General features: G+C 39.7%; 3 protein-coding genes across 28 annotated transcripts; 1 reads left to right on the forward strand and 2 right to left on the reverse strand.

The window, feature by feature from the left end:
* Positions 1-18398: 18398 nt before the first annotated feature.
* Positions 18399-21101, reverse strand: METTL18 (methyltransferase 18, RPL3 N3(tau)-histidine). Of its 4 annotated transcripts, none has more exons than XM_072732977.1 (2): positions 20723-21101; positions 18399-19758 (listed from the first exon to the last, which is right to left on the reverse strand). In XM_072732977.1, exon 2 carries the CDS (start codon positions 19547-19549, stop codon positions 18452-18454), a length of 1098 nt encoding a protein of 365 aa, XP_072589078.1. In that variant the 5' UTR covers positions 19550-19758; positions 20723-21101; the 3' UTR covers positions 18399-18451. The 4 variants fall into 4 exon arrangements, with proteins under 4 accessions (XP_072589078.1, XP_025859116.1, XP_025859117.1 ...); XM_026003331.2 differs by having other exon boundaries at positions 20805-21096; XM_026003332.2 differs by having other exon boundaries at positions 20795-21096.
* Positions 21087-74302, forward strand: FIRRM (FIGNL1 interacting regulator of recombination and mitosis). Of its 10 annotated transcripts, none has more exons than XR_011996338.1 (26): positions 21087-21282; positions 23906-23945; positions 25782-25870; positions 26940-27044; positions 27540-27680; positions 29525-29690; positions 31146-31230; positions 31871-32009; positions 38993-39073; positions 40479-40543; positions 43996-44144; positions 44411-44540; positions 45627-45813; positions 46550-46632; positions 46973-47024; positions 48318-48407; positions 50984-51169; positions 52452-52574; positions 53399-53494; positions 55312-55425; positions 56272-56376; positions 57041-57121; positions 58403-58522; positions 59910-60145; positions 60601-60783; positions 73848-74302. XR_011996338.1 is itself a non-coding variant. In XM_072732964.1 (25 exons), exons 1-24 carry the CDS (start codon positions 21172-21174, stop codon positions 60096-60098), a joined length of 2727 nt encoding a protein of 908 aa, XP_072589065.1. In that variant the 5' UTR covers positions 21087-21171; the 3' UTR covers positions 60099-60145; positions 60601-60812. The 10 variants fall into 10 exon arrangements, 6 of the variants coding, with proteins under 6 accessions (XP_072589065.1, XP_072589066.1, XP_072589068.1 ...); XR_011996337.1 differs by lacking the exon at positions 73848-74302 and adding an exon at positions 64546-65668; XR_011996336.1 differs by lacking the exon at positions 73848-74302 and adding an exon at positions 64546-65668 and having other exon boundaries at positions 21122-21936; positions 23918-23945.
* SCYL3 (SCY1 like pseudokinase 3) lies at positions 60229-104885 on the reverse strand. 14 transcript variants are annotated; one of them, XM_026003326.2, is made up of 14 exons: positions 104309-104701; positions 99592-99805; positions 89490-89675; positions 86859-86972; positions 84931-84987; positions 83649-83751; positions 82345-82456; positions 80219-80296; positions 77769-77908; positions 76257-76441; positions 65617-65788; positions 63046-63204; positions 61402-62102; positions 60229-60906 (listed from the first exon to the last, which is right to left on the reverse strand). In XM_026003326.2, the coding sequence occupies exons 2-14, from the start codon at positions 99754-99756 to the stop codon at positions 60847-60849; spliced, it is 2232 nt and encodes a 743-aa protein (XP_025859111.2). In that variant the 5' UTR covers positions 99757-99805; positions 104309-104701; the 3' UTR covers positions 60229-60846. The 14 variants fall into 14 exon arrangements, with proteins under 14 accessions (XP_025859111.2, XP_025859113.2, XP_072589070.1 ...); XM_026003328.2 differs by having other exon boundaries at positions 104441-104691; XM_072732969.1 differs by having other exon boundaries at positions 104222-104691.
* Positions 104886-106547: the final 1662 nt, after the last annotated feature.

Consider the following 106547-nt stretch of genomic DNA (forward strand, 5'->3'; position numbering starts at 1 on the left):
AAGGGTCTGTTGGCAGCTCACAGATCCATGGTTGTTTTTTTGCACTGGACAGGAGACATATTCCAGGTATAAGGACTTACCATTGTTATCTTACAGATGAGTCACTGAACTTGGGTCATTGGTTTCATTCAGCCAAATCCCAAAGCTGTGGAAATCTCACTCTCTCCTACTCTGCATCTCCACCCCGGCAACTGAGAGTGGTTGGAGAAAAGCCACAAAACCTTGCTCACTGGTCTTCCTTGAAATTCATGATTATGAACTTCAAGCGGTCCCTACACTGTCACCTACTAATCATATTATATTTCCCAAATTCTATTCATTTGCCTATTTAATGGATGACTACTCACACCATTCCCTCTCTCCTCAGACTTCCAGTATCTTCTTCCCTACAATCAGTGTTAACTGATAACATTGTTTGCTATTTCACTGAAAGAAATAGGAGCCATCAATGAGATTTCTACAAAATCCCACCGTTTCATTTTCCCCTATACCATATGCTTTAAATTTCCTCTTGTTTACATGTGTGTACTATCTGTCTGTGCTTCTCAGGGTGTACTGTCTGTCTTTGCTTCTCTGGATGTACTGTCTGTGCTTCTCAGGTCAACCCTTTCACATGGCCTTGCATATAATCTAATCTTGTCAATCAGAGCCACTACTCCAATAATTTTCTTTCTTTTCTTCTCTTCCATCAAGTCCTCCATCTTAGAGGAATCAATCTATCATCATTCAAACATCCTATGTTCTATTTTCCCCCTACCTTAAGAAACCATTCTCCAAATCTCACTTCTTCCAGCTATCACCTTATTTCTCCACTCTTCAAACTCGTTGTATGTGTTTTGTCCCTAGCCTCCTCTTGATTTCTTTTGGACATACTCCATTTATGCTTCCATTTCAATTGCTCCACCAAAACCACTCCTATTAACAGTACTGTGGACCTCCACATTGCTAAATCCAGTGGCATTGATCTTCCTTGGCCAGTCTACAGCATTTGACACTCAGTCTCTTTCTCCATTCATCCGTCCATTTCCAGGACATCACACTCTCCACTTTCAGTCATTTTTACAGGTTTGTAAGTGTATTACATTTTGCTGCCTAGTGAATGATGACAGGCAATGGTCACTTAAGACATTAAGTGGTCAGTTCCTTTATTAGGATAAAGGTGATTTCCTTCCCATCACAGGGCATATTTTTATTTCCAATTCGATTCCTTTATGTTATCCTTCATATTCTTGCCTGTTTCCTTTACATCAGTTTATCCACCATGAAGGAAACTTGACAAACATTTACATTGGTATAAATAAATATAGTTGGGCTTTTGGCTTGAGTCTTAACTAGATACGCCAAAAGACAACTATGGGAGACTAAGGAGCTCCCTGGGAGTAAGTTTATTAGAATTAGAACATAGAAACAGAACATACAGTTAAATTTGAATGTCAGATAAACAAATTCTTTTTTAGTATACATATGTTCAGTAAAATATTTGTATTTTATCTGACAATTCTCCTGGAGACAGGACTCATCTATTTTCAAGAAAGAGGATTTTGTAACAAATCCTTAGGATGGGAAGAAGGTTTGTTTTCTAATTATGACATCTTCCTCCCAGTTCTGTGTGTGCCCAGACCTGTAGTGAACTCATGACAGAATCCAGAGGAGGTGGGGGTGAATGCCTTGCTAAAAGAAAGAAAAAAGCTTTAAATACAACTAAAAAACCTTTTGCACTAATAGAATGTAATCCAAGAAAGGGGTACAGCAGAAGGTTCTGCAAAGAACTTGTGTCAGAACAGCTTTGGCATCTTGGAACTATGCTCTGTGGAAAATGTAGGTGCTTGGTAAGAGGTATCAGAGCCTGTGGTGCCCACTGGAAGCACTGTTGGTACCCACCAAAGAGAGCAGGGCCTTAAAGAAGCAATGGTGCCCAGTGATGAATGGCAGTTCCTGGAAGGGGCAGTGCTGTTTTGTTTGATTCACCATAAAATCCAATAAAGGGACACCATGAAGAATAGGCCAGATTTCCTTTGTTTCAAGTTTGGAAATATCTCCTGAGAATTGACATTGAAAAGAGTACTGGTATGGTCTACACCAGCACAACTAATTAATCCAAGGGTCAAAGACCCAGAGGGTAACAAGGCACTGAATCACTGTATCAGGTGTCTGTGTCTGTTGGGATAAAGGGTCATTGTGGACCACAGAATGACTGTCCTATGTTCGGGAGAGTCCCCTGAAAAAACAACAAGATCAAGAGAGCCCCACATAAAACATAAATGTAAAAGGATTCAAATTTCCATTCATCAGCTTTTCATATATTTAGCCTTTTGCTAACTTTAAAGCAAAATTTGACATTAGGATGGTTGTTGCAGGACTTTTTCCATGTTATGGCTTCATGTTTTGTCCTTTCTCATATTAAAAGCTATATTTTTTCAAATTTGATTTCTTGCATGTTGACGTTAATAATGACAGAAATAATATATAATCTGGTGATTATGAATATTTCCACCAATCAATGAAACCATCCATTGATATTTACAAAACTCTATTATATAGATAAAGCACAGCTAATACAAGAATTTAAGACATGTAGTTCTCACTTTGAAGACATTAAAATTTCACTGGGAGAGTAATAAGCATTATTGTAGCCAGGAGCCACTTATCCTGTTTTGCCTAGAACAGTCCTAGTTTACACCTGATGCCCTGGAAAGTTTATTAAATCTGTTTCACCTTAATCTCAAGTGTCTCAATTTTGGATGATAATTATATGATTGTAAAGCTTTTCATTTGAGGTTATACAGACATATTATAGGGAAAGAAGTTCAGAGAAAAGAACCAACATAATGGATCAAAAGGTTAGGATAGGCCTCACAGAGGGAGGGCTTAGGGTAGACCTTGAATGAGGAATAGAAATGTTAAAATCTAAGAGAAAAAAAAAGGAAAACAGTGTGAAACTTCCTCAAAAAGTTAAAAATAGAACTACTATACAATCTAGCAATTCCACTTCTGGGTATGTATGTTAAGGAAACAAAATCACTGTGTCAAAGAGATATCTGCACCCCCATATTCATTGCAGCATTATTTATAATAGCTAAAATTGGAAACAATTTCAGTGCCCATCAACAGATAAATAGAAGAAAATGTACTGTATGCACATACATACACACACACACACACACACACTCACACACAAACGCTATGCAGCCATAGAAAACAAAGGAAATCCTTCCATTGTGACAACATGGATGGACCTCAAGAGCATTATGCAAAGTGAAATAAGTTAGACAGGAAAAGACAAATACTATATGATCTCATATGTGGAATAAAAAGAACTCACAGAAAAAGAGATCAGATTTGTAGTTATCAGAGGCAGGGGACTGAGAGAATTGGATGAAGAGGTCAAAAGTACAAACTTCCAATTATAAAATAAATAAGTACTGGGGATGTGATAATGTACAACATGATAACTACAGTTAATTCTGATATATGGTATATTTAAAAATTGCTAAGAGTAAATCCTAAAAATTCTCTCACAAGAAAAATACACTTTTTCTTTTTTTATCTATATGAGATGATGAATGTTAACTAAACTTGTGACAATCATTTTGCAAGGTATGTGAGTCAGGTCTATGCTATACACCATAAACCTGTGCAGTGCTGTATGCCAATTGTGTCTCAATAAAACTGAAAGAAAAAATAAAATTAATAAGAGAAAGAGAAAGGAAGCACAGGTGGTCATAATGGGGTGAGTAATCTTTGATACTGAAATATTGCTTTGGGTGGAATAGTTATAGCAATGTTGTAGAGACAGGATAGAAAGAGTAGTTTTGGCTACATTAGGAGAGTCTTGAATATAGACTGAGTGATTAGAATTTTATCCTTGAGATAATAGAGATACTAACATTTTTTAGGTAGAAGAGTGAAAAGACACTGACCCTTTTCTCAGGCACATAGATCTTTCTCCAGAAGTCTGTTGAAGCAGCTGCATTTATTTATTTTTTATTTTAAAATTTTTTTTTAATTTTTATTTATTTATGATAGTCAAAGAGAGAGAGAGAGGCAGAGACACAGGCAGAGGGAGAAGCAGGCTCCATGCACCGGGAGCCCGATGTGGGATTGGATCCCGGGTCTCCAGGATCGCGCCCTGGGCCAAAGGCAGGCGCCAAACCACTGCGCCACCCAGGGATCCCAGCAGCTGCATTTAATATAATCAATGGTATCAATGCAAGTCATTTTTACAATTTCCCCTAGAAAGTCTTCCATAGTGACCCACTTTTATCCTTCTTTATGAAAGCTTCATGAGTCCTCTTTCCTGTAAACATAGTCCTTATGGTCTGGAGGTAATGTAAATTGATACAGTTATGAGGGGGGTATACCAGAGATGGTACAAACATCCTGGTGCATCTTATGCCATGGAGATAAACCAAGAGTTAATTTCTTCTTATGTTTTAGATAAAAAGTGAATACAAGTGTATGGTCTAATATTTTCTTCCTGCATTACACTAAGGTGTCTTATATCCCCACTTTGGAGATCATAGTCTTTGAGAAAGAGAAGCTACTAAAAATTTTAATCAAAGAAGAGATGGGATGAAATTAGTGTGCTATGAAAACTATTATGTGTTGGTATGGGTTGAATGTATTAGTAATGGTTGAATTTGTATTGGGTGCACTGGGGAATCCTTGATTAGAGAGAGATAAATATAGGAAGCAATTAATTAAATAATGGCAGTTACAGCACTAGAAATGTTTGTTTTAGCCAAACATGATAAAGAAAAAGGAAATAGGAATCAGGAGCAGTGGTTTTAAATAAGACGACTGTCACAGATTTATAGGAAACTTTAATATACATTTGAAACTCATAACTTAGTGGGGGATAAACAGACAATAACCAGCATTTGATTGAAACTACAAGAGAGATCTTAGTCATTTGAGAAAGGGCATGCTCACAGTTACCAAGGGTACAAGTCAGGTCTAAGACTCATGTCTGTCTGACTTCTATTCCAGTGGCTTTTCCACCACACCACACAACCTGCTGCTAACTTGGATGGTTATCTTTCCTCTGTGCTACTGTTCTTAGATGTGCTTAGTTATTAAGAAACAAGAGAGAGTCACAACACCCTGGTGTGAAGATGTCAGTAATGTTTCCATTGCTTTCTAGGAGAATTTTATAAATGTACCCACCTCTCAGTCAGGCAGGCTAAAATAAGAATGCAGACTGAGCCTGTTTCACTTGGAATACAACATAGTCACTTCCCTGCAAAAAAATAAACACACTCCACAGATGGATCATGACATGTGGTAAGTGAAATCCAAGGGTTCATGCTCGGAGGTCTGTTACTAGCTTAACAGATAGGAAGGGTGGCATTTTCCTTGAATCTTGGGTGTAGCTTTGGTTACCATATAATTAAGATTGGTAGGATGAAGTTTCAAAGAAATTTAATTGATGGAAAACTTTAACAAGAAAGATATGGACTTTAGATGCTTTTATCACTCTCAGAGCCAGCTTCACGTCTGATGGGTCATGTAGCTCCATGATTTAGAGCTCTGCTTCTAAGGGTGCTGTCCAGAGTCCAGCAGCATTGGCATCACCTGAGGCTTGTTAGAAATGCAGACTCTCCTCCTGTCCCAGCACCTAGAAATATGCTTGGCAGATAGGAAGTGCTCAGTAAATATTCAATGAATTAATGAACTAATTACTCCCAGGATTCAGCTTTTTCACAGACTGGTCCTGCCTGTTAGCATCCAGCTCTCTGTACTTCCAACTCCACTCTCCTATCAATCTGATGAAAATCCACTTATATTTGAGGCTGAGGTCAAGTGTTATCTCTTATAAGAAGTCTTCCCTCACTGGTCCACAGGAATTTCTCTACGCTGCTAGCACTGTCTTAACACTGATTGCCATTATTGCATTCTCCTGTTGCATGTGAATTGTCTGCCTGCATATGTATGTAAGGAAACTAGGAGTTTTTCCTAATGAAACAAAATCCCTGGCCTTTAGGATTGGCAGTGGGGAGAAGACTCTAATTAGACAGTGGAGGGGAGTATTCCCCTAACATTCTCCTTATGAGAGGTAGGATACTCATATTCAGCCGACAATTCCTTATAGCCTGCCTTCACTTGGAAGAGGTCATCTGTCCCTTCAGGACTGACTCAATTCTTGAACTTCAGAGTCAAAAGAAGAAAAGCAAAATTTTCTAGCTCTGTGATCAATTGTCTAACTTCTGTTTCCACTTGAAAATCTACCAAGTTGCCACCAGATGATTGATATTGGGAAATAACCACCCATCCTCTTCCCTTTCCATTTTCTCCCTTGACATTCCATTACAGGCATAAGGTCTTCCTCTATAGCTCAAAGGACAACCCTGTCAGGAGACTACACGGCATGTATAATATCACACAAAGGTTTACTAATTGTGTCACTATTTCTAACTTAGATTGGAAGCTTGATAAAAGCATGGAACATATCATTTTATCTCTACATCTCATTCTCAAGCTCAGTGCCTAACACATCATTGGAAGTTAATACTTGGGGGGCGGGGCAAGATGGTGGAGGAGTAGGGTCCTCAAGTCACCTGTCCCCACCAACTTACCTAGATAACTTTCTAATCATCCTGAAAACCCATGAAATCAACCTGAGATTTAAAGAGACAACAGCTAGAACGCTACAGAGAGAAGAGTTTGTGCTTCTAACAAGTACAACTCATTTTTAGCCATTCTGCACTGAGCAAAATGACTAGAATGAACTCACTACAAACGAAAGAATCAGAAACAGTACTCTCTGCCATAGAGTTGCAGAATTTGGATTACAATTTGATGTCAGAAAGCTAATTCAGAAGCACAATTATAAGTCTACTAGTGGCTCTGGAAAAAAGCATAAAGGATTCAAGAGACTTCATGACTGCAGAATTTAGATCTAATCAGGCCAATATTAAAAATCAATTAAATGAGAAGCAATCCAAACTGGAGGACCTAACGATGAGGGTTAATGAGGTAGAAGAAAGAATGAGTGACATAGAAGACAAGTTGATGGCAAGGAAGGAAGCTGAGGAAAAAAGAGAAAACAATTAAAAGATCACAAGGAAAGGTTAAGGGAAATAAATGACAGCCTCAGAAGGAAAAATTTACATTTAATTGGGGTTCTAGAGGGCGCCGAGAGGGACAGAGGACCAGAAAGCATATTTGAACAAATCATAGCTGAGAACTTCCCTAATTTGGGCATCAGATCCAGGAGATAGAGAGGTCCCCCCTAAAATCAATAAAAACCATTCAACACCTCGACATTTAATAGTGAAGCTTGCAAATTCCAAAGATAAAGAGAAAATCCTTAAAAAAGCAAGAGACAAGAGATCCCTAACTTATATGAGGAGAAATATTAGATTAACAGCGACCTCCACAGAGACCTGGCAGACCAGAAAGGGCTGGCAGGATACATTCAGGGTCCTAAATGAGAAAAACATGCAGCCAAGAATACTCTATCCAGCAAGGTTCTCATTCAAAATAGAAGGAGAGATAAAAAGCTTCCAAGATAGGCAGAAACAGAATATGTGACCACCAAACCAGCTCTGCAAGAAATATTAAGGGGGACTCTGTAAAAGAAAGAGGAAGCCCAAAGAAACAATCCACAAAAACAGGGACTGAATAGATATTATGATGACACTAAATTCATATCTTTCAATAGTAACTCTGAACATGAATGAGCTTAATGATCCCATCAAAAGGCGAAATAGACCCATCTATTTGCTGTCGACAAGAGATTCATGTTAGACCTAAGGACACCTATAGCCTGAAATGAAAGGCTCGAGAACCATTTACCATTCAAATGGTCCTCAAAAGAAAGCAGGGGTAGCAATCCTCATATCAGATAAATTAAACCTTATCCCAAAGACTGTAGTAAGAGATGACGAGGGACACTATATCATACTTAAAAGATCTATCCAACAAGAGGACCTAAAAATCATGAATATTTATGCCCCTAATGTGGGAGCTGCCAAGTATATCAATCAATTAATAACCAAAGTAAAGACATACTTAGATAATAATACACTAATACTGGGAGACTTCAACATGGCGCTTTCTCAAAATGACAGATAACCTAAGCACAACATCTCCAGAGAAACAAGAGCTTTAAATGATACACTGGACCAGATGAATTTCACAGATATATACAGAACTTTACATCCAAACGCAACTGAATACACATTCTTCTCAAGTGCACGTGGAACTTTCTCCAGAATAGACCATATACTGGGTCACAAATCAGGTCTCAACTGATACCAAAAGATTGGGATTGTCCCCTGCATATTTTCAGACCATAATGCTTTGAAACTTGAACTCAATCGCAAGAAGAAATTTGGAGGAAACTCAAACACATGGAGGTTAAAGAGCATCCTGCTAAAAGATGAAAGGGTCAACCAGGAAATTAGAGAAGAATTAAAAAGATTCATGGAAACTAATAAGAATGAAGATACAACTGTTCAAAATCTTTGGGATACAACAAAAGCAGTCCTAGGAGGGAAATACATCGCAATACAAGCATCCCTCAAAAAATTGGAAAAAACTCAAATACACAAGCTAACCTTGCACCTAAAGGAACTGGAGAAAGAACAGCAAATACAATCTACACGCAGCAGAAGAAGAGAGTTAATAAAGATTCGAGCAGAACTCCGTGAAATAGAGACCAGAAGAACTGTAGAACAGATCAACAAAACCAGGAGTTCGTTCTTTGAAAGAATTAATAAGATAGATAAACCATTACCCAGCCTTATTAAAAACAAAATAGATGGGGCGGCCCAATTGGCTCAGTGGTTTAGCACCGCCTCAGCCCAGGGGGTGATCCTGGAGCCCCGGGATTGAGTCCTACATCGGACTCCCTGCATGGAGCCTGCTTTTTCCCTCTGCCTGTGTCTCTGCCTCTCTCTCTCTCTCTCTCTCTCTCATGAATAAATAAAATCTTAAAAAAAACAAAAGAGAAAAGACTCTAATTAATAAAATCACAAATGAAAAAGTAGAGATCACAACCAATACCAAGGAAATACAAATGATTTTTAAGTGATTTTAAAAACATATTAGGAACAGCTATATACCAATAAATTAGGCAATCTAGAAGAAATGGACGCATTTCTGGAAAACCACAAACTACCAAAACTGGAACAGGAAGAAATAGAAAACCTGAACAGGCCAATAACCAGGGAGGAAATTGAAGCAGTCATCAAAAACCTCCCAAGACACAAAAGTCCAGGGCCAGATGGCTTCCCAGGGGAATTCTACCAAACATTTAAAGAAGAAACAACACATATTCTACTAAAGCTGTTCCGAAAGATAGAAAGGGATGGAATACTTCCAAACTTGTTCCATGAAGCCAGCTTAATTCTAAAACCAAAGACCCCACCAAAAAGGAGAATTATAGACCAATATCTCTGATGAACACAGATGCAAAAATTCTCAACAAGATACTAGCCAATAGGATCCAACAATACATTAAGAAGATTATGCATCATGACCAAGTGGGATTTATCCCAGGATGCAAGGCTGGTTCAACACTCGTAAAACAATCAATGTGATAGATCATAACAAGAGAAAAAAACAAGAACCATATGGTCCTCTCAATAGATGCAGAGAAAGCATTGACAAAATAGAGCATCCATTTCTGATCAAAACTCTTCAGAGTGTATGGATAGAGGGAACATTCCTCAGCATCTTAAAAGCCATCTATGAAAAGCCCACAGCAAATATCATTCTCAATATGGAAACACTGAGAGCCTTTTCCCTAAGAACAGGAACGCGACAGGGATGTCCATTCTCACCACTGCTATTCAACATAGTACTAGAAGTCCTAGCCTCAGCAATCAGGCAACAAAGTGAAATAAAAAGCATTCAAATTGGTAAAGAATAAGTCAAACTCTCTTTGCAGGTGACATGATACTGTACATAGAAAACCCAAAAGACTCCACCTCAAGATTGCTAGAACTCATACAGCAATTCGGCAATGTGGCAGGATACAAAATCAATGCAAAAAAAAAAAAAAAAGAAAGAAAAAGAAATCAGTGGCATTTCTATACACTAACAATGAGACTGAATAAAAAGAAATTAAGGAGTCCATCCCATTTACAATTGCACCCAAAAGCATAAGATACCTAGGAATAAACCTAACCAAAGAGGCAAAGGATCTATACCCTAAAAACTACAGAACACTTCTGAAAGAAAGTGAGGAAGACACAAAAAGATGGAAAAATATTCCATGCTCATGGATTGGAAGAATTAATATTGTGAAAATGTCAATGCTACCCAGGGCAATTTACATGTGTAATGTAATCCCTATCAAAATACCATGGACTTTCTTCAGAGAGTTGGAACAAATCATCTTCAGATTTGTGTGGAATCAGAAAAGACCCTGAATAGCCAGGGGAATATTGAAAAAGAAAACCAGAGCCAGGGGCATCACAATGCCAGATTTCAAGTTGTACTACAAAGCTATGATCATCAAGACAGTGTGGTACTGACACAAAAACAGACACATAGATTAATGGAACAGAATAGAGAACCCAGAAATGGGCCCTCAACTCTATGGTCGACTAATATTTGACAAAGCAGGAAAGACTATCCACTGGAAAAAGGACAGTTTCTTCAATAAGTGGTGCTGGGAAAATTGGACAGACATGTGAAGAAGAATGAAACTAGACTATTCTATTACACCATACACAAAGATAAACTCAAAATGGATGAAAGATCTAAATGTGAGACAAAAATCCATCAAAATCCTAGAGGAGAACACAGGCAAGACCTTTTTTTGAACTTGGCCACAGCAACTTCTTGCAAGATCCATCTATGAAGGCAAGGGAAACAAAAGCAAAAATGAATTATTGGGACTTCATCAAAATAAAAAGCTTCTGCACAACAAAAGAAACAGTCAACAAAACTAAAAGACAACCTACAGAATGGGAGAAGATATTTGCAAATGACCTATCAGATAAAGGGATAGTATTTAAGATCTATAAAGAACTTATTAAACTCAACAGCAAAGAAACAAACAATCCAATCATGAAACGGGCAAAAGATATAAATAGAAATTTCACGGAGGAAGACATAGACATGGCCAAGAAGCACATGAGAAAATGCTCTGCATCACTTGCCATCAGGGAAATACAAATCAAAACCACAATGAGATACCGCCCCACCCCAGTGAGAATGGTGAAAATTAACAAGTCAGGAAATCACAAATGTTGGAGAGGATGCGGAGAAAGGGGAACCCTCTTGCACTGTTGGTGGGAATGTGAACTGGTACAGCCACTCTGGAAAACTGTGTGGAGGTTCCTCAAAGGGTTAAAAATAGGACTGCCCTAAGCAATTGCACTGCTGGGGATTTACCCCAAAGATACAAATGCAGTGAAAAACCAAAATACCTGCACACCAGTGTTTATAGCAGCAATGTCCACGGTGGCCAAATTGTGGAAGGTGCCTCGGTGTCCATTGAAAGATGAATGGATAAAGAAGACGTGGTCTATATATACAATGGAATATCACTCAGCCATTAGAAACGACAAATACCCACCATTTGCTTCAATGTGGATGGAACTGGAGGCTGTTATGCTGAGTGAAGTAAGTCAATCGGAGGACAAACATTATATGGTCTCATTCATTTGGGGAATATAAAAAATAGTGAAAGGGACTAAAAGGGAAAGGAGAGAAAATGAGTGGGAAATATCAGAGAGGGTAACAGAACATGAGAGACTCCTAACTGGGAAAGGAACAAGGGATAGTGGAAGGGGAGGGGGGCGGAGGGCTGGGGTGACTGGGTGACGGGCACGGAGGGGGGCACTTGATGGGATGAGCATTGGGTGTTAAGTTATATGTTGGCAAATTGAACTCCAATAAAAAAAATATCCAAAAAAAAAGGAAGTTAATACTTATTGATTTTTTTTTTCAATTGCAACTCATTCCATACAATTGTAAAGTTAAGGATACTGCTACAGGATTGATATAAATAGGCTCACCATATAATTATCATCCAAATCGATAAACTTTTGAGAGTGCTGGAATTTTAAGCCAGACATGACAATGGGTATAACCCAGGACTGCCTCAGGCATACTAGAATGTATGGTCATTCATGTATAAAGCTCAGTGGTGTAATCGCATAAACCCAAACTGACTGGGATGAAATGCTATAGTCACTGCAGGACCATTTGGGCTGGCATTCAATGCTTGACATTGGCTTCTTATCTTAGTCACACAACCCTGTCCCTTGCTTGGCTTCTCTGCCATGAGTTACCGTGATTTCTCCTCTAGACATTTGTTTAAAAGTTCAACTATTGTGCAAGTTCCAAGCAGCTCTTGACTCCCTGGTTTTGGTCTTTTTCCTTGGGTTCCACCATCTTACCTTTCCCAGAACTCTTTCTGCTGCTCTAAATTTTAATTAACATAATTCCTTGTTTGTCTCACTGTCATCCTTTATTTCTCTCCTCTCCCCACTATGTTCCCGGGTTTTCTTTGTTTATTTGCTTGCTTGCTCTCACGCATCTCTCTTCTTTTGAGGCTCCAGTCCAAAGCTGTCAGTTACCTATTGTTCTGTTTCCTGTTAGTTAACCTCTGACCCTTCATAAATTAAATTTGACAAAGTCCCTTGATTAACAAAGGATATGCACAAATCACAGTAAAAGGGGTACACAGAGGTCAAAGATGTTTGAGGATTCATCTATTCATCACATCATTTCCATAAAGATCCAGGAGAAATGGGGTGTAACTAAAAGTGCCTTCAGTTACTACAGAACAGTAAATTTTTCTTACAAGTATTATATTTCTTTAACAGAAATTATTAAAGACACAAATTGTCTTCTTGATACAAAATAAGTACTTTATGAATTCTTGTTGGAATGGGAACACATCTGGACTTTAGGACAGAATTCTATGTGATAGGCAAGTGTTGGAAAAATTCAATTTGAAGGTGCTGGCACCTGGGAGGGGCTCAATTCTTCCTGTTACTAAAGTATTTCCAAAAGATAGAAACCTTTGCAGCATGTTTATATGTGACCCATTCAGGATGACTCTTTAGACCAATTATGGATAAAATAATTTATATTCAGGCTTTGACATTTGGCTTTGTCACTTACTTTTAAGCACTTGAGTAAAATGTCTATATGATAATAATGGATGATAGAAAACTAAAATTACTAGAGACATAAAAATCTCTAATGAGTTTCATTCTAAGGTTATCTCTATGCTAAACTACAGGATTATAGGAGACAGGGAAGAGGAGTTTCTGAAGTATTTTGTTGGGAGGTCACAGAATAAGAACTTTTTCCCACTCTGAGAAAATGAAAACCAGTCATAAGGTGAAGAGAGTGGTGGCTTAATGTTTAAAACACAGGTTTGAATACATTTCCTGTTAAAGGAACTAAAATTGAGAGCATTAGGAACATCTGTGCCACTCTTCCTAGAAAATGTTTCTCTGAGGTTTCCTAGAGCAGGGAATCTGTTCTGTTTCTTATTGTAAAACTCCTGGAGAAGGCTGAAAAGAGCAAAGGAAACAGGAAACAGAATTCAATTTGTGGAAAGCTCTGGAAAGAAAAGCAAATCATTGAAAATGCATCTCCCTCTGAAGATTCTTAAAACACAGAGGCTGAATATAAAAAATCTGGCATAGAGATAGGTTAATGAGAATGTGGTGTGCCACTGACCAAATGGGGGTGTTTTGAGTTTGTAGACTTAATTCTATTTCTTCACACAAATTCTCCCCTAAAAGCTGTCCCCTCAAACAGTCTTTTTCACATTTTTTAAGACGGGTTTCAGAATCAAGTTCATATAAATCCACCAGAAGTTATTTAGCCTAAACTAGCAGGGACCTAATAGAATTTTGAGTTCTAGGAGATTTTAGACACAAAGAATTTAAATGAGCCCAGACCTTTCCTGCCTCAGATTTCCATGAACAGAACAAGGATACTATTTCATTCTATGTCTTTCTTTGAGGAAATAAATTTCTCAGAATGGGTGAGTTCATTATTGCTTTCTGAAGCATACTGACTTGTCCTTTGTAGCCTCAGATTGAGAGACAATTGAATGATGGGTGTCTGTTATTCTGGGAGCAGGAGTCGGATCTTGCTGGTGGGGGACTGTTGGAGATGACAGATGTACTGAGGAAATTGCTAGAGTTACATGTGTCCTATATGGCTAGCTGGATATGTTAAGAGGTTTTCAGAATTGTGCTGCAGCTGCTAGGCAGCCAGGACAGCCCAAGAGCTTCTGAGACTCCTGTCAGGGGAATAGGAACAGGTTTCAAGGTCTCCTTGATGACTGACCCAGCAGTGTCCAGTGTCCAGTGGAGGTCACGTGGGAATACTTGCCTCTGTAGCTCTAAGCCCCAGATCCAGCGTTTCCCTAGAGTTCACATGCTGTGTAATAAGATAACGAAGATTTATTCCATTTACCTTGCAGGCTGGCCCCTTGAGAAAGACTGTAAGTCATCTTGAGAAAAAAAAAAGTCACCATCTCTTACAGTGCTTATTTTCTGCATTTGGTGGGTGTCACATTGGTCTCTTGATGCTCCTCAGCTTATTGTCCCTTTTCCTATGTCTCATGGAAAAGGAAAGTTGGAAAGTTGTGGAAGTTTGTAGGACTAGGTCACTGGGCTATTAAGAGCTGAGAGGGGGCAAATGGAGCTGAAAACAGCCCTGTTCTGTTTACCCCATCATGTTTCCTAATGTGGGGCTGAGTTGGCCTAGAGGACGAAGCTTCTTTTCCTTTGCACAAAGACACTGTGCAGTCCAGCAGCAGCATGGCTGAGGCATCTGGGGTTCCTTGAGACTGAGTACCTCTGATTCTACTGTAGAGGCCTAAGATCTGTAACTGCTGAAGGCAAGCCTTCCCAACTATTTTTTCCATTCCATCAGTGGACACCATGGAAAAGAATAGCTATAGCATCCCCTTCATCATCTTTTTGGAAATCATAACTTTACTGGCCACTTATCCTGCTCTGGGAGGGGTAGAATGGCCTGTTGTCTTTAGTAACAGTTGGGTTTTCAAGCTGTTTGTTATTATTATAATTTTTACAATAATCTTTTATTTTTTAAAATTTTTATTTATGAGAGAGAGAGAGAGAGAGATTGAGAGAGAGAGAGAGAGGCAGAGGGAGAAGCAGGCTCCATGCAGGGAGCCTGATGTGGGACTTGATCCTAGGTCTCCAGGATCACAGCCTGGGCTAAAGGCAGCGCTAAACCGCTGAGCCACCCAGGCTGCCCTGTACAATAATCTTTTAAATAGGGTGTTAATCCTTCCTAAAAAACACAACCTTTGACAATCTCCTCTATAGATGATGGACCTACTTTTTTTTTTTCTTTTTAAGATTTATTTATCCATTCCAGAGAGGAGGAGGGGAGGGAGAGGGAGAGGGAGAGAGAAACCCAAGCAGAGTACTCATCAAGTGCAGAGCCCAGGCGGAACCTGAGAGGGGTCCAACAGGGTCCAACACCAGGTGGCTGCAGGGCCCTGAGATCACGACCCCAGCTGAAACCAAGAGTTAGATGCCCAACTGACTGGGCCCTCCATGTGCTCCAGTGATGCACCTACTTTTAAAGGTTATCTGAACTTAGAGTTCCTTAAAAAGACAGAAATCAGAATTGTGAGAGAACACCTAGTGTGATAAATACATGCTGGCTTCCTCTAACCATCCTGGTTGGCTGGGAGCTTCAACCCTGGGCTGCAGTAAAGGATCCTTTTGTGACACGGAGCACCTTCTCCACTGGGCTGCATCCAAGCTGTGGTGGTGATTGTAAATGTGCACTTTTACCCAAGTGTTAGCTTATGTAAAGCTCTTCTGCCCACCATACAGTCAATGCTGAAAACTGCTGGCAATTATAATCTTATTAAAGTGGGAATGACATATACTTCACAAGTTCATATTAAATGTTATATAAAGTGCCTACCTGATATCCATAACACATTTCATTGAATCCAAGTTGTACCATTATTTTAGGTACCTCTAAGAAAGATAAAAATAGTAACTTTCAATTATGGTATAATTACAGGCAGGGAAGGCAGATCCCAACTCTAGGTTGTCAAATGTGAACATTTTCACACTAGCCTCAAAACCTTTTTCTCTCCTCTTTCCTATCTAATTAGTAAGGAGTCCATGCTTCCCAGAATCTGAGATTTTCCTTTTCCATTCTTTCCCCCTAGGGTCTCCTACTTCCTTGGCTACAAGGGCTTAACCGTAAGCACTGTTAAGTTTTTTTTTTTTTAAACACTATTCAACAACAAAAAGAAAAAAAGGAACAAACAATTGATGCATGCAAGGACCTGGATGAATCTATAGATTATGTTGACTGAAATAAAGCCAATTCCAAAAGGTGACACATGGGATGCCTGGGTGGCTCAGTGGTTGAGCATCTATCTTTGGCTCAGGGTGTGATCACGGATCCTGGGATGGAGGCCCACATCGGGCTCCTTGTGGGAAGCCTGCTTCTCCCTCTGCCTGTGTCTCTGCCTCTCTCTGTCTCTCATGAATACATAAATAAAATCTTTTTTTAAAAAAAGGTGACATATTGTGTGGTTCTACTTGTATGACATTATTAATTTTTATTTTTAAGATTTTTTTAGAGAGAGCAAGAGAGGAGAGAGTGGAGGATAGGGGAGGTGCAGAGGGAGAGAGAGTCTTAAGTAGACTCTGCACTGAGCAGAACCTGAGTTGGGGCTTGATCTCATAACCCAGAGATCACAACCCTGAAATCCACGAACTGAGCTGAAACCAAGAGTTGGAAGCTTAACCAACTGTGCCACCCAGACACTTCTGTAAGACATTTAAAAAATGACAAATTATAGAGATGAACAGGTCAGTAGTTTCTGGGGGGTTAGGAAAGGAAGGGACCAGAGAGGAAAGGAGATGTGGCGAAAAAAAAAAAAAAAAAAAAAAAAGACAACAGAAGGAATCTCTGTGATGATGATACTCTTTTACATCTCGACAATATCAATGTCAATTTTCCAGTTGTCATATTTTACAGTAATTTTGCAAGATGTTACTGTTGGGAGAAAACAGATGAATATTCTACAAAATCTTATTGTATTATTTCTCACATATATTTTTTTTAAAGAAGATTTATTTATTTATTCATGAGAGACACACACACAGAGAGGCAGAGACATAGGCAGAGGGAGAAGCAGGCTCCTCACAGGGAGCCTGATGTGGGACTTGATTTCGGATCCTGGGATCACACCCTGAGCCAAAGGCAGATGCTCAACCACTGAGCCACCCAGGTGTCCCTTTCACATATATTTCTTGTATATGAAATCCAGTTATCAAAATTAAAAAGTCTGATTTTCAAAATCTGGCTTCAACATTGTGATACAAAGATCCAAAGGCCTAATTCTAAGTTCATTACATTTCAATACTTGCTTTTGTGCCTTTTAAGGTTGTAAAAGATACTTCGCAAATGCACAGATGCCCACAAGTTAGAGTTGCTATCATGGAAAAGACAAGAAATAACAAATGCTGGTACATATGTGAAGGTTTGTTAGGGATCATATTGAATCTGCAGATCAATTTGGGGATTAACAATACTGTCTCCCAAACATAAAACACACTGTCTTCACTGAATTAGATCTTGTGTAATTTTCTTAAAAGCTGTTTGATTTCTGTCAGTTACTGGTAATACTCCCTCTTTCATTAGTGATTTTAATAATTTGAGACTTCTTGGTCAGTCTAGCCGAAGGCTTGTTAAATGTATTGATCTTTTCAAAGACCTCACTTTTGGCTTTGATTTTTTTTCTATTCTCTATTTCATGATTTCTGCTTTAAGCTTTATTTCCTTCTTTCTGTCTCTGTTGGGTTTATTTTGCTCTTCTTTTTCTGGTCTCTTAAGATAAAATATAGATTATTTTGTCTTTTTTAATGTTTGTTTTTTATTTGGTTTTTGGTATCAATTTTATACTATCATGATTCCCCTGTATTGCTTCCATCTCATTGTGAATTCAACTGCTTAGAATTCTTACTCTTATATATGAGGTAAATGAATATAAAAATAAAACAAAAACTTCTTCCTACTTACCTAAGGCTTTCAGTCTAGTATTTAGGTTTGTACCTTTTAGTGATGTATATGTATGCCCTTAGAATTAATGGCATGGTGATCTGACCAGACACTTCATGTAAACAGAAACTGAGGAGAGATTCAAACTTGAAATAGGAAATGTCAAGTTTCCCCAAGAACAAATTTATATAACATCAAAGGTGGCAGAAAGGCCAAATAAAGGTCAAGAACAGAACACTTTCCCACAAAATAATCTAAATCTCATCAAATGCTCAGGACACTATTCATCTAGTCTAGCCTAACAAGTACAAGGTTATTAATATAGCTGGTATATTATTTGGATAAGCAAACATCATAATTTCAAAAAATAATAGCAAAGCAGAAATCAAACATTTCAAAACAAATTTTTGGTTATTCTGTTTATTTCAGTTGGGACACTCAGTGGACATTAACTGGGTTACTTAAAAGTCATTTCAATTAGGAATCTCTTTAGTCCTTTATCAATTATTTCGAGTGTTCTAGTCTCAAATACATTCCTTTCTTCTACAAACTTCTGAAAGAGATGAATACCTCCACCTACACCAAAATAATGTGCTTTGCTGGCCAAAAGCACCCGTCCATTTTTATCTAACAATCTAAGGAATGTCTGGTGCAAAGTACCATAATAATCTGGATTGTAAATGGTTTCTGAGGTGAGAATGAGATCATATTTTTCAAAGAATTTTTCACTATTTAGTACAAGCTTACAAAACTCAGACCACTCCCCAGAAAAGAACCGGCATTTAGATAATTCTTGTGCTACTTCTGATTTCTTGCATCTTTTCACATCAGGTTCATTTACATCATTTCCTTCGTCTTCCAAAGTAGAGTTAGCCACTACGTTAGGTAAGGTTACTTCATCAATCACCAAACTGTTATAATCTTGAAAATGAATTTCTTTGGCCCCTCCCTTGAATGCAACTATACCCAGCAACCCCGATCCACAGCCAAGATCCAACACTTTTTTCCCAACAAATTTCACCTTGGCCTTTGTGAAATACGCTAGGAGGTCAAAGGTACATTCCCAGATTTTTAAGCCTCCTTCATAAACACCTGTGATCAGATCAGAGTGAGAAGAAAAACTTTGTGAAATTATGTTTTCTCCAGGGAAATTCTCTTTCAACAAGATGGTTTTCACTACTGATACATGTTGGAGACCTGGTAATGTCTCTATGACTTTGTTTTCTAACACTTTCTTTAAATCTTCAGGCATTGTATGCTCTTTGGCAACTCTCACGTAGGGATGTTCTTCCTGTGGCTCCAAGTTACTTGAACTGTTTGCTGCAGTGAGTGAGCTGTCTGTGTCTTGAGAGGGAGCTGCATTTCCCAGTTGCTTATGTTCCAACAAATGATTCTGAGGCAAGTCAAACTGTTCTGTAGAACATTTCCTGTCCCTGTGTTTACCTTCTGACACTGAAGACTCTTTGGAGGAATCCACAGCTGAAGCTCCATCTCCAAGGGGCATTGATTCATTTTCCAGGTGGTTTACTATGGTGAAATTAAACTGAAAAGTCATCCTCTCACTAAAGGCTCACAATCCTTAAATTCAAATTAAGATTCTTCTACTTCTGGATAGAACCGATGACACACACATAACCCTGCTTCAACTATTCATTAGTTTCACTGAGGATTAATTTTTCTATAGCTGCTTATGTGCAGTTACAAATATTTACAGATGTTTCCAAATGACTTTTTAGAGGTCTTTGCTCTTCTTTCAAATTAGCTCTGAAGGAAAAAAAAGAAAATAATTCTTATTAAAAAGTAAGCTGAGGTTAGAAACGACAAATACCCACCATTTGCTTCAATGTGGATGGAACTGGAGGGTATTATGCTGAGTGAAATAAGTCAATCGGAGAAGGACAAACAGTGTATGTTCTCATTCATTTGGGGAATATAAATAATAGTGAAAGGGAATATAAAGGAAGGGAAAAGAAATGTTGGGAAATATCAGGAAGGGAGACAGAACATAAAGACTCCTAACTCGGGGAAATGAACTAGGGGTGGTGGAAGGGGAGGAGGGCGGGTGTTGGAGGGGAATGGGTGACGGGCACTGAGGTGGACACTTGACGGGATGAGCACTGGGTGTTTTTCTGTATGTTGGTAAATTGAACACCAATAAAAATTAATTAAAAAAAAAAAAAAGTAAGCTGAGGGACACCTGGCTGGTTCAGTTGGTAGAGCCATGTGACTCTTGATCTTGGGGTTCTGAGCTCAAGCCCCACATTGAGCACAGAGTTTACATAAAAACAAATGAACAAACAAATAAAAAGCTTTTAAGAAAGGTAAAATGACATATTTCAGTAATGTAACATTAACCAGTATCCTGCTCTGTTAATGCAGCTGCCTTTTCTGTAAAAGCTGTGTAAGGAGAGATCCTTCTCTTAAAAAGAAACACATACACACACTCTTCAGAGTTCAAAAAAATGGGAAAGAGAATAAACTGTAAAAACAAACAAAAGGGGATCCCTGGGTGGCGCAGCGGTTTGGTGCCTGCCTTTGGCCCAGGGCGCGATCCTGGAGACCCGGGATCGAATCCCACGTCGGGCTCCCGGCATGGAGCCTGCTTCTCCCTCTGCCTCTCTCTCTCTGTGTGTGTCTATCATAAATAATAAACAAATAAATAAATAAATCTTAAAAAAAAAAAAAAAGGCGCCGGTGTCTGCCTACCCCACCGCGCCCTGAGGCTTGCATTCATTTTCTGGCTGCAGGTGCCAGTTGCACCCAGACCAGCTGTGCGGTCTCCAAGCCCGAGGGGACAGACCGTAGCAAACCTGGGGCCTTCCGCCTCTGGGGACCTCCGCAAGCGCCTGAGTGCAACGTTTCCAGCGACCGGGACCTGAGTACGCTCACCGCCCGGGAAGCTCCCAGCGCCCAGGGCCCAAGGCCCAGGGCCGACGAACCCCGCGCCAACTCGGACCCTCGGGAGGGGCGGCGCGCACCCGCGAGGCGAGCCCTCCGCCGCCCAGACTAGCCCGACGGCCTCCCAGCCGCGCGCGCCAGGGCTCCCTAGGAACGCGCCCGGCCTCCTCTCTATGGTCACGGGCGCCGGCGGAGGGCTCGCAAGGCCTGCCGGGACGGCGGGAGTTTCCGGTCTTGGCGGTGGCGGGAGCGCTTTGAAGCTGTGCTGGTCGGCGAAGTATGTCTCAGGAACGCGCGGCCCCGGCGAGCGCGGCTCCCCTGGAGGAGTTAAGCGGCTGGACCGAGGAGCTCTGCCGCCGGGAGCTGCCGTCCGTGCTGCCCCGGCTCCTTATATCCTTCGCTGTCGGCTCCACCCGGAGGGGGTGTGGGGCAGGTGTCGCAGCCTTTCTGTGGCCTCTTCACTGGCCGCGGGGTCGTGTTGATGATGGTCGCTGATGAGCGAGATGGGGGAGGGGGGCGGGCGGGGGCCTCCCCTTGGCGCTGGAAGGGCTCGCACTGATGCTCCGCCCTATGATCTTGGCCGCGGCTGTGGCGTTTTCTCCATCCCTTTGTGCCTTTGGGTTTTTCTGTACTTGTCACTTGCGGTTAAGCGTCGATGCACCTTCGCCTGGGGGGCAGGGCAGGCAGGCCCTCAGGCCCGACCTCTCAGGTGAGCTCTGACTCCTGATAGCTGGATGAGGTTAGGGAGATACTCCGCGCGCTCACCTCTAAACTGGATGGCGAATATGGATGCCTTTCTCAGGATGAAGAGAATTAAAGGACGTACATCTGCCACGGTGCCATGTGTGTAACAGACGTCCTGTGATAAAAATGCCCTTCTCAGACCTCTTTTGGCTTTATTGCTGGTTAGAAGGAGGTGCTTCCTTTTGTCATTGGCTTTCAAATACTGAGTCTGAGTCATTAACGCCTCCGTGGTCCAAGTACATACTGTTTTTTCTCGTGCTTGTGAATGTGCCTGGAATCCTAGCTCTCCATGTTAAAAAGGTAATTTTTTTTTTTTAACATCTTTGAACTCACCTTTTTTTTTTTTTTTTTTTTTTAAGATTTTGTTTATTTATTAGAGACACACAGAGAGAGGCAGAGGAGCAGGCTCCATGCAGGGAGCCCCACGTGGGACTCGATCCCGGGTCTCCAGGATCAGGTCCTGCACTGAAGGTGGCGTTAAACCTCTGGGCCACTCGGGCTGCCCAGGAGCTCACCTTTCAACATAAGCTACGCTTAAAAGAAAAAAAAAATGACCTTCATTGTAGAGAGTTTCAAATAATTTTTTTTTTTTTTTTTACATCTGAAGGCAATTCTTCATATTAGCCTTATGTAGAAGTTTTTCACATAAGCATGGGCAAAACCCCACTTAGGTACCAAAGCCGTCTCTTAGTCATTGTGTGGATTCGGAATCCCTGTCTTGAAGGATTTCCACTTGGGAAATGCACAGCCATCCTGCAACTTCAAAACCTTTACTGATTACATAATACATACCAGGCAGGGTGTTAGGCTTTGGGGGAACAAAGATCAGGAACATGGTTCCTCTTTTCTCCCTCAACCTTATGAGGGACTTCAGTTATTGAAGGAAACATTTCCACTTGGTTTTGCATCTCAGACTTAACATTCAAAAGAACCTAAACCTGTTCTCCCCCCCCCCCCATTTTTTTTTTTAAGGTTTTATCCATTTATTCATGAGACACAGAGGCAGAGACTTAGGCTGAGGGAGAAGCAGGAGAAGCAGGGAGCCTTACTCGGGACTCCATCCCAGGACTCCAGGATCACCGCCTGGGCGGAGGGCAGGGGCTAAACCGCTGAACCACCCAGGGATCCCTTTCCCCCAATTTTCAACACTTTTAAACAAATGAAAGATATGTTTTTAGTAAATCTATACAGTCACATCACCCAAACATAATTATTTTCATGTTTTGAACTTTACATATTATTTTCCTGTCTTTACTTGCAGCATGTCTACATAATCATTAACTTAGATTTAATTTTGGAAGGGTCCAACATTTTTTTGACCATTGCTGAAATTTTTCTGTAAGACAAATTCGACCCTATTAAACTAAATAAAATGAACTGACTATACCTCATTTCGATTTCTGCTGTAAAATTCATATATGCAAAGTAAGATGTCAGAAGAAGGATCAATTCTTGTATTAATGTGATGAAGTTATAGTTTGTTCATTTTTCTTACTGACACATTCTTTAATCTTATTTTACAACAAAACATTTTTAACAATTCCTGATGGTATACAAGTGTACAGTTTATAATATAATTACTACTATTGTAATGAACATAGGATAATTTAATGTCACATATTTGTGTTTGCTATGTGCAGAAGAATTTCAGTCGATAAGGTTGGTAAGAGATACACAAGTAACATGGAGACAAAGTGTTGAGTGCAAATAAAATACTGGAGAGATGTGAAGGAGGAAGAAATTTCTTTCCGTTTTAGAAACCAGAAATCCATGGATAATATAGTACTATTCCTCATCTGTCAAAAGTATATCAACTATACATAGTTTGAAAAGACAATCTTATCCCTGCTCAATTTTGAAAGTATTTCCTTGAAGTATTTTCATTAAACTGTAGTCTACCTAAGAACATTAAATTTTTAGGGATCCCTGGGTGGCGCAGCGGTTTGGCGCCTGCCTTTGGCCCAGGGCGTGATCCTGGAGACCCGGGATCGAATCCCATGTCGGGCTCCTGGTGCATGGAGCCTGCTTCTCCCTCTGCCTGTGTCTCTGTCTCTCTCTCTCTCTCTCTGTGTGACTATCATAAATAAATAAATAAATAAAAAATTTAAAAAAAATTAAATTTTTAAAAGCAAATTAAGCCAGTAAATTGAATCTACTTTCAGTTTCTTACTGATCATTGCCTAAACTTAAAGAAGGCTGTTTTTTAGATTTGTTCTTAGTAGTGAATATCCTATTACTGTGATACTAGTGTCTTCCTTAATTTTTTTACTCTATGTATCAGCATTCAGACAGTTGGATCGAGCATATTCGTAAGTAAAATTATCTTAATTGTTTAATATATTTTGATGTCATTACAGTCTGAGTCCAACATATCTCAGTACAGTTTCATATTCCTTTCATATGTGTTCTAATAGTGTTAGAGCCTCTGTAAATTTCAGTTACTTAAAATAACCAAATTCCTTTAAATTGTAGTACTTCAAGTTTTAAGCTCTTTTTTAGATGGATACCAGAACTGTTGATAATGTCCATATAAACACATTGATATTTTAAATGTTAGTTGTTGAACTGGTTAGACCTATGTAAAACATAATTTGCAGTCTGCTCTCGGTTGACTTTCTCATCTTTATCTGTGTTCTTTAATCTTACTTGGATTTTTTTATTTACTTATTTGGTTAGGAGAAGAGATGAATTAAAGACTAGACTAGACAGTTTACTCAAATTTGAGTTATTCTGTTTGCACTTCAGTTGGTTGTGGATATTTATAATTTTCAACTATGTTGACTTTTGAGTCTAATTTTTTAAAGTTTTTTTTTATCCTGAGTATGAGTTATACATTCACTGTAGAAAATTTGAAACAGCGGGCAGCCCCGGTGGCGCAGCAGTTTAGTGCCGCCTGCAGCCCAGGGCATGATCCTGGAGTCCCGGGATCAAGTCCCATGTCAGGCTCTCTGCATGGAGCCTGCTTCTCCCTCTGCCTGTGTCTCTGCCTCTCTCTCTCTCTCTCTCTGCATCTCTATGAATAAATAAATAAAATCTTAAAAAAAAAAAAAATTTGAAACAGGGATCCCTCGGTGGCTCAGCGGTTGAGCACCTGCCTTTGGCCCAGGGCATGATTCTGGAGACCTGGGATCGAATCCCACATTGGGCTCCCTGCATGGAGCCTGCTTCTCCCTCTGCCTGTGTCTCTGTCTCTCTCTGTGTGTGTCTCTCTTATGAATAAATAAATAAATCTTAAAAAAAATTTTTAAAACATGCAGAAAATCAGAAAAGATAATGAAACAATCATTAATCCAACATGGTTAAGGTTTTGGTATAGCACATTCTCAGCTTGATTCTATACATTCTTTCTAGGCTATTATTATTTGTATATACATGTTTAGATATAGTAAGATTGGGAGTATACTAATTTGGAAGCTTAGTCATTTAGCCTTTGAGTATTGTGAATACTTTAATAGTGTTTTTTTTTTTTTAAAGATTTTATTCATTTATTCATGAAAAACACAGATTGAGAGAGAGAGGCAGAGACACAGGCAGAAGGAGAAGCAGGTTCCATGCAGCGAACCTGATGGGGGACTTGATGCTGGGACTCCGGGATCATGCCCTGAGTCAAAGGCAGATGCTTAATCGCTGAGCCACCCAAGGATCCCCTTTTTCATAGTTTTAAATGATCTCTAACAATAATTTTAATGATAGCAAATCCTATTCAGTAGATGTACCCACATCCAATAAGTGGTCCTCAATGGCTGGACATACAGAATCTTTTTGAGCTTTTGTTTTCATGTTATTATTTCAGATATTTAATAGTTTCTCTCCATAGGGGCATCTGGGTGGCTCAGTAGTTAAGTGCCTTCTGTTGAGGTCACAATCTCAGGGTCTTGGGATCCAGCCCCGTGTCCTCCCTGCTGAACAGGGAGTCTCCCTCTCCCTTTCCTCCCCACCCCCAACTTGTGTATGTGTGTGTGTCAAATAAATAAAATTTTAAAAAATAGTTTCTTTACAGAGAATATGGCATTTTGAAACTGTTGTACAAGGCTTCAGATTGGTAGTACTTCCATATTTTTGTGTTTGGGGAAGGGAGGTAGTGATCTCTGTTGACTGACATGATTTAATATTCTAATAAAATATGTTACTGTTTTGCTTTATAGAAATTCTGAAGATTATTGTGGAAATGTTTTTACCTCATATGAACCACCTGACGCTGGAACAGACTTTCTTCTCACAAGTGCTGCCAAAGGTGTAATATCATTTTAATCAGTCTACATGTTCTAAAGGCTGTTTTAATCTAGCCTCAATTTTAGATCATTTGTTCTTAACTGTGGCTCCTTTTTTCCTCATGTATCAGCATATCTGAAATACAAATAATGTAGTCAGAAATAGATCTCATGTGAGAACATGATGGTGAGTGTGATCATTAGGTAATTAAAAATTATTTTAAGTAGTATAGATCCTTTACTAATTGAATATACATTATTTATAGCTAATTTTAAATACTCTTGTATTTCATAGCGATTCAATGAAAAATTAGGATTGATGAAGTTAGCTAAGTATCGTCTCTGTAGTTTATTGTTAAATTTCATTGTCTAGAAAAATGGAGCCAATTTTTAGGAAAAGATTTATTTTAGAAAGAAAATGGCACTGGAGTGATCATGGGGGAGGGGCAGAAGAAGAGGGAGAGAAAGAATCCCAAGCCGACTCCCCACTGAGTGCAGAGCCCTACACGGGGCTTGATCTCACAACCCTGAGACCGTGACCTGAGTTGAAACCAAGAGTTGGATGCTCAACTGACTCAGCCACCTCGGCACCCCAGGAGCCAAATTTTATTAAAGAAGTCTTAAAATTAAAAAGAGGCTAGAATAACCAAGAGAAAACATTAAGTTCACCAACTACATTATTACCTTTTAGATATATTGGTATACCTTTTCTCTGAAAAGAGACTTTTTTTTAATTGTAGGAATTAAAGGTATTTTCTTGCCAAAAATGAAACATTTTAAAATGATTTCTAGGTTTAGCTTTGAAGCAGATAATCATCAAGATTCCTACTACTCATATTCACTTGATTGTTCTCAATCTCATCTCTATCTCAAAGTTTCTTAGAATTTTTTCTTGACCAGCAGAAAAAGATCTAGCTGTTACATATATGATATACATGTATAATTTCATTTACTTTATTGAGTGCCATTGTTAAACCAGATAATATCCCATAGCTATTGCTAATGAAAAATTATCTGATTTTTTTTCCTTTATGTCTTCCCTTTGTAGTGTTTTCTGTTACTCTTTATTTATAATGTGCTTGCTTTTCACAGACTGTGAAATTATTTGATGACATGATGTACGAGTTAACCAGTCAAGCCAAAGGACTATCAAGCCATAATTTAGAAATCCAGACCACTCTAAGGAATATTTTACAAGTATGTCAAATTTATTAGGAAGGACATAGGGAAGGAGCTTAAACACTGTAAGAATTTTTATACTGACAGTAATTAGCTATGTATCCTTTATGTAGTGACTCAGTGTTGGAATTAAATTTATAGAATTAAAGATATGAATGCAAAAAGATAAATTTTGTATTTTTTAATAGTTTAATGCTGAGTAAACATCAAACTTGTATCAGACAACAAATAATCAAGATAGCATGCCTTACCTGTAATTTTAAAGCATATATGTACAACATCTGCTGTATGCTTTGATGTGTGGGTTAGGATTCCAACTTTTTTTTTTTAAACCAAATGGGAGCCAGTTCTTCCAATATTTGTAGTTCTGATAGACTAACATTCAATGAAAGGAGGAACAGAGTGTGCATTTTGCTAACTGCTATATCCCTAATACTCAGCATATTGTCTGATACTTTTCTAGGTCTTTGCACAAAAACATACTGTGAATGAAACTTCTTTCCTTATTTCCAGACAATGGTGCAGCTCCTAGCAGCTCTTACAGGATGTGTTCAGCATGTCTGTGCCACACAGGAATCCATCATTCTAGAAAATATTCATAGTCTTCCCTCCTCAGTCCTACATGTAATCAAAAGTACATTTGTACATTGTAAGGTGAGTAATGTGTCTGAGTATACTTTCAATGGCCTGGAATCCACAGGCAAAAGAGCTGAGGGATATAGTGTTTGCATTTAGGATTTTACATATTAGCCTATATTACTGGAATAAACTTTTCATTAGAACAAAGAACCACCACGTACAGGCATACCTTGTTTTTTTGCATTTCCCAGATAGTGTGTTTTTTACAGATTGGAAGCTTGTGGCAACCCTGTGTCCAGCAAGTCTGTTGGTGTCATTTTTCCAACAACATTCTCTTGTTTCTTGTCTCTGTATCACATTCTGGTAATTTTTGCAATATTTCAAACATTTTCATTATTGTGTTTGTTATAGTGATCTGTGATCAGTGATATGACTTGCTGAAAATTCAGATTATGGTTAGCATTTTTTAGCATAAATATTTTTAAATTAAGGTATATTCATTGCTTTTTTAAATATAAATTGAATTAATTAACTTATAGTGTATTATTAATTTCAGAGGTAGAGTTTAGTGATACATCAGTTGCATATAAGACCCAGTGCTCATTACTTCAAGTACCCTCCTTAATGCCCATCACCCAGTTACCCCATCCCCCCACCTACCTCCCCACCAGTGACCTTGTTTGTTTCCTATGGTTAAGATTCTCTAATGGTTTGTCTCCCTCTTGATTACATCTTGTTTTATTTTACCCTCCCTTCCTCTGTGATCCTGTTTTTTTTCTTAAATTCCACATTTGAGTGAAATCACATGATAATTGTCTTTCTCTGATTGACTTATTTCATTTAGCATAATGTTCTCCAGTTCCATCCATGTTGTTGCAAATGGCAAGATTTCATTTTTTTTTTTTTTGATGGCTGAGTAATGTCATTCCCCCCCCCCCCCCCACACACACACCCCACATCTTCTTTATCCATTCATCTGTCAATGGATATCTGTCAATGGATATAGTTTGGCTGTCGTGGACACTGCTGCTATAAACATTGGGGTGCAGATGCTCCTTTGGATCACTACATTTGTATCTTTGGAGTGTATACCTAGTAGTGTCATTGCTGGATTGTTAGGTAGCTCTATTTTTAACTTTTTGAGGAGCCTCCATACTGTTTTCCAGAGTGCTTGCACCAGCTTGCATTCCCATCAGCAGTCGACATAGTGTTATTGCACACTTAACAGACTGCAGTGTAGTATAAATATAACTTTTATATGCACTGGGAAACCAAAAACTTTATTTAACTCCTTTTATTGCAGTGGTCTGGAACTGAATCTGCAGTATTTCTGAGGTGCACCTGTATGTAAATATTTGTTTCAAAATGTTAAAAGGAAGTGATTATAAAAAAATGGGCTTTTGTGGGTTTTTTGTTGTTGTTTATTCTGTTTCCTTTCTACAAAGAAAGAAGAGACAGATTTGTGTTGAGTTAAAGGAATCCTGAAATTGTTCTATTATGGCAGTGTTGGATCAGATGAATTCCTTAATGATTAGGTGCCTATAAAAAGGACATGAGTCCTTTTGTAGTCCATCTCTATTCCTGAGGCAGCTTTAAAGCATAAAAATTAGGATTTGTGGGTCACAGGCAGTTTTGATCCTGGTATTCATAGGGTGAATAAAATCACTAGTTTAATGCTTCTCTTTGGTGATAGAGTGCTAAAAGTCATGCACCTGACTGAATGTTATGTATCTCCCTTTTAGTTCTATATAATAAAGCACACACTATATAAGGGGTGGTCACTATACATTTGTTCAATGAGTAAATATGTGATTCAGTAGAAAGCACTGAAGTTATGAGCTTTGATAGAATGACTTAAAGTAAATTTGGCCTTAAGCTTTTTATGATTTGCAATTTCTCTCATTTTTATTTGTGATCAGGCTAGTGAATCCATCTATTCTGGACATTTACACCTAGTTTCAGACCTTCTCCAGGCTCTTTTCAAGGAGGCCTATTCTCTTCAAAAGCAGCTAATGGAACTACTGGATATGGTATGCATGGATCCTTTAATAGATGAAAATGATGATGTTTTGAATATGGTAATAGGTGAGTGAGGAAACTTCCTACTTATGTGATATATGTTGACTAAACTGTATATCCATTTAAGTTACTGAACCCAGTGTTGTTTCTAATGCTTCATGGTATTTACTCAGTATGTATAAAAAAATTTAAATCCTACCTGATAAATTTTTAATCCTTTAAATTTTAGAATTTATAAAATTGGTATGTGGTGCCTTAACATAGATTTGTATATTCAGTTCATGTTCACCATACATGATTTTTCCCCAGTGATTAGTAAAGTCATGCAACTTTATACCTTGTAAAGTAGTCCAGATTCTGAGGCAGTAACTTTCAGAGTTTTTAAACCGTAATTGAGTAAGAAATGAAGTTTGCATTTCTTTCCAGAGAATTATAAGTTGCGCATATATATGTATGTTCGTGACTCTGTATATATAAATTGCATTTATTATATGTAAAATAATACCTGTTTTGCATATAATGTGCTCTGTCATACTATTTTTAGAGAATTACTGATTGCTACTTCATAATTTTATCACTCACCAGTGGATTATAACCCAGAGTGTGAAAAACAGCAATATATAAGGGCAAAGCTTTATAACTTTGGGTTAGAGTTAAGTTGGGTTTGTGCAGTGTATCAGGTACCTCCTGCTCTACAAAAAACCACCCCAAAATCTAGTGGATTAAAACAACTGCTTTACTTATTCATGATTCTGTGAGTTAGCAGTTTAGGCTGGGCTTAGCTGGAACAGCTTTCTCTGCTCTACATGGTAACAGCTGGTTCACTCACTCGTGTTTTTGTGGTCATTGACCTCACCCATATCTCACTGTTGGAGGCAGAAGCATCGAGCTGGCCATGTATGGCACATCATCCAGGAGGCTAGCCCAGGCTCTGTCACCTGATGACGGCCTCAGGGTCACCATCAGGAGAGGACAAGCCCCAATGTGCAAGCACTATTATCCTGTTGACCAAAGTAAGTCATGGAGCTGAGGCCCAGATCAGTGTGGAAAGAAACGTCCAAGAGTGTAGACACAGAAAGGGAAGTCACTGGTCATTTTTATAAGTAAAAGGGAAGTGTAGAAGCCTTCCATAAATACTTTGCAAATTTACTTTAATTCTTCCTTATTTGGTGTTCTTTCCTTTGCAACTTATTTTGCATTTTGGATTAGAATATCTATAGAATATTTCAATTATAAAAGGGCACAGCTTTTATTCTGCTGAACATTTTATTTTAGTTTATTTAGGACATTGAGTTTTATTTAGATATATGTAAATGTCAAAAATTAATTTTCTGTAATTTGTAAAAACCGTAAATCAAAAATGTGACACTTATTTTAAAAATTATTTTGAAACTTTTTTTCTAACTGCATTGCCTATCTTAACAAATGTCTAAACTGTTCAGTAGATAGTTTTAAATTATGAAGAAACTCACCCCATATGACATTTGAATGTCCTCAGAGCTCTCTTTTCTTTTTTTGTAGTTATTCATTCATTGTTGGATATCTGCTCTGTTATTTCCAGTATGGACCATGCGTTTCATGCCAATACTTGGAAATTTATAATTAAGTAAGTTTTTTTTTTTTTTTTTTGCTTTTGCTTTTTGTAATGTATTTTCCATATCTAAAATCTTAATTATCTCCTGTCCTGGGGCCTTCTCACACTCTCTCCCTCTGCTTGGGGTGCTCCTCTCCATACCCTGCATCTTGCTGACTCCTGTTTATCCTTCACATGTCAGCTTAAGTGTTATGTCCTTGTGATAGTGGTCTTTGCTATTCTTACCCTGAGAATGAGTTATTTTAGATCTCTACTATAGTATCCTGGACTTTTCTAGCTTAGTATTTCTCACAACTGTAATTAATTATTCTTAAAATTATTTAATGTTCTTTCCTGTGCTAGACCACAAGTTCCATGCAGACAGGGCAGAGATTGTATCTTCATTCACTTGTCCATCCTCAAGGCCTAGCAGAATATGTGGAATGTTAGTAAGAGTTCAATAAATTTCATAAAGAGGAATAAGAAATTAGCCACTTAATAAAGCTAACATGACCACTTTAGAGGTAACATCAGCATGTGTTAATGATGCCATGTCTAATATAGATGATGCATTATGATTTTTACATGTTACTTCAAGTCATATTTTTATGGTCTTATGTTACTTGATGTGTTACTTATGACTGTATTCTTTTTTTTTTTTTTATTCATTTAGGCAGAGCCTTAAGCACCAGTCAGTTATAAAGAGTCAGCTGAAACACAGAGATATAATCACCAGCTTGTGTGAGGACATTCTTTTCTCCTTCCATTCCTGTTTACAGTTAGCCGAGCAAATAACACAGTCAGATGCACAGGTAAGCATGGTGTGACAGCAGCTCTATGTTCATTAGGCAGTTACTCAGTCTCATTTGAATCTATGTATCAGTTTACCTCAAAGGGTTTTGATTTGTTTTTTTGTGGTCATTTTTTTCAATCTATGATTATTTGTAGTCCATAATTACTTTTCACCCCAAACATTGCATTAGACTCTTACCTGCTCTTATTCCCTCTAGAAACTGGCTGTTGTGCCTCCCATCCACCCCCATCCCCAGCTTTTTATGTAATAACTGGTTTAGTCAAGGCATTATCTTCAGAATTCTTTCATTCTTTCCTACCCGAGGTCACAGATCTAACTCCTTCGTCCTGTATTTATCTCAGGTCGTGTGATAGAGGCACAGACTGTCTGTTTTTCACCAACCCTATAGTGATGGGATATGCAGCTGTGTGTGTATGTGTCTGTGGGCTCAAATTCATGCACACTTATATTTATTTTGATTTCAAAAAGTTACAGTGTTGAATTGGCATCCCATTTATGAAACATACTGTATTAAAATTTATAATAAGTTTATTGGGAATTAATAGTTCATTTTCCTATAACAGTTTTATACATAGTGACTTTTGTTCTCAGACTAGCCCTTTAAATTTTATTTAACCCATAATGGCCCTAAATTATAGGATTAATAGTATTCAGGACCTAAGAGTTATATGTAGTAATTTCGGTGGGAAAATGAGTTAAATATAAATATTCTTCCGTAAAGTAACAGTAACCTCCCTTCCCATTGTGGACTTGCTAGTGGATACAGGCAATTCATTTGTACCTGTGCCCCTCCCTACCCAGCAGCCATGGGGGTGGATGTGTAAGTTCCTCCCTTTGCTACACAGGGTTGCAACTCCAGGAGCAGAGGTTATCTGGAAGGACCCACCCAAGGGGAGGACAGTAGTTTGAAAAGGAGTTCTGAAGTTGGTAAGAAGGAACTGAGGAGCAGCTATAAGACTTTAGGGTCACCTTTTCCTTCTTGCTTCTCTTCTTTTTCTCTTATCTATTCTCTCCTTACATCCTTTCTTTTCTCCTTTTCTTTCCCACCCCTACTTCCTTGCATCAAGTCTCCTTTCCAGTTCCCCTCACTCTTCTGTGAGGAGGGGGCATTTGGCTGAGTATCTTGTGTCGTGGCAGGAAGGTGGTTGTTCTCCGCTTCTGTCCTGTATGTCTATATCCTCAACCCCAACCCCCTCTTGTCTTGCTTTCCTTCTTAAGTTGACCCTACAGACCCTCCAGCTGGTGCTGGGAGAGTAAAATTAGAAGAGATTTGGGACAGGAGAAACATGGAGAGAGTCCAAGCAATAGTATAATGGAAGAGAAAAGAGAAGTCCTGATGGTGCCTGATCAGTGTGGCTATTAGTACACAGAATAGTTAACGTTCAGCTTCTATACAACATTTGTATGTAGAAATCAGAGAATAAATTATAAACTATCCTAACCATCCAAGCAAATTTTCATGCTTTCCTTGTGAAAATTTGGCACTGATAAAGGGACTAGCACTACTCACTGTCCATTGCCTGAAATGGAGTTTTGAGGTTCTGTGGTTTCTCCCTTCTGAACTCCCTTCTGAACCCTTCTGAATTCTGAGCAGCAACGCCCTCTGCTGTTCACTATTGATATTTATTCAGGAATTAAATGATTATTTTAAGTCTTCCAAGCAGTTTTCTCACTTTGTTTTCAAAAGCATCAAAATAAAACTACCAAATTTAATAGCTGCTATGCTATTTATGAAAGCATACAGATGTATCAGTCCCTGTAGTAGGTTCCTAGGCCTGCTATAAGGGCACCTGAGTGGCTCAGTGGGTGAGCATCTGCCTTTGACTCAGGTGGTGATCCTGGGGTTCTGGGATTGAGGTCTGTATCGGGCTCCCTGCAGGGAACTTGCTTCTCCCTCTGCCTTTCTCTGTGTCTCTCATGAATAAATAAAATCTAAAAAAATAAAATAAAATAAAATAAAAATGAAGAAATTACCACAGGTGTGCCTAGGTGGCTCAGTGGTTGAGCATCTGTCTTTGGCTGAGGTTGTGATCCCAGGGTCCTGGGATGGAGTCCCGCACCAGGCTCCCTGCAGGGAGCCTGCTTCTCCCTCTACCTATGTGTCTGCCTCTCTCTCTCTCTCTCTCGTGAGTAAATAAATAAAATCTTAAAAAAAAAATTACCATAAATTGAGTGCCTTACACAATTTATTATTCCATAGTTCTAGAGGAGACAAGTCTATAATGTATCAGAAGGAACATGTTCTTTTGAAAGGTCTTGGGTAGAGTCTGCTCCATGCCATTCTGTTAGCTTCTGGTGTCACTGGCATTCCTTGGTGTATAGCTGCAGAACTCCTTTCTCTGCCTCCATCATCATGTGGTATTCTCTCTCTGGGTCCTCACATCATCTTCATATAAGGACAAGACACCAGTCATACTGAACTGAGGGTATACCCTATTCCAGTGTAGCTTCAGCCTACCTGATTATATCTTTGATGACCCTGTTTCCAAATAAAGTCATATTCTATGGTACTGGTGATTAAAACTTTAACATATCTTTTAAACAAGATTGACATTTATTCTCTATTAAGTTTTGACACAGTTTCAAAAAGAGAATGTCATATTAAATTTTTTAACATATACTTTTTTAACCCCAGTGATTTAGTTTTTCTTTTATAAATTTTTTTAATGTTTATTTATTTATTTATTCATGAGAAACACAGAGAGAGAGAGGGGCAGAGACACAGGCAGAGGGAGAAGCAGGCTCCATGCAAGGAGCCTGATATGGGACTCGATCCCGGGTCTCCAGGATCACACCCTGGGCTGCAGGCGGTGCTAAACTGCTGCGCCACCGGGGCTGCCCAGTGATTTAGTTTTTCTATAAAGATAGGGAAATTTATTTTTCAGGCATTTAAAAATAAATTTAATTTCCACTGTAATTGCTACCTTTCTTTATATAATGCTTATAGAAATTGATATTTGGAAAATAAACATATACTTTTCCATATAAATATATAGCTTATTATAAATGTAAAAATACTTTTTTAAAAGATTATTTATTTGAGAGAGAGCATGTGCACAGAGGGAAAGGGAGTGGGAGAAGTAGACTCTCCATTGAGTAGGGAGCCCAATGTGGGGCTCCATCCCAAGACCCCAAGATCATGGCCCCATCCAAAGGCAGGTGCTTTAACCAACTGAGCCACCCAGGTGCCCGTAAAATTTTATTTTTTTAATATTTTTTTGTCTTTATTTATTTATCATAGTCACACAGAGAGAAAGAGAGAGGCAGAGACACAGGCAGAGGGAGAAGCAGGCTCCATGCACCGGGAGCCTGATGTGGGACTCGATCCCGGGTCTCCAGGATCGTGCCCTGGGCCAAAGGCAGGCGCCAAACCACTGCGCCACCCAGGGATCCCCTGTAAAATATTTTTAATCGAAGTATAGTTGGCTTACAGTATTATATTAGTTTCAGATATACTACATAGTGATTTGTTGACATTTGTAGGCAATATTAAAATGCTCATCACAATTAAGTTACCACTTGTCACCATATAAAGTTATTACAATACCATGGAGTATATTCCCTATGCTGTACCTTTCATTCCTGCAGCTTTTCATTCCTTAACTGGAAGCTTGTGCCCCTCACTCCCTTTCACCCTTTTTGGTCATCCTCTTACATCATCTTCCACCCCCACCTCTGGCAACCACCATTTTGTTCTCTGTACTTAATGAGTCTGTTTCTGTTTTGTTTTGTTTTGTTTTTTAGATTCCACATGTAAGTGAAATCACATAGTACCTGTCTTTCTTGGTCTGACTTCTTTAACTTAGTACAATATGCTCTAGATCAGTCCATGTTGCGAATGGCAAAATGTCATTCTTTTTTGTGGCTGAGTAATAGTCCAGTGTGTGTGTGTGTGTATATATGTATGTGTGTATGTATGTGTGTACACATTACATCTTCTTTATCCATTTCATCTATCATTGGAAAGTTATGTTCTTTCCATATCTGGGCTATTGCAAATAATGCTACAGTAAACATGGAGGTACATATATGTTTTTGAATTAATGTTTTCATTTTCTTTGGGTAAGTACCCAGATGTGGGACTACTAGACAATATGGTATTTCTATTTTTAGTTTTATAAAGAACCACCACACTATTTTCCATGGTGTCTACCCAGTTTATTCCCACCAACTGTGCATGAGGATTCCCTTTTCTCTACATCCTCCCCAACACTTACTATTTCTTATTTTTTTGATGCTAGCCTTTCTGACACGTGTAAGGTGATATCTTGGTTTTGATTTACATTTTTCTAATGATAGTGATGTTGAGCTTCTTTTCATGTATCTGTTGACCATCTGTGTATCTTCTTTGGAAAAATGTCTATTCAGGTCCTCTGCCCATTTTTTAATCAGATTGTCTGCTTTTTTGGTGTTGAGTCATAGGAATTCTTTATGTATTTTGGATATTAACTCATTATCAGTATATTATTTGCAACTTCTCCATTTTGTTGCTTTTCATTTTGTTGATGATAAACATGTACTTCTATATCTGTATGCCTATACTTAGCTTCATTGCATGCTACATTTAGCTTTATTAGTATTTTTGTTTTATTTTTAAAGAAAGGATGCTTGGTATTTAGAAACATTGAAAATGATCTCCCCACACCTTCTTTGTTGACATTAGGATGCAAACCTTTCTTTCTTTCTTCCTTCCTTTCCTTTCCTTTCCTTTCCTTTCTTCCTTCCTTCCTTTTTTTTTTTTTTTTTTTTAGAAGGGGGAGGGACAGAGGGAGATCTCCAGCAAAGCAAGTTCCCCTCTAAGCGCAGAGCCCAATGTGGGGTTCCATTCCAGGACCCTGAGATCATGACCTGAGCCGAAATCAAGAGCTGGATGCTTAACCAACTGAGCCACCCAGGTGCCCCTATAAACTTGCTGTTCTAAGCTATTCAGTAAATCAAGATGGGAAAATAAGTTTTACACTTGCTTTTTGAAAATATCAAAATAGAAACTCTAAACTCTAAATTTAATGAATCTGGTTAGTAATGAAGTTTAAAACTAGATCCTCCGACCAAACGTTTTAAAATTTTCCCCATGAATGAGAAAGAAAAATTGAAAGTAGGCAAACACGATAAGTTGTATGTTACTGGCCATTCATTTAATAAGCATTTCCAGAGTTTTTACTCTGTGTAAGTCAAATTTTTTGCCCTCAACAATTTGCAGTCTAGGCCTGGAATAGTGTGATCTTTGGAGACCTGCATGTTGGCTGATAAGAGTAAAGGTAGGAACCCAATCATGAAATCAGGGAAGATTTCTTGTGATATGACATCTAAACCTAAGATTTCTTATTGAGTATATTATAAGGTCAGTGTAGATTTGTCTTTAATTTCTGTACTTTTAAGCTTCCATAGCACTCTATAAGAAAATTCATGTTTATTTTTATCAGAGAATGGTGAATTTTCATCTAACGTATTTCTGGTGAGGAATTGTTTCCAAACATTGTTAATAAAGATCACAATGAAAGGTCATATTTAATTAATGGATCATCCAGTTCTGTTTTGATTGGTTTATTTAAGGTTTTGCCACATTGGAAAGAAATAAAAAATAGTCAATTAACATTAAAGTTAAGATAGGGTATTTCATACAAAATTCTCAGAATTAAAGACAATAAGGTATCTATTTGACTTAATTTTATGGTACTAATTTAAGCTTTCTGGATTACAGTGTATATTAACACATAGGGAGTGACAAAACAACCCACATTTATTGAGTTGCCTACTTAAACCTCACCGTAACTATAGGATAAGCCACATATTGCAATCTCATAGAGGGGTTTAATAACCTTCCCAAGGTATGTAGTAGCTGTGGTAGGGCCAGAATTTCAGTCCAGGCAGGATGACTCCATAGTCTCTACTCCCCCGCATACACATAGCTATCTTGGTATTACCACTGTTTTATCAGTTTGCAAATTTCACACACACAAAACCCTCACATCATGATACAGAAATATTTAACATGGAAAGTGAAATCCTACCTTCATCTTCTAGAGAGAACCACAGGTAAAATTTTGATTTATTTTTGTGGGGTTAGGGAGCAAATTGACACGCTTTTAAATAATAATAGGATGATATACATACAGTTTTACAGCTTGATTTTTCACTGAATTATCTTAGGGCTTTTTGTGTCTGTGAAGATAAATCTACCCAATTTAATAGCTCTATGCAATTAGTTTATGAAAATACCTTGAATTTATTAACCCATTCTCTAGGTGACAGATACTTGATTCATTTCAGTTTTCACTATATAAAAAGAGTTGTATTGCATTTCTGTCCTAGCTAGTATTTCTATAGGATATATTTCCAGAAGTGGAACTGCTACTGGGTTAAGGGGATTCAACACTTTAGCTTTTAATAATAATGCAAAGAATGTATTATCTTATGCTCCCAGAAATGGTAAAACAAAGTGCCTATTACCCCACTTCTTCAGTAACTTTGGGATATTACCAGTCTTTTTTTTTTTCATATTTGCTAATCAAATAGCCTTTTCCTCAAAAGGTACAGAATAAGGTCATAATTTGAATTTTTTCAGTATTAGTTTATTGGCAATTTGTATTTTCTGTGAACTGCCTTCTCATGTATTTTTGTTTTCTTTCACATGTCATTCTTTTATTAATTTGAAACTTTTTTTCTTTTGACCATCTGTTGATCTCCATATGGCAAAAAGCAATAAGGTATTTAAATTTCTTTCACTTTCAGACCAACCAGGAATGATCACCTACCTCTTTTGCTTCATAACTTAAGATTTCTCTTCAGTAGAGTTTAATTTTTTGAAATATCTGTCATTTGGTATTTGTGTTGCTACTAACAATTCAGAGAAGAATTATGTTTGCTTGGAAAAGATTTATACTCTGTTTATTAAGAGATCTCTTTAGAAAATATTGTCTCATTTACAAGGTTAGTTAATTTCATTCTTATTATGCTTTCTTTTTTCCTTCTTTGGAACAGGATAATGCTGATTATAGATTATTTCAGAAAACACTCAAATTGTGTCGTTTCTTTGCTAACTCCCTTTTGCACTATACTAAGGTAAGGACTATTTTTTATAATGTGTAAATGTGAAATCTATAATAAATAATAAATTGTCCTACTTCTGTCATTCCTGCCAAATTAATCTTTTGAAGGTATTTTGTCAACGTATTTTATAGGTTTTCTAAAAAATATTAAATGTTGAGCATCCAGTATCTCATTTGAATTGCTATCATCATCATGTTATTATTTTTATTAAATTCTCTGAAAAAAATATTTTTTTAAAGTATAAATATAAATAAAATTATAAGGACAAGCCAATTTTCAGAAGATAATTCAGTTTGGCTTTAAATACTATTTATTAACTTCTATCTTATTTTTAAATTTTTTAATTGAAATATTCAAAGCTTTAAAACTGTATACTAATTTTAAGAAGACTTGCATATTGGGGAGTCATCAGGATAGCAATGATAGTTGAAGTTCTGTGAATAGACTAGATAAGTTAGCAAGACAGATTATTTGAAGAGAAGAGCAGAGAATGCTTATAACAGCCAAAGAAACATCATTAGTAATAGGTACTACTGATTTAAAAAAAAAAAAAAAATGGTTGTCTATGTTGAATTTGTCCTTAACCTTGTCTTCCTCTCTGAAGGAAAAGGTAAGGCTCTCCAGTGACTTTATTACACTCAGAATTCCATGACAGGCACACTGACTCCTGACACATTGTCAGCCTGTTTGATGTGCTTCTGAACTGGTCCTTCTGGGCAACTGCTACTTACCATAGTTGGCTGCTCTAACACTCAGTTCCCTACAGCTTACAGGATGTGTATTTCTGGGCAGGGGCCCATTGGTGGAAGGGTCCTGGCACCAATGGCACTTGATAGGCAATTACCTATCTGATATTTGTTTGATATGTAGGAGGCAGAATTATGCCTAATTATGCCATCTTTAATCTTTTTCTATCAGAGGAATTTTTAATTTTTAAAATATATCCTCAGTTTTTTTCTATATCCTATAGTACAATAAGAACTATTTATTTTTTCCTAAGAGATAGCCTAGCCATAATGGAGCAATTACAACTGTACTCAAATCCTAACTTTGCTGGTTTTCAGCTATGTTACTTGATCAAGTTACTTGATACTTTAGCTTTCTATATTATGGAATAATAGTATGTCATAAAATTTCTGAGAGGACTAAGATAAAGTGATATACCTAAAGTCATTTGCTACATGTCTACGGAGCACTTGGTAGGTACTCAGTGATAGCTGCTAATTATGGTTTTGGTGATAGTTTTAATGGTAAATTAGGTGCTTAGCCTTAGCCTTAGCCTTTTATTCTCATACAAGAAACTTTTTTTTAACACGGCACATCCAGAATTTTATTTTATTTTGCATGCCTTTGTGAGAAGATATGTGTTAGAAAAGCACAGTACATACAAAGAATGAATAGAGTTGTTTTATTTTAGGAATTTCTTCCTTTACTTTCTGATTCTTGCTGTACATTGCACCAGCTTTATCTTCAGATACACAGGTAAGAAGAATGCCATGTGATTACTAAAATGTAACAGTGCCATATGAACCATACAAAGGTTAAAAGTGTATGCCATTTAAAATAAAACACAAGAGTAATTTTTTTACTATTTTAGTACATTTTTATCTGCTTGTTTAAAATAATTGAAGATTTAAAGAGTAGATTCCATGTGAGTTTTACTTATCTTTGTATTCTTAACTAGTACCTTATAACAGGTACCTTATACCTTATACTACCTTAACTAGTTAACCTTATACCAATTATACCTTATAATTGGTATGATGATAAATACCAAAGGCCAAAAAAAAAAAAGAGGTTATATATACATGGATATATTGTTTTTTATCTTTGTAGCTTTTTGTTTTATTTCTAGAAATTTAAGTCAAGTAGTTAACTCCATCTCAGAAAAACAAAAAAAAGAGTGAATTACAGTAAAGAATCATTTAAATAGGGGCTGAGTGATATTGCAGACCTCCAAGGAGCCCTCAATTTGACACTAAAATACTCTGTCAACTCATTTGTCCAGCATTTGTCCAGCAGTCCTCTATTCTCCTAGACAGCATTTTCCATGCCTCTCCTTCCTTAAACTTTCCACATCTCTCAACCCTCCTCCCCATTCTCCTTGTCAGTTCATGTCCTCACTGTGCTGTCACTGAAAAAGATGAGAGCATGATTTCCTCCACACATTGACTGTGCTGCTTGGGTCTTGGTCTGCATATTCCCCGTTCCTGTGAAGGAGTTTTCTGTGCACCTGCCCATGGCGAGCCTCCATGCCTGCACTGGTTCATCTGCCTGCACATGTTCAAGGACCTTGCTCAAGCAACTGTTTCCTTTCCCTCTTGCATCACTAGTCTTCCCTCCCTACCGGGTTTTCCTTGTCAGTATCCAGCATGTTATTTTTCTTATCGTAAGAATACAAAACTAAACCTCTCAACTTCATATCCTCCTCCACATGCCTTCCACTTCTGTTTAAAACAAACTCCTAGGAGTTGTCTGTCTATATCACTGTCTCTACTTTGTTTTCTTGTGACTGTTCTAGACAGGCTTTCCATTCCATCACTTCACTAGAACTTCTCGTCAAGGTCGTCAGTGACATCCACATTGCTACATCCAGTGGTCAGTTTTCAGCCTCATCTTATGTAACCTGTCTGTAGCACTTCATCCTTCTTTTTGAACTTTTTCTTCCATTGGCTTCTAGAATACTTCTCCCTCTTATTCTCTTCTAACCTCACTGGCTGCTTCTCAACAGGTTCCTTGTCTACCCAGCTGAAGTTGAGTGTGCCTCAGCGGCTGGTCTTGGTCCTCAGGCTTCATTTCTCTCTTAGGTCATTTTGTCTCATGATAAGTGTGTCTCCCCCTTTAATGTCGAACTCTGCCAGTTGGGGCATCTGCACTTAGATCCACCCAGACCAAACTCTTGATTCCCACCCATTCCATCTCTACCCCTGACAAAATCTGCTTCCCTAGTAGCATCCTCATTTCAGTTTAAATGAAAACTCTGGGGGCGCCTGGGTGGCTCAGTCAGTTAAGCAACTGACTTCGTTTCAGCTCAGGTCATGATTTCAGGGTTGTGGGACTGAGCCCCGTGTTGGGCACCATGCACAGTGAGAAGTCTGCTCGAGATTTTCTCTCCTTCGCCCTCTGCCAGTACTCAGTGCTTCCCCCCAAATACATAGCAGGCAGCTCTGTTCTTCAAATTGATCAGGCCAAAAAACCTTGCTATCATCGCTGACATTTTTTTCTATGTGCCATTCATTAGCAAATTGTCAGTATTGCCTCCAGTATAGACATATTCAGTGTGTATTCAATGTGTATACCTATTGAATGCGGCCAGTTCTTACCACGAGAATTGCTCACATCCAATGCCATACAGTACTGTGTTCTTACCTAGGTTTCCACAGAGAGCATCCTACCCCGGCCTAGTCTGTTGGCCAAAGTGAGTGATGAGACATCAGTGAGATCACTGAACTTCTCTGTACCAACCCACAAATGATTCACTATTCAAACAGAATTCAGTAGAATTTCCTGTCTACCGTACCTTGTTTTATTTTTTTTTTCTCCATGGCACTTACTAACATCTGTTATATTACGGACTTACTTGCTTACTTGTTTACTAACTGCCCCCTTCATTAGCATGTGAACTTTATAAACGCTGTGACCTTGTACATTCTGTTTACTACTGTGTTACGTGCTCTTGGAACAGTGCATGGCATGTATACACATGCATTTAAGAAATACTTGTCACATAAATTAATTAAAAAATACACGATTTGATTGAAAAACAAGTACTTGCTTTGATGCTTAGTAGCTGTAGTTCAAGTCCAGGGAATTTCACTATATATTTTATTAATATATATCTTTCACCTTACTTATATCTTAATCCTCACCAGCAACTCTGAATCAACACCACAAATGAAGAATCAGACAGTCAAATGAATGAACCAAAGTCACACAACTAGAAACTGAGAGACTGTTGCTTTTCCATTACACTATAAAGGCCTTAAGTGTTTCTCTTAAGTGCATCCCTTTAAATGCTGTTATTCCCTGCTAGACAGGGTTTTCCTAGGTATCTTCAAGTTAAATAACAAGTTAAATATCCTCAATTAAAATAACGTGGCAAAAAGTACACATCTTACTTCAAAGAGGTTTGACTAAAGTTTTGTTTCAACTCTGTATACTGAGATGTCTTTCATGAAAAAGTCTTTGAATTGTCATTCAGGACTAGTGTACAGTTTAATTCTTACAAAGCCCTTGTTTCTGAGTATTAATTCAAATCAACTTTTTTTTTTTTCAAATCAACTTTTAACAGAAGTGACAAAGCCACAATTTATCAAAATATCTTTCTATATTCTGTTTTTATATATATATGTTTTCTGTCTTTATATATATATATATATGTATGTATTCTGTTTTTATATATAATGTTTTTACTGGTTATTTGATATTCATATTTTCATGGTCTTTTTTTTTTTTAAGATTTATTCATTTTTATTTTAGAGAGAAAAAGTGGGTGGAGGGGCAGAGGGAGAGAGAGATCTCCAAGAGACTCCCTGCTGAGTTTGGAGCCCAGGGTGGGTTTCTATCCCAGAACCCGAAATCAGGACCTGAGTCAAGAGTCAGATGTTTAACCAACTGAGCCACCTAGACACTCCTTCGTGGTCTTTTTTTTAAGGATACTACTGTTAAAATGGTATTAAAATGACCAAAATAATAGTAAGGACTTCTCTAAGATTATAAACTTCTAATTCCGTAGAATTATATTCATGTTACTTAGTTTGGAGGTCTTCATACAATTGTGGTATCAATTTAGTGCTTTGAATTTTGTTTTATAAAATACATGCTACATATTTTTTATATATTTTACTGCTAGAAGAAATTGGTTTGCAGTACTTATGTCTACCTAAAATTAGAAGAAACCTGTTAATGGATGAACTTTTTCTCTCTCTTTCTAGCAAGTTTCCTCCCAGCCTATATGCTGCCCAGATCTCTAAAGCACAACAGGAGGAAATAGCGGGTACTTTCCTAGTTACACTGGATCCACTCATCAATCAGCTTCTCACGTTCCAACCTTTTGTACAAGTGGTTTTGGACAGTAAATTAGGTAAGCTTCAAAACAGATTTAATCTTAAACCTTCTAATAATTATGATGTGTTAGAGACAGGGTTATTTCCTTTTTGTAATCATCCTTTTTAAAGATTATTATTTAAGATTCCTTCTACTTTTTCTTTAAATGAGAAAAACAGTCCAAGGAAACAGTTATGCCTCTGACTTCTTTACGCATCACAATCAGATAGCTGTTGAAAATACATAGAGTATATTTTTACTAATTTGTTATAACTTAATGCATATGTTTTTATCTCCTGTAAGAGCTGCCGAGTGAACTACAGTTCCCACAATGTCTTCTGCTGGTTGTCATCATGGATAAGCTGCCCTCTCAGCCTGAGAATGTGCAGGCCCTGTGGTGCACAGAAAACCAGCTCACAGAAGCTACAACCAGGTAGAAAACGTGGTGGTGTTTCTATCCAGTCATCTCACAGATGGTGTAGAATGCCCTGTCATTTGGAATGATCTTGAAATTAAGTTTTTGTTTACATCAGATATGCTAGTTAATAATTGCTGTGTAGACCTCATATGTATTGGTACTTTATAGATATAAAAAATAGAAGTCTATAAGAGATGATAAAAATATTTTAATTTTATTCAGTATTTTAGAAGTTTTTGCCTGAGACCTAGTGTTATAAACATTGCATGTCAGAAGGTAGATGTATTTACCAGCATTTAAAGATGAGTTCTGTTAAATAGAATGCTGGATTCTTAAGTTCTGTCCTAGGAAATTTCCTCATTTGTCCCCCTGGCCACCACCAGGCTGTAGCATCTTACTGCAGGGGTGATTGCTGTGCTGGAGCGCTCAGCCTTTCCTTGAGTGCACTCTGTGTGCCAGAGCAGGTCACCTCCTGAAGCCCTGTTGTGAGCCTCCTGATCCTGCTTACACAGCAAAACCAATGCCAGGCTGCCCAGCTTTGGGCTCCAAGTCTGGCCCTCTGCCGCCACCCCCGAGTGGTGCCCCTCATCTTGTCACTCATGTAGTTTTCTAAACACATGCCTCACTTTGGTCACACTGGCTGTTCACACCTGCCGTCTCCTTGTACTTTGTCATCTTTGCCTGTGTATAATTTTTTATTCAAATCCTCTATGAAGATTTCTTAAACTATTTCAGTCTTAAAATAATCCCTCTCTGTTTTACACCTGTTTTCTATTTTCTATGTAATATCTAATATATATTTAAATTTCGGGTTCTTTGATTACTTTTAATTTTATCTTTATGTAGTTCAGTACTATAATAAATAGGTGATAAATGATAAAAAAAAAAGTACAGGAAAATTCTCCTTTAAGGAATTTGTCTAACAGTGACATTTTATTTTTATGGTGACATATTCACACATATTGGAAGCTGTCGTTGATATACACCTCTTGAGACATTTTGCTTTGTGAAAGTAACCCTCCATATTACCATGTTATTATGATACCTGCTAAATGTTAAATGTGAATAGTGAGAGGTTCAGTGTTCTCAATTTCCCTGCAGGGTATCTCTACTCAAAGCCATATTCTTCAATTTTGAGCAATGTGCTGGTGAACTGTCTCTGCCTGTTCATTTACAAGGAATAAAGAGTAAAGGGCAAATGGAAGTTGCTGTCACCTTGTATGAGCATGTTTGCGTTCATCTGTGTACATTTATTACTTCCTTTCATCCTTCACTGTTTCCTGAACTGGTAAGTTTGTTGCCTACTGTCTAAACTGAGGTTACCCTTCTGCTTTCTTTTCACTGAAATTTTGACTTCTATACAGAAGAAAGGTATAGTTAATGTGTACTCTTTTTGAATGTCATTCTCTCAATTTGCACATTTTACGCTTGTAAGTCAGTTTTGTCTTAGGAAATGGTAATCCTAGAGTCCTGTAGTACTCAGATGTAGTGGCTAGCTAAAACATTTGAAAACATTTTGGGTGGGAAAATTTGGAAAGATAGAGTGAAAAGAGGAAAAGTTGTTAGGTTTTACCGAATTCAATTTCATAAAGAGAAGGAGAATAGTAGATTATAGCACCAAGTCTCCTGTAGATTTTAGGCATAATGTTGATTTTCCTTAACGGAATTAAAAATAGAAAAGATGTTGAGAAAATTTTAAGAAAAAAATCTTGAGATTTATATAAGGATCAATATCCTTTAAGATATTTTACAGTGGTTAATATCTAGCACTAGAACCTTTGTGGATCCTAATGATTAACCATATTTAAAATCACTTTTGAATATCCATAGCCCAGCATAATGCTTAGTATATAGTAGGTGCTCAGTACATATGGAGGGAATGTGTTATAGGCTCTCTGAGATATTAGAAAGTTGAGCTTTTTAAACACTGAGGATCTGTTGTTACTTGGATTGTGATGGTGTTTTGTTTTATTTTGAGAAATGTAATCATAATAATGTATCATGTACTTTCTGTTTTTCATTAGGATGTTGCCCTATTGAATGCTGTGCTTAGTGCTAACATGATCACCTCTTTGTTAGCTATGGATGCGTGGTGCTTCCTTTCCCGGTATGATGTACTTTTTTTGGTTTTTGGATTGATTTATAGTAGTCACTGATAGTAAATAATGTTATACTTGTAAATTTATAGAAAAATTCTGTCTTAATAATCCTTAAAAATAGTTTGATTTCATATCATAGCACTAAATCAGGAACCAGTTTCCTTCTTTCCTTTTTACGGTTCAAGTAATAGATAACCGTTACTTAGGTAGTTTTGTATATTGTGGTATTCTCTTTGCCCATGGGGAAATTGCAGCTTCGAATAGTTAGTGCTTTTTGGAAGTTCATCTCCTTGCTTTTCTGAATAATTGCATAAATTATTTCATAAAGATTATCTTCTCTTATATCAGATATGGGACTGCTGAACTCTGTGCCCACCATGTCACCATAGTGGCTCAGCTGGTGAGTAGAATTACAGGGCTTAAAACACTCACTTTCCATGCAGTTCCTTTAAGGATATGATAATCTTAAAGAATGTGAATATCAAAAGGAGAGATAGTATGGTAGCTAAACTCTTTTGACAGTGTCTTTGCTGTATTAATGCTGATGCTACTGAGAAAGGTGTGCCAGAAACAATGTCAAACTGGAGAAATTGTCTCATGTTGTCAAAATCTTACAGAGTTCTATTAATTGTTCTGGAAAAGGAAGACTAGTTTAATGGAGAATAAATTTGAACTTGAATGCAAAGTAGAAAATAAGAAAAAAGAGTTAGTTGTAATGTTGATTACTGAGAGCTTGCTTTCTTTCTTTCAAATGGCTTAGACTAACTACCTCTTGATTTTGTTGTATCATAATGATTTGAGAGGGACTAAATGTTGCAGTGATTAATGCCTTTTTGGGAAAGAACTCATGCTTTGTGAATGGTTACAAAGAGAAAATGATTTAGTGATGATTTATTTTAATCTTTACAACATTGACCTTTTTTTGCTTTTAAATTTTGAGATGTTTGATATATTCCATGTGATACAGTCATGTCTTTATTTCAGTTTTTTGTCCCTGGCCTTTGATAAAGATGTCATCTGGGTCCATGTATCTTTTGTTTCTTAATAGCTGTTATGTCATATGGTTCTTAGTTTGCAGTTTAAAAATGTTGTAGACTAAGTCTGGTGAGGTGTATAATAACCAAACAGCTGGCACATGTGTCTCCAGGGCTAATCATCTGGAGCCCATACACACTTCTGAATCCTTAATACATCTTGCACAAGACAGATCCAAAGTAATATTATGTTTATATTATCTTCTTCAAATAAAAGCATTCATTTAATTAAGTAAAAGCTCTCCTAGTGTATTATGATAGGAATTGATCTTCAGAAAATTGAACTTACAGAATCTTTTAATGGAGCTCCTATCTAGAGTTACACCCACCTCTGCACTATTGTGCTTAGATCTTTAAAAGATTCCATGAATTGTCTTTGAGTAGGAAGATTAACATATCAAGTTACCATCTAAATGGTATGGATGATTATTCTGTTTCTATCCTCCAAATAGAAATTCCAGAGGGTTGTTTATAAACACAATGTCAGAATTGTTTTCTCATTATAAAAGTAATCTAGGTTAATAGAAGAATAACTAATTAAAGCTCTAAATTAATTAAAATCTTTGGTCCTGGAAAGTGCTGCTATTAATATTATAGCATATAAAAACTTGTAAAAGCCATGATTTTAAATCGATCTTTCCTCTCCTTTATTTTCCCAGATAAAATCCTGCCCTGGAGAATGCTATCAGCTTGCCAACCTATCAGTACTGTTGAGGCGGCTCTTCTTCTTCATGGCTCCATCACAACAGGCAAGGATAGCATCTTGGTCACTGTCTTTGAGCAGCTGCTGAGAAATGGATTCAAACTCTTGGAAGGCTTCCCACTGCCCCATATATTCTATGTTTAAATGTTGACATGGTCTGAGCATAAATTTTTAATGTAGTGATTGCTTTGCTTATTGCTTTTAGATGGGTTTAGATTTTAATATTGTTAAAAACCAGAGCCATACAGTAAAGTAGTAAAAGTGGGTTTTATTCTGGGATTGTTGCTGTAGGGAAAAGAGGCCTCTGGGTAGAGCTTGGCTCAGATCTGAATATTGCATAACCTCGTAGGATCTCAAGCAAGGTGCAGGTCAGTGGGTGAAATTACTTAGAGGAAACATCAAGGGTAAGGAGGTGGTTCTTGCTAAACTGACAGGTAAGATTCTTGCTGAACATAGACCAAAGTGATCAAATGCCAAGGCTGAGGGATCCTTTCTAGATTGACTTAGCAGAATTCTTGCTAAAACCGGACAATGCAGGCCCAAGGATGGACACAGTCCCAGGCATAGCATCATGCCATGCTTAGAAGAGTGCTCAGTAAATATTGGTAGTTGGTTCATTCGTTCTTTCTTTTTTAATATTTATTTATTTATTTATTTGAGCGAGAGCAAGTGTGCAGAGGGGGGATGAGGGACAGAGAGAGGGAGAGAGAATCTTAAACAGGTTCCATGCCCAGTGTGTAGTCTGACATGGGGCTCAATCTCACAACCCTGAGATCATGACCTGAGCCAAAATCAAGAGTCAGACGACTGACTGAGCCACCCCGGTACCCTGGGAGTTTGTTCTGAATAGAATATTTGCCTCAAGTCCATGTCTGCTTTCCTGCCTGAGAGTGATTGCCAGGCCCCTGAGGAACCATGCCAACTTCCTGGCCCTTTTCCATGCAGGTGATTCTGAGGCTGAAAGCACAGCAGATCTACCTCCTAGCCCTCTGGAAAATACATAAGGGGTGCTGTTCTCCCCTCCAAAACTTCAGAGGAATTATCTGCTCCATGTCCCTTCAGATTTGAGTACCTTTTATTCTCTGAAAGGTCTTTCCTTGGTTCCTAGTATACTGACCTTAATAGTGGCTCTGGTGACGGAGGCCCTAGCTAAAGATGTGGGATTGGGAGGGAAAGTCTCTTTTAACCTCACTTTTCTTATTTATTAAATGGGAATAAAATTATCCTTTTACCGGGGTTGTGGTGAAATTTTGACCTTTAGAAAATACAACTCAGAATGAATGACCTCTAAGTGAGATCTAGAAACTTTGTTATAGATAAACTAGTTTCTGTTTAGGGATCTAGATACTCCTTAATTTTCTAAGTATCTCCAAATAATTGAGGCTATTGAATACTAAGTTACTTTATGGATTTTGAGAGGTTACTTTTAATTTTTTCCTTCAGTTGTCAAATACGGATTTCCTGGTCAAGTTACGGTGTGAAAATTTAAAGGGGCATACCTAAACTTGAGTTCTTGTCTTGAAAGTCTGTGGGTGTAGTTAATCCTAAAATTGAGATACTAACCTTCCCTAGAGTCAGGGCTGAGACTTGAGACCTGGAACGGAAGCTGCTCTAAGGGGGCACTTCACAAGAGTATGTTTTTTCTGCCAGGCTTTGTCTTTTTCCTTTTCCCTAAAGACATGATCCCTCCTTTTGAAGAGGGAATGGACCTTTTCTGAGACAACAGTATGTACTGGGTTGTGTTCTAGGCACTTCAGTTCATGGAGTTCCTGGGTTAGCCTTGTGGGATATGTGGATTACGTTCATTCCACAGATGAAGAAACCGTAGTTTAGGGAAGTAAAAGAGCATCTCCAAACTCATTGTGATAAATAGCCAAACTGGGATCCAAGCTGGATCTGTCTTACTCCAAAGGCTGCATTTTCCATTACTCTGGTGTTCATGTTCCACTCTTTGGCATGCACCTGCTTTGGGGCCTCTTCCATTTGTGTTTTGTTTTTAGTTTGTCTGCTCATGTCTCATTTTAACATAACAGTGCTGTTTTTCTGTTAACTTGGCAGTGGCTTTGCATTATTGCAGTGGTAAAATGGACTTGCCAGCCACATTGCTCTGGGCTGGTGGCTTACATTTATGAAACCGATTCTGTGTGTTGTCTGAGAGCAGAGCCAGCTAGCCCCACAGGAAACAGAACTGATGACCCCCTTGCTTCTTTCTTTAGGTCCTCTGTTCTAGTCTGCTATGCTAATGGCCACCAGGGTTGGCTGAATCAGTCTTCTGGCCTCTTTTGGGCTTAACCAAACAAGGTCACTAGCATACAAGTTTGTAGGAAAATAATAGACTGTATGGGTAGAAGCAGAATAAAAGAGCTGACTGGACTAATAATGAAAGGTTTTCAACCTTTCTCGTGTCTTCATATTACATTCACTTAAACTGTTTGTTTTGCAAACAAATGCAACAACAGCAAAAATAATCATGTTCCTTTAAGTTACCTTGTCTGGTACTTGTGGTATTACTACTCAATTAAAAACTTTTTAAAAATATAAAGCATGGAAACTAGTACTTAGCTTTTGCTCATCCATTCACCAGATTGTCTCATGTTACTATTATTTCTTCGATTATTTTAGGTGGAGTTTATCCAAAAATTTTCTCCCAAAGCAGCAGAAAATCTGCCTCTGTGGCAGTGTATTTCCCTGCAGGCATTACCAACCGAGCTCAGGAAGCAAGCTGCATGTGACATCACCAGAGTCGGGATTGCACAGTGTCAGGAGTGGCTAAGCAATAGTCGGACTTTGGGAGAACTTGAATCTCTGGTAAAATAAGAATTTTGTTGGATTTGATTCATTTAGCAGCTGTTTCCTGAGCACTGCTCAAGGTACTAGTGATGGGCTATTTACTAAGATGTATATAGTCTCTGCCCTCAGGCTAGAAACTAGCAGGATTTTCAGATTTCTGCATTGTAAAGGGATCTGTGAGAAACTTCCTGTTATCTTGACTGATGGAAATTATATTGGGGGTAGGGAGACTAGTTCAAGACACACTGGACCAAGATGAAACCTATTGTGAAATATTTTGTTTATAGGAGTTTTGCTGACACATCATTAGATTAGGCGGACATGATTCTTCTTTTTGATAAAACACAGCCCCCATTTTACACACACCTATTCTGAGCCTTTAGGTAGCTTTCCATTTAGAATGCTCCCTCTTAAAATAATTAAATATAAAAGAAATTCGTTTATGAGAAGTAAAAAAAATCCATGGTTTTTTAAAATTGAACTATAGTACATATGGTTGAATCTTCCAGTCTAGTTTCCTCCTTTGTTGGTTCATTCATTCACCCAACAAATATATTTTGAGTGCTCTTATGTGCCAAGCACTATTTTAGGCATACAAAAACAAAACAAAAATTCCTGTTCTCATGAGCTTGCATTGTGGACAGTAAAATAAGTAATAAATATATATGTACATATGTTGTATCAGTTTGTGATAAGTGGAGAAAAATAGAGATGGGGACAGGGCATTCAAGAGGTTAGGGGCCCTCAATGAACCCCCTTCCTGGCCAGAGAGAAAGATTCTATATAGAGAAGAGTGAATCTAGAAAAGATGGTTTTTAGTTTCAAATTCTAGGTAGTGTACTTCTCAAGTATTATATTTGCTTATTGAATGCAGTGTCATTGAGGAATTTTAAAGGTTAAGTATAAAACACCAGCAACAATAAAATCTAGTAATGTTAAAAGATTGCTAGATACATAATATGAAAAACAATAGAATTTTTAGTTGATGAACATTATAAATTAGCTTGATCCTATTGACAATTTATATCAAACTTCTTTATTAAAATGTATTGGTGTTTCCATTTTAATATTAATTTTAACCTAAACCGGAAAAATATTTAGAAAATGAAGCAAATGTTTCTGTGTGTAAGTAAAATTTGTTTTAATAAGATAATATATATTAAAGAAGTAGCTGAAAAGATGGCTTCAGGCCTCAGTATAAATTTGACACAGGTTTTTATGAAGAGTTATAAGTAAATCATAACCTCTGCAGCCTCAGCTCCTGGGATCTAACCTTGGACCCTTCCCTCTCTCCCTTTAGAACACACTGCTCTCTGCTTTGCTTGCTGTATGTAATTCTGCTAGTGAAGTTCTGGATATTGCACAGCAAACTGCAATTATGGAAATTGGGAGTCAGCTTTGGGCTTTTTTAAACCCTAAACTGGTAAGGAGAGCAACTGATTGTTTCCCTGAAGAACTAATAAAGTACTGAAAAAAGAGCATAGTACTGAAATTTCCCTGTAGAGTAAAATGTACGTAATTTCTTTAAGTGCTTGGTAGAACTTGCAATTAGAACTTAAAATAACTTTTTATACTCTTTCAGCCGGTTCTTTTTGAGTGTGATAGAATTAAATTAGTAAAACTAGAACTTAATGAGTGACAGTGATATTTCAGCTAAGTATTTTCATGACCATTTGGACCCTAAAAAAGTATGACATTTCCTTTGACTAAGTAGTGCCAGCCACTGGAAGTTGAAGGCAAAATTCATACTTCTGGTAAATCCTAGAAATGGTTTTGCAGATAATGTTTTACCATTAATGTTTATGAATAGTTAAATTTCTTTTCTGCAGTATTTTGACTTCAGTGATTGCTTTCCCCCAGTCCTCACGAATCATTCAATAAATATTCGTTGAGGATTCTCTGCTGGTGATATAGTTTACAATACCATGATAGAAATGATTATGAAGAAGAGAAATGGAATTTTAAGAACACTAAGGCATATACATGTTTTTCAGTGGCAAACAAAAATAATTAGATCTCCATCCGGATTAAATGTCCTAGTCATGTGATCTTGAGCAAATTATGTAACCTCTCTGCCCCTTTCTCTTAATTATTAGTAAAGTGAGGGTTATAAGATATACTTCATAAAGTTATAAGGTGTATGTGAGGTAGCATATTGCCCAATATATAATAAATGCTCACTAAAAAGTTGCTATTTACATGTAATTGAAAATTTTCGCCAAAATTATTTTGTGTTTCTTATTTAAGGTAACAGGTCAACCTTATATTCAGCAGACACTTAGTTTTTTGCTTCCACTGTTGGGAGTTTTCGTTCAAACTCTAGATCCTCATCTGATAAGTCAGGTAAGAACAGTAAGCAAGTTGATACTGTCTTTGCTGAGGAAATTGTTGAACTGGCAAGACTTAAAAAATTTTTTTAGAAACAGTCCTTTTTAATGATTTGCTCAATTTGCTTGTTACTTTTTTCCTGTTGAACTGAACGTAAACGTCTCAGGAAGGTCTCCTTAACTCTTTCGCTCTTCCAGGAGAGTATGGTTAGTACATGGGACTGTTGATTCAGCCTGTATCTGTTCTTCCCTAGCTCCCTGAGGCTGAACAGTCACAACTTTCACTACCGCAGAACATCCCTGAGGTTAGGACTCATAGTTCATGTGTGAACCCTGCATTCAGGACCTTGTCAGAGGCATTGCAGCTGTGGGAGTATGGAATGTAACCAGTGTGGGCTTAAGGATAATCCTCATTGTTTTTCTGAAGAAATAAAATGATTTTGAAGCAAGAGGACTACTGAGTTTTCGGTCTGACCCCCAGCTTGCCTGGCTGGGACAGGCAGTACTGAGGTCACTGGTGGGGGGGACCTGCTTTTGGAGGTTCTGAGCCAATAGAGAAGAAAAGGCTAACGGCCTTCATCTCTGAAGTGGTTTAGAGGCTTTGGAATTAGTCCCTAAGGACAGAATTGATCCCCCAAATCAGGAGCTGGCCTAAGCTTACAGGCACATTTAGAAACAGTTCTGAGGTAAAACTAGTCATTCCTACTTAGAAGTAACACTCTATTGTAGGACCATATATGCTGGAAAGTGAAACTACTAATGCTTTGTTTTAGTAGCTTGGTTAGTGGTTGTGTACATTAAGAACTTAGCATTAACAAATACTAATTAGGTATATTTTAAATTACCGTATGTGTAACATGGATTACTAAATTATAGAGAATGCAGTAAAATAACTGACTCAGACTTTGCGGGTTCTGATGGTTTTAGTTATCCTTTTCAAGAAATTAAATATGGACAATTTTGATATATTTGTGCCTACCTTTAAAAAACCCAAATAACTTAAAGTTCTAAAATTTCAACATTAGTAAATTGTTCTTTTAAGCATTGCTTCTTTTATAGATCACTTTCTGTGTTCCTTTAAGTTAGGGGTTGGCAAAGTATAGCTTCCTGGCTAGGTTCTGCCCTCCTGTTTATAGGACAAGAGCTGAGGATGAGTTTTAGGTTGTTTTTTTTTTTTTTTTTTTTTAAAGGAAATTTTTTTTTTTCCAAATTTTTATTTATTTATGTATTATAGTCACAGAGAGAGAGAGAGAGGCAGAGACACAGGCAGAGGGAGAAGCAGGCTCCATGCACCGGGAGCCCGATGTGGGATTCGATCCCAGGTCTCCAGGATCACGCCCTGGGCCAAAGGCAGGCGCTAAACCGCTGCGCCACCCAGGGATCCCGAGTTTCAGGTTTTCAAAGGTTTGTAAAATAAAAATTAAAAACAATATGCAGCAGGAAACATATTACCTATAAAACCTAAAATATTTACCGTCTGGCCATTTATAGAAAGTTTGTCAGTCCCTGCTTTAAATAGTGAATTTCCCTCACTGGAATTTAAAATACAAAACAATTTTTAAAGATTTGAAAGAGCACATACTGGTATATTATTTCTCAGGAATACATTTTTTTTTCTTTACAGCACTGGGTAGGATGAATGCTATAATAAATGGAGTCAATCATTTGATCATTTTATTCAAATTCCACTTGCAAAGTTTAGGCTTTGTAGAGTGTTTGCTTTGGGTTTTTTTGTGTTTTCCCTCCCCACATACCCATCAGAATCTTACTCATTATGTCTACACAAAATATTTGTTTTCATTTATAACTGTTCTTTGATTTTTGCCACTTTAGGTAGTAACTTTACAGACCTCACTGCTTAAATTAGAGCCTCCTGACCATGTTTGTTTGGCAGTGCTTGATTTTGTATCTTCTCTAGGAAAATTTTTTATACCTCAAGCTTTTCAGGTAATACTCTTAATTCTTTTGTTCCTGTGTTAACAAAATCCCTGTAAGAATTATTAAAATTCTCAGGCTTTTAATTTCTTGAATGCTGTGGATTGTTGACAATGAAAGTTGGGGGAGAAAATGTATTTTGTGAAGAGATAGTGACTTTATCAAAATAGAACTCATTTTAAGTTTTCTTTTAGAAAAATGTATTTTGACATACAAATAATTTAGAGTTGGCTGTAGTCTGACAGGTTGGTGGATTCATCAACATTTAAGAAGCCTTTAAAGCCAGGAGATGGACTGATTTATTCAAGAAAAAATTTCTTGAATTTTTGCTGTGTGTCAGGTGCTGTTTTAATAATTGGAAATTCATTAATGAATCCACCACCCTCAGCCTGTGGAAGGCAACTAATAAAGCTATGTTGTAGCATGTTATTTTGAGTGCTGTGGAAAGAAATCAGAGGAGCATGAATGTGGGGGTATGGTTTTAAATAGGATATGGGCAGTGGTGTCCTCACCAAGGTGACCCGTGAGTAAAATCCTGAAGTTGAGCAAGTCATGCAGGTATCCTGCATGTAAGGGAAACAGTAAGCCTGATGCCTCTGAGATGAGAACATGTCTGATATCCTGAGGGGAGCCAGTAGAGCCAAAACACAGCCAGTGGGACTTTGTAGGCCATCATAAGGATTTTGATTTTTACTCTGAAAGAAATGAGAAGCTATTGGACACATTTAAGCAAAGGACTGATATGCCCTAACATGTACTAATATGTGCCCAATGGGACAGGATTAGGGGAGCTTGACAATATTAAGGATAGAATACTGAAGTTTTCCTCTATTTAATAAGGTTTGGTTTTCTTTTTAGGACAAAATTCTGCCCAACTTGTCTTCTATTTTTGACTTCCTGCTAGCTGACAGGAATTGGATAATAGAACAACATACCTTGGAGGCGTTTACTCAGTTTGCCGAGGTAATTTTAAGACCAACATATCACAGTGACTCCCAAACCATCTTATTTCAGATATTCCAAAACCTTCATGGAGCAACTTTTGATCTTAGTCATTACCAATGACTAAGGAGGAGATATTACCAATGATCTATTTTGTAGTATCCAACAACAGGGCATAAAGAAATGAAGGTACTTTCCCAAGGACCTAGGAGAGTAGTAACAACCAGAACCAGGCATTCGGACCAGGCCTATTAACTCAGACAGTCTTCCAGACAGTATTTTTGAGTGTGAAATGAATCATGCATTTCACCTCAAAATCTGTCATACAGGAGTTAGGTGGATGAACACAGGGACCTGTGAGCTCGGGTCCATGGAGGTGAGCCTCCTGTGGGATGCTCCTCTTCTCTTGCCAGTAGCTGTGTGGTCACACCTTGGCACATGAGGACCCATAGACATTAGGATGACTGGGCAAAAGTAAGCACAGCCTATAGCCCTGTACTCAAGCAGAACACCGCATGGTCCCTAGACTCCCCAAGGAAGCTATGAGCTGATGGTCATTTGAGTCACTTCTGACACAGTTTTTTAAAATGCATTTCTGATGCATTTCAGCCCTTAAAGCTTATATAGTTGGCTTTGCAAGTTGTTGAGATACATTAAAATTGGTCTGGTTTATATCTTTTAATAGGGAACAAATCATGAAGAAATAGTTCCACAATGCTTCCGTTCTGAAGACACTAAGAACAAAGTAATATCCTTTCTGGAGAAGGTATTTATTTCTATAGATTAAAATAGCGGCCACAGATTTTGTCTTTTTTTTTTTTAAATTGTATGATTGTAACCATACATGTAAATGTGACCTAGTGTTCAGCCCAGAGGTGACACACATTAAGCAGCTGGGACCGTGTGACAGGTTACAGTAGTGGAGCAGTCACACAGCGTGGGCTCTGGTAGCATTGCTCATTCAGGCAGTAAGAGCCCAGAAGCAGCTCCTGCTCAGACTAGGCCTCTCGCACATGTTTACCACTCGAATTTAAATACAATTTATATACATAGTTTTTCCATACAGAGATGAAGACCTAGTTTTCCAAACAATGACATTTTTAAAGCTGTTTTTTTTTTTTTTAAAAATTTAAGATTTTATTCATTTATTTGACAGAGCAAGAGAAAGAGCACAAGCAGGGGGAGAAGCAGACTCCCCACTGAGCCGGGAGCCTGATGTGCTCCATCCCAGGATCCCGGCCGGGATCATGACCTGAGCCAAAGGCAGATGCCTAACGGACTGAGCCACCCAAGTGCCCCTAAAGCTATGTTTATAGTTAGAACCAAACTTGTTCTGTCATTTGGCTTCCATGTTTGTGCACACCTTACAACTTATGTGGGGAGTTTTAGGATACAAGGACTAACTTTATCACTAATAGAATAGTTAAACCACAAATTTAGAAGACTGGGAGAAAGTGAATTATACTTATTTTTTTATACTATACTCATTATTAAACTGGGTTATGTTTTTATATACACATATACGTTACACAGAAACTGTGTCTGTACATGTTTTTGCCAGTTGCTTACCCTATACTGTGAAGGTTTGCAGACTATCATTTTTTTTCCCTGGAAAAACAACACTCAACTTTTTTGTAGGGAAGAACGCTGTACAGTAATTTTATCCAAATTATACAAAGATGATGCATTTACATGAGTCCAACTTCCAAAATTTGCCTAGATCACAGACTAATCCAGAATAGTTTAATACTAGGTGCTTAGACACACACACACACACACAGCCTTTTCTCTTTTTTTTAGTTGAGGAGGAAGGGCAGAGAAAGAGAGAATCTTAAGCAGACTCCATGCCCAGCACGGAGCCAATGTGGGAGGGAGCTCAGTCTCACAACCCTGAGGTCATGACCTGAGCTAAAATCAAGAGTTGGGACACTTAACTGACTGAGCTACTACCCAGACACCTTGGCCTTCTCATTTTCTGAGTATTAAACCATTTGCCACCTATTAGAGAATGCTTGATACTCACTTGATTTTTCATCATCTGTGGCAGACTGGCTTTGTAGAGGAAACTGCAGCTGCCAGAGTGGAACGTGTGAAACAGGAAAAAGGCATTTTCTGGGAACACTTGGCTAAAGTTCCTGTAGAAGAAGCAAAGTGGTCATCTTTACAGGTACGGACTGCTTTTCGGTATGGGTCAAGCTTTAAGAGAAATTCTGCCCTTGTTGATAAAAAAATTAGTATGGTTCCTGGCCTCATACTATCAAAATATAATCAAATAGATCTAGACATATAAAATTCTCCTGTTTTACAGTAGCTGCTCTTTTAAAAATTGCATTTCTTCCTCCTGAGAGGTTATCAACACATAGAGCAGAGGTGGGACTACAAAAAAAACCCAAAAAACAAAACAAACAAGTTTTAAATATCATACTAACTCATATACTCTTTCAATATGACTTTCAGTTGTTTCTAGTAACTTTAAGGAAGGTGAAGCTACAAATGTAGCAGTTTCTGAACCACAGAAGAAACCAATGAACTCACCTTCCAGAATGTTTAGCTTGATCCCTTGCCTCCTTCATCAAACCAGCCTGAATAATTTCTGACAGTGTCCAGAAATCCTGTCTTCCTATTATAAGGCAGAAGTCTGATACCACCAAGGATATTGTTTTGAGCACCGGTAGTATATTTAGGATAACGATCCGTAAGAGGAACTATATTCTGGTGAGTTTTAGTTAGAACTCATATATAAAGAACTTAAGTTTATGTTAGTAACTTGTTTTCAAGACATATTTAACTTTATAGATTTCAGGCCTAAAAGTTTCATAGCAGTGGTATAAATAAGCCCTCAAGAATTTATTATGATTGGGATCCCTGGGTGGCGCAGCGGTTTGGCGCCTGCCTTTGGCCCAGGGCGTGATCCTGGAGACCCGGGATCGAGTCCCACGTTGGGCTCCCGGTGCATGGAGCCTGCTCCTCCCTCTGCCTGTGTCTCTGCCTCTCTCTCTCTCTGTCTCTCTGTGTGTGTGACTATCATAAATAAATAAAAATTAAAAAAAAAAAAAAGAATTTATTATGATCTTCCTTATTGGGAAGACCATGATTACAAAAGATGTGTTGGCCCAGATTTCCCCCTGCCACCCTTCCCAGTGCACTGATGCTAGAAAGCCTGACAATTTTTAATTGGGTTGAAAAGCATCTGAAAGGCCATAGCACTTAGCATTAAAAAGTAAACTGGAATCATTCAGAAGATGCATACCTGGGGCTTTTTTTGTCAGAACAGATTACAAGATATTTCCAAAGAGTACTCATTGGAAACAACTGGATGAGGCAGCATTCCTGTTACTTTCCTTGGACCCTAACAGTAATAGCACCCCGAATTACTGTGACAAATGAGAAATGCCTTTGCATAGTATCTAGGTGATTATGGGCTTGGAGGTTCCCTCCTGCCTTGTGAACCAATGACGAAATAAAATGTGCACATAAAACTCCCAAAAGTTCTTTTATCATCTTGGGAATGGGTATCATGGCACTACTTATCGTATGTTTTTCTCATTTGCCAGCCTTATTCAAAAAGAGCCCGTCATGAGTTCCCCTTGGAAGAAGAGTATAGGTCAGCATTGCAAGCAGCATCAGGGGCCCTGGAGGCAATTGAGTCATTACTCCAGAAGTCTCCTGCTCCAGAATGGTTTCTAATGAAAATGGAGACCCTCCAAGAAAGGATTGATGAGCTAAAACGACGTGTACCCTAGGGTGGCCCTTAAACGGATTGGACCATGTTACTCATAGATAGAACTGGGTATGATTTTTATCATCCAACACTCTATTTTGTAAATGAATATATTGATGTAAGTATGCATTTTCTAACACATATAAAACAACTTTTGTAAAGTTGAATCTAGTGAAAATAGTCTTTATTGGACATTTAGAGAACAGGTGGGAGGGGGTGATATTTCTCAAGAACTTTGGTACAGTGTAATACATGTGGAACAGTCAAGGACTGCCCAGGTACCCACAGGGCCAACAGATAGTACAACTGTAAACAAATAAATAAGCTGCCTAAGGAAACCTTAGCGATTTAAAATCATTTATATACTTTACAGCTAAAACTTTTTCAGTAAGTTGTATTTCATAATAAAGCTTACTCTTCTGTTAAAGAAATGGCACAAAATTAAGCTAATCAGCTTGAATTTTTGTATTTATTTTCTTCTGGAATTGTCCTGGAAAAAAGCAGTAAATTCAACCTTTCCACAGCTACTTGCTCTTCACAGAAACTGGCCTTAGTCAGACGCACACGGGCTCCTCCTCCAAGAAGCCAGCGCTGAGCCTCTTCACCGCCGGGGCGCTAGCCAGCACTCGACCACTCACACTTCGGTTGGCACAGATGGGAGAAATGGATGCTTTTGGGTTTTCTTGTCTGCAGAGCCCGCTTTTGAGGTATTAGTTTGATTTTTTTTTATTTTTTTTAAGAAATCCTTTTCCCTAAAGTTATAGCCGTTGTCACCAGTTATTATCTTCCCAGTTCAGCTCCCCTTCATCTCCCCAGCCTTCAGACTCTCCCTGCAGCAAGACAGAGCAAATCAAGGGTAGGCTGCTGAGACAAATCATTTCTGGATGTAAAAGGACCTAACACTTGCCAGAAAAGAGCCCCCACGCTAAGAAAAATAACTTATTCTAACAGGAAGCTGCAAAGTAGGATTACTTTGGTTCCAGAGTTACAAAACCACAGCACTTGAAGTTAACTTCCCAAGGGCCATATATGTACAATTAAATTGATTTGATGACACCCTATTCTTGGGTTTAACCCCTTTTAATCAGTGGGTTCTAAGAGTAACCAGTGGCCCATTAAACACTTAGTCTAAGCATTGCTTTTTTCTGGGGAAGGAAAGATATCATTTATAGGAACTCCATTGCATTCATTTGTGCTCCACCCGTCACTGTAAGCAACTGTGTACATCAGTCTCTTCCCTCACTGAGAAAACAGCATGTCTGTTGTAAATGAGACAGTGCAACTGGTACATATCCCTTAAATTAGCACGATTTACTAATCCTCACCTCAGTAATCTCTGCTGCAGCAAATTTTGAGGAGAACTGCATCACTGTTGAGACGTCATCCTTGTTGGAAACCATCATTTCTGTCCTCAGTTCAGGCAAAATAAGAATAGCAGCTGAAGGTTTAATTTCTGGAATCATATCAGCAAACCAGTCCAACTCTGGATCTTGTACTGGCTTCTTTTTTACTTGGATGGTAAATTCCTCTCCTAAACCAAGTTCTGATGGAGCCTTAAGGCGCCTTTCTTGTGATGACATGTTCAGTGGCTTGGTTTGGTCTGGGTTGTCCCTGCTTTGTGCATGATTAGTCTTTTGGGGTGGAGTTGATTTTAAAGGCCTGGACTCTTCAGTGAGTGAAAGCAAAGTAGGAATGGCCTCCTGCTCCCCTGAGGTGCCCGGTCTAACAGCTGGGACTCCATCTCTCGCACTTATTTCAGTATCTGTGCTGCTGGGTTCATAGTCGTCCCAAGCCACCGCCTCCTCCATGTTCAAGTTAGTGAGCGGGGATGTGGAGGTCTTGTAGGCTTCTGTGGGACAACTCTGGATGCTGACAGTTTTGTTTTCAGGCTCCTCAGGCTCACTCCAATCAGGCCACTCCTCAGACTTTTTAGAATCTGGTGGGAAGTTCTCACCATCTCCAGAGTTATTTTTCACATCTGAGACTCCATTAATGGGAAACTTAATAGGTTGAGGAAATTTATCACCTGTGGAGATATGTACAGAACTTATTTTCATAAAGTGTTAAGAGCAAGTAATATATTTAGGAAAAGGTTAACACTTTAAAAAAAATGTATGGCTCTAATTTCATAAAAATATCCAGGTTACTAAATTGTACCTGCAAAAGAGATATCCCAGCAGAATGTAACAAATATGTGAGGTAGGTTATTCAGATACTTTAACTAGAGCATACAATTCTTCACTAAATATTCAAGCGTATTGTTTATTGGTGTATTATCTATAAACAAATATAGAAATGTTCTAAGCCAGGCAGTGTTAACCCCAAAAAGTGTTGTGTGCTCAAATAAGTTTGCCTTAACCCAACATAGTATCTCTTTTATTTATTTTAGAAGGGGGGGGGGGGTGGCAGGAGAGAGAAAGAGAGAATCTTAAGCAGGCTCCATGCCCAGCCCAGAGGGGCTTGATCTCAAGACCCTGAGATCATGACCTGAGCTGAAATCAAGAGTAAGATGCTTAACCAACTGAGCCACCCAGGCAACCCTAACATGCCCTCATTTTAATCAGATTTCCTTAAATGTAGTCAAGGTCCTGGAATCTTGCACAATGAGTGTGTCAGGACTCTGCTACTAACATCTCCCCAAACTTACTTAACCACACAACTCTCTTTTTCATGGCATACCTACTGCCATCTAACAGAATTAGCATCCTCTGATACAGTTTGGAAAATGTTGCACTAAAGCACCAGAAGTACCAAATAATGTCAGCTAGCTCTCCTCACCAGTTATGAATAAATGGTAGGTATATAACCTGTAGTCCAGGAAAAGCAGATGACACCCCAGCTGACTACAGTTATACAGAAATCAGCCTCGTTATTCCCAAACTGCCCTTAATTTTTAGAATTTAAAACTCTGTACTCAGGAATAACATTCATGTAACAGTGGAAAAACTATATAAATTGAATATTTCTACCTGTCTGTAAAAGAGTATTGTAGCAATCTCGCTGTATCTGCTTCTTGCTGATGGGCATGCTGCCAGAAAAGAAACATTTAGGGAACATGCCAGAGGAGGGGTTCTCCAAGATTGGCGCCGTCTGACTCTGCTGGCTACAGAAGACGTGCGGGGGAGAATCTGAAGATAAATAAAAACTCCCAAAAATAAAAAGGATAGTAAATAGCTTCTTGCTCTGTCAGGGTGAGTAACAGGGGAAATGGGTATATTTAACACAGATAAAGGATAAGTTGCAGAGAGAATCTTTAAATATCTTAAGAAACACACTCATTACAGAATGGCCTGCCTGTGTCCTCAAGGTGTTTCAGGGCAGGCTGAGGTCTACATGATGGTAAGGGACTTGAAACAGTTCAAGCATTGGGTGAGCAGTTGGATTAGATATAACCTTTAGAATACCTAATTAAAAAAAGTTAACAGCCACTGAACATTTTGTCAATTTAAAATAATTGATTCTACTTTTTAAAAAAAACTCTAAGAATACAAGCACACCAATGTGAATGTACTTAATGCCACAAACTGTACAGTAAAAATGGTTAAAATGATAAATTTTATTTTACAAACATTTAATTCCCACCTGGGGAAAAAAAATGTTTCCAAAAAAAAATGGTCTTTAACAGTTTGCCAGAAAATTCATACTCAACAGTGGGCTTTGGTCAAAAGGATTCCAGCAAAATTTTTGGCATACTTCCTATGCCTAGGTAGGTCATCACAGGGAGGCCCTGCCTGACCTCTGCAAGCCCTGTAGCCTCTTGCCTGCTTCTGCCACCACCCTCCCTGCTGAGGGGCTCCCAGGGTCTCCTCCAGCTCTCCTCCATCCAGACTGACTTCCCTAATGTAAGTAAGATACTACCCTTTTCATAAACCTCAATATTATCCCATACGAAGTCTGACCATATAGTGAAATTGCAGAAGAACAGAAGGAGGAAAAAGTCTAAGGGTAGCCTCCTGTATCCATGCCCCCTCCCTAGCATTCTCTCTCATCCTTCAGAAAAAGGACCACTCTAGCTATGAACTTGAAATGCAGGCTGCAGCCAGGGGTTGACAGCCATCTTGGATGAAGAGTTTAACTACTTCGGGAAGTCAGTGGGATCAGACCTTGATCTGTTTTGTAAAGTCTCCAGGAACATCTATTTTAATAAAAATTCATTTGTTACTCCTGCTTTTGGTGCCTTTTTGGTTTCTGACTAAGATTACACATCAATAGTATATAAAATGTCCAGAACTAGGAAACTGCATCTAATAAATAAAACAGTTATGAAGATTGGGGACTCTTGCTAATTCAACATGCAAAGCTGCCCTGAGATGGACTCCCACAGTCTTATCTCAAAATAGCACATACCACCGCCACCATCCCCTCAATGTTCCTCTGTTAGGAAATATAAATAAATCTCTCATTTGCTGTTTGTTGTACTCTGCTAAGAGAAAAACTGGTAACACACGGCCTTCATTCACTCAATGCAGTGTGAACATATCCTGGCAGGAGAGGAGGGAGCAGCTTCTTCATGACCTTCTGCAAATCTGGACACAGACTTCATTGGCACCATGAAGACCTGGACCCATCAAAACTTCAGAAAGCCAGTGTTGCTTTAAAGATTCTCCTGGCATCAAAATTAGGGGAAAATCTGATAGGTCTTTTCTACTGTAACTATTCGGATAGTATCAAATACACTATCCATGACAGCTGAATCAGAGATCTGCGTTTCCTCACAAGGTCACCATCTGATTCTAGGTTATACCCAGGACCAAAGAAACAATAATGCTGATATAAAATTCTTGACTTTTACTGCTTACAAAGACCAGAAAGTAATGCTCCATCCCATGTAACATCCAATGGGAATAGCCCAGAAATAAAGATTTCTTGAAGTACCTAAAAACCAACAGCTCTTTACTTAAAAGGCCATCAATACCAGAAAAATTCGAATATCTAGTGTTATAAGGTGCTATAGCCCTTTTAGAAGCTGACAGTATCCATTAAAATTTTAAATATACATCATTTGACTCAGTAGGTCTACTTCTGGGACTTTATGTAGTTTGGCTTTTATTGCTAAAAGATAAAGATTTCAGGTACAAAGACATCTGCTGCATTAATGTAGTGGTTAAAAATCCAGAAATGAAAGCAATATCCATTAAGAGGGAAATCACTGAATTGCATTCAGTGAAATATTAGGCAGCTGTCAATAAAGGTGTCATTACTATGTACTGACCTAGAAACCAGTCTCTGATAAGCCACTACGTGAGAAAATTAAGCTGTACAATTGCACGTAGTATTTGCTCATTGTTTTGTTAAAAAATTCTACATATGGGCATGTGTGTATAAACATACATCTGTGTGTCTTTGTGGGTTTAACAAAAGGGAAAAAAAGAGTCCCACTAAACTATTAAAACTGGTTACTTTACACACCCAGAAGGAATTGGGAAAGGGAAATTACTCTTTACCATTCTCTGTATCATTTGACTGAAGACAACCCACCATGTTATTTGTATAATGTTAAAAATCTAATTAAAATAAAAAACTGTACTTTTCATTCTTACCTTCTGGGGAAAGGTTGACCGTTTTAGTAAAACTTGGGGCAGTGCGTTTGAAGATCTTGGTTCTTTCTCCTCCCACAACCACCTCTGGTCCAAGTAAAGACACCAGTACTGCTAGGCTGTGAAGAGTAATTGCCACAATGGAATCGCTGGTATCACGCAAGCCCAGTAACACCTAGGAGCAAATCAGGTCATAAGTGTACACAACCATGTTGCCTGCCTTTTGTCCCCATAAACAACCAACTGGACTGCAAGCAATCAGTCTATGCTTGCTCAGATGACTTCATTTTTTACATAGGTGTTGTAGGTCAGTAGCTCTCAAAACTGACTGTGGTCAAGGACCAGTATTTTCCCCTCCCAATCAATCACAGACTGAAACACCATTAAAAATACAATAAAAAACAAAAATAAAGACATTAGAAATAATATAAAATTACTGTGAAACTGCTATAAAAGGTTCTAGACTTGTCCATCATTCCTGTCAGCTTGTGCCCCAGGATCAGAAGCAGCTGAGCACTCTGGAGATCTCAGCTCTTTAAGAGATGACAGCCTCTTAAATACTGACGACAGCCAGTATTCCAAGGAGGCCTCCCAGCAACTACTGATTAGGCCTGACCCTGCTTACTGTCAGATTAGCTGAGATGGGGTGGGGTTCAGGGTGGTATGGCTATAGAGGCCTCTCCAAATCTTTGGAGAATCTAAATATTCAGTCAAAAGACAGAGTGACAAGAGCCTATACCTGTGGCAGCGGAGCTAACTGCAGACATCTAGTCTGACAACTGGCCCTACCTACCAATGAGTGCAGAGCAGCTTCAGGCCTCTGAACAGCACAGGGAGCAAACACTGTCCGCTGTGTCCACAGCAGGCAAAGTGGGTCACAAGAGCTGACTGGGCTAAAGGCAAATGAGGCTCAGCCACAAGAGTAGGGTATGCATCGCCCATACAGGAGACCCCTCTGGAGTGCCTGGTACCGATGACCTGGCAAGGACTACCCTTCTGGGCACCACAGGACCTCTTCCACATAAGATGTAGCTGATTTCCCTAATACATAGAAACAAACAGAGAGACAAAATGAAGAGACAAAGGAACATGTCCCCAAATGAAAGAACAAAATCACAACAAAAGAGCTAAATGAAATGGAGATAAACAATATGCCTTATTCGAAGTAATGGTCACAAAGATACTCAATAGACTTGAGAAAAGAGTGGGTGAAATCAGCATTTCAACAAAACAGAAAAAAAAAGCATTTCAACAAACAAAATATTAAAAAATGAATTCAATAACAAAAAATACACTAGAGGAAATATCAGTTGATTAGTGGATACAGAAGATTGATATTGGCGAATCAGCAATTGGAAAATGGTAATGGAATGCACTCAAACTGAATGGCAAAAAGGAAAATAATAAACATGAGGATAGGTTAAAGGAATTCAGTGACATCAAGCATAATAACAGTACTTACAGGAATCCCAGAAGAAGGGGAGAAAAGAAAACAAAACTCATCTGAAGAAATAATTGCTGAAGACATCCCTAATCTGGGGAAGGAAACAGACATCCAAGCCCAAGAAGCAAGGAGGACCCCTAACCAGATTAACCTAAGAAGGCCCATGCCATGACACAATATAATGAAAATGATCATCAAGAGAGAATTTTAAAAGCAGCAAAAAAAAGGTAAACAGTTGCAAACAAATAAAATCCCATAACACTATGAGCTGATTTTTCAGGAGAAATTCTGCAGGCCAGGGGGAGTGGCAGGATACTCAAAATACTGAAAGGAAAAAACCTGCAACCGAGAATACTCTACCCAGCAAGGTTATTTTTCAGAATAGGAGAGACAGTTTCCCAGACAAAAGTTCAAGGAGTACATCACTACTAAACCAACCATACAAGAAATGTTAAAGGAATTCTTTGAGTGGAAAGAAAATGACATAATCCATAGTAAGAAAATTATGAAAGGAAAAAATTTCACAGGCAAAAGCAAACATATAGTAAAAGGCAGATAACCACTTTTAGAGCAATATGGAGGATAAAACACAAAAGAAGTAAAATCAACTATAATCTACAGAAATCAAAGAATACACAAAAAAGATATAAAACATGACCTCATGTACATAAAAGGCTGGGGGGGGGGTAAAAATTAAGTTCAAACACAGTTTAAAGAAAGCACTGAAAAGACCATCAACTTAAAATAGACTGCTATACACACAAGATTTTATATATGAACTTAGTGCTAACCACAATCAAACACCTGTAATAGATACACAAAATGTAAAAGAGAAAGGAATCCAAGCACAACACTAAGAAAACCATCAAACCACAACAGAAGAGAGCAAGAGAAGAAAGGAACACAGAAGAACTACAGAAACAACCAGAAAACATGTTTAAAATGGCAGTGAGTACATACCTATCAATAATTACTTTAAACATGAATGAACTAAATTTCCAATCAAAAGATGCAAGGTGACTGCACAGATAAAAAAACAAGACCCATCAATATACTGCCTACAAGAGACTCACTCAAATCTAGAGATACATACAAACTGAAAGTGAAGGAACTAAAAAAGACATTCCAAACAAGTGGAAGTGGAAAAAAGCTGAGGTAGCAATATTTTTTATCAGACAAAATAGATTTTAAAACAAAGCTGCAGCAGGAAACAAAGAAGGGCACCACATAATGATAAAGGGATCAATCCAACAAGAGGATAGAAAAGAAATCCAACAAAACAATAGAACAATAGTAAACAGCTATACACACACCATAGGAGCACCTGAATATACAGAGCAAATATTAACATAGAAAAATAGAGAGTAATAATAATTATAGGTGACTTGAACACCTCACCTACATCAAAAGATAAATCAGACATAAAATCAACAAGGAAACAGTGTTTTTTTTTTTAAACAGTGGTTTTGAATGACACATTAAACCAAATGAACATAACAGATATATACAGAACACTCCATCCAAAACAGCAGAATACACAATCTTTTCAAGTGCACATGGGACATTTTCCAGACAAGTCTCAATAAATTTAAAAAAACTGAAACCACATCAGGCATCTTTTTTAACCACAATGGTATGAACTAGAAATCAATCACAAGAAGAAAACTGGGAAATTCACAAACACATAGAGATTAAACCCGCTACTGAACCCATGAGTCAAAGAAGAAATCAAAGGAGAGAAACAAAAAATAAACCTTATGAGATAAATGAAAATGGAAAAACAACATAACAAAATTTATGGGATGCAGCAGAAACAGTTCTAAGAGGGGAATTCACTGTGATAAAAGCCTACCTCAAGAAACAACAAAAATCTCAAACATTAACTTTATACCTCAAAGAGCTAGAAAAAGAATAAATGAAAAAAAAAAAGCAAACTAAAAAGACAACAAAAAAAAAAAAACTAAGAGCTGGTTCTTTGAAAAGATAAAACTGAAAGCTTTAGCTAGACACATCAAAAAAAAAAAAAAAGGGAGGACACAAATAAATATAATCAGAAACAAAAGAGGTGTTACAACTGATACCACAGAAATACAAAGCATCATAAGAGACTACTATGAGTGATTATATGCCAACAAATTAGATAAGCTAGAAGAAATGGATACATTCCTAGAAATATACAACTTCTTAAGACTGAATCATAAAGGAACAGAAAATCTGAACAGGCTGATCCCTAGGAAGGAGACCGAATAATCCATAAACTCCCAACAAACAAAAGTCCAGGACCAGATGGTTTCAGAACTACAGAATTATACCAAACATTCAGGGCACCTGGGTGGCTCAGGGTTGAATGTCTGCCTTTAGCTCCTGTTGTGATTCCTTGGTCCTGAGACTGAGTCCTCATCAGGCTCCCCGCAGGGAGTCTACTTGTCCCTCTGCCTTATGTCTTTGTCCCTCTGTCTCTCGTGAATGAATAAATAAAAAAGAATTTATACCAAACATTTAAAGAAATAATACCAATCTTCAACTGTTCCAAAAATTGAAAAGGAGAGAACTCAATTTTATAAGGTTAGCATTACCTTGATATCAAAACCAAAGGCACTAAAAAAAATAAAATTGCACACCAATATCCCTGATAAACACTGATGCAAAATTCCTCAAAATTCCACATTCAACAATACATTAAAGAGATCATACACTATGATCTAGTAAGATTTATTCTAGGGACATAGGGATGTTTCAACTTTTGCAAATCAATGTAATATACCACATTAACAAAATGAAGGTTAATAATCATAAAATCACCTAAGTAGATGCAGAAAAACCACTTGACAAAAGCCAACATCCATTTATGATAAAAACTCTCAACAAAGTGGCTATAGAGGGAATGTACTTCCACATAATAAACGCCATCTATGACAAGCCCACAGCTAACAATATACTCAACACTGAAAAGCTGAAGCTTTTCTTCTAAGATGAGGAATAGAAAGATTCCCCTAGTCATAGCCATTACATAAGAAAATAAAAGGCATACAAATCACAAAGAAGGTTTTACTTTTTTTTTCAGTTTTATGTCACGATTTTCAGATGACATATATATGTATATGACTAGTCAGAAAACATATATATGTAGCCAAACTCTAAAGACTACTAAAAAAAAAATCTGTAATAAAAAAAATTCAGGGGATCCCTGGGTGGCTCAGCGGTTTAGCGCCTGCCTTTGGCCCAGGGCGCGATCCTGGAGTCCCAGGATCAAGTCCCACGTTGGGCTCCTGGCATGGAGCCTGCTTCTCCTCCCCGTGTCTCGCCTCTCTCTCTCTCTCTCTCTCTCTCATGGATAAATAAATAAATAAATCTTAAAAAAAAATTCAGTAAAGTTGCAGGATACAAAATTAATATGCAAAAATTTGTTGCATTTCATACACTAATAACAAACTACCAGAAAGAGAAGTTAAGAAAACAATCCCAGTTACAACTGCATCAAAAAGAATAAAATAACTAGGAATTAATTTAAGGAGGTAAAATACCTGTATCCTGAAAAACATCAGTATTTAATAAAAGAAGCTGAAGACACAAATACATAGACATTTTCTTGTGCTCATGGATTAGAAGAATTAATACTGTTAAAATGCCCATTCTACCCAAGCAATCTACAGATTCAATGCAATGCCTATCAGAATACCAATGGCATTTTTTATAAATTTTTTTATTTTTATTTTTTATTTTTTTAATTTTTTTATTTATTTATGATAGTCACAGAGAGAGAGAGAGAGGCAGAGACACAGGCGGAGGGAGAAGCAGGCTCCATGCACCGGGAGCCTGATGTGGGATTCGATCCCGGGTCTCCAGGATCGCGCCCTGGGCCAAAGGCAGGCGCCAAACCGCTGCGCCACCCAGGGATCCCCCAATGGCATTTTTTATAAAACTAGAACAAATAATTCTAAGATTTCTATGGAAGCACAAAACACCTCCAATAACCCAATCTTTTTTTTTTTTTTTTTTTCCAAAGCAAATGTAAGAAGAAAAAAGCTGGAGGTATCACACTCCATGACTTCAAAGCATATTACACAACGCTGTAGAATCAAAACAATATGGTATTTGCTTAAAATCAGACACATACATCAGTGTAACAGAATCAAGAACCCAGAGATAAAGCCATACAATGCAAATCCAAACCACAATGAGTTATCATCTTATACCTGTCATAATGGCTAAAATCAAAGAAACAAAAAATAACAAGTGTTGGTATGGATGTGGAAAGAAAGGAACCCTAATACATTGTTGGTGGGAATGCAAATTGGTACAGCCACTGTGGCAAACAGTATAGAGGGTCCTCAAAAACTTAAAAATAGAAATACCATATGATCTAAAAATTCCACTACTGGATATTTACCCAAAGAAAATGAAAACACTAATTTGAAAAGATACATGGGCAGCCCCAGTGGCTTAGCGGTTTAGTGCCACCTTCAGCCCAGGGCATGATCCCTGAGACCTGGGATCAAGTCCCACGTCGGGCTCCCTGCATGGAGCCTACTTCTCCCTCTGCCTGTCTCTCTCTCTCTCTGTCTCTAATAAATAAATAAAATCTTAAAAAAAAAAAAAAAAAAAGATACAGGCACATGTTCACTACATGGCTTACTGCAATATTATTTACAATAGCCAGGACATGGAAACAACCTACATGTCCATCAACAAACAAATGGTAAGAAACATGTTGGATATATACACAGTGGAATACTACTCAGCCGTGACAAAAGATGAAATCGTGCCACCTGAGACAATATGGATGGACCTAGAGGGGATATGCTAAGTGAAATAAGCCAGACTCAGAAAGACAAATACCATACGATTCCACTCATGAATGGAATCTAAAAAACAAAACACACACACAAATGAAACAAAAAGCAGAATCACACCTATAAATACAGAGAACTGATGGTTGCCAGAGAGGAGGGAGAAAAAGGCTGGGCATGATGTCGGGTGAGAGGTACAGGCTTCCAGTTACAACATATGAGTAAATAAATCACAGGAGTAATAGGCACAGAATGAGGAGTACAGTCAATGATATACTGTAATAGTGACATATCAGGACAAATGAGCCATAATCTCATACCTATTAGAATAACTTTTATTAAAAAGACCAGAGGTAACAAGGGCTGGCGAGGATGTGAAGAGGGAACCCTAGTGCACTACTGGTGGGAATGGAAATCAGTGCAGCCACTTGGAAACAATATGGAGGTTCCTCAAAAAGGAGAACAGAACAGAAGAGAACTACTGTAAGATCCAGCAATTCCAATTCCGGGAATTTATCCATAGAAAACAAAAACACTAACTTACATTTAATTTACATTTAACAACCCCCTCCCATTTACTGCAGGATTATTTACAACATCCAAGATATGGAAACCTAAGTGTCCATCAATGGATGAATGAATAAAGAAAATGTGAATTTATACACACACATACACTCACAGAGGAATATAATTCAGCCATATAAAAAACAAAATCTTGCCATTTGTGACAACATGGAGAGACTTTGAGAGCATTATGCTAAGTGAAATAAGTGACAAAAAGACAAATACCGTATGATCTCACTTATAGGTGGAATCAAAAAAACAAAACAGGGGTGCCTGGATGGTTCAGTCAGTGGAGCATGTGACTTGATCTTGGGGTTCTGGGTTCAAGCCCTACGTTGGGTGTGGAGATGACTTAATAAAAATTTTAAAATCTTTTTTTATTAAAGATTTTATGTATTCATTTGAGAGACAGAGAGAGAGAGAGAGAGAGAAAGGGAGAGAGACTCTGAGAGACAGAAAGAACATGAACAGGGGGGATGGCCGGGTTTGTGTGGGGGAGAGGGCAGAGGGAGAGGGAGAAGCAAACTCCTTGTGAGCAGCGAGCCTGACACAAGGCTCAATCCCAGACCCTGAGATCAGGACGTGAGCCGAAGGCAGATGCTTAATCATCTGAGCCATTGAGGCGCCCCCCAAAATTAAAAACTTAAAATAATAATAATAGAAAAAATAAGCAACAAAAGCTCATACAACAGACTGGTGGTGCCAGAGGTGGGAAAGAGGATGGTGAGGAGAGGGCAGAATGGGTGAAGAGGTCAAAAGGTACAAATTTCCAGTTATAAAGTAAATAAGTCAGGGGTCTCTGAGTAGCACTGTCAGTTAAATGTCTTGGTTTTGGCTCAGGCTACAGGATGGAGCCCTGTGCTGGGCTCCTTGCTCAGCAGAGTTGCTAGAATTTTCCTCTCCTTCTACTCCTCCTGTGTGCTTGCACTCTCTCTCTTAAGTAAATATATCTTAAAAGAAAAAAAAAAAAAAAAAGTCAGGGGCACCTGGGTGGCTCAGTTGGTTAAGCATCTGCCTTCCACTCAAGTCATGATCTTATCAGGGCACTGGGATCGAGCCCCATGTCAGGCTCCCTGCTCAGTGGGGAGCCCTCTACCTCTATTCCTCCCCTCGCTTGTGCTCTTTCAAATAAATAAATAAAAATCTTAAAAAAAAGTCATGGGGATGTAATACACAGCATGGTGACTATCACTAATATTACTTTACTGCATAAAGTTGCAAAGAATGTAAGTCTTAAAAGTTATCAAAAAAAAAGAATTTTATAAACTATGTATGGTGACAGATATCAACAAGTCTTACTGGGGTGATCAGTTTACAAATATATACAAATACTGAATCATGTGGTACACTTAAAACTAACGTTATATGTAAATTATATCCCAGTTGAAAAATGTTTTAAATGTTCACTCTCCTTATCTGTACTCATATCATTTCAGGACCATAAACACAGTTCTCGAGCTGGCAGTGTTCCACTGAGCACACTCAGAATCACTCATCCAGGCTCTCATGCTTATGTTCCCAGCCCCACCCTGTTCCCAGCTTTACACACGCAAAAGGACAGGACTTGGAAAACTCTCTTTATATCTGATGCACATATCATCTGGCCCAAACTGAGCCAACTGAGATCTCTTTCCAGCAATAACTGGAATGTAAAGACACCAATATGGCTTGCTAAAATGAGAACAATGAACTTGGAAGCTACGGGGACAACCATGTTTGGCCATGTGTACATGCCCATCAATGAAACTGGTCTGTGTTAAGTCAAAAGTGGGACAGATAAAAAGAGAAAGGAAAGAAACGAAGACCATATGGCTGAGTCCCATCTGCACTTGATTTCCATGTAAGGTGGTCCTGATATCTTTTTATTAAAGCCTCTTGTTTTGCTTTCACTTAAGTGGGTTTCAGTTCCTTGCAACCTAAAGAAACTCAACTAAGACAGCCACATGCAGGTCTTAGAAGTTTTAGTCTGTGCCTGGGTGGCACAGTCGGTTGACTGGTTTTGGCTCAGGGCATGGCCTCACAGTTGTGGGATTGAGCCCCGCATCAGGTACCACACTCAGTACGGAGTCTGCTTCAGATTCTCTCTCCCTGCCCCTTCCTGGTCACGTGCTCTCTCTAAAATAAATAAAATCTTTTTAAAAAATTGGCCAAGTTATTCCCCTACAGAGGAGAGGCTTCATAGTCTTTCACACGCTGACAATGAGTCATTCTTTGAGCTCGGCTCAGTGCCAATTCTGAGACCTATGAGAACTTGATTGTGGGGGAGTGCTCTGTCCCTCTTCTACCCCTTTAGACACACAACATCAGAATAACATTACTGCTGCAGATGTAAGCACAAAGTGCTACGTTGGGTTTGCTTGGCCCTAAAGCCAGCCACCCAACCCCGCCCCGGGGGTGTCTCCCAATATCCATGCACTTGTGTAAACCAACACTTAACCTGGGCTGACTTTACGACTCCCTCAAACCAAGAGAATATAATGGAGGTGACACCATCTATTCTTAACCTGTGCCTCAGGAAGGCCACTCTAGAGCTTCTGGTAGTCCTGGGCAGCCATGCAAGATGTCCACCACCCTGTTAGAGATGGGACAAAGGGGAACAGAGGCCCTGACATATCCTGAGACTACATGGAGAGCGGAGCCTGGCCCAGCTCAGCCTTTCAGCCATCCCCTCCAGTGTGCCAAGGGACAGCTCATCAGCTGATATTACTTGGAATCACAGAATCCCCAAACTGCCCAGTCAGTCCAAAGAATTGTGAGACAAAAATGACTGTTGTCTTAAGGCACTAAGGCACTGGGGGGGGGGGGGGGGGGGGGGGGGCGCGCATGTGTCACATAGCAACAGCAACAAACACGTCTCTCTCCTACCTCTTAGCTCCCTGAAAGCAAGGGACATTATATACGCCTACAGTCCCAGGGCCTAAACAAAAGGCCTGGCAGGAAACCAGGCCTTACGAATAATGTGCAAATAAATTAATCTCAGGAAAACACATTACCTGAAAGATATCACAGACCTGACAAAACCTTTTACAATCTTGTACTTTAGAAGACTGTCTCCTAAAAATTCATGTCCACCTGGAATGCGACCTTAAAATGGAGTTGCACTGGGTAAAGGTGGGCTCTGAATCCAATGACTTGTGTCTTTTTAAAAAGGCCAAGTGAAGACACGGAGGAAAAAGGCCACATGACAACAGAGGCAGATCGGCATGACACAGTTACAAGCCAAGAAACGTCAAGAACTGCTGGGAGCTACCAGAAAGCTGGGAACAAAGGCAAGGAAGGACCCTCCCCTACAGCCTTCAGAGGAAGCACAGTCCCACTGACACCATGATTTCCAGAACCAGAAGAGAATAGATTTCTATCGTTTTCAGCCAGGCCAATTGTGGTAATTTTTTCCATCAGCCACAGTAATCCAGCGCAAACCTGGAGCCCCCGAGCAGCTGATCAACAGGCAGGGGACCACTGGTAGGAATGATTTCATGCTCCTCTTGGTTAGAACCTAATTATCTTATGGTATATAATTATGGACACTTGTGGTTTATGTCACAAAGCATCCACAAAGGACTCCTGTTCTTCCCCAAAGAATTAGCAAAAATAACAGTTTTTCCTGGGTTAAGACCAGATATGTTAGTTCAGCAAATCTGCCTATGTGAATGGAAATGCAAGCTGAACTTGAGCCCTCTAAATCCCAGTAGCTTTGAAACCCAACCGTTGTCTGAGAGCCTCCGAAGCAACAATATCCATGCTCCAAAACCCCCGCCTTCCTTTGGGCCCCAAGTGACCAGTGCCTGCTGCACCCACCACTCCTCGCCACACTCCAGATGGCCTGTGCAGCGCCCGCCTCTAACCTGTGGCAAGATGACTTTCTTCAGCTGCTCCTGAGTGAAGTGCTCCACGTAGGCCTCCAGATGGGACAGGAGCACCATCCGCACATGTTCCTCGTGAACCTCAAACAGCTGCAGCAGCACCGGGATGACCCGTGACTGGAACAGCGCTGGTGACAGCAGACAGGGGGTCTGTCCCCGTGCACTGTCTATCCCCCAGATCACAGGTGGTTAGAGATAAAAAAGCACACTGTCATTTCCGTGAAGGGAGCACAAAGGATAATTTATAAACTGAGCCCTCAACTGCACACATACTCTAAGTACTCTTCTAAATTCTTAGGGGCCCCAAACCAAAGGGAACCTTTGTCGTTGACCCAAATCACTCAAGGCTCCATTATCTTAATTGTAGAAATACTTTTGAAATGGTCTATCAGACTTCATCAGTAACAAAAAAGGTTCTATTTTAATAGGTTCCGGAATCAGTAACTTTTTATATGTTTCCACTTAATGCGGAATTTCATAACTAGATTAGATCATTATTGCTATTGCATTTTATCTGCAAAACCAGGAGGTGTTAAATGTCACAACAGGACTTGACGCTGGGTGGTCCTCTCTTCCTGCTAGTTATGGCAGTGGTTATCAGAGACACCCATCATCGTCATTTGGGGACCAGTGAATCAGTCTTATAGCAAATTTTTAAAAAGTTCCCCAGGTGATTCAGAAGCACACCCCCATCTAAGGTCTACCGAGCAACAAAATGTCAGAGCTATAAAGAAAAATTTGGGGACTGGCCAATCAGTATGCTGCACATCTGAAGCTAATGTAACACTGTGTGTCAACTATACAATTGGAGGAAAAAAAAACAAAAAAAAAAAACCATCTCAGGGAATGACAAAAGATATAAAAAAATTCTGCATTGTAAAATAATTACCTATAATGCTACTTTCTTGGATTGAGATCTTTTAATAAATTCTGAAACAGAATTCTACCTAACAAAAAATTCTATAGAACTGGGTTAATGCTGTATTCTCTAAACTGGTATGTTACCATCTGCAGCACTTATAAAATAACAGGGTATTAGAATAATAACCTCATTTCACATTCAGAAAAAACGGAAGCTCCAAGTAGGAAAGTGATCTCCATGCTTTTCAATCTTTCTACTGAAAATACAAAATAAATGGGTTGCTCCTGGGAAGTCAGAAGGCACAGGCCTAACTGCAAATGCAAAAGTCCTGTGACGATGTATGCCTTACCTTAAAACTCCACGTGCATCTCCTATTCTAATCTTACGTGTGTGTGTGTGGACTTTTTCAATATACTACCCTTCTATGGTAAATTTGACTCTCTAGGAGATGCTCCTTATTTACCTCATGGGCTCTTGTACCCAGGTTTTAGTCAAAATGATCACCTCATAGGCCAACAGCTATTTTTAGAGACATTCTCTACCTATACCAGGTAGTAATCTCAGTCTGCTCAAATAAAGACTAGTAATGTCCAAACTCCTTAATACCCAATAATCCTTTGAAAAAAATTCACCTTTTTTGGGGCCGAGCAAGTGAGGAAGAAAACTCTTCACAGCGACTGGCTCTGCAAACACCAACTGATTAAGCAGAAGAGGCACCAACCGTGAGGCTATTAACTCCTCTGACAAGCAGCTGACTCTGTCCAGCAGGAATCTGAGGGCAAAGAAGAAGAACCTGGGAACCTAGCTGTGACATCGGATCCACTCCCTTGTACGCTTCAGACATACAGCTCTCTCCTACTTCTGTCAGAGTGAAGTACTACGCACTGTGGCCAGGAGAAGTGCACAGGGAGGTCCGAGGTTTTTAGGAGAAATGCAGAGGGTGAGACAAGGCTGCCGGCATATATACAAGCTCTGATCTGAGCTATGAAAGGTTGCAATCCTTTCCTCAATAAGCCAGAGGCTTCCTAGCCAATAAAAAGGACTTTCTTCAAATTAAAAAAAAAACATGGAAGATAGTAGATTATGTAGAGTTTCCACAGTGAACAACAACAAAAAAAACAAAACAAAACAGGCTTTTGTTACTAAACTTTCTAAAATAACACATATAAGAGCACTCTGTTAACACACAGATAATTTGGGGCGCTCTGTGGCTCAGTAAGCGGCTGACTCTTGATTCTGGCTCATGATCTTGGGGTCGTGGAATCAAGCTCCATGTTGGGCTCCATGTTCATGAGAGTCATGAGAGTCTGCTTGGGATTCTCTCTCTCTCTCAACCTCTGCTTTGTCCCCTGCTCTCTGTCTCCCTCTCTCAAAAAAATAAATCTTAAAAAAAGAAAAAAAAGAGGGACCCAGATATTAGGGAGCAATAGTAGTAAACTCTCACTATCACCGTTAGAAGTCTTGCCTCTAACCACATGAGGAAACAGGGCACTGTGAACAAACAGGTCTACATATTCACTCCTGCTTCCTCCCTAGGTCCCAAGGGTCCCAGGGCCTCCTCTTTCTTCCCTGCCTTCCATGCAGCCATCACCCTTCACCCATCCTCTTCCAGGACTGCTATCTTCCATGAGCCCTACTCCCTTAGCCTACAGACGTACTCACATCTCTTCCACCCTTAAAAATGTCCTTCCCATCTCCACTCCCCTCTCCAGCTACTGTCTGTTCTCTCTTCTCTGAAGCCTCAGGAGGTTTTATCCAATGTCTACTTTCTCACCTTCTGTTCACTCTGTACTCACTGTGGCCTGGCTCCCCTTCAGACAAGGCTGCCCGTGCTCCCTGAACTCCTCGGTGACCAGGCATTCCCCCCACCTTTCCCAGGCTTCTGGGCATTCTCTGAGGTTCCTCTAACCATCATTGCTTTGTCTCACTTCTCAGCCACCCTCTTACAAGGTTGGTGGGTGCCCCAAGGTTACAATCTGAGTACAAGGTCTTCCCCATGTCCTTGCTTTCTCTGAGAAACTGTTACCAACTGCAAGCTCCTCCACCCCAATCCTCACTGCTGGGTTGTCAGCTGCAGATGTCTCTCTTGGGCCTCAGATCCTTCTGGCCAAATGCCCACACATATCTCCACCTATAGCTCCACACATGGCACAGAGATGGCCTGATCCCAAACTCCTCCCAATCCCTGTGCATTAGGGCCTCTCCTCCAGGATCCTCTCATGCTCTTGGTGATAATCATTAAGGGCCGGCCAATTTGATGTTGTGAGTACTTCTTATCTATCTTGACCTCACTTGAGGCCTGCCATGGTCTACCAACATCCAAGTCCCATGAGAAATAAATCTGTGCCCCCAGAGACAACACAGTGATCTGCTTCAGGAGATTTAACCATCTCATAGCCTGCTTCCATGACTTCCACAGTTTCGATGCCTGAAGCCCACTACTTATGAACAGTGTCAATGCTCCTCACTGCCCTACCCAAGGGTGTCTCTCACCCAACCCTGCCCTGGAGATTGCACTCCACTAGAACCTAGCTTCTAGTTGTGCCACACACAGGATGCACCGTGCTCTGCCTTGCACATTCATACATGCTGCCCCTCTGCCTAGAATACTTCTTCTCCAACCACTGCCTCCTTCATCCTCTGGGGTCTCAGAATGCTGCCTACAAGCTCATATCACCATTTATGCTTCTCCACCAGAACCCTCCCTCCAACCCAGGGCCTAGCAGAAAGCCAGCACATAGGAAATGTCTGATAAACTTGGTCCAAGAAAGAAAATGTCTGAACTCCTCTCTCCAGAATACCTGAAGTGATGACACAGACTTAGTCCATGTTACTGAATTTTAAGCCTTTAACTTTCTTTTTTTTTTTTTTAATTTTTTTATTATTATTATTATTCATTTATGATAGTCACAGAGAGAGAGAGAGAGGCAGAGACACAGGCAGAGGGAGAAGCAGGCTCCAAGCGCCGGGAGCCCGACGTGGGACTCGATCCCGGGTCTCCAGGATCGCACCCTGGGCCAAAGGCAGGCGCCAAACCGCTGCGCCACCCAGGGATCCCCAGCCTTTAACTTTCTGAACTTACTTGAAGAATTCAGTTTTCTCCTCTTCACTCTTCAATGTTAAACTTTTCAAGAAATTCACAACTTCTAGAAAATCATTCCTAAATGCCAAAGAGAAAAAAAATATACAGGACAATAGATTACAGAAGGCATGTTAAACACAGAAGCAAGAACCACAGACCACACTACGTTAGTCTTCAAGGAAACAATGTCCTGTGCCACTTAGAAGACTGTAATTTAAACTACGTAGCTCATGAGGCAGGGGCTCTGAACCAGCCCGTGAAGAATCCAGCATTTTAAGAACAGCAAAGAGTTCTGTGAAAAGGATACAGGCTTCAGCACACATGGTGTGCAAACACCCACAGACTCGGTGGTTTGAGCAATCAGAGGCATCTGAACTTCTGTTGCAACAGTGTGGTGAAATGAACTGTCCTGGGAGCGATGGTACTGAGGTGATCAAGCACTGCAACAGTTGCTGAATCTCTAGTCTGCTATGGTGGAGTGAGAACTATGAGAGGGCTGGGGGAGAGGCATCTTGTGTGCCAATCACAGGAGCCTTCCCATCACTCCTGCCTGAAGCGGGGAGGCCATTTTCTCAACCCGGTAGGGAGGAGGGTGAGGGGCTGTGGGCTCCCCACAGGGTCCCTGAGTCTGCTCCCATTCCCCTATCCCTCGGGACAAGGCTACTGGGCCTGGGACGGACACTGCCGTGTTCAGCCTCACCAGCTTCCTGTCCCGGGGTCGCCACATCTTATATCCACACCCCTTTCCAAACTCTGGCTTAGCAGCAGAGAAAAAGCACAAAAGTCTTTTTTTTTTTTTTTTTTTTTTTTAATCTACGATAGTCACACACAGAGAGAGAGAGAGAGAGAGAGAGAGAGAGGCAGAGACACAGGCAGAGGAAGAAGCAGGCTCCACGCACCGGGAGCCCGACGTGGGACTTGATCCCGGGTCTCCAGGATCACGCCCTGGGCCAAAGGCAGGCGCCAAACTGCTGCGCCACCCAGGGATCCCAAAAAGCACGAAAGTCTTAACTGAAGTCTAATCAAGCTGGCTCGGCTGCCTCAGCAAGAGATGCCAACCTGGTTTCTCCTGCTCTCTCTGGCCAGGTTCTCCTCTCACATCTAACCATCAGAGTTCAGGAAGGGGGAAACAGTGTGTGTTTTAGCTTTCTCTCCCATCTCTACTTAAAATACAATTCTCACTAAAGAACTCTTATCACACAGCGATGAGAGAATCTACTTGCAGTAAAGGACTATTCTTTGTAGAGGCCTTATATCAAGGTAAATAAAGTGCCTTGGTTAAAAGACTTGTAAAGGGAAAGGTTTCGAACAGTTTCTCTGAAACACAAAATTCTAATAAATTTAGTGTAATGACCCCTCTGCCCTTTTTAATATGGCCCCTAGCTCCACCCTGGAGGTAATTCACCCCCTCTGAGGATAACATCAGCTTTCCCCTCACTCTGGTTTTTCTCAGGCCCTCCAACTGCAAACACATAAGAATCTTTAGTTTCAAAATGGACATAATGTCAATTTTGCTAATAAAAGTTGTGACCATGAAGTTAACCTGTGAGTCATGGAAAGGAGGAGGAGGATGTATCATTAAAACTGACCTTGAAGAGAGGTTCAGAAACATCTCTGAATCCAGTGACAGTATTAACATTTTGTCGTGCCCTCCCTTTAAATCGACCTCTGTGCTCGTCCATCACGAATTACTAAACCAAGAAGACAATCTTCGGCCTGAAGAAAAATGAGCTCCGTTCCCCCAACAAGAAAAAATTTCAACGGTAACAATTCATATCAATAACATGATGGCAGGGGAGTTTCTCAATTACCTGACAACCGCAAACCGTTGGACACAGCCTAGCTTCTTCTCCATCAGAAGTCCTAAGTGGACCTGGTTGTTAACTTTAGACTCAAACCTTCACCACAGTTAAAGATTTCTCAAACTTCCTGTGATAGGAACCTGAGAGGCAGCCCAATCTCGCCCTCTATTTTCCCACATGGACGTGATTTAACCTCTCCTGACAATGAACAGCAACAACAGAAGGGGCCGTGTGTCGGAGCCCCCGAGCCCCAGGGCCGAGCACAGGTCGGAGAGCAGGCCAGCAGCAGTGGGAGGGTCTGCAAGGCCCACCAGACGCCCTCACCTGAAGAAGTCATGGGACAGTAAGGTGCAGAGCGCTGGCCGACGGTTTGGAATAGGATTCAGCAGGGTTGAGTGCAAGGTCTGTTGGAAGCTGGAGAGAACATCCGCTGAAACTGAAATCCAGAGCTACAGTTAGTTTCCAATGCCTTCTCCCTCTTTCCAGGACCTCTATAGCTGGAGACTGACGAGAGCAAAAACCAACCTGTAAAAGCCCAAACAAACAAAGCCCTGGCTGTTGCTAACCAGCTTCCTGCTTGCCTGAAGCCAGACTCCTCCGGCAGGTGAGGAAAACTGATCTGCCGACACAGCCAGCCCCCCAACCTTGCTCCCTGGCTGGTACTTTAATGCAGCTCAGGCCGGAAGAATGTCTAACAGGGCAGGTCTGTGGGCCTTTCCCACCAGGGTTCCCCTCCACAGAACAGGAAATGTTTTCTGAGTGGCTGTATTCTCTCATCTTCCAAGGATGGTACATAATTGCCACCATTCCAGACACAGTGGAGTAGTGAGTTCGTTCCCCACAAGGGAGGCTTCCTGACCCTAAGGGAGTATTCAGGCTGAGACAATTTAGAGCCAGCAGCTGAATGACGCTTGTAACCTCAGAACCCTGCAGGCACCTAGTAAAAGAAACCCCATGAGAACTGAACGAAGCTTGGGCCAAGTGCAAGCCCGAGCCGGGCCAGCGAGGGCCTCACGCAGTAAGCACCAGTCCCCGCGGCAGGCAGGCACCTAGAGGCCTCGAGTGGCAGGAGCAGAGTGAGGCTGGCTCCAGGTATGCCACTGGAGAGCTCAAAAGAGAGAAGAAAACCACGTGCTCAGTAGCCTGGACTTTCCGGGGCAACCAAAGAAAAGGTAATGAGTACATTATATCCAGAAGAAACAAATCAAAAGGACTTGGAAAGAATAAGAGCAAATAAATGGTAAGCTTGACTTAGATTAATAAAAAATGTTGAATCCTCCTCTTTCCTTCAGATCGTCACATGTCAGTGAGTAACAGCATTCATTTACACGGCTGGCTGAGTAAGGAACAGAGGCGTTAGACCGGCATATCAACACCACTTAATAAGAAAGGAAGCCAGTGATACTCGCAGTCAGAGCGGAGAGGGGCTCCTACTTCAAATGCTTCTAACTATGCAAAGTAATCAAAGCTTCCTTCCTCACTGCTGTGAAGATCTGCCCTAAACAGGTTACCTGGAAAGCAACAGGTTCCTAACTATCATCACAGACTGCAGTCCATTGAATCCATGCAGAACAGGCTGTGAATGACTTTCTTACTTATTCTGTAGATGTAAAAGAACTCCGACTCACCCTGTTCACTTAAGATTGTGAGCAAGCTTTCCACCAACGTCCCAAACGCATAGGCATCACGGGCATGTCCATGTGACTCTGGCAGAGTGGTGAATTCTGGAGACTAAAAGCAGTAGAGATCATTAAAACTTGAGAATCTGCCGAATAAAACATGTCTAATTTTTCTCTGCAGCACTGTCTCCCATTTTGGCATTTATGATACTCACAGCTAACTACATAGTACACTGGCTTACAGGCTTCTAAACTATGAGTGAATGCAATTTATCAAAGATTTAAAAGTATCAAACAAGGGCGAGAAGAAAATAAAAGGCCTAAATATGATATGTCTATGGCTTTCAAAAATATTTTTGACTGCAACCCAGATTTAAAAATTTTTTATTATTATTTTTAGTGGTAGTAGTACTGTACACACATATGTATAAATACACACATAATGGAAACAAAAACTTCATAAAACAATACTTATTAGCCTTACTATTACAGTACTTAGTGATATTTCCTTTTTACTCCTTTTTCTCAAAATGCTTGTCAGAACTTCTAACTCGATTTAAACCCCACAAATCAGTCTGAAAAACACTAATACATACACACAGCACTGATTTGGATCAACATGATTTATTTCTAGTATTATGTCTATATTTAGACTTGTAATTGGGTTTGTATTTCCTGTACAGTATATTAAATATGTCTTTGGGGATCACTGTTTACAATAGTTATTAAAACAAATTTAGAGGGAGCAACTTCCTTCATATTTACTGGTAAATACAATCTTTCTTCACCAGTACCTGGTGGTGAAGACCAGAAACAAAACAGAATAGAAAGGTTCATCAACCTAGTAGGGAAATTTGTAGATGGACCTTTGTCATACAAGATTATTAATGCCAATAATCTCTCTTCTGTGCCTCATGGAATCCTAACTGATCACCAATACGTAGATGAAAGGCTTGTGGGAAGCCCTAGAAGGGCTAGGGCTGTGGCTTCCCCAGCTCTCAGGGCTTCAGCAAAATATAAGGACCATGAAATGTGTATGAAGCACCAACTCTCTTCACCCTGCCATACCTCTATCTTTACACAGTGTCATGGCAGTCTGTACGACCAAAAATGGAACTGGACTGTCAAGAAAAAGGCTCCCTGCTGTGGTGATAAGATTAATCTGAGAAGCTGTCATTATGAGGTATCCACAATGTAGCCAAGCAAGAAGGGGCAGACGAAAGGTCGTTTAAGTTTTTCATACTCAGTTACACAAAGAAGCCTTCGTTACAGCTGACATATATCATCTTACCATCTCTTCAGGAGGGATAGATGCTGGGTCTCTTACTGACTGAATACTCCTCAGAAACTAGACAGAGAAATAAATCAAGGAAAATAATTCATACATAGGTCTGGTGAACCAATCTCTTACACCAAGTTACAGAAGCAACCAGCAATGAAACAGCAGCAATGAAGCCTTCAAACCAATGCCACATGTTAAATAGACAAATTTAAAACCTTGCTAGTTAAAAAATGTAAATACAGTACCTGGCATGGCACGAGGCTTGGTAGAAAACGCAGGTTAGTACCCTTGCCTGTCCCCTCCAGCCGGCATAAGACGCCCTCTGCTGTTCATAGGCATCTCTGCGTCTCACTGCCCTATACTAACAATTAGGAATGCATCCTGCATAGTTATTACCCAATAAAAGGCTTTTCTAGCATAGAACAAATCTATCGTTAACGTTCCAACTGAATCAAGTCAATCTGAAGGCTTGCTGCCACATGAGATACAAAAGTGGAGGACCTTATAAGCTAGAGATGACATCCACAGAACAAGGACATTCATTCATGGATTCAAAGAATATTTTTGAAGAGCTTCCATGTCCACTTACGGTCCAAGGAATACAGAAGGACTATGATAAATTCCCTGCCCCCAGCCAAGTGCCCACAACCTATAATGTAAACTAATAATTTCAGTGACGTGCCAAGTGCCATGGAAGCACAGAAGGAGGGCCTAATTATGTTGGGTAGGGAATACCCAGGGGAGGGCTTCACAAAGAGACTTTGCTAGATCTTAGAGTTTAGCTTCACCTTATACATTCCAGAGAGCCCAGGGGAAGACGGGTCTCCCAGCAACAGAATGGCACACAAAGGAAGAAGAGCAGGAGGACCCCACATCCAAAAACACAGCAGAGCTGCCTGGAACAGGGTGGGACCAGACTGCAGCTTGGTAACCAGACGAAGTATGGTAGGCTCAAGGGAGGCCAGGGAAGAGACTGTGGAGGGCCTTAGATGCTGTGGTAAAGAACCTGGAACATCAGTCACAGGATGAACTACATGCTGGTCTACTCATTAGATGTACGGTGAATTCTGAGAAGAAAGGGATGGCCTGGGGCAGCAATAATCAGAGGAGCGTCTTCATGGTGGAAAAGCCCAGGAAGGTGCACATTCAGCATGGCTCACATGTGGGAGCCCCACAAGAGAACAGGGGAAAGCAGCCTGAGTCGGTAAGTCAGTGAGCCACCATGTCAGGGGGGTTCCCATGATGGGACTGGTTGTGGTTTTTTGTTTGTTTTTTAGAGAGACCAGGTCTAGTGGCAACAGCAAAGTGGTGAAAACAAGAAACAAAAGAGACTAAGTGCATCAAGCTAGGAGGGAAATGTGCAGATCCCGGTCAGACAACTAAGAAGCATGGAGGCAGCAACAACACAGCCCTCTGGGAGCATGCTGATTCCAGCTCATAGGACACAATGTACAACTTTGGACAATGTGGATGGTTGTTCAGGAACATTTCGTGAGTACCTATGCATGCCGGGCACTAGTCTAGGCAGAGATGTAAAGATACATGTGCGAGATGTTCACACTCTCAAGAAGCTCAAACACTGGGAAAGAAAACAGACACGTAAAGGTAATTTTAATATTAAACATTAAGTGAAGTCATTAAGGGCAGGGTACTACAGGAACAGCAGGAGGAACACTGAATTAAAAAGTTGACTGAGCCATTTTACCTCTCAGTCTCAAGTGCCTCAGCTGCCAAATGAGGAGACAGGAATAAATGACGGCCAGGGCCCCTCTGAAGAGTAAATCCCTAGTGTTCTGTGAATGTGAGCACTAACAAAAAAGTCAAGTTTCCAAGTCTATGATCACCCTACCACTGAAGGAAAATTGGTTCTAGGTAAGAACCACCTACCACAATGCTCTCAAAGTCGAGGGCCATAGAGGGCCTATCCCGTGGCTCACCTCAGGTGTGGCCTGCAGAACTTTACACACGGTTTCCATTCCTCCCAGCTTCCAATGCCCATCTTCACTCACAAACACAGATGACAAGCATACGTTGTTGTGTGTTAGGTGTCCCTAGAAAAAACAACAGGAAGAGGCTGCCACTAGAATTTCTGAAGTAGGAGTTTTAAAAAACTAAATACTGGGGCGCCTGGATGGCTCCATTGGTGAAGCGCCTGCCTTCGGCTCAGGTTATGATCCCGGGGTCCTAGGGTGAAGCCCTGAGCTGGGCTCCCTGCTCAGTGGGAAGCCTGTTTCTCTCTCTGCCTCTGACTCTCCCTCTGCTCGTGCTCTCTCAAATAAATAAAATATTTTTAAAAATAAATTAAATTAAAAACTAAATACTGAACATCAAAAAAAGATATGACAAGTTGCCCCAGTTGTGGCATAATGAATCAAGGTACAAATGTCAGGAATGACAGGCTGAACAAGCCTGTGTCAGCATCATGAGGCTAAAGTACAGGAAAGTGCACTGGAAAGGCTTTTCCTTTGCTCAAATCACTGGTTCTATGGGTGTCAGGAGAACTGAAAGTTCCTTCAACTGACTTAAAATCCACATCGTTTGCTTCCATCCTTCAAAGATAAAAGCTTATCTTTGCTTCCATAGGTTATTGTATTACTTTTCTCCTCTAAATTCTTTCTCACCTACATTCTATCATGAACTCAGAACCACTTTACCTGAAATCTTGTAGGCATTAAAAAACTGCCCAAAGAAGAGGAAAATGGAATGGTAAGGACCACCAGAAATACCCTACAGACCCAGGAGTGCTAAAATTTAAAACTATAAAAAATAATATAGTCAAATAAATAAGAAGGAAGAAGAAAATGAGAACAAGATTGGAGCATATGTTTTTTTCCCAAACTAGAAATCATTTCAGTACACAGGTACATCTTAAATATAGTATTCACTAGATCAAGTATGTACATATTTTGATATGAAACACCCCAAGACATATATATTCTAAAGGAAGGTTCAGAATATGTTTGGTATTTTTACATTTGAGAAAAAACAAGAATAAGTATATGCATATCTGGTTTCTATGCATACTGACATCTCTGGATGAATACACTGATCACCACGGTTGCCTCTGGAGAGAGGTAAGGTGCTGGATTCAGGATGGGAGGGCTTATTCTTCCTTATATGCACTCCCACACTATTCAAACTTTCTACCATGTGCATGTACTGTCTCCAACAAAGAAAAATGCCTCCACGTGAATCTTAAACATACTTTTAAGAGACAATAAATCCAAACTGATATTTGGAATCTGTCTCCCATTAATAGAAAAAGTTAAAAAAAATACACCGAGATGAGTCAAATGGAAATGTTTCTAACTTGTGACTAGTAATTTTAAATCTTGGAGGACTGCCAAAGGCCTTAGTACTTCAGAATATAAATCCTATCAAGAAATAGCACAATAATACTGTCAAGAATAGACCAGAAGTAAACAAAGGCACTATACCCTCATCCCCTTAAGAGCAAACCTGACCACAGTGTTAAGAGACTGACTCTGGGGGTGCCTGGGTGGCTCAGTTGGTTAAGTGTCTGCCTTCAGCTAAGTTTATGATCATGGAGTCCGGGGATTGAGTCCAGCATCAGGCTCCCTGCTCAGTGGGAAGTCTGCTTCTCCCTCTCCTTTTGCCCCTCCCCCCATTCATGCTTGCTCTGTCTCTAATAAATAAATAACTTTTTTTGGTAAAGATGGATTATTTATTTATTTATTTATTCATTCATTCATTCATTCATTCATTCATTCATGAGAGAGACAGAGAGAAGCAGAGACATAGGAGAGGGAGAAGCAGCTCCCTGTGGGGACCCCGACGCATCCCAGGACCCTGGAATCACGACCTGATCCAAAGGCAGACGCTCAACCACTGAGCCACCCAGGTGCGACAATAACCTTGAAAAAAAAAAAAAAGGCTGTCTCTCAATAGCACCGCCTACTTGAATAAGAAGGAGTGTGTAGGGGATCCCTGGGTGGCTCATTTGCGCCTGCCTTTGGCCCAGGGCGCGATCCTGGAATCCCGGGATCGAGTCCCGTGTCGGGCTCCCTGTGTGGAGCCTGCTTCTCCCTCTGCCTGTGTCTCTGCCTCTCTCTCTCTCTCTCTATGTCTATCATTAATAAATAAAAATAAAAAAAGAAAAAAGAAGGAGTGTGTAAAACTCTGCCTTTTTCTAAGAAATAGTCTTTTCTTCCTCCAAAATCTAAAATGTAACAAAATTCTGGGAACCAAACAGGAATATGGTCCATAGCAACACTAATGTTAATTAAGCCTTTATATTTTGTCTTAAGAACAGTAACATCAGATGCAGGTATTTTTAGGTAAAGACTTACCCTAGAGTGAGACAACAGTAAACTGAAATAAAGTTCTATAGAAAACTGCCCAGGGTCGGAGAACCCTTGCCCATTCCACAAACTGCCTCTCTGGAACACTTCTTGTGCCTTCCAAAAAAGCTTCCCCTCCAGAAGCTTTCAAAGAAGAATAGTAATATATGATTTCTATACCTCCCATTACTTAAAAGCACTACCACACACATCAGCCCTCTGGGCTACATCAAAGCCTATGAGACAGACTCTGTCCAGGTTACTTACTCTGTCATGAAGGAAGGTAAGAGCCAGCAATATGTCATAGATCCCGGCACAGACCTCTGCAGAAGACAGCATTTCTAAAGCCACTTCCAGAGGCTGCACTCGCTCAGTGACAAGATGAATCCCATCTGCTTCCACAGTGCAAGATAAAAATCTTAGCAAACAAGGGTGACGAAGTGTCTTCAAATGCTTTAAAAATACAAACAGAAGGGTTGATAAAGTTAATGACTCAGAACTAGACTAATAGTAGTTTCATATTCACTGTGGTAAGAGTCAGAAAATGTATACTTGCATTCAAGGTCCCTCCAGCTCCCTACCTTCCTCACCTACTCCCCTAAATTTCAAAATAAGGCAAAGGAAAATCTATGACCTGTTCTGACTTCATTCACTTTACCAACATTTACATAATTCTACAGTGACTTCCAGTTCCTTTACCGCAGAGTAAGCCCCCTTAGGAGCCCAGGCCTCCCAGTGAGTACTACTATAAATTCTGAACAAAGTACCAAAAACAATAACTTAGAACTTGGCAAAGTAAACAAAATTAGGCAGATTATGCAGGGGAGTCAAAATTAGGAGAAGAGATGTCCATGAGGGTACGTACATGTTGTGTGTTAGGGTTGTCCCGTCTCACAGCTGAGCTCTGAAGGTAGGCCCCACTCTGAGAGAGCCCTTGCCATCTTTCTGGCCAGAAGAATGACAGAAAGCAGCCACACCAAGCCTGAGAATGAAGGTATCGCAGAGGGGAAAGAACTGGAAGGGAGAAGCTCTGGTTATCTGTACACCCACACAGGTCTCAGAGTAACTCCTGAACAAGTGTGGACAAAACAGACCCAAACTAAGGTAGCAAACTCTTGAGAAATGAACTGAGGTTTGAACTATATACAGGAAGGGTAGGAGGAGAGTACTTAGAAAACCTAAAGCCTGAAGCAAAGCAGATCAACTGCCTACTAAATCAAAAATAGTCAATGATCTCTAGAAGATTTTAACAGAGCCAAGAGTCTACAGAACATGGCATTCAAAATGGCCAGGATGCAATCCAAAATGTTTTTACTCAACAAAGAACCATAAAAAGGTGGAAAGCCAACCAGCAAATATCAATCCCAAGATGGACCAGATATTAGAATTATTAGAAAGAATTTAAAGCAGCTTAACCATTATATTATGGCCATTCTTCCCTAGAGGTGAAGGAAAACAATTATGAAATACATAGGAAGAAGTCCTCAGGGATAAAAAAAATGTTATTTAAAATAAGGGGAAGTTTTAGGAAGGAAAAGTAAAATATCAGAAAATAATCCAATGAATAGACTCAACAATAGAATGAAGATGGTAGAGGCAAGAGTCCGTGAACCTGGCTATGTGAGCTAATCTGAAGAAAAAGAGAGAAAGTTCTTCTTTTTTTTCCCCCATGATCACAGCATCAAGAACTTGTGTGACAAAAACTGAAGTCTAACATGTAACTGGAGTCCCAAAAGAGAAGAAAGGAACTAGGATATAAAAAAATGTAATGGTTGAGAACTTTTCAAATTCAGCCAAATACTTAAGTTTACAGATTTAAGAAGTTCTGTGATCAGTGAACAGGATAAATCAAAGAATATCACATCTATACACATTATCATCAGATTGGAAAAAAAATCAGATAAAAATCTCAGAGGCAGCTAGAGGAAAAAAAATTATAGTATGTAAATGGTACTGACAATTTGGATGATGGAAATTTCTCAACAGAAAACACAGAGGCTGTGATGCCTGGGTAGCTTGGTAGGTTGAGCATCTGCCTTCAGCTCAGGTCATGATACCCCAGTCCTGGGGATCCAGTCCCATGTCAGGCTTCCTGTTCAGTGGGGAGCCTGTTTTTCCCTCTACTTCCCACTCACACTCTCTCGCTTGATGGGTCTCTCTCTCTCAAATAAGTAAATAAAATCTTTGGGAAAAAAAAAAAAAGAAAGAACACAGAGGCCAAGAGACAAAGAGGAATACCTTTAAAGCACAGACAGAAAAAAACAGTACCAACCCTGAATTACCTACCCTGAATTTATCCTTCGGGAAAAAAATCAAAATAAGGGCATTTTTGATCATGGAAATGATAAAAAGTTTTTTTTTTTAAGATTTTATTTATTTATTCATGAGACACACACAGAGAGAGGCAGAGACATAGGCAAAGGGAAAAGCAGGCTCCTGGCAGGGAGGGAGCCCAATGTGGGACTCAATCCCAAGACCCTGAGATCACAACCTAAGCCAAAGGCAGACCCTCAACCACTGAGCCACCCAGGCGTCCCAATCATAAAAAGTTACTGCCAGAAGACCTGTTCTATAAAAAATGTTAACGGAAGTTCTTCAAGCTGAAGAGGAAATGATGCCAAAGGGACATGTGGATCTCGAAAATGAAGGAAGAGCATCAGAAATGGCAAATATCAGGATCAATCTGAAGGCTACATTTTTAGCTCTTATTTAAAATTTGTATGACTATTTAAAGCAGACACCTTAACACTACTGAGTGAGGTTTTCAATGTGTCTGATGTACTGGTGACCCTTGAACAACATAGGTTTAAACTGCAAGAACCCACTTAAATGTGGATTTTTCAATAAATACTGTATAGTACTATACGTGGATTTTCCTTATAACTTAATTACAGTTTCTTTACCCTACCTTATTATAAAAATACAGTATATAATACATATCACACAGGAAATACATGTTAATCGACTATTTATGTTATCAGCAAGTCTTCCAGTTAACAGTAGGTTATTAGTAGTTAAGTTTTGGGGGAGTTAAAACTTACATGCAAATTTTCGACTGTGCAGGGAATTAGAACCTCTAACCCCAGTGTTGTTCAAAGGTTAACCGTATATCTGTATATGTATACAACTGACATGTAGGTAACAAAAGGACAGTAGGGTTGTGGGCTAGAGATATCTATATGATTCCAAGGGCTCTCCATTTTATGTGACTGGTACAATACTAACCACAGGTAGATGATTAAGAGCTAGGTATTAAACTGAAATCCATAGCACAACCATTAAAAAAACATAAAGAAATATAGCTGAAAAATCAAGATAAAATGAAATACTAAAAGCTATTTAAATAAACCAAAAAAAAAAAAAAAAGAAAGAAAGAAAAGAAAAGAGGAACAGAAGGACAAAATCCAAAAGGGGGCAAATAGAAAACAAATAATGAATAATAAAATTCAACATTAATAATTATATGAAATGTTAATAATCTAAACGTTCCAATTAAGAGCAGATAAAAGAGAAAGACCCAAAAATATGCTGCCTATGAGACTTTCTTTAAAAAGACAGACATAGGTAAATGGATAGAAAAGAATACACCATTAAGATAATAAGCATAAGAAGCCTAGAGTGGATATATTCTAATCAGAGAAAATATACTTCAAGACAGAGTACTGGGGATCCCTGGGTGGCTCAGTGGTTTAGCGCCTGCCTTCAGCCCAGGGTGTGATCCCGGAGTCCCAGGATGGAGTCCAAGAATCAGGCTCCCTGAATGGAGCCTGCTTCTCCCTCTGCCTGTGTCTCTGCCTGCTTCTCTCTCTCTCTGTCTCTCATGAATAAATAAGATCTTTAAAAAAAAAAACTGTTATCATTTTATTAATCTAGAAAAGCTGGCATGAAACATTTTTGTTCACACACTTCACACCAGTAGAAACATTAGATAAGTAGCTCATATATGTATATACAATATACACTTCATTTACATATATAAACAACAAATAACATAAAATACACACAAAATACAATGTACCAAAAGATGAAAAGTAAATTTAAACATTCTTATTTTTCTCCCCCAAACTGCAATGAGTTGCACAATCCCGAAGTTATGGACGTCCCACTTCAGAAATTCCTGACATGTAGTGCTCCCCCGCCCCACACCTCTTCCCATCATCCTGTTCTCTTAGCAGACACAGAGTATGCAAAGGTGGATGACAAACATGTGATAATTCTGACTATGAGAGGTTCAAGCTGCAGGGTTTCTTTCTTCCCTGCCTGGTTTTGTAACAGCCCTATCAGATGCAGACTTTCCAATCTCTACCTATGCTGCATATTGTGAAAACCCTGACCTGAGTAACTCAGATCAATAGTCCACAATTCCCAACCCAGGTGGTAGTAATAACTGTATCATTTATTTACAACCAAAATGAAAATTCTAGAATGATGGCTTTCCTTACAAATCACCCAGTTTTTCTAAAAGAAATTACATGGCCTCAAATCTTTAGGGTCTGCCCTGAACAATCCTCCAGACACTGAGGCAGCCTTGTAAACCCATCACTGAACCCGGAGGAGACCAATGGGAGTTTTCACTTGGAGAAAACCCCTCAACACACATCAGGTTTCATTTTCACATACAAGCACTCAGGATGGAACATTCCAAAATACCTTCTTGAAAGACTATGAGATCGTGTAGGAGCCCGTAACACAGCACTGGTACAAGTTCTTTATCAGTCACTTCAAACCCATCTCTTAGGTAAGATCATAGCAGAGTCTTCTGAGGAGATGGATTTGTCTGGTTTCTTTTCTTTTCATATAATAACCTCAAAGTTAGACAACTGTAGGAATAGCTCCAATAGGATTTTTTGTTTGTTCTTAAGAAGAAAGCTGTTACTGTTCCCTGGGTTATTCTAATAAAAAATAAATAAGAAAATTCTTTAGTGGGGTACCTAGGTGGCTCAGTCAGTTAAGCGTCTCCCTTTGGCTCAGAACATCATCTCAGGGTCCTGGGATCAAGCCCCATGTTAGGTTCCCTGCTCAACAAGGGCCTGCTTCTCCCTATCCCCTGCTCTGCTCGTTCTCTCTCTTGCTATCTCTAATAAATAAACAAAATATTTTTTAAAAAACATAAAAGGATATTTAAAAAAATTCTTCAGCAATTATGAAATATTGACTTATAATATGCCTTTAAAATAATCCATACAGGGGATCCCTGGGTGGCTCAGCGGTTTGGCGCCTGCTTTTGGCCCAGGGCGTGATCCTGGAGTCCTGGGATCGAGTCCCGCGTCGGGCTCCCGGCATGGGGCCTGCTTCTCCCTCCTCCTGTGTCTCTGCCTCTCTCTCACTATCATAAATAAATAAATAAATAAATAAATCTTTAAAAAAAATAATCCATACATATGCGTATAAATACAGCAAAGACCCAGAGGAGTGGAGTCACAAGTTGTGCCAGTGAGCTGGCTGAATGACTATGGTTAGTTAAGTGGAGAGAACTTCTTACAAGTGTCTTCTGAGCTACAGTTTCTGAGTAAAATTATACAGCCTCTTTCCTATTTTTGCATTTTAAGAATCATTTCAAATTATCTGCAAAACAAAAATTAAATACTTTTTAACTTCACTTTTTCCTGTTCAGGAAAAAAATGATTCATTCAGCTTTTATTTCTTAGGGCTGTAATTATTTTCCTTTGGCTTTATGTACCTTCTTCTACTAATACTCAGGGCAGACTAGTAAATCAGGGAGAAATACTCCCTGGTTGAGTACTGGCATGGAAATACAGTGTCAGTAAATTTTACCTGATAAATAAATGAAGTAATTAATTTCATTCTGCTTATGTTTTAATTCTACATTCTCAGTAAAATCCTTGGTCCACAGTGACTTGTTTAATGAAGGAAGAAAGTAATGACTCATCCTATGACTCGGAACGGCATTTAACTTAGCAAGAGCCTCATTTGTTGCTCCCCTTCAACACATACATGATATTTTGCATAAATTTTACATAAAGATTCACAGGAAAGTTAGCAATTAATCACATAGAAACATTTCTTGATTCAAGCTTCTGTTGCTCCAAAGAACCAAAGGAGCTACAAGATTGCACCTGCTAAGTGTAACTAGGAGATTTTCTCAATGAACATCAACCAAAAAGAGATCAATGATTTGTTCTGGTGGAGAGAAGGGACTTTGTGGAAGGACTGCCTTCAAGGTACACCCATACACTGCTCCAGTGCTGGCCTTTGAAAGAGGATTCTGAGTAAGGACCTCTCTCATTAAAAATGAGTAGCACTGGATAATCTGTCAAGATTTATACTTATCTATGCCCACACAGAGATGTGACGTGTGAAAGCCAAGTCTGGAATATAAACTACTTCTACTTTTCAGGAATGGGTTATGACCCAGCTCTCCAGAGAATTCATTCAAGCTCCAGGGGTGTAACTTTCCATTCCCATTCTACTTTGGTTTGTGATTTCTCTTTGAGAACTACACAACATAGTAGTTATTTAGCTCAAATGCACCCTCAAGTTTTCAGACTGGAAGCCAGCCATAATTTCACTCTTTTGAAGAAATAAAACAAAATAACCAAGATGCCTACACTACAGAGCATGAGTTTTCAGGGAGAAATATTCTTCTTTCTTCCCCTAAAATGTAAATGTGAGACAATGATGGAAGTACATCGTCTTTAAATGCCAACTAGAGGTCAGATGAGAGAGACAGAATAACATGCAGGAAGAAAAGGGGATATAGAATCCTGTGTTAGAGAGCTTGCATCCGAGGTGCTAATGCTGATGAAATACCCAGGTAGAGATATTCCATGGGCAAGTGAGACTGCAGATCTGAAACTTGGACAAGAGGTTTTAGCAGATACTTCATTGGGGGTGGAAGGCCAGATGGTTTTAAGCACTAGAGGGGAGAGGAGGAGAGGGTGAGCTCTGAAAACTGAGGTGGGGGCTGGAAAAGGGCTGCACCATCTGGAGGGCTCACCACACCTGAGGGATGGGGGCACTTCTGAAGTTCTGAGTGGATCATGCTCAGGAGTCTTGCAAGAGGACCAGAGTTTGATTACAAGGGAAAGGAATTTTTTTTTTTTTTTTAAAGCTGACGACGTAAGGAAGTTGATTTACTGGAAGAAGAGTTGTAAATAGCATAGAAAAGGGCTAAGGGGCAGGAACAAAGAGAACCTGTCAATATAAGGAAGAGTGGCAAAGCATTCACCAAGTGCAACACAATCATCTCTTCTACTTCTCTCTCATGACCACTCTCAAAAATGCTGACCAACCCTTCCAGAAAGCAGCTTGAATCCATCAGGAAGAAGAATGTATGTCTCCCAAGGCATGCACACAGCATCCATGTATGTATTCCTGGAGTCAGTGGGCTGCCTTGGTGGTGTGAAGACAGTTAGGAGTCAGTCTAGGAGTCTGTCCCTACCATGAGGCCCCAACAAAGCATTCAGATTACAGCAAACCAGTGTAACCAAATTCTGACGTAGCGGTTACCATTCTTTATTGATTATTCGTTAGAAATGAGTCATAACCACCAATGAGAAAATTATACTATTATAGCTAATGAATTCAAGATACAATGAGAAGATCTAAAGGACTTAAAGAATATCTAATACTGCTTTGTAGCCAAAGGTTATACCTGCGCTTCATCTTATTCCAGAGGTCACAGTACAGTGTGACTGTTGTTTTTTATTTATAACACAAGAGGAAGAACACATAAGTGACTTCACAAAATTTACAAGGAAAACACTGTATATCTTCTTGAAGTGGTTGAAGTGGTTACTAAAACTATCACAGGTAGGACTGGGAGCCTGAACCCTAGAGAAAGTGACATGAGCAGACTATATTGTTTTAATATTTCAGGTATCTAGGAAAATCAACGTCCTCAAACCTGATATAATGAGATACATTTTTTTCCAAGTACTGTGGCCTAAATTGGGATTCCTTATCATTTTGTTGCTATTTCAAATTCCTCAGATTCATGTGTCAAAGCCACAAGATGGCCTGCAGAACATAAGAGACAAGTATGAACTACTGGAAAAGATGCAGCCATGGTTTAGAAAAGTGTATACTTAGGGAGGAAAATATCTTCCCTCTCAAGCTCTGAAATTTCCATAGCCCAGAAGTCTCAAACACTGACAGTGGATCTTTTTTTTCCTTTAAAAACATTATGATCTGGGGGTGCCTGGGTGGCTCAGTTGGTTGAACATCTGACTCGATCACAGCTTAGATCTTGATCTCAGGGTCATGAGCTCAAGCCTGTGTTGGACTCCATGCTGGGCATGTAGCCATTTTAAAAAAACAAAACAAAACAAAAATTTATGATCTGAGTTGTTCAACTTTCTTGGTCTCATGAAAAAAAAAAAAGATGATAAATCTCTAGTATTATAGTCATCCTAATCACCCTAATTTTTTACTTAAAAAATGTGCAATCGGGGATCCCTGGGTGGCTCAGCGGTTTTGCGCCTGCCTTTGGCCCAGGACGCGATCCTGGAGTCCCGGGATCGAGTCCCGCGTCGGGCTCCCCGCATGGAGCCTGCTTTTCCCTCTGCCTGTGTCTCTGCCTCTCTCTCTCTCTGTGTCTATTATAAATAAATAAATAAATAAATAAATAAATAAATAAATAAATAAATAAATAAATCTTAAAAAAAATGCAATCTCATTAGATGAAAATAGCAGGAAGTATGTCAGATATGAACTGCATATTAGAATACGACAGTGAGGCAAGGCATTTTATCTTTTGCAAAATCACAATAAAAAATATTAACAGTTCCTACATGGGATGGAAAAGACAAAAACATGGTCTTACCAAAAAGTGAAATTACTTAGCAATAAAACAGCCAGCTCTACTTTCTACCACAATTAATAGAAAATGCATCCCAAGGAGAACATTTTCCCTACGCGCCATCTTTTAACTGTTAACTTCATGCCTGATCAAAGACATAACATCAAATAATGAACTGATGTGACAAATAAAATGCCAAAATTCCATTACTGATATATATACTAAAACCCTTTATAATCATTAAACAAAGGTAAAAGCCATTTAAACAGACCTATGAAGCAGATATGAAATCGAGATCAATGTCTAAGTTACTGCTAGCATGATGGGACTCAAAGATCACAACTCTAACAAAATAAAGCTGTAAGTCAATCTGAAATTAGTATGCCTGCCATTAACACAGAACAGCCACAACTCTACTTCCTGAAGATAATCTGAATGGCTCAATATCCAAGGAAATGGCTAGCTATCCAAGGAACCACCAATGAATGCCTTTTTTTTTTCCTCCAATTCAATATGACATTTAGGGTTGTTTTACTGAATTATATTCTGAGGTGCAATCATGTTTTCTGATAAGAGGCTGGGATCCCCTGATGGTCCCCTTCAGGAGCAGTGGCCTGAAGGTGTGAGCGAGCCAGGAGGACTTCTTCCCTGAAGAGGAAATTGATCTGACTAAGGCCTCTCAGCAAAAACTAGAGCTCAGGCCCAATGTTCTTTCAGGGGCATCCAACCCAACATTCTAGCTCAAATCTTTCTGGGGACCTCACAATACCTCAGGAAAAGAAAAAAACAAAAAAAAGCAACAGTAGTTATAATTTCTAAAGTATTTTTCTCTAGGTCCATCATCAATATACTAATGGTGAGCACAGCGTTACATATAGAGAGAAGTTGAATCACTGTGTTGGACACCTGAACCTAATGTAACATGGTGTATCAACTACACTCAAATTTAAGAATTAAAACATAAAAATTAAAAGTTAAACATTAAAATAGAAAAAGTAAAAAGTTAAAAATTAAAATCAAAATAATAAATTTTAAAAATTAAAAAATATACTTACCAAACTGTCAATACTTACAGATTTTTGCTAAGCTAGATTAACTTCCTTTACCTCATATTAGCCATATTAATTACCTTCCAAACTTTCTCACTAAAAAATATGATAAAAGTTATCACACCGAGTTTTATGAAGCTTTTGGGTTATATCTGTGGTATTTGACATGTCAATGCCAGTTGGGAGATTTTCCTATGAAGTAAGGACAACTATGTTCTTAAAGGATATGAATAAAAACACTATACCTTATGGTCTATTTCCTTTGACCTTTAGTAATTTCAAAGTCATACTTTTTAACAGAAAACAAGACGGGGGCAGCCCGGGTGGCTCAGTGGTTTAGCGCTGCCTTCAGCCCAGAGTGTGATCCTGGAGACCTGGGATCGAGTCCCGCATCAAGCTCCCTGCACGGAACCTGCTTCTCCCTCTGCCTGTGTCTCTGCCTCTCTCCCCTCTCTCTCTCTCTGTGTTTCTCATGAATAAATAAATAAAATCTTTAAAAAACAAAGACAAAAAAACGAGACGGTATAAAGTACTACGAAGTTGTCACCTATCACGGTACCTTGGCAGCTTTGTTAACTTTGTCTTCGTTTTCTCTCTTATACACAAAAACGGAAGCACATTTGCCATCTTGCAGTACAGCGGGATAAACGGCAAGTCCAGAGGGTAAGGTGAAAGGTGGCTCCTTCAGCGTATAGCTCTTCAAGGCACTGCTCTCTGATCCCATCCCTTACGCGGTGAGGCAGTGCTGCAGCTCCTCTGCAAGCCAAGCTGAGCTGAAAGAAAACAGAAAACATTGGCAAACAGAAGTCTCTATCTGCAACACCCACTGGAGCTCTACAAGGACCCAACCCAGCCACTCAGACCCACTTGTTTCTTTGATCCTCATCAACTAGGCCATCTGACAATGAAAATGGCAAATGCTCAGCAAGTTAGCAGCAATTGTTGTCAAGTTAACAACCATCTGCTCTAGAGAAAACGCACTGAACCGGGTAGAGGCAGTTACTGCCCAACACCGCAGCCCAAAGGAGACCTTCCCGAGTGTGAGGGCAAACAGAACCAGAATAAGATCATCTGTGCTCCCTAGCGGGCTCACATGCCCTCCCTGCCTAACAGGGAAGTGTTGCAAAATCTGATTATTCATCAGTGAGAAAATTTCTGTATGTTCTACAAGAACTTAAAATTATAAAAAAAGAACATTACAACCTAGAGTATTTCTAACAATGATTAGAAACATGTTAACAAATGGAGAGTTCATACAGGCCAAGCAAAGCACTGCAACACCAGTCTGACAGTGGGAAAGGAAAGAGACAAGTCACTGAACGCCAAGTAAAGGAAATATAACAGAGAGTGCCCTCCGTGCTCTTCCTGGTCAGGCTGAGTAAAAAGGGGAGTGCAAAACTGTGCAAAACATCATCCCAAATGCTAAAAAACCCCACACATACATGAAATTCTCGAAAATGCTAACTACCCTATAATGACAGAAGATAAATCAGTGGTTGCCTGGGGTGGGGGCTCCGGGTAAGGGGCCCGTGGGAGAAGAGAGGATTGTGATGGGGAGGGGGAGGTATAAGGAAACTTTAGGGGGAACAGATACATTTGTTATCTTGATTATGGTGAAGGGAGATTACAAATACCCAAACTCATCAAACTGTACACTTTAAAACTTGTTCTGTTTATTCTATGTCAATCATACCTCAATAACACTATTTCAAAAACAAATACACATTATATATCTATGTCTACATATATGCATGTATCTACCTATTTATATACATAGAGACACATACACAGAAAGACTTGAAAAAATATGCTCAAGTAAGTATTAACAGAGATTTGTGGTGGGTGTTGGATCACGGGTAATTCACAGGCTGGCAGACAGACACACATGTGCCTGCACCTCCCAAATCTTCTACAATAAAAACACCTTTTTCTCTGCAATGGGGAGACACATTCCCACCGTTATACCAGGACTGCAGGGTAGTCCTGCAGAGTCAGGAGAGCAGCACAGGTCCTACCACGTGTGACGGGCACCTACCGAGAAGGCTTGCACTCGGAGGGAGTGGCCTTCACCAAAGCTCCAATCAGGACTGCAACTCCAGAGCCACCAGATCATGCATTTCACCATAAAGATCCAAGAGCCTGAATATTTATGTGAAATTTCCATTTTTTTCAATGTCAGTTCAAATGTTTTTAGAACCTGTATAGGCCAAACTACGTATGTTTGAAAAGTTTGGGTCAGTTTGCAGTTCTGGCTTTACCATGATGTAAAAAATAAAACATAAAAGAGAGTTCTTACTAACTCTGGCGATGCCGCAAGAAGTTGCTAGTTCAAAATAACATGGCCGAAAATGCTACATAGAGCTTTAAAATTTTCAGTTAAGGAAGTCCATCCTTTGAATAAATATACACCTAATAATCATCACAGACCCACTACTTAGATTCTTTTTCCACTTTAGTGAAGTCCCACATGACACTTTGTGTTACCAAAGTATGAAATGCTGCTCAAGACACATACCTAACACAGAGAATCCCCAGCGCCTACAGACCCCCACACATCACTGTATAAGGAAGACAGCACATATGAGGGCTAAAGCTATCTAAAAATGAGACTGTTCAAAATCCAAGAATATTTCCGAGGATAAGAACTAAGTCATCTTTGCAACAAATCCACTGAGCTCCTATATGCTTTACAATTTATCTTAAGAACAGTGGGGAAAAAAAAAACCACATCGTATTAAAAATGCCAAGTATCTCAACCATATGTCCCAATCTCTACTAGGACCACAAATAAATAAAATTAGTGTTAACGTAGGCGCACAGAGAAAAGTGACTATTGTTAACTCCCCTGTTGCGGAGATGGTGTGGCCCCTGCCCACATGTGACGATCTCACTGCTAAACAGTGAGGGTCATGTTCAGTACTTGGGTCTTGCTCCTCTGGTGCACAGTGAATGGGTCAAGTGCCTCTTCTGGGCCAAAGGACAGTCAATTCACACGTCAGCCATGTCTACGACCCACGGCCTGGATGAAAAGCTAAAATGGCCAGATCTTTGCCTGCCTCAGGAATCTGAATGAACATGCGATATTTCCATTAGCTAAAGGTAAAAGGATGCCATGAGGTAGAGTCAGGTGTCTGGTGAGCCAAAGCCATGAAGAAGCAGAAACTTGGCAAACACAGAGGAAGGCAGCTGGCAGAAGGAGGAAAAGCAAACACTGGGAGTAGCTTAGTCAGATTTATAGGGCCACATTACTACCCTCCATCTTGACGCTTGGGGAAGCCCAGCTGCAAATCCATTTCCTCCCTGCCTCGTGGACACCCCTATAATCAGGGGTAGCCGGAGGTCGGCCTGAGGTAGCTTGAATGGGTCCACGTTCTTTGAAACCAGTTGCCATTCTGTCAGCAGAAAACTCAACTCTACAACAACTGTCTGAAAAACCAGTCAGACTGGAGGGATTAGTCAGAGAAGGCTTACTTTGAAAAGTATGTATGGGAGGCTAGTCTAACTTCCTTCTCTCTCAGCCACAAAATAACAGCTCTCCAAAATCAACACATGTGAAACTGGCAAGAAAATGAAAATCCTCTTGACAGAAAATCATGGTGTTTGTTTAGTTTTAATATTAGTCCCCAAGGAGATGGTCACCAGGACTGAAGAGTGATGCTCTGGCTGAATGAGTGGCAGTCAGAAGAGGTACAGCGATGGACATTTACTTAGTTATTTATAGACAGCAAAACTCGTCTTTCTGGGAACCCTGGGCTTTTCAACATCTGGACTTACAAAACCTTTACAAGCTTCACGCTGGCAATTTTTCTTCGCAGTGTATATTTAGGGTCTAAGACATGAAGAAATTCAACCTTAAAGAAAAAAAGAAATGTCTCCCTTTCTTGAGAGAAAGGATGCCACTGGACTGTTTTGATAGCATGATCAACCTTGACGCTCCTTCCAGGAGGGCAATGCTCACAGAGTAGTAGGATTACAGGCCGCCTCCAGCACACACTTTATTTGGTGGCGATAAAGAGATGTGCTGTTGATCGCTTTGAAATAAAAAAGTCACAAGAAAAAAAAAAATCAAAACCCACAGAAAGATAGTCTAATACTGTGACCTCTGCATGAATATTTTGCAGAATTTACCATCCCCGCTATGACAAAAATGCTAGATGGGCAGTTTCTGGCTTAAGCCGGCATCAAAGCCTTCTCTTTAGGTCCTGGTTCACCCGTCTTCCTCCATCCTTTTGCTTCCCAGGGAGCACATCGCATTTCCGGGCCACCTGTGGATTATGCAAGCGCTTGTCCAGGTCACCGGGCAACTCATACACTCAACCAAGAAACCCACGTCATCCGAGGAACTCTCTCTTCTTCCTCAAAAATTAATCGAGATGATCTTGGTTTCCAGCTCGCTCTGCTTGGAGGTTCCAAAGACACTTAAGGGCTCGCATGGTGAGTCCTTAGGACACCCCCCGTGCCGATGGATATTTAGTTATCTGGTGGTAACGTTACTCCCCATCCTTTGCTCTGATCAGTTTCAAGCGCCTATTCCCTGGATTGCACTCAGTCCGGCCTTGCCAGCTGGCCAGCAATACACAAGGAAGCCTTTATGGGCCAAAAGAAGTATGATTTCGGCTGGGATCTGAGATGTTACGTGGGTATGCACACCGGTCCTTAAAAACTACCGCAACGCGGATTCCAGAATTCAGGACCACTCGGTATTCTCATGGCTTCCTAAATACACTCCGACAACAAGAAGGGTCTCCTTTTTATATCCTAAAGCAAAAGCACGCTGCAAGGACAGAGGCGGCTGGGCCTCCCCCGGGGCCGGCACTCGCCGTGGAGCGCGAACGCAGGCGGCTCCCCGGCTCCCACCGCACGCTCCGACCCGGGGCCGGCGGGGTCGCACCGCCACCGCGGGGGGGGGGGGGGGGGGAGGGGCGCTCCCGCTCGCTGGCCCCTCCCCCCCTCCACACCTGCCCGCGCGCCCGGCTCCGCGGCAGCAACGCGCCGGCCCGGGGTCGCCCGCAAACAAGCGTCGGGAGGCCGAGCGGAGGCGGAGGGCACAGCTCAACCGGCGGCGGCGCCGCGCCGAGCGCGGACCCGCGAGTGGGGCGCGCGCCCCGCTGCCTGCGCTCCCGGCCCGGCCCCTCCCCCGCGGCCCGGCCCCGCACTGACGGCGGACGCGGCGCAGCGCGCCCGGTTACCTGCGCGAGGGCGGCGGGGGAGGCGGCCGAGGGTCTTGGCTCCGGTCCCCAATTCGCCCCCTGTTGACACCAGCCACCCTCGCCTACCCTGTGAGGCTGTAGCCACTACACCCACAATCTTCGGGGGGTACGCTCCCTCCGACACCATAGAGACGGGCCCGGAAACCGGACAGAACGCCAGCCTCCAGCCCTCCGGCACCACCACGGAGCTGAACCAACCCGGAACCGAGATAGAGCGGCCTCGCGGGTGACTCTCACGCCCGTGCCATCTTGAGTGTGGGCGCCGGTGCCGGTCGCGGTTTCGCTCCCTCCTTCCAGCGGCCCGGGCGGCCCGGGAGAATGTTTCTCCTATTGGCGTTTACGTTGAACATTCAAGTCGGCCTTGATTTTGATCTTTAGGCCTTGAGCCGCGCAGTTTCAATGTGATATCCGCCCGAATCCAAGATGGCCGCCGTCGCCTCTGACAAATCGTGAGGGGGCGGGGCGCAGAAAAGAAGTAGGGAAGCCGGCCGGGGCCTTCGGAGTGACGTCACTCGCCCCGGCGGCGGCGATTGGTGGCGCTGCGTGGGCCGAAGTCGTGCAGCGGCTGGTGGAGGCGGCGGCGCTGGAGGTGCTTCTGGCTCCGGCCGCTGAGACGGAAGTTTGGAGTTACGCTTGGTTCAGCAAAGAGTAAATCGCGGGTGCTCCTATTTATAGTACCTATTATCAATATTAATGGTGCTTATTTAATAGGACGCTGTGGGAATATACCTAATAGTTTTGAAACGACTAAGTGAACTGCGTTTTCCGTGCTCGCATCCCTGCTAAATGCTCTGCAGCCTCGCCGTTGACAGCTGACCTGAATAATTTGATCATCCCAAACTTTGAGGTTCTTCCTGGTAGCTGAAGAGGTTTAAGATGGATAAGGATTCCACAATTTCTGCATAAGGTTAAGTGGAAGCAAAAAGGTCAGATACATGCCGCTTATTCAGAAACGTATTAAATATGTACTAGGGAGCAGGCTGGATAAGCTTGACCAGCGCTGAGCGTTCTGTTCTGGGTCAGCACTGTCCTTTAGAAATGGACTTCAAGCCCCAAATGTGACTCAAAAAGATTTTTTTTTTTTAGTAGCCACATTAGAAAACAGTAAAAATGAAGTTAATTTTAATATATTTAATATATATATATATATATATATATATATATATATATATATATAACACAATCTATCCAGAAGAGTGGCATTTAAACATTCATCCTATATACAAAATGGTTGAGATATTTTACATCTTTTGTACGGTCTTCAAAATGTGATACTTTTTTTTTTTTTTTTTTAAGAATTTGAACGCACCGTATCTTCATGCTCGGTAGTCACTTGTGGGTAGTGACTCCCATAGCGGAGAATACCATTCTGGGCAGGGTGACCACCACCTTGCACTAGAAAGTTGAGAAGCAGAAGTACAGTGCTCCAGAGGCAGGTTTCCGTTATCAGTGTCATAAGCATCTGGCAACCAGAAGTCTTCCAGGCCAGTGGCAGAGCCAGCACCATTAGGGACACGGCCTCAAATGGCATCTCCAAAGGCTGAGGCACCTTGAATTTTTAGCCTGTGTTTATTCAGGTGTGGAAAACATTTTCTAAGATTTTTTTTTTTTCCTAAGACGTTTTAAACAGTTCGTCTATCTTGAATTCTTTGAAGAGTGCATTTCTATTTGTTGTGATAATTAATAAGCTGTTATTTTTGCCAGTAAATACCTATTTCTGGCATTCATTATAATTATTATATCATTCTGGCGTATCATTTATAATTAGCAAAACATCCGGTGTCATCAGAAATCCAAGTGGCTAAAGCATTTGTAGCTCCATCTCTGGAATGTAGTCTTTCTGGTATGATGCCAGCTAGTTACCTCTGGAGTGTGAATTCTTGATTACTAGAATGCTAGCTGCTTCTAGGGCATGGCTTCAACCAGTTAATCCACACAGAATATTACACTGTCAATACTGAAATAATTTAAAGTCAGCAACAGACATCATAATACCCATATTGTAAGGACTGTTGGCCTGCTTTGTACACTGTAAACACTACACAAATGTTGCAAAACTTAAACCTGATGATACAGACATATTCCACAAATGTTTGATATACACTTTTTCTGTGTCATGTACTAGGCTGACCTAGACTAAGAAAAGAAGGAAGAAGACATAATCATTGCAAAAAAAGTGGGCTCAAGGGGCCCAAACAAAACTTTTTTTTTCTTCTTAAGTGATGGAGGATGTGTGAGTAGCTTAATGCTAGAAATGTTATCTTAGTTTTGCAAAGTGCCCTGCTCCACCACCAAGAACCTGCAA

This window comes from Vulpes vulpes, chromosome 13, assembly GCF_048418805.1.
Source record: "Vulpes vulpes isolate BD-2025 chromosome 13, VulVul3, whole genome shotgun sequence".
NCBI classification, from domain to species: domain Eukaryota; kingdom Metazoa; phylum Chordata; class Mammalia; order Carnivora; family Canidae; genus Vulpes; species Vulpes vulpes.

Coding starts and splice junctions, on each gene's coding strand:
- METTL18 (XM_072732977.1), bottom strand. CDS start 19,549: ATGACTTTTCAGTTTAATTTCACCATAGTAAACCACCTGGAAAATGAA.
- FIRRM (XM_072732963.1), top strand. CDS start 21,763: ATGCCCTTCTCAGACCTCTTTTGGCTTTATTGCTGGTTAGAAGGAGGT. Junction 45,814..46,549: donor CTTCACTGTTTCCTGAACTG/GTAAGTTTGTTG, acceptor GTTTTTCATTAG/GATGTTGCCCTATTGAATGC. Junction 46,633..46,972: donor GCGTGGTGCTTCCTTTCCCG/GTATGATGTACT, acceptor CTCTTATATCAG/ATATGGGACTGCTGAACTCT.
- SCYL3 (XM_026003326.2), bottom strand. CDS start 99,756: ATGGGATCAGAGAGCAGTGCCTTGAAGAGCTATACGCTGAAGGAGCCA. Junction 80,297..82,344: donor CTGTCCCATGACTTCTTCAG/GTGAGGGCGTCT, acceptor TTTGGCATTTAG/GAATGATTTTCTAGAAGTTG. Junction 76,442..77,768: donor CTTGCTCGGCCCCAAAAAAG/GTGAATTTTTTT, acceptor TCTGGGGGATAG/ACAGTGCACGGGGACAGACC.